This window comes from Leuciscus leuciscus, assembly GCF_965113295.1.
Source record: "Leuciscus leuciscus genome assembly, chromosome: 5".
NCBI lineage: Eukaryota > Metazoa > Chordata > Actinopteri > Cypriniformes > Leuciscidae > Leuciscus > Leuciscus leuciscus.
This window is the reverse complement of record NC_138729.1, coordinates 7,937,647-8,055,886: the sequence shown is the minus strand read 5'-3', so window position 1 is coordinate 8,055,886 and position 118,240 is coordinate 7,937,647. Positions and strand designations below refer to the sequence as shown.

The 118,240-nt window shown below is 38.4% G+C and overlaps 10 protein-coding genes and 2 long non-coding RNA genes across 43 annotated transcripts; 7 read left to right on the top strand and 5 right to left on the bottom strand.

Moving 5' to 3' along the window:
• The first annotated feature begins 4,697 nt into the window (after positions 1–4,697).
• LOC309499459 (uncharacterized protein) lies at positions 4,698–13,966 on the top strand. 2 transcript variants are annotated; one of them, XM_082170703.1, is made up of 11 exons: positions 4,698–4,856; positions 6,655–8,066; positions 9,176–9,756; positions 9,876–9,943; positions 10,030–10,244; positions 10,416–10,657; positions 10,734–10,877; positions 12,559–12,718; positions 12,908–12,949; positions 13,243–13,275; positions 13,428–13,966. In XM_082170703.1, the coding sequence occupies exons 1-11, from the start codon at positions 4,852–4,854 to the stop codon at positions 13,715–13,717; spliced, it is 3,192 nt and encodes a 1,063-aa protein (XP_082026829.1). In that variant the 5' UTR covers positions 4,698–4,851; the 3' UTR covers positions 13,718–13,966. The 2 variants fall into 2 exon arrangements, with proteins under 2 accessions (XP_082026829.1, XP_082026828.1); XM_082170702.1 differs by having other exon boundaries at positions 13,240–13,275.
• On the bottom strand, positions 10,934–12,492 carry LOC309499494. The gene is made up of 2 exons (XR_014206269.1): positions 12,034–12,492; positions 10,934–11,957 (listed from the first exon to the last, which is right to left on the bottom strand). It is a non-coding gene; the product is annotated as an uncharacterized lncRNA (long non-coding RNA).
• A 148-nt stretch (positions 13,967–14,114) lies between the features above and the next one.
• sympk (symplekin) lies at positions 14,115–34,689 on the top strand. 2 transcript variants are annotated; one of them, XM_082170699.1, is made up of 27 exons: positions 14,115–15,654; positions 18,057–18,166; positions 18,275–18,340; positions 18,428–18,481; positions 18,579–18,652; positions 18,739–18,865; positions 18,949–19,198; positions 20,462–20,632; positions 20,722–20,961; positions 21,071–21,222; positions 22,285–22,435; positions 22,567–22,792; positions 23,902–24,052; positions 24,142–24,377; positions 25,842–25,923; positions 26,031–26,144; positions 26,225–26,372; positions 27,149–27,309; positions 28,807–28,915; positions 29,028–29,128; positions 29,942–30,032; positions 30,180–30,281; positions 31,389–31,576; positions 31,699–31,875; positions 32,609–32,749; positions 34,007–34,204; positions 34,298–34,689. In XM_082170699.1, the coding sequence occupies exons 2-27, from the start codon at positions 18,068–18,070 to the stop codon at positions 34,454–34,456; spliced, it is 3,768 nt and encodes a 1,255-aa protein (XP_082026825.1). In that variant the 5' UTR covers positions 14,115–15,654; positions 18,057–18,067; the 3' UTR covers positions 34,457–34,689. The 2 variants fall into 2 exon arrangements, with proteins under 2 accessions (XP_082026825.1, XP_082026824.1); XM_082170698.1 differs by having other exon boundaries at positions 34,295–34,689.
• An 88-nt stretch (positions 34,690–34,777) lies between these two features.
• On the top strand, positions 34,778–40,761 carry rsph4a (radial spoke head component 4A). Its single transcript, XM_082170727.1, has 7 exons — positions 34,778–35,042; positions 36,418–36,646; positions 37,461–37,769; positions 38,897–39,340; positions 40,014–40,146; positions 40,253–40,376; positions 40,486–40,761. The coding sequence occupies exons 1-7, from the start codon at positions 34,939–34,941 to the stop codon at positions 40,709–40,711; spliced, it is 1,569 nt and encodes a 522-aa protein (XP_082026853.1). The 5' UTR covers positions 34,778–34,938; the 3' UTR covers positions 40,712–40,761.
• Positions 40,762–43,037: 2,276 nt separating this feature from the next.
• napaa (N-ethylmaleimide-sensitive factor attachment protein, alpha a) lies at positions 43,038–49,209 on the bottom strand. The gene is made up of 11 exons (XM_082170737.1): positions 48,979–49,209; positions 48,105–48,184; positions 47,189–47,305; positions 47,024–47,070; positions 46,619–46,696; positions 46,083–46,138; positions 45,852–45,936; positions 45,667–45,771; positions 45,503–45,571; positions 44,164–44,214; positions 43,038–43,701 (listed from the first exon to the last, which is right to left on the bottom strand). Exons 1-11 carry the CDS (start codon positions 49,074–49,076, stop codon positions 43,600–43,602), a joined length of 888 nt encoding a protein of 295 aa, XP_082026863.1. The 5' UTR covers positions 49,077–49,209; the 3' UTR covers positions 43,038–43,599.
• Positions 48,191–54,701, top strand: zbed4l2 (zinc finger BED-type containing 4-like 2). Of its 2 annotated transcripts, none has more exons than XM_082170711.1 (2): positions 48,191–48,551; positions 51,254–54,701. In XM_082170711.1, exons 1-2 carry the CDS (start codon positions 48,293–48,295, stop codon positions 53,923–53,925), a joined length of 2,931 nt encoding a protein of 976 aa, XP_082026837.1. In that variant the 5' UTR covers positions 48,191–48,292; the 3' UTR covers positions 53,926–54,701. The 2 variants fall into 2 exon arrangements, with proteins under 2 accessions (XP_082026837.1, XP_082026838.1); XM_082170712.1 differs by lacking the exon at positions 48,191–48,551 and adding an exon at positions 49,385–49,659.
• Positions 54,702–54,854: 153 nt separating this feature from the next.
• On the bottom strand, positions 54,855–75,321 carry znf541 (zinc finger protein 541). Its single transcript, XM_082171713.1, has 15 exons — positions 75,216–75,321; positions 74,713–74,837; positions 74,400–74,562; positions 71,644–72,330; positions 69,873–69,993; positions 69,657–69,788; positions 69,228–69,420; positions 69,081–69,126; positions 66,431–66,573; positions 65,560–65,663; positions 65,420–65,495; positions 65,064–65,152; positions 57,041–57,157; positions 56,830–56,924; positions 54,855–55,547 (listed from the first exon to the last, which is right to left on the bottom strand). Coding segments are annotated over exons 1-14 (2,055 nt in total). The 5' UTR covers positions 75,218–75,321; the 3' UTR covers positions 54,855–55,547; positions 56,830–56,867.
• A 6,368-nt stretch (positions 75,322–81,689) lies between these two features.
• On the top strand, positions 81,690–98,534 carry LOC309498258 (uncharacterized protein). Of its 15 annotated transcripts, none has more exons than XM_082168831.1 (8): positions 95,614–95,843; positions 97,233–97,294; positions 97,401–97,463; positions 97,563–97,600; positions 97,679–97,726; positions 97,802–97,955; positions 98,044–98,154; positions 98,350–98,534. In XM_082168831.1, exons 1-8 carry the CDS (start codon positions 95,782–95,784, stop codon positions 98,460–98,462), a joined length of 651 nt encoding a protein of 216 aa, XP_082024957.1. In that variant the 5' UTR covers positions 95,614–95,781; the 3' UTR covers positions 98,463–98,534. The 15 variants fall into 15 exon arrangements, with proteins under 15 accessions (XP_082024964.1, XP_082024951.1, XP_082024963.1 ...); XM_082168832.1 differs by having other exon boundaries at positions 97,398–97,463; positions 97,566–97,600; XM_082168833.1 differs by having other exon boundaries at positions 97,398–97,463; positions 97,802–97,907.
• On the top strand, positions 87,996–90,267 carry LOC309500179 (uncharacterized protein). Of its 2 annotated transcripts, none has more exons than XM_082171746.1 (7): positions 87,996–88,030; positions 88,087–88,170; positions 88,256–88,306; positions 88,482–88,567; positions 88,712–89,169; positions 89,710–90,028; positions 90,171–90,267. In XM_082171746.1, the coding sequence occupies exons 1-7, from the start codon at positions 88,024–88,026 to the stop codon at positions 90,255–90,257; spliced, it is 1,092 nt and encodes a 363-aa protein (XP_082027872.1). In that variant the 5' UTR covers positions 87,996–88,023; the 3' UTR covers positions 90,258–90,267. The 2 variants fall into 2 exon arrangements, with proteins under 2 accessions (XP_082027872.1, XP_082027871.1); XM_082171745.1 differs by having other exon boundaries at positions 88,256–88,312.
• Positions 91,524–92,198, top strand: LOC309498749. Its single transcript, XR_014206025.1, has 3 exons — positions 91,524–91,635; positions 91,723–91,979; positions 92,067–92,198. It is a non-coding gene; the product is annotated as an uncharacterized lncRNA (long non-coding RNA).
• Positions 93,818–95,289, bottom strand: LOC309498257 (uncharacterized protein). Its single transcript, XM_082168823.1, has 2 exons — positions 94,531–95,289; positions 93,818–94,438 (listed from the first exon to the last, which is right to left on the bottom strand). The coding sequence occupies exons 1-2, from the start codon at positions 94,826–94,828 to the stop codon at positions 93,885–93,887; spliced, it is 852 nt and encodes a 283-aa protein (XP_082024949.1). The 5' UTR covers positions 94,829–95,289; the 3' UTR covers positions 93,818–93,884.
• A 15,296-nt stretch (positions 98,535–113,830) lies between the features above and the next one.
• LOC309498259 (uncharacterized protein) lies at positions 113,831–117,830 on the bottom strand. 14 transcript variants are annotated; one of them, XM_082168848.1, is made up of 8 exons: positions 116,524–116,978; positions 115,071–115,132; positions 114,902–114,967; positions 114,765–114,802; positions 114,639–114,686; positions 114,460–114,563; positions 114,211–114,323; positions 113,831–114,015 (listed from the first exon to the last, which is right to left on the bottom strand). In XM_082168848.1, exons 1-8 carry the CDS (start codon positions 116,583–116,585, stop codon positions 113,903–113,905), a joined length of 606 nt encoding a protein of 201 aa, XP_082024974.1. In that variant the 5' UTR covers positions 116,586–116,978; the 3' UTR covers positions 113,831–113,902. The 14 variants fall into 14 exon arrangements, with proteins under 14 accessions (XP_082024974.1, XP_082024972.1, XP_082024973.1 ...); XM_082168846.1 differs by having other exon boundaries at positions 114,211–114,321; positions 114,410–114,563; positions 114,765–114,799; positions 116,524–116,966; XM_082168847.1 differs by having other exon boundaries at positions 114,211–114,321; positions 114,410–114,563; positions 114,765–114,799; positions 114,902–114,964; positions 116,524–116,966.
• Positions 117,831–118,240: the final 410 nt, after the last annotated feature.

Below are 118,240 nucleotides of genomic sequence, written 5' to 3'. Positions count from 1 at the left end.
CGGGGGCAGGATTTATGTAAATGTTAGGGGTTTTAACCTGGGAGGAATGTCATGTAGTCCCTACCAGCCGTTTGTTGTAGTCCTTAAAATACAATTTCTTTAAAGTGCCCCTATTATGGATTTTTGAAAATGACCTTTAATGTAGTGTGTAACGTTAACATAGCTCTAAGTGAATGAAAACATCCTGTAAAGTTTTAAATCTGAAAGTGCACCGTATATAAAGTTAATGTCTTTCAAAAGTAAGAGTCGACTCTGAGTCAATGAAATGAATCGTTTTTCAAACGAGTCACAAGCCGTTTCGTTGTGACGTCAAGACGAAACATTAGCATATTGCCCGTCCACTTATTGCGCGCTCAGACACCAGGGAAAACTTGAACCTCAAACTAACAGCTGATTCCTGTGGACACTGGATAGCATCATGTCGAGAAGAAGCTGTGCTCTACAATGTGACTTTTTTTTTCACTGCTAAAGGAAGAGCATGTGAAGGTTAAAATTCATCTTTACCACTATACCACAGCAGTATAATCCTAAACTTTTGCTGTGTTCCCTTTATTTCACAGCAGGATTCGCAAACCGCTTGCTCTTGAAAGATGGTGTTCAAAATACTTAGTTTTGAGTTTTATATTGTGTAGGTCTCCTGCTAACTGTCTTACTCACATTATTACTGTCTTACTGAAATACTTCTGCTAATCAGTTGTGGGCCACTATTACCTATAACTGTAGGTATTAATGCAGATTGTTTGTCGTTCTCACTACTTTGAGGAAAGATTAAGCATGGAGCAAGATTTGTTTTACTGACGTTTATGTTATAGTCATTCACTCTAGAGCTCGGCTAATGTATGCACTGTTATTGATACAGTTTCCACATGTTCACCGCAATAAATTAGAAACAAACTCGGTAAATAAATAAGTACAACTAAAAAAATCGGTTTGTTGATGGACATGCACTTGTTAATGCTGATGGTGAGGAATTACAGTGGCAACATCTCATAATGTACCTCAAACTGAGTAACTTAGAAACGTCCTGCTCGAGTCGTCCTTGCGCTGGAGGTTCGGGTTGAATACTAGTTCTTCCAATGTTTCATCATTGGACCCACGCTCGGATTGATATGGTAAAATCGATGAAATTTTTTGTTACTGTGTTTAGTTTATGGTGTTGGAAGCCTCAGGACAGCTGATGTTGTAGTGGGCAATTGATGTTGAAAAGACATCAAATTGATGTCAAAATCAACGTCAAATTTTTTTTCAAATATGCAAATCAAATTGACGTCAAAACCAATCCATGACATTGCTTTGATGTAAACTTAATGTCAAACATATTGACCTGCATAAACCAATTTCAGTGTGGGTATCCTAACTTTCTCTTTTCACCTAATTACCACTGGACGACATTGCCTTTCAAACTGACATTAAAATGATATGCAGTATTGATCAAGTCTTGACTAACTTTTGACGTCAAACTGATATCAAGGTGCCCTCTGGGAAGTATGTTGTGATTTGTCTACCACGTACAGCATGCCTGTCGAAAACAAAAACACCATGAGCTGTTTTGCCAATCAGAGCAGATAGCTTGCAGAAAGCAGGGATTTAGAGAGATTGATTCAATTGAGAATCATTGAAAATGTGGTGCTGTGCAAATGTATATTATGAGAAAATTAAACCGTTTTTTGACCTATTGTAGGAGACTCCAAAACAACATTAGGAAACTTTAAAATAGCATAAAGGGGTGCTTTAAAAGAAAATATCTTCCTTTGCTTTGAACTTTGAGCATTGTAACTTTGCAGATGTTGTTTATGCTCAAACAGCAACATTACACACTAACTAAAGTTAGAAAAGCGAAATCATAATCAACCACCCCTTTAAGTCTGTTAGCAGTTAGCTTGTACATGTGAGTAAAGAAAACTTGTCACAGGGCAGTATCCCCCATCATCATCATTAACTTGTTTTCATCTCTTTTTGAACGAACATTATGCCTTCTATATATATACACTCACCTAAAGGATTATTAGGAACACCTGTTCAATTTCTCATTAATGCAATTATAATCAACCAATCACATGGCAGTTGCTTCAATGCATTTAGTGGTGTGGTCCTGGTCAAGACAATCTCCTGAACTCCAAACTGAATGTCAGAATGGGAAAGAAAGGTGATTTAAGCAATTTTGAGCGTGGCATGGTTGTTGGTGCCAGACGGGCCGGTCTGAGTATTTCACAATCTGCTCAGTTACTGGGATTTTCACGCACAACCATTTCTAGGGTTTACAAAGAATGGTGTAAAAAGGGAAAAACATCCAGTATGCGGCAGTACTGTGGGCGAAAATGCCTTGTTGATGCTAGAGGTCAGAGGAGAATGGGCCGACTGATTCAAGCTGATAGAAGAGCAACTTTGACTGAAATAACCACTCGTTACAACCGAGGTATGCAGCAAAGCATTTGTGAAGCCACAACACGCACAACCTTGAGGCGGATGGGCTACAACAGCAGAAGACCCCACCGGGTACCACTCATCTCCACTACAAATAGGAAAAAGAGGCTACAATTTGCACGAGCTCACCAAAATTGGACAGTTGAAGACTGGAAAAATGTTGCCTGGTCTGATGAGTCTTGATTTCTGTTGAGACATTCAGATGGTAAAGTCAGAATTTGGCGTAAACAGAATGAGAACATGGATCCATCATGCCTTGTTACCACTGTGCAGGCTGGTGGTGGTGGTGTAATGGTGTGGGGGATGTTTTCTTGGCACACTTTAGGACCCTTAGTGCCAATTGGGCATCGTTTAAATGCCACGGCCTACCTGAGCATTGTTTCCAGGGTTGGGGAGTAACGGAATACAAAAATCCAGTAACTGTAATTCGTTACAGTTACGTCAAAAAACGTAGTAATCAGATTATAGTTACATTTTGAAAAAAGGGGGAATACTTTCAGGATTACAATGGTTTAATTTAAAACGTAATAAATCAGTATTTTGGCATAATAACACTATATTAAGCGCTGCTTGATTATACAGTAGTTCCTGGTTCTGTTGCCAGTAATGACTCACGTCTGCACCCGCTGGTGCGCAAATAACAGCTGTCTACAATCTCCTCAGACGCTGAATGAATCACTGCTGCTAGTAGAAACGTTGCCCGCGGGACAAAAATGCTTTCAATTCATGGAAACTCCGCTGACATTTTGTTTTCAAAGAAGAAAATGCAAACAACATGGTTGTACCAAAATGTCCTTTCTTAATCTCTTCTCACTTAACGGGATGTTCGCTGCCTAGGTAACGTAGGGGAACTCCCACTGCCAACGCTCCAAGTTCAGTCAGGCAAATTAAGAAAGATCACGACTTTAGTCAACATGTAGCCTAGGCCTATTTTCAAATAAACTAATATTTAGATTGTGTAGAAATTTCAAATGTTGGGTTTTTTCCTTGTACATGTTAGTTAAAAATAAAACAAAAATAATCTGTAATACCTTACAGTAGCCACTAGATGTCTGTATAGCCCTTTACATAAATATTCAGGGCTGTGTGTTCCCAAGTTGTGGAATGAGACATGATTGCTTAGTTTTAATAGGTTTTTAGCTACAACATAGTTACTTACAGCTATAAGACATTTTCTTAAATAGTTTATATTTTGCAAATATTTTACACAGGACCAAATTCTTAATAAATAAAAGGTTTGCAAAAAAAATTATATTTCTTCTTGCTTGACTTTATTTATATATGTGACCTTGAAGTAATCCAAAAGTAATCAGATTACATTACTTTCATATTGTGGTACTTGGATTACGTTACTGAATACTTTTTTCATGAAGTAATTTGTAACTGTAACGGAATACATTTTTAAAGTAACCCTCCCAAGTCTGATTGTTTCTGACCATGTCCATCCCTTTATGACCACCATGTACCCATCCTCTGATGGCAACTTCCAGCAGGATAATGCACCATGTCACAAAGCTCGAATCATTTCAAATTGGTTTCTTGAACATGACAATGAGTTCACTGTACTAAAATGGCCCCCACAGTCACCAGATCTCAACCCAATAGAGCATCTTTGGGATGTGGTGGAACGGGAGCTTCGTGCCCTGGATGTGCATCCCACAAATCTCCATCATCTGCAAGATGCTATCCTATCAATATGGGCCGACATTTCTAAAGAATGCTTTCAGCACCTTGTTGAATCAATGCCACGTAGAATTAAGGCAGTTCTGAAGGCGAAAGGGGCTCAAACACAGTATTAGTATGGTGTTCCTAATAATCCTTTAGGTGAGTGTATATGTACATGTATGCACGTATATATGTACACATATATGTACACATGTGCATATATGTACATATAGGAAAACGGCCAATTTTATATGTCACATATATTAAAAACCTATATCAAAACCTATATTAAAACATATATGTTATATAGGTTATTTCCAAGTGGGCGGATACGACGTTACGAAGAGTGACATTACGTAAGCAATTTCCCGTGAAAACGATCCCGCTGGGTCTAAACTCTAAACACTTATGAATATGATAGGCTTGCCATATTGGATCACGGTAAAACAAAAAATAATTTTGGATGATGTATTTGACTCATTGTAACAAAGTTATATTGTAGGCTAAGTCAACTAAAAAAGGTAGTGCTGTGCGCCTCGCGTTTTCAAACCTGAAAAACGCAACCAGGTAAAAACCTTTAAGGTTGCCAAGCCCCGTTCTCAACTCCTCCCTACCGGTGGAGACAAAGTTCCTGTATGTGTACAGGTTTAACCACACCAGGCCTAAGCGAAACAAGCTTCAACTTATTTGATAACACTCCACCAGAACGTCCTGCTCCATTTGTATTTTCATGATTTTACACTTACTGAAGATGGGCTCAAAATGAGGTGGGTTTGTTTGTTGTAGCCTATTAATGTTGAAATAAAGGTTTTAGGAATGGTGCATCACGGAAACAAGCCCAGACACAAAGCTGCGTCTTGGAAAATGAATCGTTAAACCTATGTTTTTTTTCGTCGAGCTCATTTGTGTAATTATGATTTTTTTTTAATATATAGGTTATATATCCTGTAAGTGGTTATCAAGCTGTTGTCTGCTACATGTCTATATTTCGTCACAGACTTTTTACTTTCGAATTTGAATCTGAATGTGGATTTATTTAAGAAATTGAATGGCAACATTATGTCAGTAAAATATATAAATTTGTTTGTAGTTAACAAATGAGCGCTGTAAGTATGAGCTTACATGAGTACATAGGCAAGGCTACTGAAGTGTGTGTGTGTGTGTGTGTGTGTGTGTGTTTCAGTTGCAGTTTATTTTACAGTAGCCTTGCCTATGTACAGCGCTCATACATAAGAAAGTACTGGGTCATATAAAAGTGGGTTAAGGTCAGGGTTAGTACTAGTTATTACACAGTTGTAATCACTATAATAAGTACATGTGTAACATGACTTTAAAATAAAGTGCAACTGAAATTTCGGTAACACTTTATTTACAGTGTCGTGGTTACAATTGTTTCATTTGGTTACTATCCACCCTATTCCTACACCACATGACGCTTTGCGCGAATTATGGGTGTAATTTATGTTAAGCTGTAAACAATAAATGAAAAAGGCAGCGAAATGAACGCAATATGTTAAAAAAGTGTCACAATGAGATGACATTAATCTAATCACCCTTCAATCATCGAACATTAAAAGGAAATTTGAAAGTGTAAAAGCATCAACAAGGTAGCCTATTTCAACAGACCAAATAACCCCAAAAGCGCGAGTCTATCCACAGCAATAACGGACGGGTTAAATATCACTGTAGTAAGATAAATCAATATCTGTATTATGTAATGTTGCCTTAATCAAACATTTTCATTATCTTCAGCATTGCGTGATACTATTTCAAAGTGATTTCCGTCATTTTGTCAGATTATAAATTGCATTTACCTGTGAAAACAAACCTGGAAAGAGACGTGAGGATTTGAGGAGAATAACGAGAGATTATTTGTGCATTCCAGTGAATTATTAATGGAATATATCTTAAATTAAATTTGGCAGAACAGACCACAAATGTGCAGTAGGGGCCTATATGTTGTCCTTTTTCATACTTTTACAGCGGATTGCAAAGGGTAAAAAGAAAATAATCACGAGGAAAAGAAAGCAGCGACTGAAAAGAGCTCTTGCCATAGATATTCTTGTTATAACATGTCACCTTAAAATACCAAGTAGGCTATAACGTTATTCTGATGAATTCTGAAAATAAATCATGAAGGAAAATTGACAGCACATCCAGTCAAACTGACGATCAGCTTTATTTGTAGGGCAACCTTATGATTTGAAATGATTCGTTTCAGCCTTTTTGAATGGAAGTTCCCCAAACCGGAAGTGCCACCCATAATTCAAAACGCAGTAAGGTCGTCAGGAATAAGGTGGATAGTAATAACTATAAATTGTGAATAATTACATGCAACTACCCTTAATCAAACCCTAGGCTATATGCAGTAGGCTACATGTAGTTAACTATTATTATTACACTGTAACACGGAAACCTTAAAATAAAGTAATTCAAATTTCTTCAGTGCTTTAGTGGTTCACTCCGTGTGCAAACTGTGACATACTGCTATAAAACTACAGTGCATGACTCATTTAAATAGAATGTGTTTAAGTCATTTGTCTCAGCTTTTCTTCTTTTTTTCAGTGTCGAAGGTGTTTTAAAAGCCAAACTGCTTCAGCAGGAGTGCCATTTTACTTGGTCTCTAAGAGAAGAAGACTTTGTTCTCTGTGATTTACTGAATCGTCTGGAGGAACAGATTCAGTTGGAGTTGGAATCTGACGAGGCGAGAGTAACACGATCTTACAGCAGCTTTGGATTTGTTCAGTATCTTTATGGCAACCATCAGGAAGCACTCGCAAATCTGCAGAAATCTGTGCAGCTCGCAAAGGAATACTACAAAGACAGTGATGAAGTTCTTATTGTTACCTATGGAGACCTTGCCTGGTTGCATTATCACATGAATGATTTTCCTACATGTCAAAAGTACTTGAGACAGTTAGAGAGGATCCATGGAAAATGTTCTGAAGGGTTCACTCATACTGTTGAGGTACTCAGAGAAAAGGGTTGGGCTTTTCTTAAATTCTCCCACCAATACTACAATGCTGCAAAGGAATGCTTTAGACAGGCCCTCGAAAAGAACCCTGATGACAGTGATTTAAATACAGGCTATGCTATTGCCCTGTACCGCACGACTTATGAGACCTCTGACCCTTCAGACTCGCCAACAATAAAACAGCTCGAAAGAGCTATAGAGGTCAATCCAGATGAGGCTTTTCTATTAGTGTTGCTAGCACTGAGAATGCTGCATTACAGAGATGATAGGAAGATGTTCGAAACTGCTTTGAAGAAGGTGATTGTGGCGCTGGTGATGTCCCCTGAAAACCCACATGTCACAAGATATGCAGCAAAATTCTGCCGCCAATTAGGAAACTTGGACGCTGCCATTTATCTACTGAAGAAAGCCCTGCAGGCTTCCCCAAACTCAGCCTTTATACACCATCAGTTGGCTATGTGTTTCAAATACAAAAGAAATGTCCTGGAAAAGAATAAGGCACCTGGTAAAACAGAGTTTGATGTTAAAGAGTCAAATGAAATACAGCAATACCTGGAGCTGTGCATCCGTCATTTGGAGGAGGCGATTTCCCTCAAGCCCTCTTTCATTATTGCCATGGCAGATTTAGCACAGCATTACGGACAACTTGGCAGCTTAAAAGCTGAGAGACTTTTTGAAAAAGCATTTAAAATGGCTAATAGTGAAAAGCAAGACCTACAGGCAGTTCATTGTTTTTATGGCCAATACCAGCTCTACACCAAAAGATCTGAACAACTGGCCATCTATCATTTCATGCAAGGTCTGAGGCTGCAGCCGAAATCAGAGGAAGGCAGGTTGTGTGAGGAGAAGCTGAAGAAGGTGATTGAATGTCGTATTAAAAGGGTGAAAAACCCGAATGACAGCGAGGTTTGTGCTATACAAGGATTCATTCATGAAGTGAAGAATGAAAAACTCAAGGCTGAAGAGTTTTATGAGAGAGCCCTAACAAGTGGGCTTGATTTCGGTAAATATTTTATACGTTTGTATGCTGTTTTATTTATTAAGAGGTAAGAGGGTTTTTTTAATGAAGTTCAAAACGTAGGTTTGGGTGGAGCCTAAACATTCAGTCCTATCAATCATCATTACGGGCGTATTACAGCAGACACCACGTCATCTCATTGACAAATTCTTCCCTACATACACAAAAGCAAGGCATAGGCTATGACTTTAAATATTTAGTTGTAAATATTTCAATATTTCAGATAATCTTGGAGTTCAACTATTTAATAATGAATTAATGGATTTAGTAAAAATTATATTAGACATATTGAACACATTTATGTTAAAATTCTTATGATCCATTAACTATTGATTAAGAATGTTGCCATGTGTTGTATGAATGTTTTAAACCAACATTTTTACATTTCTTAAAGAAATATGTTGGAGTTTTCCAAATTTTGGCAACCATGATCAAATTTTTCCTGTGATCTGTGAAAGTGTTTGATTAGTTGATGGCTTTCTGAATTAATGGCTTCTAAACTGAGATCTTCAGATGACAAGCTCAAAGTGTATAGTGTTATATATATTGAAAAAAATAAACGGTTTAAACAAATTTCTTCAGACAAAACACAGCATACATTTACAAAATAATTAAACTGTTTTCTCATTCCTCCATTAAATTTTGTCCAGGTCAAACCTAAAAAAATTACTCTTTTTTAAAGAAGCCATTGTCCTGAATAATTTTTTCAGTAGGCCTATTTATTATTGCTAAATCCATTTATTCAAGATCTTTAAACATGATGGGACTGTAAAATATATTGTTTAATAAGACTGACCAAAGACTGAAGATGACATATTAGGAGTCATTAAAGCAAAAAAATCAAAAGAAGTGTTTTCAAAGTAATAAAACATTATCACTGTTTTAGGAAAGCATGCATGCACATTTAATGTAATTTAGGCATTTACATTAACATTGTCATGTTTTATGATCTGTAGTTATGATCTGTAGCCATCTGTAGTTATTTGTCACTGGTCATATTTCCTATGTGGAATTAAGAGATTCATTTTCCTATAAAAAAGCATTTTAAATAAGCCTCAGTAATGTGTCATTTTTACAAATGTTGTTTTTCTTAGGTGAAAGCTGTCTTCTAACAGAGATGAGGATTTGGCTCATGAGTTTCAGTGAAACAGAAAAATCTGTTCTAAACCGGATTTTTGATGGAGGAAGTTACGAGGAAGTTGGCTGTGGTAGGCTTAAGAGTTTCAAAGGTTCAATGAACAAGAAGACTGTGCACTTGGTTGCTATTGATATTTGCAATGCCAAGAGGATTCTCAGATGGGAAAATCTGACTCCTGGGCCTCATGCCATTCTGCTTACATTTGTTCTGCATGCTGACCAATTCACAGACCAGACCAGAGAGATTCTTGAAAATTTGGAGTTTCTTGGAGAGAAACTATGGAATCACGTCGGTGTAGTTTTTATAGAGGGAGACTGTAGTATAAACGAATATACTGGATCTCAAAGAAGCGTATTGGAGTGGCTTCATGAAAAATGTGGACACAGAATCTACATCTGTGGCCCCCAACCAGAAATTACAGAAAGGAGAGAGCTTTCAGAGAGGATACAGAGGATGATCAGGAGAAATAAATCAATGCATCTGGTATTACCAGAAATTTCAGATGGAGATTCTCAGTCCCCTTCAGACATTTTGAGGGTAAGTCACTGATTCATTTCTTTTAAGATGATATCTTTGCAGATGCAAATGTGGTTTTATAATTATTTCTAATTTACAATATAATTACAATGTTCTTAAGCACGTTTTATTTTTCATAGAAGCTAGATGTAAAAGATGATATGTTCACTCCCGAGGTCATCTTTCAGGAGGGGCAAAGTAAATACAGGTATCTGTACTATATCCGCAAACAGGTGAAGTAATCTAATTTAGTGTGTCCGTTTGCATTCATATTTGATATTTTCTTTGAAATAGGTTACAGAGCAGCCATGCAGGCTGGTTCCATTGTGAGTTTACAAAGCTTGGTTTTAACATGAAGGGTGAAGGGGAGGTGCTGTACAGCACTGTTCTTCAGGACAGCGACTGTCCAGTCCCTGCCAACCATTACCAAGCAGGACCCCTGTATGATATCAGATGTGTTCGGGGTGAGCTGTCTCACCTCAGTCTACCTCACTGTGAGACCTCCATTGGTGAGTTGGCAACCTTATGAACATTATGAGAGATACTGAATGTAATCTGTGAATAATGCAAAGTCCAAAAAAATACAAAATATATAAATATAACACTAACTTATATATTTAAATTGACTGAATGTGAAGGACGTAGCAAAAAATATGAAATGTTTTCTTTCATTATTTCAGAGGATGCCTACCACTTCATGTCCGCTGTACATTACTCTAATCAGATTATTGACATTCTGAAACCTCAGAATATCACAAGCACACATGTTACAGTGAGCATCCCAGGAACATCAAAGTTTTTACTTCTGAAAACACAAAACTGGTTTACGCCTAAGATATGTGGCCAAGTGATGCTGTTCTACATAAAGAAAGTACATAGGCTGCACGTGTTTCTACAACCACGCAATGTGGACCCCAGAGAAGTATGTTTTTGTGTTCATTTTTCATCTTATTTTGGCTGACTTTATAAACAAATGACATTTTCTCTGTTTTTTTCAGGTGAGAAAATGTAATGAAGATTATACACCAATCCAGTCAGCTTGTGAATGCATGCTCACATATAACTGTGAATACAGCATGTCCTGTGATCCTGTTGAGGAACATGAACTTTCAGAGAGGCCAGTATCAACGATACAACCGTCGGTCAGTATGATTTAGAATAAGAATAAGGCATGGTGAACATGACAATGATTTCATGATTTCTCTTTTACATTTTCTAATGAATCATGGGGGAATCATGTATCAAATAGTTTATATACAACCCCATTTCCAGAAAATTTGGGAGATTTTATAAAATGCAGTAAAATGCAGTAAAATCAAGAATCTGTGATTTGTCAATTCTCTTGAACCTTGTTCAAAGAAAATATTTCCAGTGTTTTCACTGACCAACTTTATTGTATTTTGTAAATATAAACACATTTTTGGCTACAACACATTCCAAAAAAGATGGGTCAGAAACAAAATAAAAGTGAAGAGATTAGAATATCCAAGTTAAACTGTTTTAAAACAGTCCAGTGTAGGTATCATGATTGGGTATAAAAGGAGCATTTCAGTCTTTGCAAGCAAAGATGGGTTATAACTCTAACCACTTTGTTCCAAATTTCATGAGAGAATTGTCCAACAATTCAAAAATCACATTTCTAAATGCAAGTTAACAACGAATTTAGGTCTTTCATATTGTCAAAAGATGAGGGAATTCCAGAGAAATCTCAGTACATGTATGGCAAGGCGGGAAACCTCTGTTGAATGTGTGTGACCTTCGAGCTGAAATCTGAGAGCTTTCTATCCCTCCATTGACAGCTACGCAACTACCACTTTGATGCTTTAAAAAGTTCATAAAGAGATCGTAAAACTAATTCATATGAATTGAGTGGTTTAGTCCAACATTTTCTGAAGAGATTCGATCGCTTTTTATGATGAACAGATTTAATTTAGGCTTTTATTCACATATAAACATTCATCAACACACACATCAGTTGTGGTAAACTGAAGCTCAAGCATGTTCACTTGATGTGTGAGAACCAATGAGGTTCATTCTCGTGTTACGCATCACGTTTAAGCTTCTGCAAGAGGTTTGTTCTTTTGTGTCAAGCAGGTTCGGTTGAGCTTCTGTTTATGTTTGCTGATCAATGCTTCTATGTGAATAAAAACCTAAAATCAATCTGTATATGAGGCTTTATATTTATTATTACAACTACAACAGATGCTCAATATCCCCAAATCCTTGACCATTTCAGCAGCAATATTATGGACCTGTTAAATATCACTATAGTAGTAATGTCTGTATTATGTAACACACGTTGCCTTAATTAAAAATGTTCATTAACTGGAACATTGAGTGATAATATTTCAAAGTGATTTCCATCATTTTGATAGAAAATAAATATTGTATTACTTATTGTATTAATTGTATACCTACTTTAGAAACATTCCAGTAATCCCAGTCAAGAGGTATTAGATTAGGTACCGTTACAGCGGAATACAAAGGAAAAAAGAAAACAATCAGGCAGAATAGAAATGCAGTGTCTGAAAAGAGCTCTTACCATACATAATCTTGTTATACCAAGTCACATTAAAATACCAAGTATTATGTTATTCTCTTGACGTCTGAAAATAGAACATGAAGGACATTTTTCAGTCAAACTGATGGATAAGGATTATTTGTTACACAACCTTATGATTTGAAATGATTTATTTCAGTCTAATTTCAAGCCTTTAAGCAAATGCTTATTTATCAAAAGGTATCTCTGAGAAATGACCACCTTTGAGTCTTGTTACAGTGCCTTTTAATATTTAAACTCATTTGACCTCTTTCCTTTGTAAGTGCACGAAGCTTCGTTGCACTAAGCAGTGGAAACCTTTCTATCCAACATTCGATATAAAGTTACCTAATGGCGTGATGAATGTGGGATTATGCTTGAAAAAGAAAAAGCACAAGAAGGGAGAGGTTAAAGTTGAATGGAGTCTTGACATACCACTGGCAGGTAAATCACATTGGATACTCTTTATATGTTTAATATACATGCTAGACTGCAACAATATGAGCACTGCACAGTGTAAAATCTGCATGAATTGTTTAATGATTTTACTCATAGTTTAAATCAAGGGATTTATATTTACAGTTAATCTCTAAAGAGTTGAAATGAAGACATTACCAACTTTTTATCTTACAGACTATACAGCAGAAAACAGCGGACTGACATCAACCGATGAGCGTAAGAACATACATGTAACAAATTTTTTATTTACATTTGCTATTTTTTTGCTAGTCCCACTTGTAAGAGCAAGTCATTCATTCGAAACCTATTATTGTTTTCATTCGGTTTTTGAACATGTTTCATTTTCAGACAAGTGCAAGTTTCAAAACATAAGCCCACTGTGACATGTTATAACAAAATATGGATTTACTTTTAATTTAGACATTTTAACCAGCATCTCTTTTGCCTTTAGAGCTGAATAAAGTATTGTAAGTGTACTGTCTAATGTAATGTTATTTATCTTACAGCAGAAAACAGCGGACTGAACCTGTCACCAGAAGAGCGTAAGCACATACATTTAACACAATATTATAGCCATTTTATTTACATTTGCATCAGCTGTTTTTGAATCGCAGCGGAACAAAATGTTAACTTTTTTCTATCTCACAATCATTTTAATATACTACATTATTAATGACTGTTGACTATTCTACAGGTGTTTCCTTTCTGAACAGCAATAGAAGTGCCCTCATCCAAAATGTGTCAAATGTTAAAGCTATTTTAGATGGCCTTAATGACATCATTGGAAGCGAACTGTTAAGTGAAATCAATGCAATGCCAACATCTCAAAGTAAAATGAGGAGCATCTTTGACATCATAAAAAAACAAGGTTTTTGGGCACAAGTGATATTGTACAACTCGCTTTATGAAGCCGAAAAGACTCTTATAGAAGGCATAAAAAAAGAGACCAAAAAACAACTAAAGCAACAAATGCATGTAAGATGAACAACAGACTGTAAATGCAGTAATTTATGTTCAAACTCCTGCTATAACATTTTTTTTTTTTTTTATGTTATATTGTCATTGATCAGTGAACCTGTCTTTTAATCCCTTAACTGTAAACTGTTTGAGAAACTTAAGTGGTTGTAATTCAAGAATGCTTTGGAATATAGACCTGGTCTTATTTTAACGAAGACACTCAGCAGATTATTGCTGAAGTGAAAGCACTTAAAAAAATTTAAGTATGAAAAAGTAGTGGAAGTTTAAATTTACTGTAAATCCAATGTACTTTACTAAATATTTATTATTGTTTATAAAATATATATTTTACAAAATCATTTTTACTATAAAATTACTATAAAATCAAAGACATATTTTTAACCAAGTTGTGTTCCAAATTTGAAGTTGATGTCACAAAAATTGAAGATTTTGTTTAGGTGTAATTCCAAATACATCCATTGAATATTTTTTTGTAATGCATTCTCCTGCAACAAAATTAATACATTTGTGTCCAAATATCACTTCTATCACAAAATATGGAACCTTGAGACTCCGATCTTTCCGTTGATATGTTTTTTGTCAAGATTAGAAAAGGTTTTGATTATAAAGTAGTTAAAATAACTGTTCTAATATGAACGACGCCCACTAGGGGAGGAGCCCGCTAAAAGAAATTAGAGTACCGTTACCATGGTAACGCAACATCCAATTTCAAAAGGGTTTTCACAGGATGAATTTTGAGTTCGTAATCTTTCAAATAATACCTTATTTATGATGATTACTAAAATATGTGACATGAAAAAAAGGTGATAAAAAAGAGCGGAACGGTGACAGTTAATGGGTTAATATTTTTGGGGTGTAATGCTACTGCTTTAAAGGGATATTTCACCCCAAAATAGAAATTCTATCATCATTTACTCACCCTCAAGTCTCTATGAGATTCTTTGTTCTGCTGAACACAAAGGGAGATATTTTGAAGTATGTTGATAACCAAACAGTTGCGGGGCACCATTGACTTCCATAGTATGATATCAATATCAATGGTGCCCCGCAACTATTTGGTTATCAACATACTTCAAAATATCTTCCTTTGTGTTCAGCAGAAAAAAGAAATGTATACAGATTTGGAACAAATTGAGGGTGAGTAAATGATGACAGAATTTTCATTTTTAGGTGAACTGTCACTTTATTGTGTAATGTAGGTTGTGATGATGTTGTGATGTTGTTTATTTCAGAAGTAGAAGTGAAATTTAGAAATCCTATTTTGCTTCAATATAAAAAGGTGCTTTTTTAAATTATAAATGTTGATAACTCATGTATATCATGCTTGAAATAACGATGTGTAAACTGCTGAGAATGTATTTTTATAAGCAATTTTGTTCAGATATTTTTGCATTAACATTTGTAATTGAAACAAACACAACTGATCTACCTGTTATTTTTTGGGACATTGTGAAATGTGGTTTATTCATTAAATAATTCTAATAGGATAAATATAAAAAAAAAGTTCTTCAATGTTTAATTCATAAATGCAGATGTCCCACTGTACTGAGGGTTCTCAAGCCAACAAATTATGATATGATAGTTTTTCTTTGTTTTTTAGATAAATGTGTTTTACCCTTTTTTTTGTATTTCCTAACCTTATTTCTATTGTTGTTATAGAATATGTAAGCATGTGCATGTTTTTGTGGTATTGTTACATGGTTTGAATGCGATTAAAACAACAACAACAACCAGTGTCCCCGGGATGTTCAATGCAAAAACAAAACTCAATTTCCCATGAACCTCACGTTCGCGTTCAACCCCGGAAGTAGATTATTCTCTTAGCATGGCGCAAATGAATACTTTACTATAATAATTGCTAGGACTGGTGAATTTGCAACTAAGTGGATTATATGAATATGTAATTCCAACGTGAGAAGTTATCAAAAGAAGTTCTGAGTAAGGTAAAATACGTTTTGTGCTTATAACTATTTTCATGCCTAAAAGATTGCTAGCATCAGTGCTAACCGACAGGTTTTAACTCAGAATTTTAATTCCCCACATTTTATAGAATTTAAAAGGATTTCTCTTGAGTAAGTTTGACTTCTCTGTCAGACTCATTTACTAAAGATGCTATTTTATGACAGCCAGGAAGCCTGTTTTATAAGATTTAGTCATCTAGCTACCATTAGCCCAATTCTGTATGAGAAATCAACGAGCTATTTTTCATTAATTTTCATTTTTTAATATGTGCTAGTTCTAAAATTATTTCAGCACGTTTATCTGCATCATGATCAGTGTTTCCCCCGACCATTTGTCTCGCTCAGCTGTAACGTAATTACCTCAGGTAACGTTACATTGTTTAAACTTCTGACTAGTCCCACTTGTAAAAGCGAATCATTCATTTAAAACCTAATATTGTTTTCATTCGGTTTGAACATGTTTCATTTTCACACAAGCGTAAGCATAAACATAAGACAACTGAAACATGTAATGACAAAATTTACAAAGAATTTAGTCATTTTACGTCTCTTTTTGCACTTATATATATGCTGAATAAAATACTGTACGTTAAGTGTACTGTCTAATGTTACATTACCTCATTAAATCATGCTCTAATATCAGAAAACATGACATTGCTATTATGTATTCTGTTAATTTGTAAATTGAGTGCTAATACTTATACTTCCAATAATTGTTTAAAGCTATTGTATACAGTTATCCCAGTGGCTGTGCACTTCTGTACTGTAAAAGTAGAGAGCATCTTGCATAATTACTAGTATTCTTGCCTAAATAATCTTATGTCTTAATTGACCTTTGTAGATTAGGGCAAACTCAGTTGGCAATCTCTGCCATGATAAATCTTCTGTTTACCACATGGTCAACAAGTTCTTTAGACACACCTCAGATGTCTGCTTTGACAGTTCATGCTCACCTCTCTGACGGGTTTCTTGTTTCGGCTTATAATTGTTTGGTTTGTGCTCTATGTATTAAGTCAAGACACCACAGGTGAGTACTAGGGTAAACAGGCTTTGTAGAGGGTAGATGTTTTACAGCAGTAGCTGTTTTAACATTAAGTGACATGGGGAAATCTCTTTTCATCACTATATAAATCAACAGTCAGAAAATAAATTCTTTAGGAATGAAAAAAAAAAATGTTTTAGGAATAAATGTTAAAAGAAATGTTATTTGAAAGATGAACTCCCCAATAAAAACCTTAAAATAATAATAAATAAAGAACAAAACTGTACAGTTTGGTGCTACTGAAGTAGAGATTTCTGGATCAGTGCATGAGGGGAAAAAAACTAATTTTGAGAAAACAAGCTTTAAAGACGTGTATTTGCAATATACAGACACAAACAGAAATAGTGTTATGTAATAAACACTTAAATGTGTATTTTGGTTTGAGTTTAGTTTTCTTTCCACTAGTCTGAAATGTTATGGCAGCAAAATAGGCCAAAATCTCAAAATTGATGCGTGCAATAGAACAAAATGGTTGCAGTATCTTGCCTTAAGAGAGGTTTGATAAAATTATGACCAGTTGTATTTAATTCACTTAGAATGTAAGAAAATGAAAAGTGCATTGTATTGTGAAAAAATGACAGGTAGGCTATTTCTAGATGAAGCATTGCTTAGATTTATAAAAAAAAAAATTAAACAGGGGAATTCTGTTAGTATAGGGGATATTTATTTATTTGATTATTATTGAGCATATTCCTCAAAGTTCTGTATGTGATATGGAAAACAAACATTCCACATGTTAATGTTTGAAGAAAAAGATTATTAGTGAGTTTTGTAATGTAGTATATGATAATTGTTCGAAATGAAGAATGTAGTGTTACATCGACACATCGATAGTGTCACAGTGTTAAGAATACATTGAGTTAAATGTATCATCCAGCTTCCAGATAAATGGCTGTTGTTGTTGTTCACCATGACTTTACATGAGATCCAAAGAATATCAAATTAAACTATTTGCTATATGGAAATTGTGCTCACCCTTTTTCTTCATCTTAAAGTAGAATTTAAAGTCGATAGTCTTTTCCCTACTGTGTCATTTATCCGAGTGAAATGGCTTCCCGAACAAGCAAAAATGTGGGGCGGGACTTAATTTAGTCCTTGGGGAATTGATTGGTTCACTGGATGTTTGTTGTTTACTATTGGTGGATCTCATGTGATTGACAGGTTTATTAAAGATTATGAGGGCATAAAAAAAATAAAATAAAAAAAAGATGTGCACGAATAAATCATTTATAATAAATACTGTAATATTCTATTAAAAAACAAAAATTGTCCATGTTGTTTTTTTGGTGACTTTAACCATTTGTGAACCTTCTATGAAGACCTGTCATTCTCTTTTCTTTAGATTTTTTCATAATGGCGTCAGGCGTGGGAGAACAAGCACGTGGTGGCGTGAGCTCCCAGTCATACAGCAATGAGGAAAATGCAGCCTTAGACATGACCACCAGCGAGAAGGTAACACACTGGCCATCATTACTTATTACTGAGGAACAGCACTAGTAGTTATTGCTGTTTTTCTGTTTGTTCGAAATGTGACAAACATGGATTGCATTTCTCCCTCAGGTGGTGGAATTGCTAAACCAGGCGGCCCTCATCTCTACAGAGGAAAAGCTTATTGTCCTCAAACAGGTTTTAAAATCCTTTCCATATTGCCATAAATATAAAAATCAAATGTTTAGTGTTCATGTTTATGTATTTATGTCATTTTATTATTAGGTGCAGGAGCTGATTATCAACAAGGACCCTTCATTGCTTGATAATTTTCTGGATGTAAGTTTCATAATCCATACAATCTTCACCAGCTTGTGTAAATGTTGCCTACACAGAAATTAAATTTATGTTTTCTGCTTTTATCCATTCTCAACAGGAAATCATCGCGTTTCAGACTGACAAGTCAATAGAGGTGCGAAAGTTTGTCATCGGATTCATTGAGGAGGCAAGGTGAGTGTTGGCTGGTGCGCTTGTAAGCATCCAGTACGTAATACTTTGACCAATACTTCATTACCAGTCGCTTTTCGTTTATTCAGCAAAAGAGACAATGAGCTTCTGCTGAGGCTGATAGCCAACCTGAACATGCTGATGAGAGATGACAGTGTGAATGTGGTGAAAAAGGCCATTCTGACGCTCACTCAGCTATATAAAGTGGCTTTACAGGTATCAAGTCGTTACACAGTATTTATTGTTAAGATGGGCTGATGTTTTTAGGTGTCTGACGTGGTCTTTATTTGTTCTGTTAGTGGCTAGTGCGCACTAAGAGTGTGACGGACATGCAGGAGGCATGCTGGGATATGGTGACCCAGATGAAAGAGGATGTTCTGGCATTGCTGGATTCCGATAACGACGGAGTCCGCACACACGCCATCAAATTCACAGAGTCCCTCATCATCACTCTTTCACCACGGACACCTGACTCTGACACGCCCAAGAAGCAGGAGGGAGACATCAGCCTGGACAAAATCCCCAAAGACCACACATATATTCGATCTGGTTAGAGCAGAGTCACATTTTCAAACTCCTAACTTCAAATTCATACAGTCATACGGGGCTCTACGATTAATCGAAATGATAAAGAAATCGCGATATTGCTTTCAATATGATTATTAGAGCTGTACGATTAATCGTTAAAAGATGGTGATCTCGATTCAAACACCCACGCGATCTTATTCCTAAATGACAACAATTCGCCTGTGTCTATTAAACCTTTGACAAGGAGAGCTGTTGTCATGTATAAGTATGAGGATTCATTGATTCATTCATTCCAACCGATTAAAATTTTTTTTTTATTCAGATTAATGAAACATTTTGGTAACACTTTATTTTAAGGTGATGTAGTTAATGTGTTACTACATGTACTTGTAATGTAAATCATGCATAATTACAAGTAACTAACCCTAAACCAAACCCTAACAGTAACTCTATAGTAAGTACATGTAGTTGATTAATATTACTCAGTACAATGTAACTACGTCACTTTAAAATAAAGTGTAACCAACAGTTTAAATAGACTGCAGCAATGAACATTTTCTCAGAACCTCTAGTAAATTACATGTTATTTTGTTTAGTTGTCTGTTCAGATTCGTGGGAGAATCACAATATCTTTTTGAAACAAAAACAAACAAACAATTAATTCAGAATTATGCAGCTCTAATGATTATCAGTTTATCTAACTTAATATATGAGCTACATGTTTCAGAGTGAAGCGTGGCACGCATGCAGCTCATGATCCAGTGTTTGCAGTGTGTAAGAGCGCCTCGGTTCTCAGTAAATTCTGCTTTACTCAACTCTGCATTTGGGAGCATAACATACACCATACAACCATAGACCCATTTCCCCCCAAACCATTTACCCAAATATTTGATGATGATTTAACATTTGAACATGTAGAAATAAGGACAGCCATAAATAGTAGATTTGAAATTTTACAGTTGTTCTGAGTCGTGTATTGATGCGCTACATGTAAAAGATATATTTTTTGTTTTCCTGTCAAAACAGAGTTCATTTGGAATTATTCAGCCTTTAATAGCATGCAAAAGCCACTGCTGGTTTATTTGGTAGTGGGCAGAACTAATGCGCAAGCGCTCACCTATTACAGTCCCTGTTTTGATTTCAGCAAATCAGGTTGATCGAACACAGACCAATGTGATTAATAAGTACGTTTTACAAATATATTTTAATTCTCTCCTTCTGCTTCCTTTTGCTTCCCTTTTCTTCTCTCCTCATCTTCCTCACTTCCTCCTGTCCTGCTCTAAGACACTTTATGTGAGGAGGGCAAGTCGGCTTTGGAGCAGTTGTTAAAGTTCATGGTGCACCCTGCCATCTCCAGCATTAATCTAACCACTGCACTGGGATCACTGGCTACGCTGGCCAGACAGCGGCCCATGTTCATGTCTGAGGTGGTGCAGGCCTATGAGACGCTACATGGTGAGTTCTGTTAACTGACATTATTCAGAGCTTTGAACACAAATCTAATCATTTCTTTTGTTCTTAATCTCTTTTGCTGTGTTCCTCAGCTAACCTGCCCCCGACTCTGGCTAAGTCTCAAGTGAGCAGTGTGCGCAAGAACCTGAAGCTGCATCTAGTGGCGGTGCTAAAGCACCCCAGCAGCGTGGACTTCCAGGGCCAGATCTCCACTCTGCTGCAGGACCTCGGCATGTCTCAGAGCGAGATCACCCGCTGCACGCCAGCCATCGTACAACCCCGTAAGAGACTCCATCATGAGCCCTATGTTGAGGGCAAGAGGATCAAGATGGGTGAGTGGCTGTTTTAATGAGCTGGATTGCTCATTGTTTGGTGTGGATCAAACAGTTGTTGGTATTGATTTTGAAAAGAAGGGGAATAATGCCTTGTTTGTGCTTGCAGAGGGCGCTCTAGTGGAGGATGATGAGGATAAAGAGGAACCAGCTCCTGTCGTCACCCCAAAACCATCCTCCTCTGTTGGCACCCAATCAGCCATCGATCTCACTGCTGAGTTCCTGTTGCCTCTGCTGTCCCCAGAGAATGTGGCCAACCTGGTGCGTACTGTGGCTAAACTGCTCGCTCCATAACATGTCTGGTCTGAAATACAGTTAGCAAGTGTGTTGTTCCTCTTGAATTTTGTGTGTGTGTGGTAGGTTTGGTTTAGGAACTAAAAATGTGTTTCTTCAAATGCTACATTAATAGTAAGAATAGTTATTATATTATTAGTAGTAGTAGTAAATAAATGTGTATATTTTAATAATTATATAACTGTAATTATAAAAAAATAACATTGCAATATATTTCTATTGAAATAATACAGCTGTACTTTCAAATGGAAAAATAAAAATTAGATTTTTTTCACTACAAGTTAAAATACTAAATTGTCTTAAAAGATTCCCTTTCAAACGTTAAATCTTCAAGTTTTTATTTCGGTGGAAAACTGCAGGTTTTCTGGTTAGTTTAAGTTTTTGTTGATGCTTCTCATTACAAATGGTAAAATGCAGAAATATTTTGGAAATGATACGAACAGTTGAAAAACTATACGAACGAGTTTGTGTGGAGCAACATTTCTTTTCCATTATTTTTATTATATTTTAACTGCACACATGTATACTTATGCATTTAAACATAACAGAAAGATCAGGAACAAAACAAGGCAAAAAAACTTCTCAGTACTTTACATTAATATTTATTCAGTACCACCTCTATTCTTAGTCTTCTGTTAGCACCTCACCAATTTAATGGCTTTTACTGTGAACCGGGTGAACACAGGGCCACGCTTCACTCTGAAACATGCAGCGCAACAGACCAATTTACATCCGTTTTAAATAAAAAAATCGCACTAAGACATATCACTATTTCAGTTTTATTTTGATTAATTGTGCATTCCTCATTTTTATGACGTTATGGCATCATGACATTTTTATGATTTCATTCATTATTGGTCTTTTTTGACTTTTAAAAAGAACAACTATTTAAATCTAATTCGAAAGACTGAAAGTCAAAATAGAAAATGAATTTGTCAAAAAGTTCAAAGTGTTGAGTCGCACATAGTCTCATTACTGCAACTTGTATGTGTGTTAACTTTGCACGTTTTCTGCTTCCTTTTGATGCAGGTGCTCATCAGTATGGTTTACCTGCCTGAAGTGATGCCAGCCTCTTTCCAGGCCACCTACACGCCTGTAGAATCGGCCGGCACTGACGCTCAGATCAAACATTTAGCCAGGATGATGGCCACGCAGATGACTGGGGCTGGGCTGGGACCAGGTGAGGTGATGGATATTTTGAAGGAAGGAGAGAAAAACTCCTTGAGTTCCTGTCAGCACAGCTGTAAAGATGGTGAGGGGGTTTGTGCATAGCGTAGCATTGCATGTTGAACAGCATCTCCTCTTACACAGGGCTGGAGCTGTGTAAGGCTCGAGATGAAGAGGTGAAGGAGGAAGAGGGAGGAGCGGCTGAGTCCAGCTCCAAAGATCCTCTCATCATCCGCAAGCTGTCTGCAGTGTCCCTCGGTCAAGCCATCTCTGTGGTGGGGGCGGTGGCTGCCTACAAGAGCCCTGTCACTGAAGAGGCACCTCAGATCAAGAAGCTTCCAGAGCCCATACTGCCCACCTCACAGCCCAAGTAAGAGTGTCCCCATAGCACAACATATACACACACACACTTGGGATGCTATATGCGCCAACTCATGTTCTATCATTTGATTGGTAGTCACTAAATTTGCCCGATCTTACGAACTGATTCCCATTCGATGACATCAAACTTTAGCGCCACAGTCACCTGTCATGCTTTAAAGAAATATCAGTCTCTATAGGGGCTTTCGCACTTGAGGAACATTTTCATAGTTCCTAGAACTATTGTCGGAAGTACCTGGATTTTGGCATGTTTGCACCGCAGGAACTAGGTACGATTTTAGTTCTAGGATCTCCTTTTGGAGGAACTAATTTAGCTCCTATTTCGGAGTAGGGTCTAAACCAGGATTATAGGAACTACCAGCAAGCGAAACACCGGCATCCGCCATTTAAAAAAAAGCTGTGTAAACACACAGATTATAGCCTATATATTTACTCCACAAACTATATGACATAACCTTAATGCTAAGGAGAAAATCCAACGCATCTTTGAGGGGACCAAACCAAATACAATTATGCATTTCTGCTCCGCTAGCAACACTGGACATCAACAACACGGCAAAAGCTAATACCTTTTCATTACTGTCTATTTTCTATGTATAACACTTCTATCTAATAACGTATTAGACAGGACTGTTTGTCAGATAATAAACTAATGAACATGGAGAATGCGAGCACTGTGTGCTGAGGCTCTGCCGTTTCTCTGCGCAGTCAAAATAAAAGTCACAACAACAAGTGCGGCTTACATCACTTCAGAGTTCCTACTGACGGTGCGAATGCAATCAGGAAAATGTTCCTACGGGAACCACCCTGGTGGCTAGTTCCTAGAACTACCTGGGTGAAAGCCCCTTATGTCATGCTCCTTACCATAAACGCTAGTTTCAACACACTAGTGACACAACTGAGGCCACGGCCCTTTATTTTGCGTATGCGTTGGGCCTTTGCAGACCTTTTTCATGCTCGAACAGCAAAATTACACACTGTCGAAAGCATAATAGGTTGTCTTTAAATACTGTCTAGTGATTGGCTCACTACATTTGAAACAGAAACATTGTATTTGTGTGGTTTAATTGTCTCTTTTTGTTTTCCTCCCTCATTCAGAGCTTTTGGTGCCAGTGGCAGAAAAAAAGTGTTCAAATTGGCGGATGTGGTGCAGCCATTTTCAGCGGCTCAGATCGAGAAACTTACCAACATGGCCATTAAGAGGATCCTCCAGTCAGAAAAGGCCATTGCACAGACTGGGATGTCCCATGTGAGTCTGCTTTTGGGGACTTTTCTATGCATAGTCTCAGCCACTGTATCCATTCAACAGAGTCATCTGTGTGTTTTATCTTCTCCCAGGTCCGTGTGAAGCTGCTTGCACGCTTGGTGACCCAGTTTGAGGGAGGGAAGAAAAAGGACTTGTTGCAGTTTATCTTGGAGGATATGCGGAGCAGAAGTGAGCTGGCCTTTTCCCTGCTGTACCACGAGTACAATGAATACCTGAGTCAGCAGCCCTCCTGCTCTCTGGACAGCTACGAGCACTGTCTGTTCACACTTCTGTCTGGCCTGCAGGAGAAACCTGAGCAGAGGGATGGGTGAGAATCACCTCATAACATCACAAATTATTTATCAACTTGATACAATCAGTGAAATAAAATAGTTAAAGGTATAGTGGAGGATTTTCTTTTTCCGGGTGGATCATCAAGACTATTGGTCCTCCTAATTGTCAATCATTTTGGTGATATGTTTACGTGCGCTAGAAGCACAGGTTGGGCTTCCCACTGATGCCTCAGTCGCGAAGTTTCTACTCGACAGGTAAAGTTTGGCATGCTATTTGGAGAAATCCATTTAAAATCACTGCTAGTAAAAGTTAATGTAAGCTATGATTAGCGATGCTAGCCGTCTCTTGTGCACACGTTTAATAGGTAGAGTGTTGCGCATGTGCATTTTTTTCAAAAAGTGGAGAGGGCGGTTCTTTTCTAAAATTCTGGAAAATCCTCCACTATACCTTTAATCAAAATGTACACACTGCAGTTTTTGTTTGTTTCTCTTGCCGATACCATGTCGTTATACATTAGGGATTCTCAAACTTGACTTAAATATTCACTTGAAATAACCCCTGAGATTTTAAGTTAATTTTTCAATATTTTAACACATTCACGTTCACAGTTTTGGTCACATTGGTTAATGGTCACATGATATGCGGGTAAACGTAAAATAGTTAATCTTTTTTTAGTGTTTTATTTTGATTTGTTTTTATTTTGAAATTATTAGTTTTTCACTTTACATATCTGTTAAGTTAGTTAATGAAACGTTAATTAATAATTAGCGTTTCATAACTCAAAAACCCCAGTTTGTAAAACCTCGTCATACATTATACTGAACTGAAACGTTTTCAGTTATCAATGCCGTTGTAGATATGCAGGCATCTTTGTTACCCATTATTACTTTTTTCCACTACTAAATGTATTGGATTATTGAGATGTATATAAATAAAATAAGTAGTACTCGACTGTATATGTGATCTCAACATGGCTGCCATCTTAAATGTGGATTTTTATTTTTATAATCCACTGATATGATCGTAGTCAAAATAACATTTTAGGGTGAAAATTACTTAGCCAATTTATCTTTAAATGGGTAACATTCAAAGATGCATATTTTTTTAAATTACCTTAAAGATTTTAGGTTAAAAGTTTTGTATTGTATTAAGGAAAGTGCATATTCTGTTTTCTCGTTTTTAATTGCCGTCATTATTGAATTTTAAATGGTCCTGCATTGACATGAATTTTTAAACGTACAAATATTCCAGGTAGTCTCCCAATTAATTAGAATCTGCATCCATAAGAAATAGTTGCCAAAATGATGTTTATAATGGTTTTGGATGTTTACATGTCACCCTGCAGGACATTTAAACTTCCCAAATATGTTTCATTGTCAGCTACCCAAATTCAATGTTATGTGAACTAGAAAAAATAAACTTTGCAAGACTGTCTTTAGCCTGTATATTCTGGCATGCTCAATATATCTGCACTATTCCTGATTTTCATTTGTCTCAGGCTTTTCACCAAGCTTGTGTTGGAGGCTCCGGTGATTACAGACTCGGCACTGGAGGTGATTCAGCGCTACTGTGAGGATGAGGTCAGCCGTTCTTCTACACTAAAACCCAAACGTTTCTGAAGCCATCATTTAAAAAGTTCTGGTGGAGCATCACATTTAAAATCATTGTTTCCTCACTTGTCTTTCAGTCGCGTGTTTACCTGGGCATGTCCACGTTAAAGGAGCTCATTCTCAAACGCCCCTCCAGACAGTACCAGTACCTCAATGTCCTTCTGAACCTCAGCTCTCATGAAAAAGAAAAGGTTAACCTCTAATCCTCTGTCTTTCATTGTTGCATTAAGTAATTTCATAGTAGTATAATAACAATCCCAATGATGTTCAGGTGCGGTCCACTGCTCTCAGCTTCATCAAGCGCATGTATGAGAAGGAACATCTGAAGGACTGTATCGAGAAATTCGCTCTCACCTACATGCAGTTTCTGGTCCACCCAAATCCACCGTCTCTTCTGTTTGGAGCAGGAGAGGATACAGGTTCCAAGACTTTTCCTAGTCTTCAGATTTATCCCAATTTATGATACTTTAATCTATGTGCTCATACTAGTTCACAGAAAAATTTACATGATCTCATATTGTTCCAAACCCATAAGACGTTTGTTCATCTTTGAGACACAAATGAAGATGTTTTTAATGAAATCTTCCATTGAAACTCTGACACTTCAACACGTTCATAAAGAATAGAATAGAATAGAATGAGGCATTTATATAGCGCTTTCATATGTACTACTGTACACCCAAAGCGCTTTACAATCATATCTGGGGATCTCTCCTCAACCACCACCAGAGATCGTAAAATCCATATGAATAGAGCAGTTTAATCCAGATCTTCCGAAGAGACCCAATCGCTTTATATGATGAATAGACTTAATTTAACAATAGTATTAATTAGTTATAAGTTTTATTTTATTTAATATTAAGACTTGGATTAAACAGCTTGATTCATGTGGTTTTATTTTGTGAGGTCTTTATGAACATTTTGGGTGAGTAGACTTTCAATGGAGGGAAATACATTTCTCAGATTTCATAAAAAATTTATTCATTTGTGTTTCGAAGATGAATGTCTTTGGGTTTGGAACGACATGAGGGTAAATGATGACAGAATTTGTATTTTTGGGTGAACTAACCCTTTAAGTTTCCTTAATTGAGAAAGAAACTTTGTTACTCAAAGATTTTAACTAGTGTAAATGAACTCAGTGGTGTACTGTGCTCTAAAATAGTGGTGACTTTGCTCAATCCTGCTGTGTCCTCAGAGGTAGCATCGCCCTGGACTGAGGAGAGTGTGCGGCAGTGCCTTTACCTCTATCTGTCTCTCCTGCCCCTCAACCATCGTCTGGTGCACGAGCTGGCTTCTGTTTACACCGAGGCCATCGCCGACATCAAACGCAGTGTGCTCAGGGTCATCGAACAGCCTGTAAGACCTTCTCGCCCTCTAGAGACACCCATATAATCACTGCAAAGTTTATTTTTTGTTCTTCGCTTATGGGTAAAAAGGAGTTTGAAGTGCATGACCAGCAGCTCACTGTTAGCGAAACATACAGCTATAGCTGTTTGTGCTACGTCACCATGTAACACATTTGCATAATACATTATGTAATTAGTATTATTACATAATGTATTAATTAATGAAATAATAATTAGTATTATTGCATAATACTACATTTGCCTGCTGGCTCAAACTAAGGATATTATAAGACCAGGAAGAATTTATCACTATATCAAGGAAACAGTTTATTTTCTCTGTGAGGGCAAAACATCGTTATATGGACTTGGGAATTGAAGAACCAATAACAATATTCATCATCAGTACAACCACAACCTGTGTTCTCACCATTTTTCTAATGACTTCTTTCTGAGCCATGCATTTCAGTGCTTTAAAGGAGGAATGACACATCTGAAATGTAAGAAAAATACGACTGTGGAACGTGGTGTGAAGTCGTGCTTGCGAAAGTGGTTCTGGTCGCTCTGCTAATTCTTCTTGACATTATTGCATCATAGTGCAGTTAAAGTAGTTCTTACTGCACCTGTTTACAGCACTGGGAGCTGAAATGTGCCAGTTATAGTAAAGGGGAGTTACAGTTATGCTCCTATTATTCTACAATAGGTTTACATGCATCCTAGGTTAAAAAAAAACTGTTATTTTCTCATAATATACATTGCAGCATCACTTCTTTTCTCACAGTGTCTGAAACTTCCATAAAGGATTTGATCTTTCTAAACCCCTCCTTTCCGAGAGCATACTCTTCTCTGATTGGTCGGATGGACCAGTCTATTTTGATTGGTCTTCCGCTTACTGTGCGTGTTGTAAATGAAACGCCACTACCAGATTTAAATTTCAGCTCTTCCTCAGCACTCGTATACACAATGATACGGACAGTAACGATGGTGTCGGTTTTACTATATAGAGTCCTGATCTTTTTGAAGTACATACAAAGTGGATTTGCTTTCGCAGCGCAGAAAACAGGATCTCCTTGACATGTCCACAACATGAACCAAACTCTTCCAGTCTCAGCTACAATTAGTGTTTGAGGGTCAGAGTAGACGTTGTTCGTGGGCAGCCAATGAAGTCCATAGACTGGCATTATGTAAATGTGAAATGAGACTGGAATTACTGATGATTCGTTTCGGCTCTTCAGAATCAAATCTTTATTTTAGGAGACAGTAACTTTATTTGTTTTGAATTGTTCTTTAAATTTAGACCTTTTACATTCACAAACAGCTATATTACACACTACATCTAAGGTAATATCTAAAAAAGCATAATGGGGAAATTTAACAATAACAGCATTGGTACTCTAGCAAATAACTGGCTTCACAGCTAACAGACAATTTAATTTATTGCGTTCTTCATTTAAAACGGTTTAATAATGATGATTTTAATTGTTTTGTTAATTCAATGTTTTTTCTATAGATAAGAGGAATGGGAATGAGCTCTCCTGACCTGCTGCTCCTGGTGGAGAACTGTCCTAAAGGAGCAGAGACGCTGGTCACTCGCTGTCTGCACATACTCACTGATAAAGGTGTGTGTGTGTGTGTGTGAAAGAGAGAGAAAGAGTGTGTCTGTATATGCATCTCTGAATAGTAAATGTAGATTGTATTGTCTATATTTTTTGGATTGTATCGTTTCCACAGTGCCTCCATCTCCTGAGTTGGTGGAGAGGGTGAGGGATCTTTATCATAAGCGAGTGCCAGATGTTCGTTTCCTCATCCCAGTTATCAACGGCCTGGAGAAGGTTTGTCTCATCTCATCTGATTCTGTCCTAATTATCAGCGCTAATCACAAATACACAGCATTGATGAAATAAGTAAGGCCCAAGATTCTGTGTGTTTGCCATAGTTTAGGTGTTATGTGTTGTTGTTGTGCCTGCAACTCTTTTACACATGATAAAAACAATAACTCACAGCCTTGGGAGTTTAAAGTCACCCTGAACAAGGCTCAACCGCTTCGATTTTAGAGCCAGAACAAGGCCGTCGATCTGTTAAAAAAAATACTATTTGCACAGATTTTTGTTATTAATTGCACCTAAGATTAACATTTGTAATCATAACAATTTGTAATCATAACCGCTGCAGTGATGTGTATTTTTGTAGGCCAACCTGGAAATCCTGACCTAAACGTCAAATTATCCGATTGTTTTTAAAATCTATCATTTCTTATTAATTACAGAATATTAAAAGTATTTCAAAAGCTTTTATTTGAAGTGAACTTAAAACAACTTTCATGTAGTCAGTTCATTTTTCTCCACTTTCAATTTTGCATATTCATTGTCACAACAAGTAATACATTTACAAGTTAAAACATCAGCATCGCTATTATTGGTACTTGCACACACACCTGCATGCTGTAATCACTGAGACAAGCAGGTCACTGACAGGATCAAAAACTGGCAGTCTTAAAACGTGCGAGCATCCTAGATCAGCATAGCTGCTTTTAACCCTTTAATCTCAGAAATGAACACATTAACTGCCACATTGCACTTTAAAAGGCAGTTAAAATGGCTCTGTGGAGACTGCAGTGATAATGGTATCTTGATTGTGTCGAACAGAACGAGGTGATCCAGGCGCTACCCAAACTCATCAAACTCAATCCCATCGTGGTGAAGGAGGTGTTCAACAGACTGCTGGGCACTCAACACAGTAATACCTGCTATCTCTCTTGTGCATTTGATATTGATAAAAACAAGTATTTTATGTATTATAGGTTGATCGAAGTTCTTTTGAGAATGATGTTTTGCTGTAGTTCAGTAGAATTGTAGTGAACTAAGGGTATTGTCTGTTCTGTAGGCGAGGGCAGTTCCTCCATGTCTCCACTTACTCCTGGAGAGCTCCTCATCTCCTTACACAACATTGACTCCTCCAAGTGTGACATGAAGTCAATCATCAAAGGTATCCCTGTCCAGCCTTTTACACAATTTTTTTAAATGAATATATACAGTTAAATGCTTCTGTTCGTTACTGATTTCATCTCTTTTATATACATTTATTTATTTATTTATTTATTTAGTTATAATAATTATAATCTATTTATGTCTGGCCTGGGACAAAGTATTCAAATATTGCTTAAAAATGTGTAAAATATTTTGTAAGCATTTTGCGTAGTTGTGCTTGGAGTCAACCGTTTTATTTGTGATGCACTTTTTCTGCATAGTTAAATCAACCCTGTAGCTGATTTTGCTAAATAATTTTGTTAGATAAATACCTTTACCAAGTTTAGGGCCAGATTTACTAAACAGGGCAAAGTAGTGTGAGAGCGCAATTCCATAAAAGCACTGATGGGAGTGGAAAGTTCTGCACATGATCTACTTACGATGCGCAAATTAAAGAACACAGACTCAGCCGGGTCATTTCCATAATGACCAACGCAATCAACCAAGAGCAGCGCAAATTAGCGTCAGATTTAAGAGCGTGCTTTTTTTGGGCAGTAAATAATGGCGCAAACACCAGTAAATTGATGAGCGCAAACCTTAGTAAATCACAAACTAAATTAGTAATTTAAAAAAATACTCTCCTCCCATAAATTTTGCGTCTGACTCCTACAAATGCATATGCAATAAGGTCAGCGGCAAAAATAACTCTGTCCACACCTTTTCAGCGCTAATTTTTCACTGTGTCTGTAGTAAATCCTGACAGTAGTTTTTTAACGCCACAAGAGGGTTTGCGCTGGCACAAGCTGTTAGTAAATCTGACCCTTAGTGTTTTGTTCCTCCCTCATATTTAAAATCTATCTGAACTTGTCATTAAAAACAGGTTTCCCCTTCGGACATCACTTTTGATCGCTACTGTATATATGAATGTGTGGCTATATATGTATGAATGTTTAATTAGTTGTATTTAGTGTAGTTTAAATGACATTTCATATATTAATAATCAAAATGTGAAAAGATGCCCATTAAATGGCTCCAATGTGGAGAGAACGCTTTCATTCCCTCTTTTGCTTTTCTTCTCACCCTTTTTAATTGTTTTTTGGTGTTGTTCTTTCCCCCTGGCCTGTAGCCACGAACCTGTGTTTTGGGGAGAAGAACGTGTACACGTCAGAGGTGCTGGCGGTGGTGATGCAGCAGCTGATGGAGCAGACTCCTCTCCCCATACTGCTGATGCGTACGGTCATCCAGTCCCTCACTATGTACCCTCGCCTGGCTGGCTTCGTCATGAACATCCTAGCTCGACTCATCCTCAAACAGGTCAACGGACAGAACCCTTAACATAGTTATTGGCCAATGCCAGTAATCTCATACTCATCTCTCATTTTATAATCTTGTGCTGGTAAACCTGTACACTGATTGACTGTTGGTTGATTGTACAGGTGTGGAAGTATCCTAAAGTGTGGGAGGGCTTTGTGAAGTGCTGCCAGCGCACCAAACCCCAGTCCTACAATGTTCTCCTCCAGCTGCCTCCACCACAGTTGGCCAGTGTGTTCGAGCGCTGCCCGGAGATGAGGGAGCCCCTCCTGCAGCACGTGCACTCCTTCACCCCTCACCAAGTGCGTATCACCAAAGTGTCAGGGTTTGTCCCAAATAAGTGCCCTCTGGGAAGTGAATGGCTACTGGGACCGAAATCATAAATATATACACTGCTGAATAAAAGTATTCATTCATTTATTTAAATCTCACTTACCCCAAACAGTGGAATGCAAAAAACGTTTTCAACATTGATAATAATAAGAAATATTTCTCGAGCCCCAAATCAGCATATCAGAATGATTTCTGAAAGATCATCACAGGAATAAATTACATTTTAAATATATTAAAATAGAAAACTTAATATTTTACATAACTTTTTTCACTGTATTTTTTATTAAAAAATGCAGTCTTGGTGAGCATTAGAGACTTTAAAAAAAACATGAATTATTCTAAAAACTTTTGACTTGTAGTGTGTGTAATATTGAACTGAAACTGAAATAAAATAAAGCTAAATTTAAATATAAAAATTATTATAATAAAAATGGCAAAAGCACATAAAATGACTTCAAAATATTAGTAAATGATATAATTGTATACAAATAATACTAAAATAACACTGTTGCTTGATACATGAAAAACACACAGTATGCAAAATATATGTGTAAAATTTTATTATAATGCTATTCCAAAACATCCATATGAATAATATGACAAGTGGAAAAAGTTTGTGCATTCAGTGTTTTAGATGAGAACTTCAGTTATTAAAATTGTACTTCAAAATAATTTTTATTAAATGTTTTATTGTTTCTGTAGCAAGCCCACATTCCAACTTCTATAATGACCGTTCTGGAGGCCAACAACAGGAAGCCAGAGCCTGAGCCTGAGCCGGAGCCAGAGCCAGAACCACAACCTGAACTTCAACATCCAGAAGTCATTGAAGAGAGAGAGCGAGAGGTATGTTGTGATGAAACCAGAGTAGTGACAGATCTTTTCTTCTATATTGTGACGTACATCTGCGCACATTAACGAAGAATAAAAAATGGTTCTATTCATTGGTTGTTGATTGGATTTTGAGATGTGGGCATTGCACTTAAATGAGAAAGCGAGATGGCAGTTGATTGTGAAGGGGCCGGGTTAAAGCAAACGAAGGGTCTGTTCACACTTGGCAGGTTTGGTTCGATTGAAATGAACTCTGGTGCGATTGCTCTGTTAGTCCGGTTTATTTGAATAAGTGTGAAAGCTGCCATCTGAACCCCTGGTGCGCACCAAACAAGTCAGAGATCGGGTTTCAATCCGCTTCCAAACAAACTGAAATATGAACTCAACACGGACAAAAGACATCAAAACGAACCAAAAACAGGACTTGATGTCACAGGACAGAATGCTTAAGCATACCTGGTTCTTCTAATCATAGGAGTTATTATACCCATTACAGTTCAGTACAGGCGTCAGAACTGATGTCGTCTTGCAGAAGATCTTCATTTGTGTGTGACGGTGGAATTCCTGAAGCTGTTTTGACTCCTTTACACATTTTAGAAGCTCTTTTTGAGTTCTCAGCTGGTAAAAATACAGTTGCTACTACATGAAACGAGCACTTTTAGCCCAGCACAAAGCAGTGTTTTGGTTGTTAGGTAAGGTCCGTTGCAAAATATGTCATACAAGCTGTTTTTTGTTTTGTATATTTAGGTTCGGTGTTAAAAATGACAGCCGGAACGCTAACTGAACCAGGACTAAATGGTGTCACTGGAAGATTGACTTACAACAATCTAATGAAATATTAAATCACTTCTGTTTTTTTGTTTTTGTTTTTTTACCTCTATAAGACTTATAACATGCATTTACAAAATAGATGGGGTGAATTTTCATTCCACACTAACTTTGTGCGGGGACATTTATCCTTGTTCATTTTCATGGGTGAAATCCAGTCATTTCAATAGGAATCCACACGAGCAGCAATTTTGCTGATTTCGCAACCAGTTCAAGTTGTTCACATGAATTCGCCACGTTGACCGACAGAAAGCTGCTTTGTTTGAAAGTGACGACTTTGATCTATGCTTCATACATCGCTACACTATTGATAGAAGACTAATTTTGCCAATGTGACCATGTCGTAATTCAAAAAGGTCTGTGGACACAGTCTTGCTACACAGAATTATGTTGATGGATAATCTTGGGAATTTGCTAATAAAATGCTCTCTTATGTTTGTTAAGGTGCCAGTACCAAAGCATATATCAATGCCTGCACCAGTATTACAAGCAGAACCTCCACCCCCGACACCCATAGTGTTTACTGAGCCTCCAGCACCACAACAACAGATCCCAGCCAGGAGGGAAGAAGTAGAAGAGCCCATGGAGCAGGAAGAAACAGCACAATCTACTCTGGAGGACTCGTCTGAAGAAGCATTGCAGGTAAAACGTTATTATCATCATCATCATCATCATCATCACAGACCAGTACAAGAGTGCATAGCATGGCTGACCAATGACTTTAACTTTAAGCAGATGGAGGTGTCTGAGGAGGTATCACAGTCCAGCTCCATCATAGAAAAGACAGACGAACCCATTGAAGAGTCAACTGCTAAACCTGTGGATGTGGATGCTGAACCCGAAGAGGAGTCTGAGGATGTGGATGCAGAAGCAGAAGAAAGCAGTGTGGACTGATGCCATTTCAAATGAGGCTGAATGAAGGCACTGACTTTGAGTTGTCTCATTCTCTACTGCTTTGTTCAGTGTATTGTGTATCTGAACGTTAGACGTAAATATATAAAAAAGAATATTTTCTTTTGAGGTTATGACTTGTTTAAATTAGTATGAGAACAAATTGATTTTGTATGTGCCACAGTGGTTTCATTTGTAGAATAAAATATCTCAAACCAACAAAAATGAGAAACAAATCATTGGTCTCTGTGCTTCACTGTACTTCAGTCTGTCATTATTAAGAAGCTACTCGGCAACACGTTCGTTGTAGTTACACAGCAATTCCATGGCAACGGAATTGCTCTGCGGAAATGCGCTGATGTTTGTGTGCATGGAGAATTGCCTTAAAATATAAGTGAATATCCGTGAAATACGGATTGGGGAAAAAAATATATATATACCGTTTTTTTTTTTATTAGTCGGGGACAGTTTTAAGTTTTACTAAAATGGAGATGACCGAGGAGGAAGTGTTGAACAATGAGCGACTGCAGGCGGCAGCTCGTTTTAAGGCTTTCATGATGAAGAACAGCACTAAAACAAACCTCAATCTGTAAGTAACTTAGCTGCTAACTGTTATGTCACATTAACGTTAGCTTTATTCAGTATTTCGTCTTTTTAAAGTTATTACAATTATTAATTCATTATAAAGCATTGTTATTTAGCCTATCTTAACAGACGCAAAACCGAGAACTGTAACGTTAATTGGAAGACAACGAAGATTCAGTTCAACACACATTTCCACCGTTATTGCCAATAAATAAATATATATATATATATATATATATATATATATATATATATATATATATATATATATGTATGTATGTATATATATATATATATAAATGATAACCGTATTGATCTAGTGGGGGCGTGTTGTCACAACGAGGACATGCTGTTTAACACTTATTTGAGAAGTCCTGGTGTTCTTCGGCAACGAAAAATGCTGCCTATCACTGCCAACATTTATTCATGTGGTTTGAGGCTTTATTTAAGTTACCTATCTACAATGAAAATATAGTTTTGGTAGCACTGTCTGATAGGTTGCATTATTTGCCAGAACACTTGTCTGAACTTACATTTATGTAGCAGAACATATTTATTTAATTGAGCGGTCATTGTAACTTAGTTACAAAAATGCGGATATTGCTTTTGTTTGGTGAACAGAAACTTAAAGGGTTAACGTTAAGTTCACCCAAAAATGAAATTTCTGTCATTAATTACTCACCCTCATGTAACTTAGTTCCAAACTTGAACACTGTCTGTCTTCAGAACACAAATGAAGATCTTTTTAATGAAATCTGAGAGCTCTCTGTTCCTCCATTGACAACTACACAACTACCACCTTGATCGTAAAACAAATCCATATGAATTGAGTGGATTAGTCCAAATTTTCTGAAGAGACTCGATCGCTTTATATGATGAACAGATTAAATTTATTCATATTCAGACATTGATTAGGGAACATAAACAGAAGCTCAACCAAACATGCTTGACGCTCGAGAACAAACCTCATTGGTTCTTGCAGAAGCTCAAACGTGATGCGTAACACAAGAATGAACTTCATTCATTGGTTCTTGCACGTCAAGCGAACATGCTTGAGCTTCTGTTTACCACAACTGATTTGTGAGTTGATGAATGTTTATATGTGAATAAAAGCCTAAATTCAATCTGTTCATCATATAAGCGATCGTGTCTCTTCGAAAATTTTGGACTAAACCACTTGATTCATATGGGTTAGTTTTACAATCTGTTTACAATCTGCTCTCATCAAAAAGATCTTCATTTGTGTTCCGAAGATGAACAAAAGTCTTGGAGGTTTGAAACAACATGAGGGTGAGTTATTATGGACAGAATTTTCATTTTTGGGTGGACTATCCCTTTAAGTTTACAAAATATGTTCTAAATTGAACCTCTTTGTCCAGCTATGACCACCTTGTACGACTGTTAACGAAAGTTATGGATGAACGTCCAGAGAATGCAGTCGATGTGATCGAGGACATGAGTCGCGAGCTGAAAGGAAGTATCCTTCAGGAGAAGCAGGACACCTTGCGTGACAATCCATCCTCATCCTCAGCTCTGTTGCTGGCTGAGCAGCAGAAGACACTCTTCAAACGTGCAGCAGGCGGGGAAGGTGATCACGAGGAAGAGCTGGTAAGTTTCTCTCCTGAGGGCCCATATAATGCTTTTTAAACCGTTAAAACCTAACCTTTGTTGTTAAATGCTTTGCTTGAAAAGTGAACTTGTGCTGTCTATTTAATCAATGCAATTAGATTAGGTAAGTAGTTATCTAATGCAATCACATTCAGACATTGTGGAGTGTGATTTAAAGGGATAGTTCACCCAAAAATGTTGTTTCTAACCCGTAAGACTTTCGTTCATCTTCGGAACAAAAATGAAGATCTTTTTGATGAAATCTGAGCGCTTTCTGTCCTTCCATTGACAGACATGCAACTACCACTTTTTCGCTTCAAAAAGTTCATAAAAAGATCGTAAAACTAATTCATATGAATCAAGCGGATTAGTCAAAATTTTCTGAAGAGACTCGATCATTTATATGATGAACAGATTGAATTTAGGCTTTTATTCACATATTCATCAACTCACACATCAGTTGTGGTAAACGAAAGCTCAAGCATGTTTGCTTGATGTGTGAGAACCAATGAGGCTCATTCTCGTGTTACACAGCACGTTTGAGCTTCTGCAAGAACCAATGAGATTTGTTCTCGTGCGTCAGGCAGGTTCGGTTGAGCTTCTGTTTATGTTCGCTGATCAAAGTTTATATATCCCTTTAAAGGGATAGTTCACCCAAAACTTTTTATTATTTTATGATTCTGTATTCACCCTCATGTTGTTTCAAACCCATAAGACTTTGGTTAATCTTCAAAACACCAATTGTGGTGGGTCCTATGAGCAGTTCAATGCAGTACAACAGTTTCTGTAATACATTCTTCTGTATCGTTTTCAGGTGGATTCTCCTCTACCGAATGTTGCAGAACTGGCGTTCTTCTTTGAGCAAGCTGGTGTGGGTCTGGGGAAAGAGGAGATGCAGAGAATCTTTCTGGCTTTGAAACAACTGGTGGACACACAGTGTCTCCAGCGCTGTCGATTCTGGGGCAAGATCCTCGGCACACAGAGCAACTACCTGGTGGCTGAGGGGGAATTCAGAGAGGGTGAAGGGGAGGAGGAGCAGGAGAGCACAGAACCAACAAATGAGGATGAGGAGAGAGAGGAAGAGTCACAGGAGGACAAGGATGAAGCAGAGCTTGTAGAAGCTGTAAGTCACAAAACGGCATCTGAAGTAAATGAAACTGCTCTAAATACAGTAAATATCGTACAGTCACATTTGTGAAATTTTGTTGGCAAAAAATGTCCATTGTTGACCAACAGAAAGCTGCTTGTTTGAAAGTGACTTCTGTGTGAGCTTTATACATCACTACACTGTTGACAAGAGAAAATATTGGAAGCTTGTTTCCGCCATGGAATAAAAAAGGTAATTGCGATTTTTATCTCATAATTCAGACTCTTTTTTTTATCAAGTTTACAGTATATTTCGCAGTTCAGATTTTATAACTCTCTATTATGAGTTTAAATCTCACAATTCTGAGAAAAAGTGTCAGAATTGCGAGTTACAAAGTTCAAATTGTGATATTTAAACTTGCAATTGTGAGGAAAAACAGTCAGAATTGCAAGATAAGTTATCTTTTTTATTTTTTATTCCATGGCAGAAACAAGCTTCTATAGATAATGGTTTTGGTAACGTCACCTGACCTTTAAAGGGATAGTTCACCCAAAAATGAAAATTCTGTCATCAATTACTCACCCTCATGTCGTTCCGAATCCAAATCTGTAAGACAAATCTGAAAGGAACACAAACAAAGATCTTTTTGATGAAATCTAAGAGCTTTCTCTCCCTCCGTTGACAGCTACGCAACTACCATTTTGACGCTTCAAAAAAGTTCATAAAGAGATTGTAAAACTAATCCATATGAATTGAGCGGTTTAGTCCAAATTTTCTGAAGAGACACGATCGCATTATATAATGAACAGATTGAATTTAGGCTTTTATTCAAAGCAAACATAAACAGAAACTCAACCGAACGTGCTTGACGTGCGAGAAAAAACCTCATTGGTTCTTGCAGAAGCTCAAACGTGATGTGTAACACGAGAATGAACCTCATTGGTTCTCGCACATCAAGCGAACATGCTTGAGCTTCTGTTTATCACAACTGATGTGTGAGTTGATGAATATTTACATGGGAATAAAAGCCTAAATTGAATCTGTTTATTATATAAATTGATAGAGTCTCTTCAGAAAATGTGTAAGACTCCAGGTAAAGACAAGGCTAGAAACTTTGGAAATGTACATTCAACTTGACAAAAATGATTGAACTCTACTTGCAGGCTGATCCACCCCCTAAATCAACTTACATGCCACCTCCGCCAGTGCCAAAGGAAGAAAATCACACTGGCGTCAATAAATTCACTTATTTTGTGTGTCAAGAGCCCGGCATGCCGTGGGTCAGACTGCCGGTGGTCACCCCCGCTCAGATCACAGCAGCGCGGCAGATCCGCAGGCTCTTCTCAGGCAGGCTTGATGCTCCGGTTGTAAGTTTCCCTCCCTTTCCTGGCAATGAGGCCAACTACCTGCGTGCCCAGATCGCACGGATCTCAGCCGCCACGCACGTCAGCCCTGTGGGATTCTACCAGTTTGGGGAGGATGAAGGAGAGGATGAAGGACTGCGAGACACCTTTGAGGAGAATCCTAACTTTGAGGGCAATCATATAAACGAGATGGCTGAGTCTCTGAATCTATGGGTCCATCATGTACAGCACATACTTACACAGGTAAGAGACAGATGGCCTGTTGGGAATTCATCCGCCCTAAAATGTCCATTGAAGTGGATATTGAGTACGTTTTTGGTAACACTTTGTTTCTGCAGTGTCCCTTTTACATATTTTATATATTTACATAATAATATCATAATAATATGGTTTGGAAAAATAGAGAAAATGACCAGATTTGCCAAATTTGAAAGAATAAAATAAAATATAAACTTTCATGAGCCCTCAAACAACTCAATAAAATAACTACACTTTAAATTCATGGTCACTCCTAATTCTGTAGTCATTTTTTATGAAAATATACAGTAACATGAACAGTATTTACATTAAATTCATTCACTCTTCATGAAATCCCTGACGGACTCGATAATAGTGAGATCAGATCTCTGTGTGGATCATATTGTCTGATGTCCGACTTCTTGTGCAAATATCTTTATACAAATATCTCAGTGGATAGTCCACCAAAAAAATTTAAATTCTGTCATTATTTACTCACCCTTATATTGTTCCAAACCTGTATGCGTTTCTTTCTTCTGTGAAACACCAATAAATATATTTTTAAGAACTTTGAAAACCAAACTGTTTCCGTTTCCACTGTCATCCATTTTTCAGTTTTTATGGTGAAAAATCAAACATAGCTGAAACCTTTGCACTTTACTGTACACGTGAATGTTAGGGCCGCTGTGTGTGGGTAAACATAACTGAGAAGTCAGCGGATGACGTTGACGAAGATGCCGAGGAGGAAGAACCTGATGAGCCGGAGCCTGAGATTGGGCCTCCTCTTCTGACACCTCTGTCTGAGGATGCAAGTCAGTCACACTGCATCACATTTACATACAATACACCTCTACATACAATACACCTCCAGCACGGGTCAAATGATCAGCTCTAAAGCAGAAAACGCTCTGTCCACAGAGATTCATGACACCCCACCATGGAGCTCCATGATCTCCTCTTACCTCATTCCTCAGTTTTCCACCGCTGTGCTGCGCTCCAACCTCTGGCCTGGAGCTTATGCTTATGCTTATGAAAGTGGCAGGTAAGAACCTTACTTTTTAAAACTAAATACCTACTAACAGCCCATCTAACTATCTCTTTAATCTGAGGCCTTTTCTGCTGAATTAAAGCATTTTTCTGCTCCCTCTCAGGAAGTTTGGAAACATATACATTGGTTGGGGGTTGAAATATATCGGAGAGGCCTACACCCCAATAGTGCTTCCACCGTCCCACAGCGAATACCCCAGCGGACCCGAAATCACTGAGGCCCAGGACCCCAGTGTGGAGGAAGAGCAGGCTCTGCAAGCAGCCCTGGAGGAGACGGAGGCCCTGGAAGAGACAGAGGATCTGGAGGATGATGAGGATGATGATGATTAAAATGGAGGTGTGACTCTGCAATGGACAAAAATAAACCTGGAGTTTGGTCAGATGTTTTACCCTTTGCGTACGATCCCACCTGATTAGAACGTTCAGTGTATCATACGTACTATATCAATTGACAACGTGTTTTATTCATATCAGATACACATTGTGTAGGTTTTAGGTAACTATAGAATTTACTCTATTCTTCTCCCACTTTACCGACCACTTACTTTCAAGTATTTCGGGTAAGGTGGATGAATTGGTGTGTTGTAAATCCGACAGATACGATTCTCTGAATTGTGGCGCTAACATGGCAACGCACATTGCGCGTTATAGATCAGCAAACATGATCATTATAAAGGTTTATAATAATAATGTGATACATTCTAAAATAATGGTTGCCTTAAATCACACTGGGTGGTCAGCTAGAATATTTTAAACTTAGGTGTGAAAGGGTTAAGGTCAGATACTGTGTGCAATTCATTAAGGAATCTAAACAGTGTCTTTGTATGTTTGTCCACATCGATGAAATATTAAGACTTTACAAAACTTGAGGGAATCATATAATTTATTTGCTTTTAAAATCAGTTTTACATAACAGCTTTGAAGAATACACGCATGCTTCGACTGTTGTAACACCTCGCTCCAAACGCTGTACTCTGTGTTACACTTCATTTTTTGGTTACATTAAGCTTATTCAGCCATGCTTTTTTTTCTCCATGCTTAAGTTCCTGTATTGGTACACTATTAGTCGTAAGCATCTATGTGTATGCAGATAAAATTGTCATCCAAAAAGCACACAACTCTTAGTGCCTGTATTTTCTGAGTACTCTAACATCAATAAACTAAACTTGGCATGATATTAGCTTAAAAAAAAAACTATGACAATTTCATGGCAAGCTGGTTCCTCAGGTACAATTATTATTATTATTATTTAAACAATCGTTAGACCATATTTCTCAATACTTTGGTCACTTTTTCAAAACTCTTCACACAGTTCCCCTAACCAACTTTCAGCTTGTAACCGCAGTTAATTTCACATTCAAAACAGACTAAAACTACCAAAACACTTCATCCATGTCTCAAATCAAGTCATTCTTCCATAACATTAGTACACAAACACACTTCGTCACCCATAAAACAACCTAAAAAACACTAGCAACAGGTAGCATTACAGTTTTCTTTTGTAAAATTTCTTTACAAAACAAGAATGACATCTCTCTACAGTTTCAATTCACTGCATGGTCCATGTTTACATTACAAAATTATTCCTAAATGGTCCCTTTTGTACAGATGGTGAAATTGAAAAACCAAGGGCTTGTTCACACAGAACGCAGTTTTCCTTTACACTGCGCTACTTTTTCTATGTAAACACGCGCTAGATAGAAGTGTTTAACTGTTGTGTTCGCGTCATTTGCAGTGTTCAAGTTAAAATAAGTTTAACTTTTAAAGCGCATGTTTTTTCGCTCCAATGACCTCACGTTTTGAACAGCAAAAACACGTTCTGTGTGAATATTCCCTAAACACCTATGTAGGTGTTCAGCTCTATTAAACAGTTTTGATAGCATTTCATTTTTTAGATTCAGAATATATTTCAATGTGGTATTACTGTAAAAAAAATGCAGCTAATTGCCATCTTATTTATTTTTGTGTTTTTGTTTTTAGCTTAAGTTTAACAGTTTGGAAAGAGTATATAAATGTACAACCTGAGTTTTGGCAGAGGTTGTGTCTAAGTGAGAAAGACTTTGTCATTTGAAAGTAGCCAAAGCAATCAGCAATGATCCACAGTTTAGCCCAAACAGACTGCCTATGTGCTCACTGCGTGAAGAGTTCTGAAAACGTGACCCAAGTACTGAAAAATATGTCCTAATGGTTGTAAAAAAAAATCTATTTAATTCACAATACATCATAAAGAAATTGCACAGTTAGTCAACCAGTGCACCTTCAGACAGAGGACTAATACAACCTCACATCCTCCAGTCCTCCAAAATACTGCAATAAACATCATGCAGATTCACTCTTCTGTGTGTAGGTACAAAAAAACAACAACAGAAAAAAAAAACTAGGTTGTTCTTCCAAATCTGTATGATTTCTTTCTTCTGCTGAACACAAAAGAAGATATTTTGAAGAATATGGGTAACCAGACAGTTAATGGACCCCATTGACTTCCATAGTATGGAGGGGCAAAAATACTATAGTCAATGGGGTCTATCAACTGTTTGGTTACCCATAATCTTCAAAATATCTTCTTTTGTTTTCAGCAGAAGAAAGAAATTCATCCAGGGTTGGAACAACTTGAGGGAGAGTAAATTATGACAATTTTTTATTCTCAGATGAACTATCACACAAGCACGTCCTCCATAGAGGAAAACAAGAAAATGGCAATTAGTGTTGTTTCAGCTGATCATAGTTACAGTATTTTGCACAATTTATAAATACTTAATTATAATAATTATAATCACTGATAATAATAATTATAATCACTAATAAATTCTACTAAGTATTGTTGACACATACAGAGCCTTGCGACTGGATCAATAAATAAAATAATAAAGTTAATTTACAACCATTAATAAAAGAACGATAAATAAAACAACTACCGAAGCTGCACACGCATGAATGAAAATGTTAACACATAAATAATCACATTTCTAATGAGTTACATTTACCACAAGGGGAAGTTGTGGTCAAAGCTTGTAACATAAATCCTATCCAGTGTCTTTCTAGAAGACTTCAAAGTGCTCTAGGGGATAAAAGTTATATTTCCTTTAAAGACTGTAGGATTTGGAAGAAAAAGGCTCAAGACAAAATGTACGTGACCTTAATTTACACATAAAGAGACTGTGAGAAAGAGGGAGGAAGGACAGGAGAACGGGTGGTGTGCTTGGAATCAAGACTTCACATTAGCGAAGGTCACTCTCATCGTCCTGAATGGTCTTCTTGATTCTTAGTAACATAGTGGTCTGCCACTGATCAAGCCTGGAGATGGATTCAAATTCCCTTACCTAATGAAAAATAATAATAATAATAATAATTGCAGAATATTGCATAGAGTAAAGGCCCGTTCACAAGGACTATAACTATAAAGATATAGTTCTAAAAACCGTTCTAAATACAAAAGAATAGCAGAGTCCACACCACAAGTATAACGATAATGGCAGAGAGGAACGATATATCATTGGAATCACTTTCAGAACGATTTTTTTCCAGCTGATGATGAACGATAAAAACATTGACAATGTCAATCAGAATCCATTCCGCTTTAAAGAGCTCGAGCATTTAAAGTGACAGACGCACAGAACTGCAGCACACTTAGAATAAACAAAATGATATCGTCCGCTGGTGTGGATGCTAATATAGTTATCGTTTTTGTTGTGAACGGGCCTTAATTCATGAATGAATGACCACTGGTAAAATGTGTGCAGTGAATTATGTAAAAGCTGAAACAAAATACAAAGAGAACTTACTGCATCAACGTATGCATCAATATTCTGCTCTTCATATGCATCAAGAAGTTTCTGTTTAATGTGAAATGCAGAAACATTGTGATTTATTTTGTATAAAGCGTCACAAAATGTTCAAATACTTCCATTCAAAAGTTTGAGGTTGGTACGTTTTTATTTTGAAGAAGAAATACTTTACTAATACTTTTATTCAGCAAGGATGCATTAAATTGATTTTCTGTTTTCAACATTGATAATAGTAAGAAATGTTCCTTGAGCAGCAAATCAGCATATTAGAATGATTTCTGAAGGATCATTGGAGTGATGATGCTGAAAATTCAGCTTTGCATCACAGGAATAAATTACATTTTAAAATATATTAAAATAGAAAACAGTTATTTCAATTTGTAATAATATTTCACAAAGATTTCGCTGTATTTGTAATCAAAGCAATGTAGTCTTGGTGAGTAGAAGAGACTTCTTTTAAAAACATTTTAAAAACTCAACCCCAAACTTTTGAACGGTAGTGTTTATATATAAAAATATACAAAACGATTAATAGAGACAATGGAAACCTAATAGATAAAGATAAGGATTTGGGCAAAGCTTCCACCTTCAGTCTCTCAACTGATGTTGACCCAGAATCTGAGGCCCTGTTTACACCTGATTAAGATGCGTTTGGTTAATCGGATCACGAGTGGACGACACTAAATACAGGTGTAAACGTGGTCTAAAGCGTCTTGAGCTGGTCCACTTTCAACCACTTCCAGAGTAGTCGAAAACACATTCGACCGGAATGTTTGTCGAATGTGTTCAAACAGCCACAAAAGACTGTCTACTCTCCGCCTACTGACCTAATGTGTAAAGATTATGGGAAGTGCGTTATACAGACGGGATTTAAACTGTCAGCTGGAGACCCAAGTTTGGTTTGAAGATTAAAAAACGTACCAAGCACAATGTTCTCTCACCATTCCTGATTTCTAACACACACTCAGCGTTTGGTGTGACCTTACGACTGTCAGAGCAGAAACTAAAGCTGATGCTGTCCGTATGTTTTTACTTCGTCTCTGTGCGAGTTCATATGTAAATTGTCCAAGCTTATTTTTTCCATTAGACTGAAAGATCTGAAAAAACCCAACATTTTCCCACCCATTGATACTCCCCTCAGAGAAATCAGGACTGAAGTGGTTGAAAGTGGATTAAATTGAAACACCAGGTGTAAACGGGAATGTGTCTCCCTCATCTACTTATAATCTGATTGACCAAAACGCATCTTAATACCAGGTGTAAACAGGCCCTGAGATCATAGTTCAAGTCTATGGAAGGAACTAAGCAATTCAGTTTGTTGGAAGAAAAGACTCACCTTAAGAAGTCTGCACTCTCTAGCATCTGAGAAAGCTGGAAACAGTTCTTCATACTTCTGTACAGCCAGCTATTGGAGAGAACACGGATTAAATAATGATAAAGCAGAGAGTTGCATTGTAAATATAATTCTTCTTCAGGCTGTGAGCAGGTAGAATCAGTCACCTTGCAGTTGAGCATGTCCACACAGAAGTGACACAGCGCTGCTTTGAAGAAATGGTCTTTAGCACCATACTTCAACAGGGTAGTGTCCATGGAGTAAATCCCAATCTGAACAGACACAATACGCCACTCAACATGAAGGGTGAAGAAAACAAATGAACAGGTTTTCGACAGAAGATCACACAGACCTGCTCAAATATTTCAATGGCTTTCGGGTACTGCTCCATCTGAGACGCATAGGTCGCCACTTTGACAAGACACTTGTTGGCTGCACTACAGAGAGAGAGAGAGAGTACAAGAAATTTTAGTATGCAATCATTTAATTGCAACACAACTTCTTTGCTCAGACCTAATTTGTTCTACAACACTTCTGATAAATGTGAAACATGTAAAAGCATATAAAGACTATAGTATAGTACCTGGTGGATGACTCCCCTTTGAAATAATCGGCTGCCTGTTCATAATGAACAATGGCCTGTACACATAAATAAGTATTTTGGGACCAAATAATAACAAATGAATGAACACTACTTTACTTTCATAAGGGGCTCTCTGTAACGTGATAGGCTCAGTCAGTATGGATCATCTGATGCATTAGCAAATACACTACCATTCCACAGTTGACATTTTTAGAATAACTATTTATTATTTTAATATATATTTGCCATCCTGTGATGGCAAAGCTGGATTTTAAGCATCATTACTCCAGACTTCAGTGTCTCACAATCTTTCAGAAATTATTCAATGTTGATTTGCTGCTCAAAAAACTTTTTTTTTTATTAATAATGTTGAGAAAAGTTGCTCTGCTTCAAGTTTTAAAAAACAGCATCCTTGCTGAATTAAAATCCACAAATTGTAGTGTATTTTTATGCTTTTGACATACTGTCCATATTCATCTGAACCACTTACTGATAAATGTGCACCTTTCCATAAAAAAAGATCACTTCCAACTTACTTTGTCTATGTCCAATAACTCAGATTCATAGATTTCTGCAATAGATATGTGGTGTTTTGCTGCGATGTTGAAACGCCCCTGTGGACACACATGAGAATTTCTAAGGAATATTCAGAGAAGTGTATCACTATAAACAAAACAAAAACAAGCACCCATATTACATACAATGTTGAATTGAGGTGGAACAATTCATATGGATTATACGATCTCTTTATGAACTTTTTAAAGCGTCAAAGTGGTAGTTGTGTAGCTGTCAATGAAGGGACAGAGAGCTCTCAGATTTCACCAAAATATCTTCATTGTGTTCCGAAGATGAACGGAAGTCTTACAGGTTTGAAACAACATGAGGGTGAGTGAATGATAACAGAACTTTCATTTTGGGGTGAATAATATCATTTTTCTCACCATATCTGTGTAGATGTCAATGGCCTGACAGAAACAGTTTACTGCCTCTGTGTAGAGAAGTTGTAGGAGAGCCATAATACAAATTAAACTCCTTTTGAAATAGCAACACTACATACTAAGAGATTTTTATTGTTCAGTCTTTAAAAGTAACAATGAGAGCTGTACCTTGAGGATCAGACTTTTTGAATGCATTTCCAGCATCAAGAAAGTTAACGGCGGCGTCGTGCTTGCTTTCCACCTGCAAATGGAGTTGTGCTGCTTTGCAGAAGGCATCTCCAGCAGCTTAAATAGAGAAGAAAGAAAATTAGCAATAGAACTGCCATGTGCTTATTGAACACCTTAAATAGATAGTTCAGCCAAAAATTAACTGGTTCAGTAATTACTCACCCTCATGTTGTTCCAAACCCGTAAGACTTTCGTTCATCCTCGGAACACAAATTAAGATATTTTTAATGAAATCTGAGAGATTGCTGTCCCTCCATTGACAGCTACGCAACTACCACTTAACGCTTCAAAACGTTCATAAAAATCGTAAAACTAATCCATATGAATTGAGCGGTTTAGTCCCAAAATTTCAGAATGATGAACAGATTTAATTTAGGGTTTGATTTAAACATGGATCAGTGAACATAAACAGAAGCTCAAACGTGCTGCGTAACACGAGAATGAACCTCATTGGTTCTCACACGTCAAGCGAACGTGCTTGAGGTTCAGTTTACCACAACTGATGTGAGTTGATCAATGTTTAAATGAGAATAAAAGCTTAAATTCAATCGGTTCATCATATAAAACGAGTGTGTCTCTTCAGAAAATGTGGACTAAACCGCTCAATTCATATGGGTTAGTTTTACGATCTCGTTATGATCTTTTTGAAGCGTCAACGTGGTAGTTGCGTAGCTGTCAATGGAGGAACAGACAACTCTCAGATTTCATCAAAAAAGATCTTCATTTGAGTTCCGAAGATGAACAGAAGTCTTATGGGTTTGGAACGACATGAGTGTGAGTACTTAATGACAGAATGTACATTTTGCTGTGAACTATCCCTTTAATACAGTGGTGCAAAAGTTGCTCTGTATCGTACCACTCCAGTTCTTAGCCATCTTGAACATGTTGGCAGCTCTCACGTACAAGTCACAGGCCTCCTCGACCTTGGAGGAACTCCTACAGTACAATGAACAAAAGCGAGAGGGGAGATTCACTCAAACCGTTAGGCGGCGCTATTAACATCTGTCGTCCCCTGCACTCATACAACGTGTTTTCAGACCTGATATGGCCAACATGAAGCAAGAGGACCCAGAAATCAGTGTGAAAACACAGGCCCGATATTGCTCAATAGCCTGGAAGTACTACATTAAAAATGAGAGCAATGCCACTGTTTACTGCAGGCTGTGTAAGACGGACTTTAAGTTCTCCTCAAATACAGCTAACATGATAAAACACCTCAGAGTGAAACATCGACTGAACATCCCCGCAGTAGCCAGCGGCGGAGAGAGACTGTGCGCGGAAGGGCCAGGCGAAGGCAGCATGGGTGAGTTTCAGAAAAGTATTAAATCAGGGCAAAACGAGCAACATCACTTAGTGTGCATTGGGTTTGAGTAGAGTATGAATGAAAGCGACAAGGAAACGCTTCATTCCGTGCGCACAACTCTATTTATTATGACGCTTTTATGCGTGCAGTGCGATGCTACTTGGCTAGCTGACCGAATCACTTTTGTGCAAAATCCGTAGATAACTATAGTAGATTTATGACAGCTTAATGCGAACAACGTTATATTACAAATAATGCAATTTCAAAAGCATTGCTTTTTAATCTAAATTAATAACAATGATCGATATCAATATTGTTTGTTGCAAACGGATACTAATTAATACAAATCACTTAAGATAGATTTTAAGAAAGATTTGCACTTTCAATATTGCAGAGATGCAAAAAAACAAAAATAAACATCATTTACCCGAAAAACGTTCCTAACAGCGAATGCGACGTTTTCATTTTCTTGTCTGCCTCAGCCATAATGGCCAAGGCTTCCTTTTCTTTTCCAGAATAATCCATTTTGTCAGATTAGGTTTGAACTGGACTGTATGGAATGATAGCCAAGCTATATCTCATTCACGTCGCCTAGAATGAAGTTATTTGTTTTATTGACACATCATGCGCAAATCGGAAGTAAATTCGACTTTAGGGACTGTCGCTAAATAGTTGTTTTCAAAATAACAGTCGACAGTGCTGTGGTACTAACTCGTTACTTTTTTGTACATATACGTTATTAATTAATTTCAACAATTAAACGTAAGCTACACGAATAGTGTCGTGCAGTTATATTATATAAACCTGAATGATGGACATCGTTCGCTTTTCGTGGCTGCGAATAACTTACCCTTGTACCCTAACGGGCATCGTGCTAAACACATCCAGTGTGTAGGTCGCAAACGCGCGGAGGTTGTGCAGGGATTCTGAGATTTAAAAAAATATATATATTACTAATAAGATATTATTTATTTTCAGATAGGAAAATAAGGTGTACAAGTTATTGTCGCTGAATCGTGTACTGTTTAATGGAGGGAACACAGGCAGGAAGTGGATGAAACCATAATGGCCCTTTACACGCCCGGAAGAACATCCAGTGACGCTTGATGTAAATAATAGCGGAATTGTTTCATTAGTATCATGTTGCATGGTTATTGTTCTCTGCCTAAATACTCTTGTGACGAGCAAAGTGTGCTGTGACTGATGTGGAGTCATTATCATAATACAAACCTTATAATTAATTTCTAAATTTTTCCGCGAGAAACAAAAATGTTTTTGTATTAATTTGAAGCAGAGACGGCAGTGTCTTGCTGTGTGACATGCTATATTCATCTACAGTGATTTCTCAACACTTTTCTGTTATAATTATTATATAAACAGTTTTATGAAATACATTTTTGACTAGAGTGACTACTACATGGATTATATACTTGTAGTTTTAAGGACTTTTTTTAATGTTAAGTCACTGAGTCTGGGGAAATATATACCTAAAACCACTTTCTCTTATACAAATATCCTTTTATAGTTTTTCACAGTGCTGCAGTTTGGTTATGCTACAGTAAAATGTTCTACAACCAACCACATCTGTTATTAAAAAATAATTAAATCAAGATGTGATGTAGGGCTGCACAATATATCGAAATATCGCGATATGCATATTGCAACAGCTTGCAATAACTGGGATCATGAACAAAAGACAAAGAGAAAATCACTGACTGCTCTTGGCTGAATAACTTTTGTAGCTTTAATACGAATCAGTGTATTAAATTAATACATTGATAACTAAGCAGTGTTTATTTTTACATTTGATTATTCAGTTTCTGTTGTTAAATAAACCTAATCTCGGCCTTCCTCAAACCCTAAACCCTGTGGAATACACTGATGTTAAAATAACACTTCTTATGTTTCAGTAAAACACTGCTGTTCACTTTCAGAAGTTGTAGGGATGTTTTCTTGTCACAAAAAGAATGTGAAACACGCATGTAGGTTATATAATTTTAAATATTTTTTGAAGATAATTTAAGTTTACTTTACACACTTTTTAAGCATTATCGTATCGCATATCGCATTTTTCTTCAATATCGTGCAGCCCTAATGGGCAGTGTAGAATTAAAAACAAACTGCAACACGAAAGCTATATTGTAGATGCAAAAACCTCTTAATTTTATATAACCAAATGCAAATATTTTGTTCCGGAAACAGTGTAGAATAGGTTTTAAGCAGCCACACACATTTTTACAGTGAACATAAAATCAGACTGCAATGTTTGTATAATGATTTAGCTAGCTAGAAACTCTCTTTAATGGCCGCACAAGACTCTCTCTTTCTCACACACACACATGGTTACAAGAACTGATTCATGCACAGTGATTTGGTGAACTGAGACACTTTGACAAAAGATTTTAAAAAGCTGTATGTGAGTAATGTCAGAATTAAGCAAATGAAACAAATACACAGTGCAGATTCTTTAGTTTTATGTGAATTGTGTTGACCCAGAAAACATCACATAATAACATTGACTTACCATTTCTATGGAAAACAACATGTATTGTTACAAAAAAACCTTGACATCACATTAAGGATTCAGGATTAAAGTTTTACCATAGTTTTTTTTAGTGTCAATTTCAAGTGTAATTGTGCTAACTTCCTGTGTTCCTGTTTTACTCATTTTCAATGTATTTTTGTTTTTTCCTTCACCACAGACATGGATCTCCCACCACAAAGGCATCCTGAAATCCTCAGCGGTCAAAATCTACGAAGGAGAATGCAGCGTTTTTTGCCATTTTCGGATCGCCGCACGTCGAAAGTGTGGAACCACTACACTCAGCTAAGTCTACATCGTGTCGAATGCAACCATTGTAAGAGACAGCTTTCCTTTCACAACAGCACTACTTCCATGAGAGAACACTTGGGACGCAAACACAGCATTCGGGACGGAGCGGTACCCCCTCACAACACAGCAGGCATCCCCACCCCTGCAGCATTACATTCTCACATTCAGACCGCTTTACAAGCTAACAGATACAACACCGCAGGCAATGCTGCGTTTCAACCAGCGCTACCTGTTGCTATTAAAGAGGAGCAGGTAGAAGTACTGACAGCTGAGATGGGAGAGACCAAACCTGCTCGGACCACATACGCCCCTGACTGTGCGGCCGCAAGCGGTACTTCTAATTCAAATGCCATTGTGCACCAAGATACAGATGAGGGCTGCCTAATGTATAATTTTCCTGCGGGGGAGATGAGCAGCACTGCTGGAGGCAGTAACATCCGTAACGGCACAAAAGCCTGCAGCAACAAGCGAGCTGAGGTTTTGACCGATCTTATCTTGGAGATGGTCTTCAGAGACCTTCAGCCATTGTCTGTGGTGGAAGAGAGGGGGTTCAAGCTCTTACTGAGTTGCCTAGAGCCTAACTACCCCGTGCCGTCTCCATCTCTGCTTGGCAGTCTACTTTGGCATCGTTACCACATCCTCAAGCAATGCCTTCAGCAGCATCTTCAGACAAGTCTAGGTTCTCACTGTCTGACCCTCTGCACCGAATACTGGCGATCCGTAGATGGATGTGGGGTTGGAGGGGACGGTCAGTACTACCTTACAGTCAGTGCGCATTTTGTCGACCCTCAGTGGCGCCTGGCACGCTGCGTGCTCGAGACCCGACCGATAGCAGAATTAAAAGGAAACCCATCAGAGAGAGGGCAAGTGAGCTTTACAGACACCCTGAAAGGAGTCCTCACCGAGTTCCAGCTTCCAGAGGACTTTGTTTTCTGTGTTGTGCACGACACCCCAAGTGGATCCGAGTCTGGTGGGCAGGAGAATATGACCATCGATCCGGAATATCAGCAAGAATTTGCTGGACCCAGCCATCCTCCCCCCAGCAATCTTCCGGAGGGATGGTCACCTCTGCTTTGTGCAGGACAGGCCCTGAAACTATGTGTCCAGGAGGGACTGTGCGTGGAGACTGTGAGACAAGCTCTGGCAGATGCTCGCACCATCGTCCTACACTTCCAGCATGATGTGAGCGCTTCGACAGCACTGAGCCAGAAAGCAGAGGCTGTTAATAAAGAGTCTGTAACCCTGGTCTTGAACGACCCAGGGCGCTGGACCACGGCCATTGAGATGTGTGAGAGTCTTCTGGAGCTCAAGTGGGTAATAAGCTCCGTCTTAGAGGAGCAAAAAGTTGCAACAAATCTGGCAGATCACCAGTGGCGCCTTATTCATGAACTGGTCCCTGTGCTCAAAACGGTTCGCATTGCGGCATCGTTTTTGAGTGAGGACATCAATGGACCCATTTCAGCCCTGATGCCATGCCTCCAAGGAGTGTCCAGGCTCCTGGGACAGAAAATTGTGGAGTGCACCTGTCCAGTGGTGAGGGGAGTTATGGAGAGAATTCGCGCTGGTATGGACAAACGCTGGAGTCTGAGTGATGAAGATGCTCTTCTGGACTGCCATGCCGTTCTGTCCTCATTTCTTGACCCACGTTTTAAAGAGTTGCGGTTTCTCAGCCCACATGCCCGTAGCAAGCTTCATGACAAGGTGAAAGAGCTGCTATCTGTTCAGGCTTTCACAAGGGGCAAAGGAGAGAGAAGACAAAGCGTGCAAATGGAAGAGACTGTGGATGAACGGGAAGAACCTGTAGATTTTGTTTTGGATGATCCTTTGACTCTGCCTGTAATGGCTTCTTTGGATTCTCCTGAATCGTGCGGCTCAGCGGAGGAAGGTGACAGCGTTGAGCTGCAGCCGAGCGAGCCCTTCGTTGCCCTATCATCTCCAGAACAGGTCAATGAAAACGCACTTGAGGTTGTCAAATCACCTTTCAAGAACGCCAATGAACGTAAAAGACGTTCTAGTGGAACCAGTTTGACCTCGCCGCTGAGGGGAGATTTACAGCACACGCCTCGAACACGAATAAGTCCTCTCCCACAGAGCATGTACGATATTCTTCTGGGCGAGGACCCTACTGAGCGAATGCCCGAAATTCACCAGCAGCTGGAGAATTACATAGCAGAGCCGCTCTGCAGACGCAGCCTCTCGCCTCTGCAATGGTGGCGCAACAAGGAGCATCGCTTTCCTGCGGTGGCCAGACTGGCACGAAAATACTTGTCCATACCAGCAACTGCCGTGTCCGCCGATCGGACCTTTGCCCCCAGGGAGTCTCCAGTGACCCAAAGAAGGGCCACATTGGGATCTAAACACCTTGATCATATTTTATTTCTCCATCAGAACACTGACTACGTAGATCAACTGAAAGGTGGAACCTCTGTACGTGAAATTGACCAGTGGAACAATGTCAGTGGAAACCAAAGCAGAGAAAGTCTTTACCAGACTCTAGTGTCTTATGAAAGTAAGGTTCGTGTGCCCGAGGAAGAGTCATGATCACTGTTTATTTGTTGGTTACATTTTTGAACAGTTCTGTCACATCCCACAATAAGCTCCTTTAATTACATGGTTATCTGATGACTTTCATCATCATTGGGTTTTAGACTCAAGGATTACCGTTAGAGATGAACACAGTTATACTGCTATGTAAATGAGTTTTGAAATAACACATTCCTTGTACAAGGAATTTGTGACATTATCGTTTAATATCGTCTTTGGTCTCTAAGAGGTCTGAAGGTTTGTGTAGTTAATGTCTTGTGACTAATATAGATACTGTTTTACTAAATCTGTTTTACTACATTCTTAACTTGTCTCTAATGAACTACGCAATATGAGCACGAGCAATCAAGCTGCTGTTCTGATTATTAGCAGGGCTGCGCTTTGGCCATAGGTCATCACAGTCATGCAGATATCAGGCTTTTTTTTACTGAACCGTTCACATACTTTGTTTAGGAACACTGCAAATCAAATTTGGTTAATTCCAGGCCAGGAAGTAATTGTTGTATTTGTTTAAATGTGATTTGTTATTACAAATTCTGCATATACTGTTACTTCAATATTATTGTCACTTTACACAGTGTTGCAAGCATTACTTAACATGCATTGTCAAAATCATGCATGCATTTCAACATGATCACTTCCTCCTTTGTATTATGGGGGATTGAATATGTACATGCAAATGAGGTATTAGTAATCTTTTTCATACTTGCGACTTTAGAATTGACAGTGTATTCTATCGGTAGCATGATCAGATTAAAGTGTTGTATGAAATATTCTGTAGTCTGGGAATTGCAAATGGAAAAGGCTGTGTTTTCATTTCTTGTTTATTTTAACAAGTTTAACATTACTATAGTAAAACATTTGTTCAATTAGAACAACACATAAAGGAGAACTCGGACAACCAAACACCTTATAGTAATCTTATAAACAGTAAACGTGTTATACATTGGCATCATCAGCTGTTTTTAATGACATATGATAGTAAAAATACAATTTAATAACCTTATTATAGGTCACATGGATTGAAGATATCAAATGGGAAAGAGGAAAATCAGTTGACTTGTAAAACTATGTAGATTTGTAATGAATTGGTAGGATTTTAAAGTTGTGTTGCACATTACTATCATTTAAATACACCACTATTTTACTGCAAAAAAGTGATAGGAATATGAATTGATACATAAATTTGAACTAAGAAAAAAAATATTGATCCCAAACGTAGAACCGTCACAAACAGTTGAATATTTTTTTTGTATGAAACCCTGTCACACTACAGTAACTAGTCTGGAACATTTTAAGAACGTCAAATATTGTTAACTTTTGTGCATTGTGCACTTCTCTAAATTTTAACAGAACAAATAAACAGTTGTAAATTCACTTTAGTTGGCTACTCTTTTGATGAAAACAATAATGCCTAATTTCAGGGTCCATATTATCTCTGGACAGTGAGTTGTATATTTACTGTAGTATAAAACACACTTCAGCACTTCACACAGGATTCTTCTGTAACACTGGACGGACTTCAGTTCACTTTGGGCTTCAGCTCTGAAATGTGTACCCATTGTCATCTGGAGTTTGTATCTATCCTGATTGAGAGGGATCTATGGCTCTTCACATCTCTGTTGGATTTAAAAGGTAAAGTGAATATTAATGTGCCATTTTAAAGTTTCCAAATTTTTATTCATTAAATGCAAATGTGGGTAAAATGGTCCTTTTATTGGTCAGAGATTCTGCGTTATCCATATATGGATTGACAAGCTCTGGGAGCTTATTGTGGCTTTATCTGTAGCTGTCGTGAAACGTGCAAACATTTATACGAATGTAGCTATCATTACTACCCTTAACTGATAGATACAATTTATTAAATTTTTATATTATTTGTTTATAATGCAGTTAGAGCAGGAATCAAGGCTTCGTCGGGACAGCGTTTTTGCAATGCACAGAGAAGAGCAATTATACATTTTAAGACGAATTTTTTTTATTCTACGGGGTGTTGAATGCTTGAATCTGATTGGTTGACGAATTTTCTTAAGTAACTGTGCAATTATTTTCAGGAAAACGCACTGCTAAAGTAGTTCCAGGCAGGTCTTGACAGCATTACAGTTCCATATCACTTCGCCAAATGATTTCAGTTATTTCCAAGGTCTTGCAGCTGCCGAACACTGTTGAGAGACGCACAAAGACTCAGGAAATTCATACACGCTTGATCTCTCCCTCTAATAACTGCATTAGTCTGCTATCAATGGCTCAAGCCTCTGTAACTAGCTCTAAAATGACGTTTTGGGATTAGATGCGTAAGAAATTAGTCCAACACACAATGTTTTAAGGACAAAACCTGCCAAATGTCTTGAAATACATCATCTGAACAATGTTTTGAGTTGTGGTAACCGTAGTATAAGCAGAATAATTGACTCCGGGCCGTTGAATTATTGAAAAATACTGTGCACCCGAGGTGTCACGGTGCATTACCACCTCTGGTGTGCATTATTCCTAATAATTCAATGGTCCGTCATCAATTATTCCTTGTATAACACATTTCTCTTTATGAATTATGATACCGCTTGGTTTATTGGGTCAGACTGTTTTCTCGCCTCAAGTAGTAATGCTACGCTCCAGAGTTTGTTTTCAATCGGATCGTGACCACCTCGTTCAGGCGATCTCTGAATGATGTTTTGGTGCTGATCCGAGTGGGATTGCTCAATTCATATATGCTTAAACGAACCGAACTAAGGGAGAAAACGCACCAGGTTCCGAAGCTGACGCTCCATAAGAGCCAGGTGTGAAAATGCCCTAAGAGTGACAGGATAGGGCATATATGTATTATATGTAGCTTAACATCACAAAATTAAACCCTGAAGGCATGTAACTCATGAGTGTGCTGTAGGCTGAAGTGTCTCTAACCTGGCACACACCTTGCCCTCAGCAGCTGTTGTCTTCTGTCAAGCGTCTCCGTCTGTCTGCTCATGTTTGTGCACTTGGAACCAATTGAACACCTTCTAGAAAATAGTAGTAATGAGGGCAATAGTAAATGAAGAAAATTTCCACTCATATATTTAATGTATATGCAGATGTAATAACTAATAATGTGTTCATGTACTGAAATGAAACATACAGCATTCTCTCCACATCCATCCTTTCTATTGACGGCTCGACCACGTTGCTTTAACTTTTTCAGCTTCTTCATGTTATAGTAATACTCTACACACTGAGCTATTGATTTTGTCTGCAACTTAAAAACAAACATCAATTTAGTATTTTGAGACATTTATTAAAGGGTTAGTTCACCCAAAAATGAAAATTCTATCATCATTTACTCACCCTCAAGTTTTCCAAACCTGTATGAATTTTTTTCTTCTGCTGAACACAAAAGAAGATATTTTGAAGAAAGTCTGTAACCAAACAGTTTATGGATGCCAATGATGGAATACCATGGAAATCAATGAGGCCCATTAACTGTTTAATTACCGACATTCTTCAAAATATCTTCCTTTTTGTTCAGCAGAAGAAAGAAATTAATTCAGGTCTGGAACATCCTGAGGGCAAGTAAATGATGACAGAGTTTTCATTTTGGGATGAACTATCCCTTTAAAAGCAATAGAGAGCTGCGGGGATGATGTATTTTTCTAGGCTAACTCAGAAGTTAGCATCACCCTGGTTCTCTCGACAAAAAACCAATGGGATTTTTCCATTCGCTTTTGGATTGTTGCAGAAAATAAGCCCTGAGAACAACAAAAGTTTTATTCTTGCAAGCTTTGTTCATCAAGATAATCTTCACAAATGAGCATAACTTTTATGAATTTTGAAGCCTAAATACAAGAGTGTGAATATAAACACAGGGTAGTAAAAGCAGTTGAGTAGTAGATGACTTTTCCTGTTTGGCATGATGTTAAATCCCTCCGACAACCTTTATAATCCCATTTAGCCACTTGTTAGCAACAGTCTTTTAAGACAGGTGGGGTCGGGGGGAAGAGGGATGGATGGATGGATGAGTTGGAAGGGGAAGGGTGGGTGGGGTCGAGAGCTAGAGGTGGAAGGGTAGGGGTGGGTGGGGTTCAAAAAAACTGAGACGAACGGTGTGGTGAAGGTGGGTTCAGTGTATATATACAGACGGGGAGAGAGAGCTGATTAGTTGAGGCGTGGTCCTGCTCCCGAACTTCAATTAACTTGTTAACTACATTTCACTAGCAAGGACCACGCCACAACTGCACGGAATTAGCTATTAGCTTTGTGAAAGAATAAGGGTCGAAAGGAAATGGGGAAAGATGTTAACGACGGATCTCGGTCTGGCTGATCAGGGAGTCTGACCCAGGAGACTCAGAGTGGGGGCTTCGTCTCGGTAGGCAGTAAGCTGAGTTACTTGAAGACCCCCAAAAGGTTTGGATGAGACAATGCGGGCTTGTGCTTGACGGAGGTCGTTAAGATTATTGCGGATTTACAAGCGGTACGCTTCGGATGACCATCGACCTAAGACTCTGATTGTCTCGTCCGAGATGCCCATGCTGGCGGCCGTGGTGGCTGTTCCGATCCGGAATGAATGTATAGAGTAATGTTCGGGAGATATGCCGGAGATCCTGAGAATACTTTGGAAGTGTTTGCTAAACCAGAATCTCGTGGCCATTTTCCTGTTTTCCGTGAGGAAGAGTGGTTCTTGAGGAGATGAATGGTTGGCGTATCTGGAAGAAACGTATTCCGAAAGTGGCTCATAAGGACTGAGGAAGGAGTGGAGGCGAAAGATGTATATTGGAAACGACTCTCCGAATTGGTCGGTTTTACTTCTCTTTAGGTTATATATCAGAGAATCAGGCGTATGAGCGGTGATGTCTGAGAGGCTGGGATGAATGGCTGGATTGAAGGCTGAAGTCGACGGGGCGAATTCGGAGCATCTCAGGAAGCCGAAGAATGCGAGAAAGAACATGCATTCTAATGTTTGGTCGATCGATGGGCTCAAGTAGCCGGAACGTAATGTGTGGATGCATTGGCTCAGGAGGTCAGAAGTTAAGGGTAAGCGTTTAATGTTGAGGACTGGTTCTTGTTTTCGTAGACCTCTGATAAGCATGGATACGTGGGAGTGAGAAATGGTTTGGCATTGGTCGCCGGTGGCGAGTTTGTAGATAAAGTTAATTCCGGATAGGTAAGTCTGAATGGAGGATGCCCTGATATTTTGGTAGGAATGGGCATGAGTAACGAAGTTGCAGATGGACCAAACGTTCATTAGAGGAAATGAGAGTTGGTAAAAGGAGTGGTAAGCCTTAAAACCAGGGTTCTTGCAGGTTTCAGCAAGTAAAATTTAAGACCTTTTTAAGACATTTTAAGACCATAAAGTTTGAAAGTTAAGACCTACATTGCCAAAAAAAAAAAAAAAAAAATCAAAGAATTCATTTTATTTCAATGAATTAAGTAATTGAAAAAACATTAATTTACAGATAAAACAATCACATTAGTAACCTTCCACACCCAACAACGAGTGTCAGAATCAGATATATAATTTTTTTTTATAGAAAATTGTACTATGCATATTATACTGTAAAAAACACATAATTAGTTGATTTTAGTTGATCATAGTTGATCATAACTAGAGATGAAATGGCATGAACATTTCATTTCAATGATTATTGTGACAAAAATGACCACGGTTATCACAGAATCCTGTTCAAAAAGTACTAATACTACACAATGTTGAAAACCAGCAAATAACAAATAAAATTAGCATCAATATGCACTTTTTGTTTACATAAACATTCAAATAATAGCATTAAAAATTATAGCCAGATTTTAAAAGTGTCTTGCAACATGTTATATACTAACATGTACAAGTTCAAATAAAGTTGACAAAAAAGTTTTTTTAAAAGATAAACCTCACATATTTCAGACTTTAAATCATTTTTTCTAAAAAAAAATACTGACATTTACAATGCACTTTAGCTTATCTTTTATTATTAATAGTAAAATTCGGTCGGATTTTCCCGTGGCGTCTGTCGTTGCTATGCAACCAAGCACTGCGCTCTCCACAATGACAAAGAAGTTTTAGTGGCTAATGGATTTCCACCGGCGAGAAACACTTGCTGTAGCTCTGGCTTCAAGATTTATTTACGGAGAAGAGAAAAACACCCGTAGTGTTTGGGTGCACCCGCATCCTTCCAGTTGAGTGAGCTTTCAATGTTGTTACGGAAAGGGGCGAAGCTGATTGGTTGGTTCTTGTCACATGACCTGCGGTGCGTTTGCGGCATTCTGAAGAGTTGAGAAACTTGAGATTTTTTTTATCTCGCTGCGCCTGGAAAAAAACGAGTGCGTCGCTTCAATTATGAGTGCGCGCCTACATTTGAACGAACTTGAGCGCGCAAAAGATGCAATATGTGAACGGCCTGTTGGCGAGACCTTTTTTAGACCTGACTAAATGAAATTTAAGACCACGGATGAAAATCTGGCCGTTTTTAAGGCCTTAAATTTAAAGTTCAGAATTTTAGACTTTTTAAGACCCCGCGGGAACCCTGTAAAACAGTTCCAACCGGTCAAGTAAGCAGAGAGGGTACTCTGGGCGAGGCCGTTGAGAATAGCTTCTCGCGAAGCATGTGAAATTTCTTCCAGCTGTGGATTTAGTTGAAGATGGTGGCTGAAAATGGTGGAACTGGCGTGGGATGCATGTCTGATTCTGGAGCTAAGATTCTGAACTTCTGAAAAGAGAAACGAGACAATGAGTCGGCTATGCTATTGTGGTATCCTGGAACGTGTGCTGCTCGGATTATGAACTGACGTTGCGCCGATATAAGTGTCAGTCTGCGGACTAATTGCATGATCGCCAGGGAACTGGATCTGCCTTTATTTATGATTTCAACTACCGTTGAGTTGTCTGAGTGGATGAGTATGGAATGTCGGGACCATTCATGCCCCCAAAGGAGGGCTGCTATAATGACGGGATACATCTTGTAAAGTGCGGATGAGGGAAAGTCTGGGTGCTGAATTAGATGGCTGAACTCTGGTGGCCACTCGGAAGCGAACCAGTGGCCGCTGTAGTAGCCACCGAATCCTATGGAAGGCGCTGCGTCTGTGTACAGCTGAATGTCTTCTGGCTGTGTGACGTAGTCGTTATAAAAGAAGGATATGCCGTTCCATGAAGACAGGAATTTCTGCCAGAGCCGCATTTCCATTTTGCAAGCTTCATCCAAGGTTACTTTGTCGTGTAGAGAGGGTATTGATGCTGCTTTTGATAGTAGGTTGGAAAGGAAAGATTTTCCCTGGGGAATTATTCTGATGGCGTAGTTAAGGTGGCCGAGGAGGGCTAGCAGCTGTTGCTTTGTGCACCTGTCTGCTAGAAGATAGTTTGATAGGAGCAATGAAATGCGTTGTGTTTTCTCAGGAGGTAGAGATGCTTGGAAGGAGATGGAGTCTAGGGTGATGCCTAGAAACTCGATGGAGGTGCAGGGCCCTAAGGTCTTTTCTTTTGAAAGGGGTACGCCTAGTTCGGAAAACACTTTGACGAGGGTGGAAAGTCCTGAGTGTGGAGGTGCGGATGTAGGTGTGATGATGAGGAAGTCGTCGAGGAGGTGCAGGACGTAGGGAAGCCTGTGGTTGTTGATGAGAATCCAACATAAAGCCTCCGAGAGGGAGTTTAATATCTTGGGGCTGCTTCTGCAGCCGAAAGTGAGGCGCACTGAAAAATAATAAGCTCCTTTCCAGAATATTCAGAAGAAATGGCAGAATTCTGGGTGAATGGGCAAGACTTTGAAAGCACTGGTGATGTCTGCTTTTGAGAGCCATGCTCCGTGGCCTGCCTTGCGGATGAGAGTGATGGCTTGGTCGATGGAAGCGTATTTCATGGAGAAGTCTGGGGCTGGAATGATGCTATTAATGCTGGGAATGTGTGTGCCGTGTGGGGAGGACAGGTCGATGATTAATCTCTTCTTCCCGGAGTATTTCCTGGTGGCGATTCCAATGGGGCTGATGCGAAAAAGAGTGAAAGGAGGTTCTTTAAATGGGCCTATCATAAATCCCTCTTGGACTTCTTTAGCTATTAAAGTGTCAACAGTGTCTGGTTCGGAGAGGGCAGACTGGAGGTTATGGGAGAGATGAGAAGTGTCTGGGATTATTTCTATGCCTGGAAGAAAGCCGTTTTTAAATCCATTGATAAGGAAATCTACGAACTCTCTGTCGGGGTGGTCTAGTAAGGCAGTAGCTAATGCTTCTACCTTGACTGGTGTGCCGAGATACTGTAATAGTCAGTCGGGTAGAGCAGTTGGGTTGTGGGGGCAAGAGGCTCTTGAGTGGGCGCCTCCGCAGAAGGAGCAGGTGTGTAGGAATATACAGTTGGAAAGAGAGCAGCCAAGATGGTTGAAGTTGTTGCATACCATTCTGCCTCCTTGGTAGAGGATCGGTCGTCCTCTTTTGTCAATGCCTTTGGGAAGTGGAACATTGGCTGTGGGCTGTATGTTTAGAGGTTTCGGAATTAGAGGAGGAGGTGGGGCTGCTGTGGATAATCTATTGAATACGGATGTTTTGCGTGAGGGGGGTTGAGATTGAGAGGGTGTGATGGTGCAAGCTGAGGCTGGATGTGATGGTGCTCCACATAGTTCACAGGACATAGAAGTGCGTGCTGCGAAGATCCAACAGTAGAGTTCTGCATCAAGAGTGCCCCAGTATATCCCCTAATTGAACTGCTGTAACCGACCTGCTACTTGTGTGGCAAAAAGAACGTGGTAGTTGTAGAAGCCTGTTCCTCCAAAACGCACAGCCATGTCTAAAATGATTGATAGGTAATCGTCTAGCTCGGTTCTTCGATCGGGATAAACAGAGCAAATTATATCTCTGTAGATCGAGAAAGCTAAAGCAAATTCGGTGGGAGTGAGGTCCTTTGAACGGGAGTTTAAAGGATGGCTGAACTGCATTAGGCCTTGACTGGTTTGCAGCTCTCTGGGCTGGCTGATATTTATGAGGGATGGACGGAGGAGCTGGGCTAAATCTGTGTAGTTACCTGATAAGATCTGAAGACGTAAGGCTGAAGAGACTGGGGAGGGTCGGTGGATTGATGAAGCTGGACGAGGAGGCAGTGCAGCTGTGGCCAGGGTATATGGGCTGGTATTTATTGGCAGGATGTGAGGGTGTTGGGAAAGGGGAGGGGGAGGGGGAGGAGGGGGGAGGGGTAGATTAGTTGCGTAAAAGGAAGAAAGAGGAGGGGGTTGAAAAGGTCCACTGAGAGGTAGAAGTCCTGGGTTTGCTGCATGAGGGACTTGAATTGGGTTAATTTGTAGGGAAGAATCAGAAATAACAGGGGCCGTGTGGCTGTTAATGCCAGAAGGAAGGGTAGAAGAATGGGTGATGGGATGGAGGGATGAATGTCCGTGAGGATTTGTAGCTGTTTGTGAGCTTAAGTAAGCAAAGAAAGATGTCATGAATTGGGATAAGTCTGAGGTAGAAGGTGCAGATGTTGGAGGTAGTATTACTTGGTCTCCACTAGGTGGCGCGGACACTGCTGGCTGAGGCCGTTATGGAGGCAGTGTGGTGACGTCATGAGTGACGATGAGAGGATCGCGTGTCAATGCCGGAAGCGTTGGAGGCTCGGAATTTAAATTTGAAGTGTGTGTAGATGCTGTGTAAAGCTGAAATAGTCTTGATTTATTGTCAGATCGGCTGTAGTGGATACCTTTGTCCTTAAGAGCACGCTGAAGGCGAGCCACAGTCCAGTTCTTGATGGTATTCTCTGGTCTGGGAGACGTGCCGTGAGTGCGCTGAGAATTGCTACGGTTTGTTGAATGATGACGCGGTTGACGAGGAGAGCGATCGCGCCGGCTTTCGTGCCTGTGTCGATCGTTGATGGTAGTTCTCGTTTGCTGAGGAGAGTGATCCTGTCGAGTCGGGGTTGGAGAAATGTGCGATGATGAACTGTGACGTGAATGCCCGCGGGACTGAGGGATTTCTACAACAGAACGCAGCCGGTGTGATTTTTGGCTGCCTAGGGATTGTTGTGAAGACCTGACGCTCTGTGACGGAGGAGAGTTTCTGAATAAATCGTCAGAGGGGTTGATCTGCAGCTCGGAATCCATGTCGAAAAAACTGAGACGAACGGTGTGGTGAAGGTGGGTTCAGTGTATATATACAGACGGGGAGAGAGAGCTGATTAGTTGAGGCGTGGTCCTGCTCCCGAACTTCAATTAACTTGTTAACTACATAAAAAAAAGAAGCTTGTGTTGTCTTGCTTGTGTTAACCATAGCCATTTAAAGTGCCCCTATTATGCTTTTTTGGAAATTACCTTTCATGTATTGTGTAATATACAGTAACTGTTTGTGAATGTAAAAGGTTAGCAAAGTGTTAAAGATCAAAGTGCACGACAAATAAAGTTCCAGTCTCACTTCCTGTTACATACCTACGTAACTAACAAATTTGCACAATGCCAGCCTGTGGTCTTCATTGGCTGCCTGCAAACAAAGTCTCCTTTGACCCTCAAACACTAGTTGTAACTGACTTGTGCTGGAATTTATACGTAAAAAAACAACAACATCATTACTCTTCGTATCACTGTATCAATCGCTGAGGAAGCCTCTGGAGCTGAAATTCAGAAATGGTAATGGTTGTTTCGTTTCCGACACGTGCTGTAAGCGGTAGACCAATCACAACAGACTGGGCCATCTGACCAATCAGAGCAGAGTAGACTCAGGGAAAGGAGAGTTTAGAGAGACGGAAATTATCAAACAAACTATTTTCAGATTCTGAGAAATGAGGTTATGTGCAATATATATTGTGAGAAAATGTAAATATCATTTTGACCTTAGATGCATATAAACCTATTGTAGGAGACCTCCAAAACAAAATTAGGAGCACAATAGGGGCACTGACTTTGGATGATGCTAACTTGTTTCCGGATTTTATGGCTCATTCCTACACCACTCAAAAGGGATTTAAACAAACCCCAAGTATCATTATGCTACTCGTCCATCATCATTTGTATTACGGAAATGAATGATGCATCAAATTTGAGGAAAGGTGTGCTATTACTTTTATAACCTATTAAACTTGTGATTTCCTGACAGTATGCAGTAAAACAGGAACTTAGGCTATATGTAGAGACCAGAATATCACAGAGATACAGGGTGGGATCTTGCACTAATTCAGGAATGACTTCTTTTCTGAACTCTAAATTTCATACCACATTATGAATCTGTTGAAAGTCCTTGTCATGGTCAACCAGAGCTTTCTTGAACACTTTCATCTCTTGAGCAGTCCACTGGTCTGACCCTGCCAATTAAAATGAGTGACATCAAGTTTATGAAGGACTTATGAGTTTTATGTATTTCATGGGAGTCCAGTTCTGCTCCTGGAGAACCATTTCCCTACAGAGTTTAACTACAACACGCCTGCCTGGAAGTTTCTGGCAATCCTGATGACCTTGATTAGTTGTTTCATGTGTGTTTAATTAGGGTTGGAGTGAAACTCTGCTAGAAGGTGTCCCTGCAGGAACTGGACTGGACACCCATGATGTATTTGTGTATTAAGAGCTTGTACCTGTGTAGTGGTAATCATTCAGAGGATGCCAGGAGGTCCGATAATCTCCTCTCATTAGCAGTAAATCCAGTGCTGCCTGAAAGTTGAATAACGTATTAAACATCTGTAAATAAAACTCTCAGTGTGATGAATAAGCTCACCATTATGTTTCCTTGTACATCATGAAGGCAGTGGAGAGCGAGTTCGATGTTGGTGCCTCCTCCTGGTAGCACACTCGAACAACACATGTCTATAAGCTCTGTGACTGAAGCACAAAAAGGACGCGTGATCAGTTTTAACCTTTTGCACATGCTAAAAGAAAAAAAATAACATTTTACAAGGTTCAATAATAATTTTGGAAAAACATGGTTACATGTTGGGCCTCATTTACAAAGTTTTGCACAGAAACCGTCCTACATCTGATCTTACAATCATTTCTCAAATGTGCGTACGCGTGATTCCGAGAAGGAACGTATGCACAAAAAAAACGTGTGTCTCTCTTCCAGAAGTGATATTTATAAATTGCAAACGATCTTGAAATTGTGCGCAGCTAAATGGTTTCAGATCTCCGCTTTGTAAACGCCTAATGTCATTAACATATAAAAGAGTGCCAGTCAGCATCCAAATCATTTACTTGAGAATTGCGAGCAACCAGAATTGCATACATTTCCAAATCACTCTTTGCCACAATGAAAACGTCAAAAAGGCAGTTTTTATAAATATGAACGTTAGCGTGGATTTTAATGTATGCACACTTTAAGATTAAATCTGTGCGTATGCACGTTTTATAAATGAGGCCCCCAGTGTCTAAACATGTGGTTCTCAAGTCAACCTTTTGGGCCCCATTATCCACAACAATATTGAAAGGCCTCGAGACTTTTTTTCAATTGTTCATGATTTAATATAGAGAAGGATTTAAAAAAAAAAATGTTGTACTCAAAATGTGTATCCCATGACAACTAAAAAATATTATCTCATTTGACTTTAAGAAAAAAACTTGTTTTGGACAGACCCAGATAAAGGTGTGTTTACCCCTTTGCTGTGTCTCTGTGTTGGTAGAGAGGTCTTTCCAAGGAGTCCAGACGAGCTGAGCAGGGTGTTCTTCATAAAGTATGTAGAGCGTGTCACGCACTGGGGGGATCTCTGCTTGAAAACGCGAACCCACGTTAATCCTCCTAAAGGAGACGGGACAAACGTTACTGCCATTAACATAGAAAGGAAATGGACAGTCGTGTAAATAAGACTGTAGAATCTTCCTCTGTAATTAGGCAATTAATTCCAATCCTTTTTGTAAAAAACTTTATATACAGTTTTATGCAAAAGTTTGGGCATCCCTGATAATTATAAAAATTTCAGTTCATAATCTGCTGGCCTTTCAAAGCAGCAACTTCATTTGGATATAATTTAAACCTTTTGGAAACAGTGAGATTTCAGTTCTGAAGTAACATTTATGGAATCAACAGAAACAACAAAATGTGAGTATTAACAAAAACAGACAGGTCCAAAAATGTTTAGTAGAGCCTCTTTTTGCTGAAATAACAGCCTGTAGTCGCTTCTTATAGCCACTGATAAGTCCCTGAATTCTGGCTGCAGGAATTTTGGACCACTCTTCCTTGCAAAATGTCTCCAGTTCAGTCAGGTTTGATGGTTTCCGAGTGTGGACAGCCCACTTCAAATCATTCCATAGATATTCGATGATGTTCAAGTCTGGGGACTGTGATGGCCATTCTAGAACATTGTATCTGTGTCTGTGCATGAATTCCTTGGTAGATTTGGAACAATGCTTTGGATCATTGTCCTGCTGAAACAACCAACCTCTGCGTAACTTCAACTTCTTGACTGATTCTTGAACATTGTTCTTAAGAATCTGATGCAATCCTTAACTTTGACAAGGTTTCCAGTACCTGTGGTTGCCACAGAGCCCCATAGCATGATGGACCCTCCACCAAAGTTTACAGTAGGGAGCAGGTTCTTCTCCTGGAACGCTGTGTTCTTTTTCCACCAAACAAAGCGCTTCTGGTTGTGACCAAATAACTGTATTTTAGTTTCATCTGTCCACAGCACATTATTCCAAAATATTTCTGGCTTGTCCAGATGAGCCTTTGCATACCTCAAACGACTCTGCTTGTTGGCAGTACGCAGAAAAGGCTTCCATTGAGCTGTTCCTTGAGAAAGTGCGCTGGACAGTGGAACAATGTACAATGACACCATCAGCAGCAAGATGTTCTTGGAGCTCCATGGAGGTGGTCTGTGGTTTGTCTGTGACCATTCTAACCATTCTTCACCTTTGCCTTTCAGATATTTTTCTTGGCCTACCACATCTTTCCTTCACAAGGACTGTTCCTGTGGCCCTCCATTTTCTAACTATATTTCTGACTGTAGAGACTGAATGACTTTTTGTACCCTTCTCCTAATTCATATTGATGAATTATCCTAGTTTTTAAGTCATTAGAGAGTTCTTTTGAGGTTCCCATGTTGCTACTTTCCAGTAGAGAATCAAAGAGAAACATATCTAGCAATTAGCTACCTTGAATGTCCTTTTTCATGATTGGTTGCACCTGTGTTTTCAGTCTACTGTTCATTGAGCCAATTAAATGAATTATGTGTTGCAATCAATCAGCATTTAGTGACTACAGGGATTCAAATCAACACAATTGAAAGGGTGGCCAAACTTTTGCACATCCTATTTTTCACATTTGATTTTATTTCATACGACTCAATAGTGCTACACTAAGAAGTTTTGTCTGAAAAACATCACATTATCCAGCTTTCTCTAGAAACTGAATGGCATATCACTACTATCTTTTTTTTTAAAAGACAGAGCAAATTATCATGCAACCTCAGATTGTATAACTAGATATTACGTGCAATATTTTGTTTTCATATACATTGAGAAGCAGTGGAACACATGTTCCTATGTGTGTGTATATACTGATCCATACAAGTAACAAAGGTGAATTCAAACAAAAGCCTTTAGATCAAAAGATCTTTAGGATCATTCAGTCAAGTGTACCCAAACTGTTGGCTGGTATTATATTATGAAAAGTAATATTTTGCAATAATAATTTGTTGCCACAAAAAACTTTTCTAGGAACCTGAGATAATATAATAAATAATTAATTAATAAAAAGATCATAATCGTACAAATCTAACTAAAAACTTGAATAATTTAATATAAATGAATTTACAGAGGACCTATTATACCATTTTACAAAGTCTTTATTTTGCTTTTGCTGTCTACTAAAATAGGTTTTAATGCTTGAATGTTTTAATATATATATATCTCTATGAAGCCCCTCCTTCCAAAAAGTGCAATGTGCACTGATTGGTCGGCTGGATCAGTGTGTTGTGATTGGTCAACCACTTTAAACATGATCCGGGGTGGAAATAACAGTGTCTCTTGGGAATGGCAACAACACAACACACTACTAACCTCGCTCCCTTTATATTGCATATGCATTGGGCGGGAATTATTTAAATGAGGATTACTGTAACATACGTTCCCTGAAGAAAACTCAAGATGTTTCAGGGAGTTCAGAAACAGGGCGCATTGATATAGACAATCCCTTTGGAGTGACTTTGAGCTTTGTGACTTTGCAGACAGTTTTCATGCTCAAACAGCAACATTAAGAAAGTTGAAAATATAAAAAAAGCATAATAGGTCTTTTGTAGAGTGACTCACGGCCTTATGTTGACGACTGTGTTGTCAGTCGGGAAGGGGATGCCATCTGTAGGGTTTCAAAGTTAAAATTATTTAGCAAGAAGTAAAAAAAAAAAGGGTTCTCTCAGAAAATCTAACTAAAGCTGAAATCATGGGTTTAGTGCTCACCGAGGGTGCTGGGTGGCGGCAGGCTTTTAGAGTAGAGACCTGTCCCAGGACGGAGAGGGCTCAGCATGGGCTGAGGGGTGTAGGGATGAAACCGAGGGCTCAGCATGTGGTCTGCCAGATAGGTTGGCGAGCGCAGCTGGCTGGGATAACCAAGGCATCTCTGCAAACCCTGGGTTTCCTGATCATGGGCCCACTGTGGTGAAGATGAGCGAAGCAGAGGTGGACTGGGGATGATCAGGTGCTTTAAAGGGTCAAGACAACGAGACCTCTTAGATGCACCTTTACGAGTTTGTGACCTCTCAGCCTATGGAAGATATTTAGTGGTTAGTGCATGATCGCCTTTTAAACTATCCCTGAGCGATGATAAAAAAGCCAACTTAGGATATTCACTGTTTATTGTTATTATGTTGTGATCTACTACAACATTACTTGATGTGTGGAAGCTTGGGGGTCTAAAACGTGTGTGACAGAGACTGGGACAGACACAGGCATGAGCAGTGGGGACAGGTTTGCCCATTTGGACTTTTGCTTTTGTCCTGAATTCCCCTTCTGTCCTTCATCCTGTGACAGAAGATAAATTACGTTAATGTAAGTATTGATTTTCATGTTTTAAGTTCACGATTATACTTGAATTAATGTGAGCACCAGCGTTGAGGCAGACGGCTCTGAATTATGTTTCTCCTTTGTTCCATCAGAGGCAAGAGCTTCTAGAGAACATGAGGGCTGCGATCGAGCTCTGCGTACAGATGAAGTTCTTTTATATGTTCTGCAGGAAACAAACCAGAGTAAAACTTAGTGATTTTATCATAGACCTTCTGATTCAGAATATAAGTCTGTGTTAGGTCTGCTAGAAAATATACAAAAAATGCAACGTCAGCAACTATTTAACAGAATAGTTCCCCGAAAATTACTTTCACAAAAAACAAACAAATGTTCATGCTGCTCTTTTCCATTCTATGAACGCATTTAGAGACTAGCAGCTGTCGAGCTCCAAAACCGACAAAGCACTATATAATTTGTGTGAAAGGTTTTTTTTTGTTTTTTTTTTAGAAATGAATACTTCTATTCAGCATGGTTGCATTAAATTTATAAAAGTTACAGTAAACACATTTATAAATATATTATTACACACATTGCACGAATGTATATATATTTTATTTGTCAGAGAATCCTGGAAAAAATATATCAAGTTTTCCACAAAAACATTAAGCAGCACAACCGTTTTCATATGTAATAATCTGATAATAATCAGAAATGTTTCATGAACAGCAAATCAGCAGCATGCTAGAATGAATTCAGAAGGATCATGTGACACTGAAGACTGGAGTAATGATGCTGAAAATTCAGCTTTGATCACAGGAATAAATGACATATTCGAACAAAAAACAGTTACTTTAAATTGTAAGAATATTTGCAATATTACTGTTTTTAAAGCATTTTTAATCAAATGAATGCAGAATTAGCGTAAGAGATTTTTCAAAAACATTTTACAAACCTTACTGACCCCAACCTTTTGAACAGTAGTGTATAAAATAATATATATTTTTCTAAATTTGCACTATTCAGATATAGATTAAGCATGATAATATTGATCTGTTCCCTGGTGGTTAATTTGGAGACATTTGTACTCTAATAGGGGTAATTATTGAAATCATAAAATTTTTATTTGGCTAAAATACATTTTTAAATATCCTTACTCTGTAATCGGGCTGGAAAGGAATTAAATTAATTGGTGAAAATATGTCATATGACAGTTGTGAGCAAAGGACTAATGTTTAAATTGCTATTACGTATGTGTTTGACAGAAGAAAGTAAGTCATACAGGTTTGGAACATGAACATTTTCATTTTAGGTGAATTATGTTTAATTTTAGGCGAATTCTCCCTTTTTAGAACATGGATCTCTAATAAACTTCATACAGCTTTTAGAGTTGGGTGAAATACCCATAAAATCTCAAAAATGTTGCTTTCACTCCATTTTCTAACCTGCAACCAGAGCTTGGTTCCTCTCCTGTTGATTTCCCAATGGACTCCTGCATAATGAAATGCAAAATATTGATTATTTCTTCAAAAAAGGATCATATATAGAAAAAAGTGGAATGTTGTGTACCTTTTGTAAAAATGGGTTGCCTAGATAAGTGCTGAAGGATGCAAGCGCCACCTGACTAGGTGAAACGAGGTAGGAAGAGTGTTGTCGTGAACGTTTATGACAACTGGGCTGAGGAACGGGCAGTGGAGGAGCTGGGACATCAGACAAGATAGAGCAGGACTTCCTCTTCCTGCTGTTGGGTAATGGTGCATGAGGAGGAGGAGAAGGAAGTGCAGGATCAGGAATGTTACAATCAAAATCACTTTTCGGTTCAGGGCATAATAAGGCAGGTTGAGTAGAACTGGAATAGGAATGGCGTCGCTTTAACTTGTTCAGAGGTTTGGGGTCTTTCAGACTGTGTTTCAGCAGGATTGGACAATGCTTCTTGGGGTCGACTGAAGCTGGTGGCCTCGTAGGACAGCCCACACTGGAGGTCGCTGCCTCTCTGATAGGCTGAAATGAAAGCATCTCTTTCCATTCTTCAGGGTAAGACTCAGGGAAATCAAGATTGGTTTCCAAACCACGAACATGAAATGGACTCTGTGAAACCACAGGATTTTCTTCCTTCTTCCTGTCGAGACCTAAAGTCCACTGGGTGGAGTTCAGCATCTTGGCGGTTTCTTCAACCTTATTCGATTCACTGGCAGTCGCTAAAGTCCAGCTTTCCTGGTGCGTTGAGCATTTTACCTGAGCGCGATGGGTGTCTTCTGCATAGCACCCCAACCCAAGCTTGGGTTTTCCAGAATAACTGGGCTCTTTTAGCACAGGAGCTAAAACAGGCTTTGGTTGAGGGCTGAAGAGGCCGCGCGCCGCACGATTAACCGTAGGCTCCCACGGTGAGGCCGGCAGGTCATAGTTGTAAGCGTAGCTGGTGGAGGAAGGAGATGTGAAGTGGACTCTGTGTCGAGACGCACAGTGATGTTTTAGGGAGTTTTTGTCACTGTAGGTTTTGTGGCAGCCAGATTGAGTACAGTGATATGTCTTCCTCTTGTGGTGGGTCATCGTGTGGGAAGTGCTATGGAGAAATAAGGAGACAATGACACTGGAAACAGGATTTGTGAACACTGCAATTTCGACTCGTTTACCTTTGACTAACTGTAAAACCTCTCATTTTGTAAGAGATGAAATTGGATCAGTTATTTCAGACAGTGTAAGAAATATCCAGTAAATGTACAGCACTGTGCAAAAGTCTTAGGCACGCTAGTATTTTCGCCCCCCGCTAATGGTTTTAAGTCAGTTATTTATATCTTTTGCTCTAGTGTGTCAGTAGGAAATATCAGTTTACATTTCCAAACATTCATTTTGCCATTAATTGTAATAATCCAGAAAATGCAGTCTGACAACAGCCGGTATGATCCACAGGGAGATCTGATCTCACCATTATTAAATCCATCTGTGATTACATGAAGAAACAGAAAAAAATGAGAAAGACTAAATCCAGAAGAACTGCAGCAACGTTTCCAAGAAGCTCGAAGAAACCTTCCCACAAAGCTACCTGAAAAACTATGTGCAAGTATACTGAGGACAAAAGCTGTTAAACAAAAAGGGTGGTCACACCAAATATTGATTTGATTTAGTTAATGTTAACCGTTAAATAAAATCTATTTATGGCATTATTTTTGAAAGCATCCTCACTTTACAGCATTTTAACACAAGTGCCTAAAACTTTTCACTGTACTGTAGCTTGGCAGGAAGGTTTTTTCAAGCATCTTGGAGACGTTGCCACAGTTCTTCTGGATTTAGTCTGTCTCGGTTTTTTCTGTTTCTTCATGTAATCACAGATGGACTTGATGATGAGATTAGATCTTCGTGTGGAGCACAGGCTATTTTCCTGCTGACACACTAGAGCAAAATATATAAATAACTGGCTTAAAACCATTTTTTGAGGGTGAAAATACTAACGTGCCAAAGACTTTTAGGGATGGCCCAGGCCCACTGGTTAGCGTGAGAGCATTTTGGATCAGTGTTGTTGCGCAACTGAAGAATTGTACATCTATTTTACAATGAGATTTGCTATGAAGTGAATAGTGAACGAGTAAAGAAGCGAGTATATCTATTTTACTATACCTTGCAGACACACAAGCATTTGGTTTTCTGTGGTGTATTCTACATTGATGCACTTGAATTTGAATTTGAATTCAAATTCAAAAAACAAACAAACATGATTTTGTGGGGGGAAAAAACACATTTAATTGAAAATAATAATTTTCAAAATTATAAATTTTTATTCAAAATAAAAATGTATAAATTTTTTGGTGGGGTTAGTGAAACTGAACAAATCCTTATGGACCCTTTTCACATTCCTGGGTTTGTCAGAAGCAGAACTCGTCATAGTTGGGTAAACTTATGTAGCGGTGAATGGGAGATGACAGCAAATCAAATGTTTGTATTCCTGTTTGCTCCAATAGCAAAAGAAAAAAATCTGAGTTAAGAGTTTCCACGACTTTCTAAAAGAAGGAAAAATATAGAGATTGATTACAGCAGTCAAAAAGAGAAAGATTACAAATTTGACAACCTGTCACCACAAAAATCCTATCAATTCCAAAATGAAGTCCCACCCTACATTTATTTCACTCGGATATACGACACAATAGGGAAGGAAAGACTATCACAATTTCCATTTCATCTTTAAATGCCAGAACGATGCAGTTTTGGAATAACAACGTAAATTCTGCCTCGGCTAAGGTCTATCATAACATCCTGTCAAGGTAGTAAACTGACGTGCATGATAGGCATTACTGTATACATTAATAAATATGCTCACTCGAAACCACTTAATCCTTTACAATGAGTAATTCACTTAATAGTAACATGGGGTTGTATAGTACTGTACTAATGTATTATTTAATTATTGCAATTACTTTGTATTATTTTAAACTTTTTTATATTATTTTAATCATGTTTCTTTAGTTAGTTCATTTAAACCTTATTTTAATTTATTTATTTGTGAATTTTTAGACTGTTGAATCATCTCTAAACCCTCTAGCACTCCTTTGCTGGACCCCTGTCTGAAACCCTCTAATCTAGAGAATAAATGGCCATAACTGAATCACTGAGATGCCAGCACATGTGATAATTACTTACAGCTGATGATAGTTTTGAAATGCTCTCTGACAGACGCTGCAGATATGTGGCCCTTCGTGTCTGTGGATCAAGAGGTGTGTTTTAAGTGCACAGCAGGTTTTAAACTCTTTCCTGCACACACGGCACTTATTCACAGAGACACTGGATCTCAGCTCGGCATCTTCTGTGTTAGGACGGACAGAGGTTAAAGGGCATGATGTGGAGGTCTTTCTGCTTTCTGTATCAAATGAGAAAGGCATAAATTCTGGTTTGGACATCCAGAAAGTCACAAAAACAGAAACAGCATAGAGATTAAACGTGCTATTTTTCTTACTTGAATCAGACTTGGAGTCTAGCCACAGTTCTGGATCTATGATTGGCAGGTCTGATGATAGCGAGAGCATGGAGACACTCAGGTCTGAGGGGTTTTCCATCTCCATTACCAACTCAGTGGGATCCCTGTTGTACAGTGGAGAAATAAAATTCAGTAATTTGGAAACATTTCTTAATATATAACAAGCGAAAAATCACGTTTCACGAGCGCAATGCTGCGGGCTAACGTTAAGCTAAAAAATAAACTGGAGATATTTGCAATCACCTCAAAAATGTGAATGTGTTAAAAGGACATTAATTGTAGATTAAACAACTATTAATTTCTGGATGGTAGGTATCTATCAGTCTGAAGTCATATAACACACAACAAAAATGAATCTGAAATGACCTAACAGTTAAACATCGTAACGTAAAGCAAAATTAGCAAGTGCAAAAGCATGACACTAAATGTAAAACACACTGAATTTAATCCGATGTAAATGCATGCTATAAATGAGTGTTTACATGTTTATCAAGTTATCTGCGCGTCCCGTCGAAAGTTTGCTGATTATTTGGAAAAATCATTTGCAGACTACAGAGCGAAGCCACCAGCAAGGTAAGCCGATTTAGCGGTTTCTTTTTGATTCAATCGATCGATTCGAAGAACCGATTCAATAGTTCAATAAATTTCTGACTCAAGAGCGTGATAGGAAAATACACGAATCGAATTCGCGATGAGATCATTGCGGTTTTAAAAAGGTAGCCTACACAAGATACTAGGCCTAATTTGTTATTAGTGTGAATTAATGTGTTCAAGTCCTGTCAGTTATGATCTTATCTTGTTATTATCCGCAGTCTCTATTAGGACACGTGGATAATTTAAGGGTGTTTTGTTTCATATTCATTTATTCTGTTCAAACCTAATTTCCACCAGGTTGATTTATAGGCCTACCGTCTATTAACGTCATAAACATGACAACGTGTACATAACAGTATCGAGTTGATCGAGATCAAAATTCCTGTTTATTTTTTACATATCTGCTTCATGTTTAAGCTGACTGTTCATGCATGACTGTTGCTGCCATGATTGACAGACTGGCATTTCAATAAACTGCTGGGCTGCCATTCTACAAGTCTACCAGGCCACACTGAGGCCGGTGGGGGACTGCCCTGACCAAGCTTTAGCTGTTCAAGGTCAATCAGCAGACACTTTGTGTCTGGTAAGTAGCTTCTCTGAGAGCCAGATGAAAAGGTAACTTTACAATTTAGTCGTGCAATTCTCAGATTCAGTTCATCCTAATAATTGTGCCATTTCCAAATAAATACAACAACTTGTGAATATTTTCTTACACAAACACATCGCTTCGCTTCAGAAGGTCTTTATTAACCCCCCGGAGCCATGTGGAGCACTTTTAGGATGAATAGATGCACTTTTATGGACTTCAAAACAGAAATGGCCATTCGCTGCCATTATAAAGCTTGGAAGAGCCAAGACATTTTTTAATATAACTCTGATTCGATTGTATTTGTCTGAAAGAAGAATGTCATAAACACCTAGGATGACTAAATCACAAGCTAATTTAAATGTTTGGGTGAACTATCCCTTTAAGGAACATTTATTTGTTTTAATATAGATCATATAGTCCTAAATTAATATTCTTTATTTCAGAAGAATTATTTACCATCACAAAGGCCATAAAACAGCCCTAAATGATTGTTCTTTATCTAGAACATTTATTTGCCCTCATAAAGGTCATGTACATTGTCTTACCCATTTCTTTTATTTGTATTGCTCATATTTTTATATTTATTCATTAGCATTTTGATCCTATTTTTTTTTTTTTATATATTGTTATATTTTGTTGTTGTTGATAAACTCGATTATAACGGTATGCAGTAAGTTAAATTCATTTTCTAGCAATTCTACCCTTAAAAAAACATCTTTAAGTCAAATAGTTTGTTTTTACAGTTTTATTTATTAAATAGTAGACAAAATATAAAAAGTAAAAGATATATAAATGTAAACAAAAGACTACATACAAATATTAAAATATATTTTTAACAGAAAATGTATAAACAGTAGAAACTAGACTGTATAACAAAATTAATCAACCAAAAGATAATTTAAAGGTGACATACCTATCAGCTGTTTTAATTTCTGTCCACACCAATACTTTGACACCAGAGTTTTAGGCATCTGTCTTTTAGGTCTAATCCAGAAAACAGCTGTTGTGTTTTATGTCTCAATTATGCCCCTTTTCACAAAATGTAATATAAATCTATGGTGTCCCCAGAATGTGTCTTTGAAATTTCGGCTCAAAATACCCCCCCAGATCATTTATTATACAGTACCTAGCTTGTCAAATTTGCCTCTTTTGGGTGTAAATGAAAACAAACCGTTTTTGTGTGTCCCTTTAAATGCAAATGAGCTGCTGCTCCCCTCCCTCGTTCAGAATAAGGCCGATCCTTTACGCAAGCTTCGGGAACTCTGGCAATAACAAAACACGCGAATCTCACTCATCCAAAATCTCAGAAATAACCAGTAGCCGAGTGCAGCCTTCCGGAGAGGCTCAGGAAGAGGTTGCATCTTTTAGACGCACCTGGACGTTTCTGAATGGTTAGTGGATGCATTTATGTAGTTGTTGTGGAGTTACACTGATTTATCTCATCGACTTGCATGTACCGTCATGTTTAACTTGACTGTTCCCTGATATCTTTATAAGACAGCTGTGACATTTTTTGGTCAAATAGTGTTCTGTGCTCGTCTGTGCATCCAACGACACAACAGTTTGCATTCTTTGCTCAAACTTTTGCCATTGCGTTAGAACTGGTTATACTGTTGTCTCCAAGTAGATATAACTGCAAGCGGAAATCTCCCAAATGGGGCGTGAACTTGAAAAGTGGGCAGAACCTCCAAAATGGGGCGGGGTCTTCACACGCAGAGACTTTAACCATTGGCTCTGGCTTTTGTCACAGAGCTCATGACCAGTGGCATTCGGACTGGAGTTCACTGGTTAAGGTTAGGGTCAGGTGTATGGTAGGTTTAGGTGTTAGAATTTGTTGTGGCATAGCATTGTGTAGGAAATCAGCACTGTAGAATCGGCTGTGGGGCGGAGTTTGCGCTGAACTGGATTGGTGGAAAAAATCGCGCATGTGTCATGTGCCTATCTGCCAATCTGCCAATGAGAGGAAGAAACACCCTGTCTTGGAGCTCCTACCCCCATTTGGAGATCTGAAGGCTGCAGTTATACCCTTCTCGTTGTCGCTTGCAAAAAACAAATGGCGGCGCCGTGGGTGGAAACGTGCAGATTAAGGGGCGGTAATATTATAATAAGATCCCCTTCCTACATCAGAAGGGGAGCGAAATCTGATCGGCCTATTTTTTGACATGCTTGCAGAGAAAGGCTTAACAAAACAAAGTTATTGGGTTGTCACTTTTCACGTTTTCTGGGATGGTAGATGCACCGGGGACCCGATTATAGCACTTAAAAGTCTGATTTTCATGATATGTCCCTTTTAAGACAACAACATTATAAAGACATTTATTTACTGGGAGCAAGAGCCCGTTGCTCTGCCAGACAAAGTTCCACAGTTTCACCCTCATAATGTAACATGCATGTTCAGTTTTAGTGTTGTTTTTTGTTTGCTCTGTTCCCATTTTCCTGTTCATATTAGTTGCCTCTTCTGCTCAAACAGCCCTTTAGAAACATTTTCTTAATGGCAATATCCAGTAGTGTAATGTTTTTTTTGTTTTTGTTTTTTTACAACATTTTACTTTCCAGCTGAAGTGGCACAGAAACCTTTTCCTTAGAAGAAACTCTGTCCAGTATCTGCAGGGATATTATTTTGGATCTGCGCAATGGCTTTGTTGTGCATCAGGACCTATTTGTCCTCTTCAGCTCTCTTCCTTCTTCTCCAGGCCGTGACCCTTGGCACCTGTTTAAGGGCTACATCAGCCACAGCAGATGGAGGAGGGAGCACAGCCAGCGATGCACAAGGAGGAACTGTAAGAGACAAAGTAAAAAAAAAAAAATATTTTAGACATTTGTTTAGAAATCTTACCTGACAGTTTCTGTCATCAATTACTCACCCTCATTCCAAACCCGCAAGAATTTCGTTCATCTTCTAAAAACAAATGAAGATCTTTTTGATGAAATCTGAGAGCTTTCTGTCCCTCCATTGACAGCTACGCAACTCCCACTTTGACGCTTTAAAAAGTTTGTGAAGAGATCGTAAAACTAATTCATATGAAGCAAGCGGTGTAGTAAAAAAAAATTTTGAAGACAAAAGATCGCTTTATATGATGAACAGATTGAATTTAGGCTTTTGTTCACATAAACATAAAAATGCATCAACTCACACATCAGTTGTGGTAAACGGAAGCTCAAGCATGTTCGCTTGATGTGTGAGAACCAATGAGATTCATTCTCATGTTACACAGGTTCGGTTGAGTTTCTGTTAATGTTCGATGATCCATGTTTAAATGTGAATAAAAGCCTAAATTCAATCTGTTCATCGTATAAATGTTTGTGTCTCTTTAGAAAATTTGGACTAAACCGCTCGATTTATATGGATTAGTTTTACGATCTATTTGTGAACTTTTTGAAGCGTAAAGTTGTTGCATATAGCTGTCAGTGGAGGGACAGAAAGCTCTCAGATTTCATCAAAAAGATCTTCATTTGTGTTCCGAAGATGAACGAAAATCTTATGGGTTGAGAAAGACATGAGTAAATGATGACAGAATTTTAAGTTTTAGGTGAACTATCCCTTTAAGCTTCGGAGGCCACTGCCGACCGGTGGATTGGAGGCCTTGCGGAGAACCATTTGAGCGGCGTAAACACAAATGAATCAAATTAAAAGAAATATCTGATCATCTTCCATAAAGTGGTTGCTATTTACATCTCATAACGTCTGTAAACTCTTGCGTTACCAAGGCAACGACTGAGGCATTTGTATTACATTTCGTAATAATGAAATGATTCCACATCGTAGAGCTCCTTTATTATCCCCACAGTGGAAAATGAAACCATCGAACGGTTAAACAAAGACAATGGTTTGGCCCGACGGTGGAAAAGTGGCGTTTCTCTCCAGGCTTTTCCGGAACCGTCTCCTCCTCTCACTTTCCTCCAAGGAAATCACTGTGGGCCAGTGCACAACACAATGCACAACAATGCTGCTCTCTGAATTATATAACAGGATGCTGAAATCAAACTGGTCAACATTTCAAACAGTGGGGCCACAACACAAGTCCATCCCCCAACAATTAGAAATGGCCAAATTGTCCCCCCAACATTTGATATTGATATTCTTGATACTGCTTCGCTGCACTCCTTTACGCATCACTCTGTTTGTTGTTAGGATGATAAAAAGTTTTTGAAACCTACATTTTCAGGCTGGTCGGCCTCAGCGGTCTAACAGCGCTCGTCAGGAGGGTCTTACTGTTCACAGAGGACCAGTGCAAATCCAACAAAACGATTTAGTTTTAACGGTGGAAGAGTGTGTGGTAAGATAAGTAGCTAAACGTTTTAATATTTGACATCTGTTTTACAATAGAACTGTTAAACGACTGACAGTTATATCCAGTAATGCAATGTTTTTATTTTTTGTTTTTATTTTATACAAATTTTGTTTTGAATTGAAAATATGGTATCTTTTACATGATTCATGTAATTAATAATAAAGTGACGAGACCAGAAACATTTTGTGTTTTTGACATTAGACATACAAATGTGAATGTATGCATGTCATAAAACATAAATATTATTTGCAAATATTTTAAATCATGAGCGTACGTGGGAAAGATGCTACTAGATAATTTTACAAATAATTTTCAACTCAAAAGTATATATGCATATAATGTATATTTTGAATGAATTTTGAATAGTTACCCCAATGTTCAAGACATGGTTACGGCCTTTCTGGTTCTTGGTTCATTCTTTTAAGATCTTAGAAGAATTGCGAATACTTGCAACATTTTCTTTGCTTGGAAGCAGACCATCTCTTCCTGTTACTTTGAACCCAAGTTGAAGGTGTGACATCAGCTGTGAGCCAGTGAGACGCTCTAACGCGAGACTGACAGGAGAAAGTCTCAGGCGGTGATATAGCTACTTCTAAAACATTGGTTGCATTCATTTTTCATATGATAATGTCAAGAATGTTTTATTAAGTCTTTCTGTGCTTTATATACATGGCATCTCATTCTCTTTCCTTCCCTGTTGTCTTTCTTATTGCCCTTTTTTGTCGAGGCTGAACAAATGATGTACAAAATGAAAGCACAAATGAAGTATTTGGTCCAAACACACCTCTGATTCTCCTGAATTTGCCACATATAACATACACATGAGATTGATGGATATTATTTTACTTTTTTAATAAAAGTATTAAAATAAGTAATAATTGTTCATAAATATTCGAATTGTCCAAACCGAAAAAAGTTGACAAAGCACTGGCAATTTTTTTTAATTTTATTTTTTAATGAAGTCTCAGAAATCTTTAACTGTATTGGTCCTTTTCACTCAATGAACAATTGCTGAAAATAGTCATGAATGTTTAAACTGACGTTTAGAGAAATACAATGATTGACAAATATGATATCCAGTCATATTTACATAGATTACTACTTCAGTTTAGTTTAGCGATACACAACAAGTTAGACGACCTTTCAGTCTCAACTCTAGCATAATTTTGTTTTGAACATCGACTTTTATGATGTTTCTTAACAGGTTGATCTGTCAGGTGATGCTCGACAGGAGAACGTTTTAGTCCTGAATGCAGCGAAAAGCGTTTGTCCTGAAATTCCTCTCAATTACGAAGCAAGAAATTAATTTATGTACAGACATTTATTTAGCAACACACCGTTAGTTACGTTTTGTTGGTGGTGAATGAAAATTGAAATACACTAGACAAGTGTATATAATTCTCGTTTCCGCTGTGTTTTCAGGTAACGTTACTAAAGAAAAACAAGCCAAGAAAAACGACGCACATTGGTCAACCAAGACAGCGAAAACAACACATATGCATGGTAAGTGAATTTCAATTACTTTATAAATTAGCGTTTAGTTTATATAAACATATTTAATAAATCCGTGTCGAAATCTGCTAGTTTGAGTAAAAGAGGACGAAGATTCAGAATGATCATTTACGATTATACTGTCAGATTAAGTTACGGTTGATTAAAATCGGCTGAGGAAACATTAGGATGGTAAATGCAATCATTACAAAGACTTATAAAAATGTTTAGCTTATAAACTAAATGTTTCTGTTCTGTTAAAGATGTAAATTCCAGTGAGACGCTCTAGCGCGTGACTGCAGTGCGATGCTGCGCTCTAGCGTGGAAGCTGCGTACTGCACGCTTAAACACTGTTACTTTCACTTGATACAGTGTAAACTATCAATAATTACAGTAATTTCATAATTAATAACTAATAATTAATAAAAATGAGGAACGCTTCACGAATTTGCGTGTCATCCTTGCGCTCTCTGCCCAGCAATCGTCTCTGGATGCCAGCCAATCAGCAGCTCGGAAAATCGAGCGTTTATCGAGCGTTTTCAGATTTGGGCCAATCAGCAGCTCGGAAAATCGAGCGTTTATCGAGCGTTTTCAGCTTTGGGCCAATCAGCAGCTCGGATTATCGAGCGTTTATCGAGCGTTTTGGGCCAATCAGCAGCTCGGATTATCGAGCGTTTGTCGAGCGTTTTCAGGTTTGGGCCAATCAGCAGCTCGGATAATCGAGCGTTTATCGAGCGTTTTCAGCTTTGGGCCAATCAGCAGCTCGGATAATCGAGCGTTTGTCGAGCGTTTGACTTAGCAACCATTAACAAACTGGATCTGACACCTATGCCTGACACACGTGTGTTTTTAATCCAAATGTCATGATTGAATGATCATGAATATTAATATGAAGCAATGGCTTTGTCCTGTTGATTTATTTTCTTGATCTATTATTACTGTGATAAAAACCATGGTTAATTTCCCGAAATTCTATGTGGTTTTGTAAGATTTTATGTGCCTGAAATTTATATTTTGAAAAAATGAAAGCATTATGCCATAAAGTTAAGCAATGGTTAGTTCGTGGTTACTGTACTGTTGTTGTACTGTGTTTTTTTAATACAGTTACTTTAGTAAAACTATGATTAATTTTGTAAGGCTGTGTGGTTGTCTATGTGCCTCTTATTATTTTGAAGTATTCAATTCGATTCACATTTATTTGTATAGCGCTTTTCACTACACATCGTTTCAAAGCAGCTTTACAGAAAATACAGGTTTCTAGATTACAAGATATTATATTGATTATACAAGATATTATCTGTTATCCGAGGTGACTGTCATAATAATGTCCATGTCAAAAATGTACAGTTCTAGGATAATACAAATCATGCAGTGAGCAAACATCATGTATTCATTTAGACAGAAGCAATGAGCTTTCTAAAGCAATTATTATAGGTTTTGATAATAATGATTACAATATAAAGAAAATTTGACAGTTTTGATTTGATTGTCATTTGTGTGTGTGTCTGTCTTGTAGAAAATGGATTTCAATTCTCAGTTTCAAAGAGGGCCCACTGGTGAGCTCACCCCGGCCCTCGCTGCTGTCTACAGGAGAAATCCCACTCCGGGACACTCATGGCCTGCTAGGAGGAGGCCATCGCTCGTGTGTCAGCGCAAGGAGGTGACACATCAAGTCACCAGCTCGTGCTGAGCGAGAGCGCCCTGCAGTTCGGCCAGTACCGGGGTAAAACCTTAAAATGGTTGCTATCCAATGATATTGTTAATGCATCCATGGTGCTGGCCGTCCATCAACGGGAGTGTGAGGGAGGAGACACCACCCAGTCTGCCATCATGGGGAACAAGGATGCCTTGCTCCGATATGCTGCTCTGTTCCCTGACATGATGGCTGCCATCAGCTAGCGCCGTGTTCAGGAGGGCACTGGCACACCAGCCCAGGAAGACCTGATGCGAGTAGGCTTCGGCAAACTTGACAGCATGTCCTTCAAGGACCTGTATGAGGCAGTGGATCGGGACAGAAAAGGGTATGGTTTACATGTCTAACAGAGGATGCAGGCAGTTAAGAATTTGTTGTGTTGGGGCTTGATTTAATTGTGTGTGTCCCTCCTTTTCAGCTTCACCAAGTGGGTTAGGAAGCAGTAATCCAGACCGGGTACCAAAATGGATGCTCTGCAGGTCTACATAAGGAGAAGAGATGCTGAAAGGATGGCATCAGCGCATCCAGGCATGAATCTCACTTATCTTCATTTGTTTGTTTTTAGATTTCGTCTTGTAATTCAGCTGACTTGAGCTTAATAAAGACACTAATGTCTTATTAGAGCTGCTTCAAAGTAGAATGTGAATGATCATATATGCATATGATGTATATTTTTAATGAATTTTGAATTGTTACGGTCTCCCCAATGTTCAAGACATGGTTACGGCCTTTCTTCTAAAACCTTGGTTCTTGGTTCATTCTTTTAAGATTTTAGAAGTATGATGTCAAGAATGTTTTATTAGTCTTTCAGTACTAAAGAATATTCAGAGATAATGCTTAAATAGGCTGCCTGAAGAAACATCGGGATGGTAAATGCGATCATTGCGAATACTTGCAACATTTTCTTTGCTTGGAAGCAGACCATCTCTTCCTGTTACTTCTTTGAACCCAAGTTGAAGGTGTGACATCAGCTGTGAGCCAGTGAGACGCTCTAACGCGAGACTGACAGGAGAAAGTCTCAGGCGGTGATATAGCTACTTCTAAAACATTGGTTGCATTCTTTTTTCATATGATAATGTCAAGAATGTTTTATTAAGTCTTTCTGTGCTTTATATACATGGCATCTCATTCTCTTTCCTTCCCTGTTGTCTTTCTTATTGCCCTTTTTTGTCGAGGCTGAACAAATGATGTACAAAATGAAAGTACACATGAAGTATTTGGTCCAAACACACCTCTGATTCTCCTGAATTTGCCACATATAACATACACATAAGATTGATGGTGATTATTTTACTTTTTTAAATAAAAGTATATATTCAAATAAGTAATAATTGTTCATAAATATTCTAATTGTTCAAACCGAAAAAAGTTGACAAAGCACTGGCAATTATTATTTATTTTTTTAATGAAGTCTCAGAAATCTTTAACTGTATTGGTCCTTTTCACTCAATGAACAATTGCTGAAAATAGTCATGAATGTTTAAACTGACGTTTAGAGAAATACAATGATTGACAAATATGATATCCAGTCATATTTACATAGATTACTACTTCAGTTTAGTTTAGCGATACACAACAACAAGTTAGACGACCTTTCAGTCTCAACTCTAGCATAATTTTGTATTGAACATCGACTTTTATGATGTTTCTTTACAGGTTGATCTGTCAGGTGATGCTCGACAGGAGAAAGTTGTAGTCCTGAATGCAGCGAAAAGCGTTTGTCCTGCAATTCCTCTCAATTACGAAGCAAGAAATTAATTTATGTACAGACATTTATTTAGCAACACACCGTTAGTTACGTTTTGTTTGTGGTGAATGAAAATTGAAATACACTAGACTAGTGTATATAATTCTCGTTTTCGCTGTGTTTTCAGGTACTAAAGAAAAACAATAAGCCAAGAAAAACGACGCACATTGGTCAACCAAGACAGCGAAAACAACACATATGCATGGTAAGTGAATTTCAATTACTTTATACATTAGCGTTTAGTTTATATAAACATATTTAATAAATCCGTGTCGAAATCTGCTAGTTTGAGTAAAAGAGGACGAAGATTCAGAATGATCATTAACGATTATACTGTCAGATTAAGATACGGTTGATTAAAATCGGCTGAGGAAACATTAGGATGGTATTTTGCTTATAAACTAAATGTTTCTGTTCTGGTAAAGATGTAAATTCAGTAAATTCCAGTGAGACGCTCTAGCGCGTGACTGCAGTGCGATGCTGCGCTCTAGCGTCAAGGCTGCGTACTGCACGCTTAAACACTGTTACTTTCACTTGATACAGTGTAAACTATCAATAATTACAGTAATTTCATAATTAATAACTAATAATTAATAAAAATGAGGAACGCTTCACGAATTTGCGTGTCATCCTTGCGCTAAGGCGAAACGGATCTTCGGGTGAATTGTTGCAATTTGTTTCACCCGCCTCCGCTCACGGATTGGCCGAGGGACGAATTGTTTCACCGCGCCCCGCCCCTGCTCCCCTCGCCTCATTGGCCGGCCGACGAATTGTTTCAGAGGCGCTCGTTGCTCCCATTGGCCGAGAGCCCGCCTCGGCTCCCATTGGCCGAGGCCCGGGCGCCCGCGCAGCCGTCGCCTCGGACGTCATTCAGTCTTGTCAGAATCACGAATTACTCCGAAATAACGCTCCCTTGCTCTCGATTTAGCACAACTTTAAACACAAACGTTTTTTTAAAAACGCCACAATTTGTCTCTACACTGATTGTTTTTTTTTTTGCCTTTTTGCTGTCTTTTTTGTTGCCTTTTTGCTTTTTTTCGCCTTTTTGCTAACCTGCATTTTTTCGTTGAGCACGTAAGTTAGTATATTTTCCCTATCTCTCATGTTTTGTCTGTATTGTCTGTATTTAAAATAAGCATGTAATACGCATTTTATCAATGTGTAGCAGCCACTGCATGCAGAAAAGGCGGGAGGGAAAAAAAATGCAGTTCATAAACTTGCGATGGCCGCCTAAAACTTATAATTCGGTATAAAATGTACAGTTTCATTCATGATTTTTATCGACACCCAGTAAATCCACTTCTTTTTAAACAAATATAATGCATGCAGAAGAGGCGGGAGGGGGGAAAAATGGGCTAACAGTTAATGCAATGACGTTTGGCCGCCTAAAACTTATAATTCGGTATAAAATGTACAGTTTCATTCATGATTTTTATCGACACCCAGTAAATCCACTTCTTTTAAAACAAATATAATGCATGCACAAGAGGCGGGAGGGGGGAAAAATGGGCTAACAGTTAATGCAATGACGTTTGGCCGCCTAAAACTTATAATTCGGTATAAAATGTACAGTTTCATTCATGATTTTTATCGACACCCAGTAAATCCACTTCTTTTAAAACAAATATAATGCATGCACAAGAGGCGGGAGGGGGGAAAAATGGGCTAACAGTTAATGCAATGACGTTTGGCCGCCTAAAACTTATAATTCGGTATAAAATGTACAGTTTCATTCATGATTTTTATCGACACCCAGTAAATCCACTTCTTTTAAAACAAATATAATGCATGCACAAGAGGCGGGAGGGGGGAAAAATGGGCTAACAGTTAATGCAATGACGTTTGGCCGCCTAAAACTTATAATTCGGTATAAAATGTACAGTTTCATTCATGATTTTTATCGACACCCAGTAAATCCACTTCTTTAAAAAATATATATATAATGCATGCAGAATTCTTCTGATGAGCGTTCGTTTGACCCTTTACTCACTGTATGTCAGTTTTATGATCCGAATAATTAACAACTATGAAAAAAGAAAACGAAATTCGTTTAAAATAATACAAATATATAACTAAAAAGAAAAAAATGTGCACTAATGCCACCGACTGATATAGATATTGTACATTTTTCCATGAATATTTATTTTGTGCATGCATGGAGTTTTCAGTGAATTGTTTGTCATAAGATCATTGCTTTACTGTTGCAGAATGGAAAGCACACCCAACCTGCGTGTGGAGGCTGGAGAGCTGGTGCTTAGGCCTTCTAAGCAGGCAGCCACTTTGGAGAAAGTTCACCTTTCTCAAGTGGCTAAAGGGGTTCCCTTTGTCCCAAAGTACCCTGAGGCTGTGCTGGGGGAGGCCAAGGTCAGGGTCATCCAAGGTGGAGGGAATCCCTTTGATGACCTGCTGGTGGCAAGTCAAAGTGCCATCCAGTTTGGTCAATACAGAGGGAAACCCTTCAAATGGATGCTAGAGAATGACCTTGGCTACTCCCTCATGGTCCTGTCTGGGCATCAGCGGGAGCGTGAGGCTGGCAGATTGGACAGAAGTGCCCTCATGGCTAACAAGGATGCCTTTCTCCAATATGCCTGCACATTTGAGATGGTTGCAGAAGCCATCAAAGTGCGTAGGCAGAGAGAGGGCACGTTACCTGGCTGTGAGGGTGACTGTCTGGTGGGCTTTGGGGTCCACAGGAAGAGCACCTACAAGGAGCTCTATGAGGCTAAGGACAGGGAGAAGAAAAGGTAATATGTGCTTCTGCTTGCTTGTTAATTGTATTGCTGTTTTGTATTTATTTTACTCTTATCATGTAAACTATTGTGTTTCTTATGTAGCTATGTGGAGTTCATCCGGCACAAGGGCACCAGTAGAGGCAGCAAGATGGATGCCTTGAAAAAATACATCTTGCTGAGGGACCAGCAGAGGAAAAAAAAGTCATCTTCTGCATCCCAGCCTGCTGTCCCGCATCCTTCGCGTTCGGCTTCTCCTCCTCCCACCCAAAGCTCCCATTCCCAGCCAGCCACAGCACACGGTGAGTTTTTAGATCTATTAAGTGGTGTAATTCTATGCACGTTCTAATGGAATTATGAATAACATTGCAATTTTTCTGCCCTCAGAGCCAACGGATGAAGATCTGCTGGCTTCAGCCATGGAGGTGGAGCCACAGGGTGAGTGTTTTGTTTTCTTTTGTGTGTAAAAAAAATAAAATCATACTCACCTGATCATATGTGATCACTAATACATTTACTAACATCATATAGCATTGTTATGTAACCACAAATGTCTTCAAATGATTAAATCATTAGTACTAATTACAAAATTAAGATGATGTGTTCTTCACAGTACTTCGACCACCCCCTTCAACGCCGATCCGCTCACCTCGCTTGGAGCAAAGAGCCGCTCAAAGGCTGGTGTCAGCGGCTTCTGAGGTACAGTTTTCACACAAAAAGTTTACATATATATAATATACATTATATTATATATATATTAATAATAATAATACATATATATACAGTATGTATTATACTCATTTTGTTTTTATTCATATATAACATATTTTTGTGTGTGTATAGGTTGTTCTCCCTGAGGCATGGAAGCACTCCCTTCCAAAAGAACAACACGAGTGGATCGGCCGCTCCCTCTTCCGACGCCAGGGTGGAAGGGCAACGCTGACAGAGAACCTGCAGATGTGGTGGTACCCTCCCCAGCCACGTCTGCAGTATCATCAGCCTCCAGCGTCGCCGGACGTGTTCTTCACCTGGCCGCTGTGTTTGTGGATGCCTTACAGGATGTGGTCCTACAAGCTGACTTGCAGCTCGCCAGACTGCAGACGGTCTGGTCAGCGACTGACATCATGTGGGCTCTACAAGACAGTGAGGCGGGTGCTGAATTTACACGGCTGGTATTTTCTGGCAACAGAATACTTGGAGTGTCAGCGCTGCCACAAGAAGCTGGCCGCGTGGTCCTATGACATCCTGGACCAGCTGGATCCGGCTCACCGCAGGATGTTCCCAGCCATCCTCACTTACCGGTGAGTCATGAAAAAACTATTCTTATTGCAGGTGCAATTAACTACTAAAATGTTACACCGTTAACTAGGCTGTCATGGCAATAATGTAACTTAAGTGACTTAAAAATAACATGTATGTTAGTACTTAAAATAAATTAATAAATTAATTACACGTAAGTTGTACACAAAACAAGCATTATCTTGCTTTTGTAGTTTTTACATAAGACACTGTGTCTGCCAGTTGAGGTTCTATACAGAATGTGTGAACGACTTACCACCTTTGTTCTTTGCGTGACCTTTCAAAGGTGTCAAACTCAGAACATTAACATTCCAACACCTTGAGACACCTGGCCTGACAGCTGAGGTTCTATTCAAGATGTGTTAACGACCCCCCATTGAGCCTTGCTTGACCTTTGATAGATGTCAGACTTAAAACAATATCAAACTCTGTACTGTTTTTTTTATCTTTTTCTATGGGAAACAACGCCCCTTTCCTCTGCTCTGGAAAAAATAACACTTTAAAGAAACTTTAATAAACTTTGCCTTTGTGTGTTTTAACAGGTTCTCTTGTGATATGCATGTGGCAAAGTTGATGAGGGAGCGCTCTCTCGGCAACAGCGTCTCTATGTTATATCACAAGCTATGTGAACAGCATAGTGAGGAATGGATGGAGAGGTCCCTGCAATACCTCTCGGTGTGTGACCGGTTCCAGGGCACCACCACACAGCCCATCTCACCTCCACCACCCAAGCCGCCTGTACCAACTGCCAAGTGGCTCCTCTCTGTCCACGCAGAGGATATCCGGTCCCGGTATGGTGAGCTCAAAGCCAGGGTCACCTCTGTCTTTGGGTCCATCCTAAAGATGGACTCAACAAAAAAGGTAACATATTAATCAAATATTAGATATACCCAAATGTGTATGTACAGGTGTGTATAAATATTTTTTAGGTTATGTACTGAATTTTCTGTTTTTCAACAATAGGTGGCCAAAAAACTGGCGGGAGCTGCAGCTGGGACCGCAGCCTGGGTCACCAATGTGGGCAATGAGCACGGACAGGTCCTCATGTCTGTGCTCACCTCACATGAGGGTCAGGGACTGCTGCCCATGACGACAGGCCTGGTGCAGAGGTACGAGGCTGCTGGAGTCGCTCCCCCCATACTCCTTTATGTGGACAGAGACTGCTGCTCTTCTGTGGGCACCTCCAGGGCAGGTGCCATGTTCAGCGGCTGGAGCGATGTGGTGGTACGTCTTGATGCGTGGCACTTCATGCGGCGCTTCGCCGCAGGTCTGCACACTGACAGCCACCCGCTCTACGGTCTGTTCATGGCGAAGCTCTCTGCCTGCATTTTCGTCTGGGATGAGGGAGATGTGGCTCTGCTGAGGGAGGCGAAAATGAGGGAGCTGGAGCAACAGCAGGGCATCAGAGGCCTCACTGAGGACCAGCTAACCAGCAGGCTCACCTCCAGACAGTTGGCGCTGCACTGTCGACGCTGCACACGTGGCGTGGAGGAGACAGAGCAGCTGATTGGTGAGTTGCTGGAGGCCTTCAAGGACGCCAGGGAAACCATGGGCATCCCCTTGGTGGACCAGGAGAGGATGGACGTCATCTGGGACACGCAAAGACGCCATCTTCCCTGCATCCAGGACCCCCCTGGTGTGCAGCTGTACACCCAGACAGGGAGTATGACAAAGGGAGGGGTCACTCTTCCTGTCTACCGCTGCGCTCGGGGGTCCACTTCCCTGGAGTCCTTCCACAACCACCTCAACCGCTTCATACCCGGTACGAATAAACATCCACTTCAATGTGTGTGTTTTTTTTTGTGTGTGTCTCAATGTGTCTCGTTCATGTCTTTTGTAATTATAAATTAGTGTTAATGTTTCCTCTTTTTTTTTATCAGGAACGAGCGCTAACCTGGAAAATTTCCAGGCTTATCTGCTTGAGGGTTTGGAGCGGTGGAACGAGGACCGTGCTGCTGCTGCTGCTGCTGCTGAGGTGGTCACTCACGAGGCCCCATCGTCGCTGCGCTGCTACAGTGGCTCGCTCCAGCACAGCCTCAATGAGCTCAGTCAGCGTCTTCTTGGCTGTAGTCTTGTAAAAGACTATTCAAAGCCAGGACAGTACACGGGTATGTGTCTATAATGCCATGCTTTGTTGTTTTCTTTGTAATGCACAGGCGTCTGTTTTAAAACCTTGTTTTCTACTTAATTTTGTTTTATCAGGCGAGCTCATCGGGGTGGAGTACCTGTGTTCTCAGCAGTCCTGGGAGTTCAGGGAGGACTTTGGGCGGGACCCAGATGCCCCAGACAGAATCCCAGACGACTTGGTGGATGTAGAAGATGAGGGATTTGGCGATGAAGCAGAGGAGCAGGACCACACCATCTCCACTCTGTCTTTATTATCCACCAAGGAAGCTGTACGCTTGTCTCGGGATTCAGCGTCACCCTCTCAGTCCTCCCAGGACCTGCCACCTGAGCCCCAAGACGACGTATGTATGCATGCAGGCATCCCTTTCCATGCCATCATATGGAGGATTTTTTTGCATCCATACTAACTTCTTCTTTCTTCTTGTTAGGTGTGCAGAGGACCAGACGGGACACCGGGTTTCGATAGAGTGGTGGACCTGGCCAGGTACCTTGTTGAGCTCAGAGAAAAGCCTTGTGTCTCAGATAGGGAAGCCACTGACATTGTTCGGCTGTGGGACAGACTGCCGGACAGTGACAAAAAGGGGGTTTCCTATCCGCCGAGACACAAGGAGAGACTCGTGCAAGGCAGGTTCAAGGCCACCCACTCCAAAACCTCCACCTGCCATGGAAAGGAGAGCCTGAAGCGGTAAGTTAAATATTTGCACACAGAGCTTTAATAAAACAGATGACTATTTGTTTTTTATGCTTCAAAATTGCCTATTTTATTTTACAGGTGTGTGCTGGGGCAGGGGTCGGGTCCTGCGCAATGGCCTAATATTAGTCGATTTGTGGAGGCAGTATGTCTGGAGCTTTGCTCCATTCATCCGGCGGGGAAGGTGAAGTGGGGCGTTTCACTGAACCGCTGGGCTGCCATCCTACACGACTACCAGGCCATACGGAGGCTGGTGGGGAACTGCCCAGCACTGAGGGGAAGGACAAGGATTCAGCTGTTTGAGGTCAATCAGCGGACTCTTTCTGTCTGGTAAGTAGTTTTTTTTTTAAGCCAGCTATAAAATTAATTGGACTATTCTCATATTCTATGCATTCTATTAATTGTGCCATTTTACACAGGTACAACAACTACAGGAAGAAGATGGAAGCAGACGTGCTGGCTCTGAGTGTGCCCTTACCTCAGATCAGCATGGTATCTGACACCCTGCTTCCTGTAGCCAAACAGAAGACGTCAGTGGCCTCTGCACCTGGATCCCCTTTCCCGTTTGTCTCAAACCCTGACCTTTCAGGTCAGGCCATACTACGTGGGCAGCGACGTCCTCCCACCGCGTCTGTACCCGCCTTCTCTGCCTCACCATCAGCATCCCTCTCTGCAGCATCCCTCTCTGCCCCACCATCAGCATCCCTCTCTGCCCCACCATCAGCATCCCTCTCTGCCCCACCATCAGCATCCCTCTCTGCCCCACCATCAGCATCCCTCTCTGCCCCACCATCAGCATCCCTCTCTGCCTTGAGCAGAACAACTTTGTGGAGAAAGAGGAAGGCAGAGGAGTTTGCAGCTCAAAAACAAGGGCTGCCCCCTCCACAGAAACATGAACGCAAAAAGTACACATGTAGTCGATGTGGGCAGCCCAGAATAAAAGAGTTTGGGCACACCAGGGTGGGCAATTTCTTCTTCTGTGCCACAGCAGAGGGAAAGACTGTGGAAGAGTGGCTGCAGGAGAGGAGAAATCCTTTGGTGTAAATAATTTATTTATAAATATTGTTTCTTCTTCCAAGTATTTGAAAATGTTCTATTTATTTGCATTTAATAAAGATCATTTAATTATTTCAAAAGGATTGTTCTTTATTTCAAAAGGTTTATCTGCCTACATAACGGTCATATAAATTATCCTTAAGATTTATTTTAGAACATTTAAAGACTGTTCTTTTATTTGAGAACACTTTTTTGCCCTCATAAAAACCATTAAACAGTCCTTTATTTTTAGAATGCTTATCTGCCTTCACGAAGGCCATGTTAATAAAAAATTACACAACACTTTTATTAAAATAATTAAAATGACACTTATTTGCTCTCATAGCGGTCATTAAAAGACTGTTGTTTATTTTACATTGTGTAAATAGTCCTAAATAAATGACGGTTCTTTATTTGAGAACATTAATTTGCCCTCATAAATGCCATGTTAATATATAAAAACCTTATTTAAGGTTTATCTGCCTTCATGAAAGCCTAAATTGTTTTTTTTATCTATTTTTTAAAATAGATTATTATATCTATTTTATAATAGTAATCTATTTATATGTAATGGAGTTACATCTCAGAGTCAATCAGTCTGTTTTTTGGTGTGTGTGTGTGTGTGTTTATTTATTAAATAGACTAATCACACTAGAACTATGAAAAAATATAAAATGTAAACAAAATACTGAATGCAAATATTAAAACAAATTAACAGCAGAAACAATAGAAAGGCAATAAATAGACAATAAAATGTTTATTTGTTTCATTAAATAGTTCACAATAGAATTTTAAAAATATAACCAAATTTTACAAACAATTATTTTCAAGCAAACCAAATTAAAGATAAAACCTTAAAGGCCTTCATTTATGAGCAAGAGCCCGTTGCTCTGCCAACCACAGTTCCACACTTTTGCCTTCGTGCGTACTGCAAAAGGCTTTTCCAGAATACCGTGAATGTCCATAGTCCTTCGTTTTGGGTTGCCGGCACAGGCTACAAGTTATTGGCGTGCACTTTTTCTGTCTTTTCTGCGGCAGGCCTAGGGAAATCGCCTCTTCCTTTTTCTTTCTCCTCCAGGCCGTTGTCCTGGGCACATCAGCCACATTGTCTGCAGCTGCAATTCTTCTCTTCTCAGACAGCCATTGCGATACTGTCTTGCCAGAAGAAGTGGCACAGAAGCTTTGCCCACGGAAGGAGCTGTGCCCAAACTCCAATCGCTTAGGCTTCCCACACAGACTGCAAGGAAACCCTGTTGGATCCTTTCTCCGGGCGGTGGCTCTGCCCTGCTTTAAGGCCTTGAGGTCTTCTTCAGCCCTCTTCTTCCTCCTCCAGGCTGTGGCCCTAGGCACCCGTTTAAGGGCCACCTCAGCCACAGCTGATGGAGGAGGGAGCGCAGCCAGCGACGCGCATGAAGGAACTGTAAAAGACAAATAAAAAAAAAGTTATTTTAGACAATGGCTGTATTTGATATGAATTCATTGTTTTACATTTATAGCTTAAAGATCTTACCTGACACTTTCACAGTTTTCATTTGTGGAGGCCACTGCTGGCTCGTGGATGGGGAGGCTGGAGGAGATGACGGTTTCTCCAGGCTTTTTCGGAACAGCCTCCTCCTCTCTTTTTCCTCTGAAGATATTACAGGAGGCCAGTGAGGTTTGGAAAACTTTTCACTCTTTTTTAAGGCTTCTGCCTTGCTGACACGCTGTACAGTGTTAGCCAAGTCTGACTCCAACCTCCGTCGAAGTTTCTCCCTCCGTTCCCTCTCTTGTCTGGGGAGGACTGGAGGCCATCCTTGTTTCCTAGGCATTTTTTTTCAATTATAATGATGCTCTCTCAAGACACTGAATCAAACTGATGACCATATCACACAGTGGGGCCACAACATTTATACTCAGGTGAATGGGTGGGGCCCAGGTGCGCAGGGGGCCGCAAGGGGGCCTACAGAGAAGATTGGCATGGATCTTTTGCGCAGGGGCCATGCTAATCTTCTCTGTATCGTTCCAATTTTAGTATATGTGCTGCCGAAGCAAGCACGAACTGAGAGAATCGAGGACAGCTATTTATAGCCAGGACTCCCAGGTATGTGTTTCAGTGGTGGCAAGTGGATAAACCACTTATTCTACTCACTTATGTCTAATGTGACTGTAAATCATGGTGATATGAGCCTGTAAACCTATAAAAACCATGATATTTTCAAATCAGCAGTTTTGTTTAGGTTTACCGTAGTATAATCTGAGCTCTCTAGACCATATGCAAAGGAAGACTGTCTCTACTAGCTGTGATAGGACATCTCGGTGTGACGCAGAGACGCTCTTTGTCTCGTGTTACACGCCCTCCCCCGCAGAATACACAGAACTTCGCCCGTCTGCGGGGGAGGGCGTTTAACACGAGACAAAGAGCTCCTCTCTGTGTCCCACCGGGACGTCCTATCCTATCACAGCTAGTAGAGACAGGCTTCTTTTGCATAGAGTCTACAGCTCAGATTATACTATCACATTTACAGTCACATTTGTTATAAATGAGTAGAATAAGGGGTTTATCAACTTGCAACCACTAAACCACATCGCTTGGGGTCCTGACAGGCTTCTTTTGCACATGGTCTATTGCTCAGATCACATTTGATATCCGCGTTTCTCACACAATAGGCTCAGAGACCAGGAAACAACTGTAGCAGTGAAAACACTGTGAAACGTCTAAGAATCACAAAACTCAGAACAGCCACTTGAAAGATTTGATCTGACGCCAGGATCAACGGGGGTTATGTGCAACATACTTCCGTATTCAGGTCAAACAGGTTGCACCGCTTCCGGTTCAGGTCTTTTGTATGTTTTTCTATTACTTTGAAGAGCATAACCGATGTCCGTCGCATTTGCAGATTACATTCATATATTAAAATTGAATAAAACGCCAACACTAAAAATAACTAGCTAGGTTAGCTTAACTTAAAAGTCCACAGATAGTTGTTAACACTTTCTCCGACAAGCGGATTTTTATCTGCGAAGCTTAATGTGGCCATGGGTTTTGTTAATAAATCCATCAGAGTGATGCCAATGATGATAGTTAAATCAAAGGGGAGAAAGTACATGTTATGTAGAATATGACTAAAAATTTGCAATAGGGCCCACCAATCCCTGTCTAAACTAATTTGAAAAAGTAATGGGACCGGAGCAATATATAGTCAGGGTAACCTGAGAGATGCAATACAAATTGTTTCAAATCTTTTCAAATTTGTTTCAAATTGTTTCAAGTTTCAAATTCTGCTGTAAAGCAGCTCTAACAAGCCAATAGTGTCATTATACAGCTCAAGTGTGTTCTGTGTTGATTCGTTTTTGTATAATAACGATAAAGATAATCAACTGTGCATACATACTGTATATACAATGTATTTGTGCACACACATGTACGTGTGAGTGCCCTGACAAACTCCTGTGTGCTCCACTGCACACTGAACAAGCAAAAGACACAAGATAGTAGTGTTTTACATTTGATTTGTCATATCCATGTGTAGTTTGGTGTGTATAACGGTTTGTGTGTAGTTACTATGCAAAAACACCTTTTTTAGAAGAGTTAAAATAGTTTTGAATAAAGTGTTTTCTTTTGCATTAGTGTGTGATGTTTTGTGTGTAGAGTTTTGAGAAAAGGAGCCATAGTTTCAGAAATTGTATATAAGCATTTTAAAAAAATGAAATATTAAAAAACTGTAAATAACACTCAAAAGACACTCACTTGTCGCCATCTAGTGGTGTAATTGTTTTCCAAGTTTTGCCACCACAGAAATAAATGACGTTTTAAAGTATTTTAAAACAGGAGAAAATAAGTTATTTTAAGTTGTAACAACATTATACAATATTACTGTTTCACAGTATTTCTGATCAAATAAATGCATCCTTGGTATTAAATGTCAAAAAGGCACAAAAAAAAGTCACTCACTTGCACTGGTCAAAAAGACACTCACTTGTCACCATCTAGTGGCATAATTAAGTTTTCCCACTGTCTTAAAAATAACTCACCCTGAGAAATACCAAAAAATTGAGATGGGTATAAAATGGGTGGGTTAGCAGCAAGTGGGTGGAGCTTTAGCCGCAAGTGGGCTGTACAAACTTCCAGAGGATTTTGATTGGTTTATTTAGTATCACCTGTGTTGTAGTAGCTAATGGTTTATGCTCCACAATTGGTGGCGGTAATGTGTACGTTTTGTTGCGATCCATCAGAAAACAAAGAAGAAAACCGCTTTCACATGTCAGCGTGCAGAGAAAACGAGCTGTTGTAGCTGGTATTGTCAGCTTTTTATATTTTGCTGATATTTTTTTGTCAAATAAAGAATTAATGGATAATTTTATCACTTTTTTTTATTATTTTTTTTTATCCTCTTTCAGAAGAAGAAGAATGCTCTGCACTCCCTGAAACCTATGGGAAGAAAAAAACTGAACTTGCATATGAAAGTAAGAACTTTGATATGAAACAAAATACATATACTATGCTGGGTTTCAAATTATGTAACTATAATATTGGTCAGCTAATTTTAAATTACTTCATTTTAGCAGACCAAACCCCAGTTGTGCCCTCTGTTTTTAGCAAGGTATGCATAATCAATTTTAATGATGATTTAAAATGTGTATCATAGAACAATTTTAATCCACTTATATTTTTCTTTAAGGATGAGCTGTTAAAAGACGATGACCCTCCATCATGCTTCATCTTCAAGGTAGTTGAATAATGTTATATAATGTGCTTTTTAACATTTTTTAACGGCCTGTGCTAACTGTTGCTATCTTTTCAGTTATCAGGAGCGTTGCTGAAGAACATACTTCTTGAAGTTGTTCTTCAAGAAGGAGATGCTGCCTACATGCCCCTGTCATTGGCTTGCTCAAGGTTCAGGGACATAGTTGGGGATGACAATTTCAAGAGTCAGGCACACTTCTTATGGCTAGAAAGTAAATATTGACATTAAAAAATAAAACGCATAACAAGAACATCATTGATAATGTTAAATGTTATGTTCTTCTTTATTTTTCACCTCAGGTGTTGCATGCTGGAAAAATAAGTCGTCTCACTACAAACAGCTCTTCTGGAGGATGTACTCAATCTCCACTTGTTTGGAGTGTGGGTTTGAGTACAAATGCTGCACACCTGGTACGTTTTGTGTAAATTGGTGATGGATAAACTAGTTGTTAGTCTAAAGGAAAACTAAAAATCTAATTTACTTATGTCATCCCTTGGAGTTTAAAAGTTCTGGACACCATTCACTTGCATGGCATGGACCTACAGAGCTGAGAAAATGTATAATATAAACCCTAGTTCTTATTGTGCTTCTTGTGTATCCACCAGGTTATGTTGGGAAGGGAAAGCGAGGCGAGCTCCAGGGCATTTATTCAGAAACCTTCCACCCTGGATTTTGCAGTTTTCAATGCATGCAGATCAGTTCTAATGAGCTGATATAGTGTCCTTACAAATAACAAAAAAAAAAAAAAAGACAAAAAATAATAAAAGAAAAGAAACACTTTTGCAATCAATTCTGAGTGACTTGTACATGATTTTATTCATTGAAAAAAAGTATTTATCCACCCTGAGATTTAAATGTAATATATGTGTAACACGTTCAGAAGAACATTAGTCTGCTATTTAAAAAAATTATGCAGTAAAGATGGATGGTAACTTTTTTTTTTTTTTTTTACATTAGCCAAATGTTTTTCATGTATTTACACATTCACTTCACTGAGTCCAACTGCATCACATTTTAATATGTTCATTTACTTGATACTGTAGAATTGTAGAATATGTAGCTAATATTCAGAAATATGCTCGAATAAGGCCTACAGCCTGATGAATTTAAAACACCATCACTTTAAGTATGGTAAAAGGTGTAAAGACGTGACTTCATCATTGACAGTGAGTGGTATTGGACACACACAATAATAACAAAGCTGTAAGAAATCAGACCATGTAATATTTGATAGTTTATTTTCATTACTGTCGCTACTTCCTGCCATTCACCGCCGTCCTCGGCAATGACAGCTTGGGGATTTCCGCATAAGCTCCTCCCACTTGCTGCGTAAACTCATCCTACTTGCACATTTGTGAAATCCCTCCCACTTGCGGCGTAAGCTCCTCCCACCTGCAGGTCTCCGGGCTGCAGCGATACATACATGAAAAAATTTGAGTTTCAAAAACAAAAAAAGATTAATTTAACCCCTTAGTGGCCATATACCGATTCTGATGTTATACGAATAATGATTTTGCAAAGACCCTTAATCTGTTTTCAACATTTAGCACTAGCCATATTAAAGAACTAAGGCCATTGGCATTATTAGAGGTACGATCAGTCGGCACTCTTTTTTGTGTGATACTTTTACATATTTTTTAAAGCTTTGTTCACTGCCAGTTTTCACAGGTAATTGTTCACTGCAATTATGTTGACGAACGCGAGCAGGAAATTTCAAAACAAAAAAAATCTCGTTTTGTTACTGATGAGAGAAACGAAGCTTTTCAAACGCCGTTCGAAACGCCACACGCTGGTGTCTGACTATTAATGGTGTCTACTTTTAATTATATTAATTTCGTGTGAACCCATGAATCATGCTGATCATCGCCCTCCAGCGGCGAACCATTGAACTATGTTTTTATTTTTTACAGTCTATGGGTTTACCTGATCTCTCCAGTAGTGACACCATAGACATAATATACATATCAGATATTAATGTCTATGATAGACGTCATATCTATGAGTGACACCAGAGCCCGTCTACGGAGAGCCGTGGCACTTCCTATTAGCCCCATTGTATCGATCTTGGTTGCAGTTCCATTAGAATTCCACTGGAGGTGATCGCGGGCGAGTGCAGACTGAATGAGAGTCTATGGGGCTAGACGGCTAAATGTGTCTCTTTCACCCGATTGCCGTTGAGAAATCTCAGATTTTATTGTAGGTTTTGCAAGTTCAACATGGGTTATAGGTCGAAAGTTGAATGAACGAGTACTTATTTCTTTTCGATTTCTTACAGTTTGAGTTGTTGTTGCCCATAACACGCTAGCATTCTGCTAATGACGTCAGCATTCTGACGTCATTGACATTTTAAAAGACTTTTTAAACCAAATTAGTGACTCTTAAAAATCTAACACCCAGCAATGTGTAATTTCTTTGCATCTCCTTTCGAATACAACATTCAAATTACTAGACAAAAAATTATATCCTGATAAAAGTGGATTTTGAGGGTTTTTCGCCATAGACCTCCATTCATTCTGCACTCGCCTGCGAGCGCCCCCGCATGGACAGAGACGTGTTACTGCAGCCAGTCCAGAAACCGGAAGTAAGCAGAGAGTGCCAATTCTCTTCCTATTAGACATTCTCTGGTGACACCCTATAGACACTTGTTCAATGGTTCGCCGCTGGGGGGCGTTGATCAGCATGATTCATGGGTTCACATCGCCCCCCAGCGGTGAACATTGAAATTTCGAAAGTTTCGAAACAGTGATGACGTAACGAAGCATCGTTTACTGAAATCGCGTGACTTGCATAGACAGTATATAAACGGTGACTTGGGCAGTTTGATACACGCTCCGCATGAAGCAGTGATTCAAAATCGAGTAGGGGTAACGTTAGGCCTACTATGATATTAGACTACATCGCCTACAATAATAGATAATGAATTTCAAACCTGAACCAAACATATTTTTATTCAAAATTATTATTACAACTAAATTGTCGGTCATTAAATAAGGAAACTAACGTTAAATAATTGTGTAGATGATTTGCTTTGTGTAACCCGACATCAGACATTAGGCCGAATTTTTTTATTAATTTTTTTTCTCACCACAGTGCCGCGACCAATCAATCACTCCTTTACAACTGGCCTGGAAAAGAACCAGGCCAGGTTCTTTTTGTGAAAAGAATCACTCCTTTACAACTGCAGTACAACTGCAACCATAAGCCTGCAATGTCACTGTCCTCGCGGCTCCTTACTCGTCGAACTATTCGTTCCACCTTAAAAAATGTTGGATGGTTGTTAACCCCTCCCCCTCGGTGCTTTTGGCCGTATTTCTTAAAGGAACAGTTGTATGTGAATTACAAGCCTGTGGATCGGGCAGCATTTTTCATTTAACAGTGAAAATAAATAGCCTACTCCTGAAAAGATTATCTTGTCTGCCTCTATAAATGGTGTAAGCTATGTGGTAAATTATTATTTTATAATTACTAAATGTTTTTTGTTTTTTTTAAGTATGGAGAAACGTGACATTATGTTTCCAACTGAGATGTAATGTAATGTAATTTCTGTTCTTTATTAGAAGTTATCCATTACTCCAGTCTAACATATACATACATATACATACATATACACACATATACACACATACACACATATACACACATATATACACATATATACAGATATACACATATATACACACATATACACACATATATACATATATACACACATATACACATGTACACACATACACACACATATATATATACATACACACGTATGTATGTATGTATGTATGTATGACAAAGCATACTGGAGGTGCCATTACTTTAGTATTTCACAAGTTCTCAAAAAAACAGGAACGTACAGGCATAGATTAATTCATTCTTAAACGAAATTTTGCATTACAACATTTTCTGATGTGTTGTTATTGAAATATGGTACCCAGAACATGCCTCTCCATGCAACTTTGTGTGCCGACGAAGCATACTGGAGGTGTCATTACTTTAGTGTTTCACAAGTTCTCAAAAAAAACAAGCACGTAGGGGTATAGATAATTTCATTCTTAAACGAAATTTTGCATTACAACATTTTCTGATGTGTTGTTATTGAAATATGGTACCCAGAACATGCCTCTCCATGCAACTTTGTGTGCCGACGAAGCACACTGGAGGTGTCATTACTTTAGTATTTCACAAGTTCTCAAAAAAACAAGCACGTAGGGGTATAGATAATTTCATTCTTAAACGAAATCTTGCATTACAACATTTTCTGATGTGTTATTATTGAAATATGGTACCCAGAATATGCCCCACCATTGCAACTTTATGTGCCGATGCAGCATACTGGAGGTGTCATTACTTTAGTGTTTCACAAGTTCTCAAAAAAACAAGCATGTAGAGGTATAGATAATTTCATTCTTAAACGAAATCTTGCATTACAACATTTTCTGATGTTTTATTGTTGAAATATGGTACCCAGAATATGCCCCACCATTGCAACTTTATGTGCCGATGCAGCATACTGGAGGTGTCATTACTTTAGTATTTCACAAGTTCTCAAAAAAACAGGAACGGAGAGGTACAGATAATTTCATTCTTAAACGAAATCTTGCATTACAACATTTTCTGATGTTTTATTATTGAAATATGGTACCCAGAATATGCCCCACCATTGCAACTTTGTGTGCCGATGCAGCATACTGGAGGTGTCATTACTGTTTCACAAGTTCTCAAAAAAACAAGCATGTAGGGATTTAGATAATTTCATTCTTAAACGAAATTTTACATTACAACATTTTCTGATGTGTTGTTATTGAAATATGGTACCCAGAACATGCCTCTCCATGCAACTTTGTGTGCCGACGAAGCATACTGGAGGTGTCATTACTTTAGTGTTTCACAAGTTCTCAAAAAAACAAGCATGTAGAGGTATAGATCATTTCATTCTTAAACTAAATCTTGCATTACAACATTTTCTGATGTGTTATTATTGAAATATGGTACCCAGAACATGCCCCACCATTGCAACTTTATGTGCCGACAAAGCATACTGGAGGTGTCATTACTTTAGTATTTCTCAAGTTCTCAAAAAAACAGGAACCTAGAGGTATAGATAATTTCATTCTTAAACGAAATCTTGCATTACAACATTTTCTGATGTGTTATTATTGAAATATGGTACCCAGAACATGCCCCACCATTGCAACTTTATGTGCCGACAAAGCACACTGGAGGTGTCATTACTTTAGTGTTTCACAAGTTCTCAAAAAAACAAGCATGTAGAGGTATAGATAATTTCATTCTTAAACAAAATCTTGCATTACAACATTTTCTGATGTGTTATTATTGAAATATGGTACCCAGAATATGCCCCACCATTGCAACTTTATGTGCCGATGCAGCATACTGGAGGTGTCATTACTTTAGTGTTTCACAAGTTCTCAAAAAAACAAGCATGTAGAGGTATAGATAATTTCATTCTTAAACGAAATCTTGCATTACAACATTTTCTGATGTTTTATTGTTGAAATATGGTACCCAGAATATGCCCCATCATTGCAACTTTATGTGCCGATGCAGCATACTGGAGGTGTCATTACTTTAGTATTTCACAAGTTCTCAAAAAAACAGGAACGGAGAGGTACAGATAATTTCATTCTTAAACGAAATCTTGCATTACAACATTTTCTGATGTTTTATTATTGAAATATGGTACCCAGAATATGCCCCACCATTGCAACTTTGTGTGCCGATGCAGCATACTGGAGGTGTCATTACTTTAGTGTTTCACAAGTTCTCAAAAAAACAAGCATGTAGGGATTTAGATAATTTCATTCTTAAACGAAATTTTACATTACAACATTTTCTGATGTGTTGTTATTGAAATATGGTACCCAGAATATGCCTCTCCATGCAACTTTGTGTGCCGACGAAGCATACTGGAGGTGTCATTACTTTAGTGTTTCACAAGTTCTCAAAAAAACAAGCATGTAGAGGTATAGATCATTTCATTCTTAAACAAAATCTTGCATTATAACATTTTCTGATGTGTTATTATTGAAATATGGTACCCAGAACATGTCCCACCATTGCAACTTTATGTGCCGACAAAGCATACTGGAGGTGTCATTACTTTAGTATTTCTCAAGTTCTCAAAAAAACAGGAACCTAGAGGTATAGATAATTTCATTCTTAAACGAAATCTTGCATTACAACATTTTCTGATGTTTTATTGTTGAAATATGGTACCCAGAACATGCCCCACCATTGCAACTTTATGTGCCGACAAAGCATACTGGTGTCATTACTTTAGTATTTCTCAAGTTCTCAAAAAAACAGGAACCTAGAGGTATAGATAATTTCATTCTTAAACGAAATCTTGCATTACAACATTTTCTGATGTGTTATTATTGAAATATGGTACCCAGAATATGCCCCACCATTGCAACTTTATGTGCAACTTTATGTGCCGACAAAGCACACTGGAGGTGTCATTACTTTAGTATTTCACAAGTTCTCAAAAAAACAGGAACGGAGAGGTACAGATAATTTCATTCTTAAACGAAATCTTGCATTACAACATTTTCTGATGTTTTATTATTGAAATATGGTACCCAGAATATGCCCCACCATTGCAACTTTGTGTGCCGATGCAGCATACTGGAGGTGTCATTACTTTAGTATTTCACAAGTTCTCAAAAAAACAGGAACGGAGAGGTACAGATAATTTCATTCTTAAACGAAATCTTGCATTACAACATTTTCTGATGTTTTATTATTGAAATATGGTACCCAGAATATGCCCCACCATTGCAACTTTGTGTGCCGATGCAGCATACTGGAGGTGTCATTACTTTAGTGTTTCACAAGTTCTCAAAAAAACAAGCATGTAGGGATTTAGATAATTTCATTCTTAAACGAAATTTTACATTACAACATTTTCTGATGTGTTGTTATTGAAATATGGTACCCAGAATATGCCTCTCCATGCAACTTTGTGTGCCGACGAAGCATACTGGAGGTGTCATTACTTTAGTGTTTCACAAGTTCTCAAAAAAACAAGCATGTAGAGGTATAGATCATTTCATTCTTAAACAAAATCTTGCATTATAACATTTTCTGATGTGTTATTATTGAAATATGGTACCCAGAACATGTCCCACCATTGCAACTTTATGTGCCGACAAAGCATACTGGAGGTGTCATTACTTTAGTATTTCTCAAGTTCTCAAAAAAACAGGAACCTAGAGGTATAGATAATTTCATTCTTAAACGAAATCTTGCATTACAACATTTTCTGATGTTTTATTGTTGAAATATGGTACCCAGAACATGCCCCACCATTGCAACTTTATGTGCCGACAAAGCATACTGGTGTCATTACTTTAGTATTTCTCAAGTTCTCAAAAAAACAGGAACCTAGAGGTATAGATAATTTCATTCTTAAACGAAATCTTGCATTACAACATTTTCTGATGTGTTATTATTGAAATATGGTACCCAGAATATGCCCCACCATTGCAACTTTATGTGCAACTTTATGTGCCGACAAAGCACACTGGAGGTGTCATTACTTTAGTATTTCACAAGTTCTCAAAAAAACAGGAACGGAGAGGTACAGATAATTTCATTCTTAAACGAAATCTTGCATTACAACATTTTCTGATGTTTTATTATTGAAATATGGTACCCAGAATATGCCCCACCATTGCAACTTTGTGTGCCGATGCAGCATACTGGAGGTGTCATTACTTTAGTGTTTCACAAGTTCTCAAAAAAACAAGCATGTAGGGATTTAGATAATTTCATTCTTAAACGAAATTTTACATTACAACATTTTCTGATGTGTTGTTATTGAAATATGGTACCCAGAATATGCCTCTCCATGCAACTTTGTGTGCCGACGAAGCATACTGGAGGTGTCATTACTTTAGTGTTTCACAAGTTCTCAAAAAAACCAGCATGTAGAGGTATAGATAATTTCATTCTTAAACGAAATCTTGCATTACAACATTTTCTGATGTGTTATTATTGAAATATGGTACCCAGAACATGCCCCACCATTGCAACTTTATGTGCCGACAAAGCATACTGGAGGTGTCATTACTTTAGTATTTCACAAGTTCTCAAAAAAACATGAACGTAGAGGCATAGATGAATTCATTCTTAAATGAAATCTTGCATTACAACATTTTCTGATGTTTTATTGTTGAAATATGGTACCCAGAACATGCCCCACCATTGCAACTTTATGTGCCGACAAAGCATACTGGAGGTGTCATTACTTTAGTATTTCACAAGTTCTCAAAAAAACAGGAACCTAGAGGTATAGATAATTTCATTCTTAAAAGACATCTTGCATTACAACATTTTCTGATGTGTTATTATTGAAATATGGTACCCAGAATATGCCCCATCATTGCAACTTTATGTGCCGACAAAGCATACTGGTGGTGTCATTACTTTAGTATTTCACAAGTTCTCAAAAAAACATGAATGTAGAGGCATAGATGAATTCATTCTTAAATGAAATCTTGCATTACAACATTTTCTGATGTTTTATTGTTGAAATATGGTACCCAGAACATGCCCCACCATTGCAACTTTATGTGCCGATGCAGCATACTGGAGGTGTCATTACTTTAGTGTTTCACAAGTTCTCAAAAAAACAGGAACGTAGAGGCATAGATGAATTCATTCTTAAATGAAATCTTGCATTACAACATTTTCTGATGTTTTATTGTTGAAATATGGTACCCAGAACATGCCTCTCCATGCAACTTTATGTGCCGACAAAGCATACTGGAGGTGTCATTACTTTAGTGTTTCACAAGTTCTCAAAAAAACAGGAACGTAGAGGCATAGATGAATTCATTCTTAAACGAAATCTTGCATTACAACATTTTCTGATGTTTTATTATTGAAATATGGTACCCAGAATATGCCTCTCCGTGCAACTTTATGTGCAGACGAAGCATACTGGAGGTGTCATTACTTTAATGTTTCACAAGTTCTCAAAAAAACAAGCATGTAGAGGTATAGATAATTTCATTCTTAAACAAAATCTTGCATTACAACATTTTCTGATGTGTTATTGTTGAAATATGGTACCCAGAAAATGCCTCTCCATGCAACTTTATGTGCCGATGCAGCATACTGGAAGTGTCATTACTTTAGTATTTCACAAGTTCTCAAAAAAACAGGACCGTAGAGGCATAGATGAATTCATTCTCAAATGAAATCTTGCATTACAACATTTTCTGATGTGTTATTATTGAAATATGGTGCCCAGAATAAGCCTCTCTATGCAACTTTATGTGCCGACGAAGCATACTGGAGGTGTCATTACTTTAGTATTTCACAAGTTCTCAAAAAAACAGGAACGTAGAGGCATAGATGAATTCATTCTTAAATTAAATCTTGCATTACAACATTTTCTGATGTATTATTGAAATATGGTACCCAGAATATGCCTCTCCATGCAACTTTATGTGCCGACGAAGCATACAGGTGTCATTTCTTTAGTATTTCTCAAGTTCTCAAAAAAACAAGCATGTAGAGGTATAGATAATTTCATTCTTAAACGAATTATTGCATTACAACATTTTCTGATGTGTTAATGTTGAAATATGGTACCCAGAAAATGCCTCTCCATGCAACTTTATGTGCCGATGCAGCATACTGGAGGTGTCATTACTTTAGTGTTGACCCGTTACCCGAACCGTGCCCGCGATAAATCACAGACACTAAAATCATTCCAATTAAAGTGCTTTATTTTTATTTTTTATTAACTTATCCTGTTAAAATGTTGTTGTTTTTTGCCTCAGTCTGACCATGTTGAACAATGATTATTAAATCAAACAACAATATCGTTGATGATCAATTCAAAGTAATTTTTTTCTTTTCAAAACGCTATAAATCCATATTTTTTTCCCAAAATGTATGGTTTGTCTTTTAAAAAATGTCTTTTGTCTTTTATTTTCTGTGTTCAGATTTATGAGGAAAAAACAATGTTACGTGACCGTTCTCCATTACGGACATAAGTGCTCTGAAAGCGGCACTAAAAGACTTACACAGAGACCTCAAACAGAAAGCACAAAGCCTTTCTAAACGAATTTTGTTTTGTATTAATTGTATCTTAATTTTAATCTATGTTTCATCAACCAATTGCCTAGATTTAATAGCCTAAATAAAATGTAAATCAGAAAATAGATAATCACGACACGGAGGCGCCGGAGTGAACTGGAGCTAAGCTGTCATCCATGAACTTGAACTGGATCTAAGCTGTCATCCATGAACCGAAACTCAGCGTATAAGGTAGCCTACTCGCCTCACAGACCTAAACAAAATTAAAATATATCTATTATTTACAGAAATGTTTAAACAGAACCATTCAAAATAAAATAAAACGATGTAGCCTAATCATACGCATTTCTCTATGCTTTGCAACACAAAGTTGCATGAAGAGGCATATTCTGGGCACCATATTTCAACAATAAAACATCAGAAAATGTTGTAATGCAAAATTTTAAGAATGAAATTATCTATACCTCTACGTGCTTGTTTTTTTGAGAACTTGTGAAATACTAAAGTAATGACACCAGTATGCTGCATCGGCACACAAAGTTGCAATGGTGGGGCATATTCTGGGTACCATATTTCAATAATAACACATCAGAAAATGTTGTAATGCAAGATTTCGTTTAACAATGAAATTATCTATACCTCTAGGTTCCTGTTTTTTTGAGAACTTGTGAAACACTAAAGTAATGACACCTCCAGTATGCTGCATCGGCACACAAAGTTGCAATGGTGGGGCATATTCTGGGTACCATATTTCAATAATAAAACATCAGAAAATGTTGTAATGCAAGATTTCGTTTAAGAATGAAATTATCTGTACCTCTCCGTTCCTGTTTTTTTGAGAACTTGTGAAATACTAAAGTAATGACACCTCCAGTATGCTGCATCGGCACATAAAGTTGCAATGATGGGGCATATTCTGGGTACCATATTTCAACAATAAAACATCAGAAAATGTTGTAATGCAAGATTTCGTTTAAGAATGAAATTATCTATACCTCTACATGCTTGTTTTTTTGAGAACTTGTGAAACACTAAAGTAATGACACCTCCAGTATGCTGCATCGGCACATAAAGTTGCAATGGTGGGGCATATTCTGGGTACCATATTTCAATAATAACACATCAGAAAATGTTGTAATGCAAGATTTTGTTTAAGAATGAAATTATCTATACCTCTACATGCTTGTTTTTTTGAGAACTTGTGAAACACTAAAGTAATGACACCTCCAGTGTGCTTTGTCGGCACATAAAGTTGCACATAAAGTTGCAATGGTGGGGCATATTCTGGGTACCATATTTCAATAATAACACATCAGAAAATGTTGTAATGCAAGATTTCGTTTAAGAATGAAATTATCTATACCTCTAGGTTCCTGTTTTTTTGAGAACTTGAGAAATACTAAAGTAATGACACCTCCAGTATGCTTTGTCGGCACATAAAGTTGCAATGGTGGGGCATGTTCTGGGTACCATATTTCAACAATAAAACATCAGAAAATGTTGTAATGCAAGATTTCATTTAAGAATGAATTCATCTATGCCTCTACGTTCATGTTTTTTTGAGAACTTGTGAAATACTAAAGTTATGACACCTCCAGTATGCTTTGTCGGCACATAAAGTTGCAATGGTGGGGCATGTTCTGGGTACCATATTTCAATAATAACACATCAGAAAATGTTGTAATGCAAGATTTCGTTTAAGAATGAAATTATCTATACCTCTAGGTTCCTGTTTTTTTGAGAACTTGAGAAATACTAAAGTAATGACACCTCCAGTATGCTTTGTCGGCACATAAAGTTGCAATGGTGGGGCATGTTCTGGGTACCATATTTCAATAATAACACATCAGAAAATGTTGTAATGCAAGATTTAGTTTAAGAATGAAATGATCTATACCTCTACATGCTTGTTTTTTTGAGAACTTGTGAAACACTAAAGTAATGACACCTCCAGTATGCTTCGTCGGCACACAAAGTTGCATGGAGAGGCATGTTCTGGGTACCATATTTCAATAACAACACATCAGAAAATGTTGTAATGTAAAATTTCGTTTAAGAATGAAATTATCTAAATCCCTACATGCTTGTTTTTTTGAGAACTTGTGAAACAGTAATGACACCTCCAGTATGCTGCATCGGCACACAAAGTTGCAATGGTGGGGCATATTCTGGGTACCATATTTCAATAATAAAACATCAGAAAATGTTGTAATGCAAGATTTCGTTTAAGAATGAAATTATCTGTACCTCTCCGTTCCTGTTTTTTTGAGAACTTGTGAAATACTAAAGTAATGACACCTCCAGTATGCTGCATCGGCACATAAAGTTGCAATGGTGGGGCATATTCTGGGTACCATATTTCAACAATAAAACATCAGAAAATGTTGTAATGCAAGATTTCGTTTAAGAATGAAATTATCTATACCTCTACATGCTTGTTTTTTTGAGAACTTGTGAAACACTAAAGTAATGACACCTCCAGTATGCTGCATCGGCACATAAAGTTGCAATGGTGGGGCATATTCTGGGTACCATATTTCAATAATAACACATCAGAAAATGTTGTAATGCAAGATTTCGTTTAAGAATGAAATTATCTATACCCCTACGTGCTTGTTTTTTTGAGAACTTGTGAAATACTAAAGTAATGACACCTCCAGTGTGCTTCGTCGGCACACAAAGTTGCATGGAGAGGCATGTTCTGGGTACCATATTTCAATAACAACACATCAGAAAATGTTGTAATGCAAAATTTCGTTTAAGAATGAAATTATCTATACCCCTACGTGCTTGTTTTTTTTGAGAACTTGTGAAACACTAAAGTAATGACACCTCCAGTATGCTTCGTCGGCACACAAAGTTGCATGGAGAGGCATGTTCTGGGTACCATATTTCAATAACAACACATCAGAAAATGTTGTAATGCAAAATTTCGTTTAAGAATGAATTAATCTATGCCTGTACGTTCCTGTTTTTTTGAGAACTTGTGAAATACTAAAGTAATGGCACCTCCAGTATGCTTTGTCATACATACATACATACATACATACGTGTGTATGTATATATATATGTGTGTGTATGTGTGTACATGTGTATATGTGTGTATATATGTATATATGTGTGTATATGTGTGTATATATGTGTATATCTGTATATATGTGTATATATGTGTGTATATGTGTGTATGTGTGTATATGTGTGTATATGTATGTATATGTATGTATATGTTAGACTGGAGTAATGGATAACTTCTAATAAAGAACAGAAATTACATTACATTACATCTCAGTTGGAAACATAATGTCACGTTTCTCCATACTTAAAAAAAACAAAAAACATTTAGTAATTATAAAATAATAATTTACCACATAGCTTACACCATTTATAGAGGCAGACAAGATAATCTTTTCAGGAGTAGGCTATTTATTTTCACTGTTAAATGAAAAATGCTGCCCGATCCACAGGCTTGTAATTCACATACAACTGTTCCTTTAAGAAATACGGCCAAAAGCACCGAGGGGGAGGGGTTAACAACCATCCAACATTTTTTAAGGTGGAACGAATAGTTCGACGAGTAAGGAGCCGCGAGGACAGTGACATTGCAGGCTTATGGTTGCAGTTGTACTGCAGTTGTAAAGGAGTGATTCTTTTCACAAAAAGAACCTGGCCTGGTTCTTTTCCAGGCCAGTTGTAAAGGAGTGATTGATTGGTCGCGGCACTGTGGTGAGAAAAAAAATTAATAAAAAAATTCGGCCTAATGTCTGATGTCGGGTTACACAAAGCAAATCATCTACACAATTATTTAACGTTAGTTTCCTTATTTAATGACCGACAATTTAGTTGTAATAATAATTTTGAATAAAAATATGTTTGGTTCAGGTTTGAAATTCATTATCTATTATTGTAGGCGATGTAGTCTAATATCATAGTAGGCCTAACGTTACCCCTACTCGATTTTGAATCACTGCTTCATGCGGAGCGTGTATCAAACTGCCCAAGTCACCGTTTATATACTGTCTATGCAAGTCACGCGATTTCAGTAAACGATGCTTCGTTACGTCATCACTGTTTCGAAACTTTCGAAATTTCAATGTTCACCGCTGGGGGGCGATGTGAACCCATGAATCATGCTGATCAACGCCCCCCAGCGGCGAACCATTGAACAAGTGTCTATAGGGTGTCACCAGAGAATGTCTAATAGGAAGAGAATTGGCACTCTCTGCTTACTTCCGGTTTCTGGACTGGCTGCAGTAACACGTCTCTGTCCATGCGGGGGCGCTCGCAGGCGAGTGCAGAATGAATGGAGGTCTATGGCGAAAAACCCTCAAAATCCACTTTTATCAGGATATAATTTTTTGTCTAGTAATTTGAATGTTGTATTCGAAAGGAGATGCAAAGAAATTACACATTGCTGGGTGTTAGATTTTTAAGAGTCACTAATTTGGTTTAAAAAGTCTTTTAAAATGTCAATGACGTCAGAATGCTGACGTCATTAGCAGAATGCTAGCGTGTTATGGGCAACAACAACTCAAACTGTAAGAAATCGAAAAGAAATAAGTACTCGTTCATTCAACTTTCGACCTATAACCCATGTTGAACTTGCAAAACCTACAATAAAATCTGAGATTTCTCAACGGCAATCGGGTGAAAGAGACACATTTAGCCGTCTAGCCCCATAGACTCTCATTCAGTCTGCACTCGCCCGCGATCACCTCCAGTGGAATTCTAATGGAACTGCAACCAAGATCGATACAATGGGGCTAATAGGAAGTGCCACGGCTCTCCGTAGACGGGCTCTGGTGTCACTCATAGATATGACGTCTATCATAGACATTAATATCTGATATGTATATTATGTCTATGGTGTCACTACTGGAGAGATCAGGTAAACCCATAGACTGTAAAAAATAAAAACATAGTTCAATGGTTCGCCGCTGGAGGGCGATGATCAGCATGATTCATGGGTTCACACGAAATTAATATAATTAAAAGTAGACACCATTAATAGTCAGACACCAGCGTGTGGCGTTTCGAACGGCGTTTGAAAAGCTTCGTTTCTCTCATCAGTAACAAAACGAGATTTTTTTTGTTTTGAAATTTCCTGCTCGCGTTCGTCAACATAATTGCAGTGAACAATTACCTGTGAAAACTGGCAGTGAACAAAGCTTTAAAAAATATGTAAAAGTATCACACAAAAAAGAGTGCCGACTGATCGTACCTCTAATAATGCCAATGGCCTTAGTTCTTTAATATGGCTAGTGCTAAATGTTGAAAACAGATTAAGGGTCTTTGCAAAATCATTATTCGTATAACATCAGAATCGGTATATGGCCACTAAGGGGTTAAATTAATCTTTTTTTGTTTTTGAAACTCAAATTTTTTCATGTATGTATCGCTGCAGCCCGGAGACCTGCAGGTGGGAGGAGCTTACGCCGCAAGTGGGAGGGATTTCACAAATGTGCAAGTAGGATGAGTTTACGCAGCAAGTGGGAGGAGCTTATGCGGAAATCCCCAAGCTGTCATTGCCGAGGACGGCGGTGAATGGCAGGAAGTAGCGACAGTAATGAAAATAAACTATCAAATATTACATGGTCTGATTTCTTACAGCTTTGTTATTATTGTGTGTGTCCAATACCACTCACTGTCAATGATGAAGTCACGTCTTTACACCTTTTACCATACTTAAAGTGATGGTGTTTTAAATTCATCAGGCTGTAGGCCTTATTCGAGCATATTTCTGAATATTAGCTACATATTCTACAATTCTACAGTATCAAGTAAATGAACATATTAAAATGTGATGCAGTTGGACTCAGTGAAGTGAATGTGTAAATACATGAAAAACATTTGGCTAATGTAAAAAAAAAAAAAAAAAGTTACCATCCATCTTTACTGCATAATTTTTTTAAATAGCAGACTAATGTTCTTCTGAACGTGTTACACATATATTACATTTAAATCTCAGGGTGGATAAATACTTTTTTTCAATGAATAAAATCATGTACAAGTCACTCAGAATTGATTGCAAAAGTGTTTCTTTTCTTTTATTATTTTTTGTCTTTTTTTTTTTTTTTGTTATTTGTAAGGACACTATATCAGCTCATTAGAACTGATCTGCATGCATTGAAAACTGCAAAATCCAGGGTGGAAGGTTTCTGAATAAATGCCCTGGAGCTCGCCTCGCTTTCCCTTCCCAACATAACCTGGTGGATACACAAGAAGCACAATAAGAACTAGGGTTTATATTATACATTTTCTCAGCTCTGTAGGTCCATGCCATGCAAGTGAATGGTGTCCAGAACTTTTAAACTCCAAGGGATGACATAAGTAAATTAGATTTTTAGTTTTCCTTTAGACTAACAACTAGTTTATCCATCACCAATTTACACAAAACGTACCAGGTGTGCAGCATTTGTACTCAAACCCACACTCCAAACAAGTGGAGATTGAGTACATCCTCCAGAAGAGCTGTTTGTAGTGAGACGACTTATTTTTCCAGCATGCAACACCTGAGGTGAAAAATAAAGAAGAACATAACATTTAACATTATCAATGATGTTCTTGTTATGCGTTTTATTTTTTAATGTCAATATTTACTTTCTAGCCATAAGAAGTGTGCCTGACTCTTGAAATTGTCATCCCCAACTATGTCCCTGAACCTTGAGCAAGCCAATGACAGGGGCATGTAGGCAGCATCTCCTTCTTGAAGAACAACTTCAAGAAGTATGTTCTTCAGCAACGCTCCTGATAACTGAAAAGATAGCAACAGTTAGCACAGGCCGTTAAAAAATGTTAAAAAGCACATTATATAACATTATTCAACTACCTTGAAGATGAAGCATGATGGAGGGTCATCGTCTTTTAACAGCTCATCCTTAAAGAAAAATATAAGTGGATTAAAATTGTTCTATGATACACATTTTAAATCATCATTAAAATTGATTATGCATACCTTGCTAAAAACAGAGGGCACAACTGGGGTTTGGTCTGCTAAAATGAAGTAATTTAAAATTAGCTGACCAATATTATAGTTACATAATTTGAAACCCAGCATAGTATATGTATTTTGTTTCATATCAAAGTTCTTACTTTCATATGCAAGTTCAGTTTTTTTCTTCCCATAGGTTTCAGGGAGTGCAGAGCATTCTTCTTCTTCTGAAAGAGGATAAAAAAAAATAATAAAAAAAAGTGATAAAATTATCCATTAATTCTTTATTTGACAAAAAAATATCAGCAAAATATAAAAAGCTGACAATACCAGCTACAACAGCTCGTTTTCTCTGCACGCTGACATGTGAAAGCGGTTTTCTTCTTTGTTTTCTGATGGATCGCAACAAAACGTACACATTACCGCCACCAATTGTGGAGCATAAACCATTAGCTACTACAACACAGGTGATACTAAATAAACCAATCAAAATCCTCTGGAAGTTTGTACAGCCCACTTGCGGCTAAAGCTCCACCCACTTGCTGCTAACCCACCCATTTTATACCCATCTCAATTTTTTGGTATTTCTCAGGGTGAGTTATTTTTAAGACAGTGGGAAAACTTAATTATGCCACTAGATGGTGACAAGTGAGTGTCTTTTTGACCAGTGCAAGTGAGTGACTTTTTTTTGTGCCTTTTTGACATTTAATACCAAGGATGCATTTATTTGATCAGAAATACTGTGAAACAGTAATATTGTATAATGTTGTTACAACTTAAAATAACTTATTTTCTCCTGTTTTAAAATACTTTAAAACGTCATTTATTTCTGTGGTGGCAAAACTTGGAAAACAATTACACCACTAGATGGCGACAAGTGAGTGTCTTTTGAGTGTTATTTACAGTTTTTTAATATTTCATTTTTTTAAAATGCTTATATACAATTTCTGAAACTATGGCTCCTTTTCTCAAAACTCTACACACAAAACATCACACACTAATGCAAAAGAAAACACTTTATTCAAAACTATTTTAACTCTTCTAAAAAAGGTGTTTTTGCATAGTAACTCTACACACAAACCGTTATACACACCAAACTACACATGGATATGACAAATCAAATGTAAAACACTACTATCTTGTGTCTTTTGCTTGTTCAGTGTGCAGTGGAGCACACAGGAGTTTGTCAGGGCACTCACACGTACATGTGTGTGCACAAATACATTGTATATACAGTATGTATGCACAGTTGATTATCTTTATCGTTATTATACAAAAACGAATCAACACAGAACACACTTGAGCTGTATAATGACACTATTGGCTTGTTAGAGCTGCTTTACAGCAGAATTTGAAACTTGAAACAATTTGAAACAAATTTGAAAAGATTTGAAACAATTTGTATTGCATCTCTCAGGTTACCCTGACTATATATTGCTCCGGTCCCATTACTTTTTCAAATTAGTTTAGACAGGGATTGGTGGGCCCTATTGCAAATTTTTAGTCATATTCTACATAACATGTACTTTCTCCCCTTTGATTTAACTATCATCATTGGCATCACTCTGATGGATTTATTAACAAAACCCATGGCCACATTAAGCTTCGCAGATAAAAATCCGCTTGTCGGAGAAAGTGTTAACAACTATCTGTGGACTTTTAAGTTAAGCTAACCTAGCTAGTTATTTTTAGTGTTGGCGTTTTATTCAATTTTAATATATGAATGTAATCTGCAAATGCGACGGACATCGGTTATGCTCTTCAAAGTAATAGAAAAACATACAAAAGACCTGAACCGGAAGCGGTGCAACCTGTTTGACCTGAATACGGAAGTATGTTGCACATAACCCCCGTTGATCCTGGCGTCAGATCAAATCTTTCAAGTGGCTGTTCTGAGTTTTGTGATTCTTAGACGTTTCACAGTGTTTTCACTGCTACAGTTGTTTCCTGGTCTCTGAGCCTATTGTGTGAGAAACGCGGATATCAAATGTGATCTGAGCAATAGACCATGTGCAAAAGAAGCCTGTCAGGACCCCAAGCGATGTGGTTTAGTGGTTGCAAGTTGATAAACCCCTTATTCTACTCATTTATAACAAATGTGACTGTAAATGTGATAGTATAATCTGAGCTGTAGACTCTATGCAAAAGAAGCCTGTCTCTACTAGCTGTGATAGGATAGGACGTCCCGGTGGGACACAGAGAGGAGCTCTTTGTCTCGTGTTAAACGCCCTCCCCCGCAGACGGGCGAAGTTCTGTGTATTCTGCGGGGGAGGGCGTGTAACACGAGACAAAGAGCGTCTCTGCGTCACACCGAGATGTCCTATCACAGCTAGTAGAGACAGTCTTCCTTTGCATATGGTCTAGAGAGCTCAGATTATACTACGGTAAACCTAAACAAAACTGCTGATTTGAAAATATCATGGTTTTTATAGGTTTACAGGCTCATATCACCATGATTTACAGTCACATTAGACATAAGTGAGTAGAATAAGTGGTTTATCCACTTGCCACCACTGAAACACATACCTGGGAGTCCTGGCTATAAATAGCTGTCCTCGATTCTCTCAGTTCGTGCTTGCTTCGGCAGCACATATACTAAAATTGGAACGATACAGAGAAGATTAGCATGGCCCCTGCGCAAGGATGACACGCAAATTCGTGAAGCGTTCCTCATTTTTATTAATTATTAGTTATTAATTATGAAATTACTGTAATTATTGATAGTTTACACTGTATCAAGTGAAAGTAACAGTGTTTAAGCGTGCAGTACGCAGCCTTGACGCTAGAGCGCAGCATCGCACTGCAGTCACGCGCTAGAGCGTCTCACTGGAATTTACTGAATTTACATCTTTACCAGAACAGAAACATTTAGTTTATAAGCAAAATACCATCCTAATGTTTCCTCAGCCGATTTTAATCAACCGTATCTTAATCTGACAGTATAATCGTTAATGATCATTCTGAATCTTCGTCCTCTTTTACTCAAACTAGCAGATTTCGACACGGATTTATTAAATATGTTTATATAAACTAAACGCTAATGTATAAAGTAATTGAAATTCACTTACCATGCATATGTGTTGTTTTCGCTGTCTTGGTTGACCAATGTGCGTCGTTTTTCTTGGCTTATTGTTTTTCTTTAGTACCTGAAAACACAGCGAAAACGAGAATTATATACACTAGTCTAGTGTATTTCAATTTTCATTCACCACAAACAAAACGTAACTAACGGTGTGTTGCTAAATAAATGTCTGTACATAAATTAATTTCTTGCTTCGTAATTGAGAGGAATTGCAGGACAAACGCTTTTCGCTGCATTCAGGACTACAACTTTCTCCTGTCGAGCATCACCTGACAGATCAACCTGTAAAGAAACATCATAAAAGTCGATGTTCAATACAAAATTATGCTAGAGTTGAGACTGAAAGGTCGTCTAACTTGTTGTTGTGTATCGCTAAACTAAACTGAAGTAGTAATCTATGTAAATATGACTGGATATC

Bases quoted from the DNA above. Each gene is read 5' to 3' on its own strand.
- LOC309499459 (XM_082170702.1), top strand. The intron at 9,757-9,875 runs GTAAGTCACTGA...TATTTTTCATAG, and splicing joins CCCCTTCAGACATTTTGAGG to AAGCTAGATGTAAAAGATGA. The intron at 13,276-13,427 runs GTAAGCACATAC...ACTATTCTACAG, and splicing joins GAACCTGTCACCAGAAGAGC to GTGTTTCCTTTCTGAACAGC.
- sympk (XM_082170698.1), top strand. From the start codon at position 18,068: ATGGCGTCAGGCGTGGGAGAACAAGCACGTGGTGGCGTGAGCTCCCAG. The intron at 26,145-26,224 runs GTTAACCTCTAA...AATGATGTTCAG, and splicing joins GCTCTCATGAAAAAGAAAAG to GTGCGGTCCACTGCTCTCAG. The intron at 32,750-34,006 runs GTATGTTGTGAT...ATGTTTGTTAAG, and splicing joins TTGAAGAGAGAGAGCGAGAG to GTGCCAGTACCAAAGCATAT.
- rsph4a (XM_082170727.1), top strand. From the start codon at position 34,939: ATGGAGATGACCGAGGAGGAAGTGTTGAACAATGAGCGACTGCAGGCG. The intron at 35,043-36,417 runs GTAAGTAACTTA...CTCTTTGTCCAG, and splicing joins ACTAAAACAAACCTCAATCT to CTATGACCACCTTGTACGAC. The intron at 37,770-38,896 runs GTAAGTCACAAA...CTCTACTTGCAG, and splicing joins AAGCAGAGCTTGTAGAAGCT to GCTGATCCACCCCCTAAATC.
- zbed4l2 (XM_082170711.1), top strand. From the start codon at position 48,293: ATGGCCAACATGAAGCAAGAGGACCCAGAAATCAGTGTGAAAACACAG. The intron at 48,552-51,253 runs GTGAGTTTCAGA...CCTTCACCACAG, and splicing joins GCCAGGCGAAGGCAGCATGG to ACATGGATCTCCCACCACAA.
- napaa (XM_082170737.1), bottom strand. From the start codon at position 49,076: ATGGATTATTCTGGAAAAGAAAAGGAAGCCTTGGCCATTATGGCTGAG. The intron at 48,185-48,978 runs GTAAATGATGTT...ATTGTACTGTAG, and splicing joins CTGTTAGGAACGTTTTTCGG to GAGTTCCTCCAAGGTCGAGG. The intron at 46,697-47,023 runs GTGAGAAAAATG...GTGTGTCCACAG, and splicing joins TTGACATCTACACAGATATG to GGGCGTTTCAACATCGCAGC.
- znf541 (XM_082171713.1), bottom strand. The intron at 65,496-65,559 runs GTGAGCTTATTC...TTCAACTTTCAG, and splicing joins ATGTACAAGGAAACATAATG to GCAGCACTGGATTTACTGCT. The intron at 57,158-65,063 runs GTATGAAATTTA...TTTGTTTTTAAG, and splicing joins TTCAACAGATTCATAATGTG to TTGCAGACAAAATCAATAGC.
- LOC309500179 (XM_082171745.1), top strand. The intron at 88,568-88,711 runs GTACAGTTTTCA...GTGTGTGTATAG, and splicing joins TGGTGTCAGCGGCTTCTGAG to GTTGTTCTCCCTGAGGCATG. The intron at 89,170-89,709 runs GTGAGTCATGAA...GTGTTTTAACAG, and splicing joins CCAGCCATCCTCACTTACCG to GTTCTCTTGTGATATGCATG.
- LOC309498257 (XM_082168823.1), bottom strand. From the start codon at position 94,828: ATGCCTAGGAAACAAGGATGGCCTCCAGTCCTCCCCAGACAAGAGAGG. The intron at 94,439-94,530 runs GTAAGATCTTTA...TGTCTTTTACAG, and splicing joins GAAAACTGTGAAAGTGTCAG to TTCCTTCATGCGCGTCGCTG.
- LOC309498258 (XM_082168824.1), top strand. From the start codon at position 95,782: ATGTGCAACATACTTCCGTATTCAGGTCAAACAGGTTGCACCGCTTCC. The intron at 97,295-97,397 runs GTATTGTCAGCT...ATCCTCTTTCAG, and splicing joins AAAACGAGCTGTTGTAGCTG to AAGAAGAAGAATGCTCTGCA. The intron at 97,956-98,043 runs GTAAATATTGAC...TTTTCACCTCAG, and splicing joins ACACTTCTTATGGCTAGAAA to GTGTTGCATGCTGGAAAAAT.
- LOC309498259 (XM_082168839.1), bottom strand. From the start codon at position 116,585: ATGTGCAACATACTTCCGTATTCAGGTCAAACAGGTTGCACCGCTTCC. The intron at 115,133-116,523 runs GTATGTTTTTCT...GCGATCCATCAG, and splicing joins GCTTCCGGTTCAGGTCTTTT to AAAACAAAGAAGAAAACCGC. The intron at 114,016-114,210 runs GTACGTTTTGTG...TGTATCCACCAG, and splicing joins GTACAAATGCTGCACACCTG to GTTATGTTGGGAAGGGAAAG.